The sequence below is a fragment of the Monodelphis domestica genome, chromosome 1 (genome assembly GCF_027887165.1).
Source record: "Monodelphis domestica isolate mMonDom1 chromosome 1, mMonDom1.pri, whole genome shotgun sequence".
NCBI classification, from domain to species: Eukaryota; Metazoa; Chordata; class Mammalia; order Didelphimorphia; family Didelphidae; genus Monodelphis; species Monodelphis domestica.
The window spans coordinates 340469098-340613276 of NC_077227.1; the positions used below are offsets into that span (position 1 = coordinate 340469098).

Genomic DNA, 144179 nt, shown 5'->3' on the forward strand with positions numbered 1-144179 from the left:
CTTAATCCACTGAGCCACCCAGCTGCCTCCTGTTTGTTTTTAAGCAACATAAATTTCAGCAAAAACAGTCTTCCTCTGTAGCTATAGGAGACATTCTGGGTTTAGCCAGAATATTGATGCTAAGTAATCCGTATAAAGATTTTGTATGTCTAATAGATCTACCAGAAATCTATCACTCATCACTGCAATCTTCTAAACGGTCCACCTCAAAATTATTTGTACCAAATTATAATTATCCCAGAAAATAATCATAGTTGATATAATATAATACTTTAAAATTTGAAAAATACTCTTATTATCTCATTTGAATCTCACAATAACCCTTCAAGGTAAATGCTATACATACCCATATTTGATATTCAGAAAAGTTAGGTGACTTGCCCACAATCACACAGAAAACAAAGATTCTACTCCACATCTCTGTGGCTTCAGGCTCAGAATTCTTCCCATTATAACTCATTGCCCCTCATGAATCATCATAATTTCTCCATGCCTTTAAAACCTCTTATAGTACAATAGCATCCAGCAGAACATCGCTCCTTCATGACATGGAATGGCTCATAAAGACTGACCAGATGCCTCCCCTCCAAATATAGATACTCCACATCAAGCCAGGGCCAAAGAATCTTTAAGCCAGATATCCAACCTATAGGAAGGGCTTACTCCCTACACCAGTGATGGCAAACCTATAGTACAGGTACCAAAGATAGCATGCAGAGCTCTGTCTGAGTATGTGGCCTCCCTCCCCCAGCCCCCACCCAGAGTTTGTTACTAGAAAGGTAGAGGGATTTGGGTGGGGCGGGGCTGTTCCCCTCTCCTTCTCTACTGCACTTGATGACATCTTTTTACATTACCCTCAGCTCAGCAGCCAATGGGAATGCACAGGGTGGAAGGTGGGCAGCTCACAGGCAGCAGAGCTGGAGAGGAGCAGAGCCCTTAGGCCACTCCCCTCCCCCTCTCTACACTCACTGAGGATATTTCTCACTTCACCGACCCCCTCCCCCTAGCAGCCTAATGGGAGTACTTCCTACCTCCCTTATGTGGGGTAAGGGGGGAGCAGGGAGGGTCTAGCACTCAGTGGTGGGGAGGGGCACCAAACTCATTCTGGGGGGTGGCCAGTACTCTGTCTCTAAAAGATTTGCCATCACTGACCTATACTATAAAAGAGATCCACTTAAAAAATAATTCTTACTTTTTGTCTTAGTGACAACTCTAAAGTAGAAGGATAAGGGTTAGGCAAATGTGGTTATGCGACTTGTCCAGAGTCACATAGCTAGAAAGTGTCTGAGACTAGATTTGAACCCAGTACCTCCTGACTCCAGAACCAGTGCTCTATTTACAATGTCTCTCTTTCTTTCTCTCTTTCCTTCTTTCTCTCTCTCTCTTTCTTTCTTTCTTTCTTTCTTTCTTTCTTTCTTTCTTTCTTTCTTTCTTTCTTTCTTTCTTTCTTTCTTTCTTTCTTTCTTTCTTTCTTTCTTTCTTTCTTTCTTTCTTTCTTTCTTTCTTTCTTTCTTTCTTTCTTTCCCCTTACCTTCTACCTTAGTATCATTCTAGGACAGAAGATCAGCAAGAGCTACACAATTTGTGTTAAGTAATTTGCCCAGGGTCACATGGTTACGAAGTGTCTGAGTTCAGATTTATACACAGGTCATTCCAGCTTTAGGTCTGGTGCTCTATCTATCATAATACCTAGCTGCCCCTCTCATATACTTTTCACCTACTGGTTCTAATGGAGATCTGGCTTCATCCCTGGCCATTCTCCCCAGTACTGACTGTACCTTAATTTGTACTGCCAACAATCCCTATGGAGGGTGAGTTGTAATACTCCTTACTCTCTCTACCAGACTCAGTTGTGTTCAACTAGATTACTAGGTTACTTCCACTGTTCACTTCCAACACTTCTACTTATATGCTGCTGAATAGGAATAGAGGAACTCACACAACCACACTTATTGAATACATCATAGATTTATAATTATCTAACTTCAACTGGGTCCTCCTTAATTCCTTCTTACTCCCCATAGAAACTATTCTAACTGAATTCTATCAAACATTCAAAGAACAACTAATCCTAATATTATGCAAACTATTTGACATAATAAGCAAAGGAGTTCTACCAAATTGCGTGTATGACACAAATATGGTACTGATTTCAAAGCCAGGCAGGTCAAAAACAGAGAAAGAAAACTATAGACCAATCTCCTTAATGAATATAGATGCAAAAATCTTAAATAAAATACTAGCAAAAAGACTCCAGAAAGTGATCACAAGGGTTATTTATTATCATCAGGTAGGATTTATCCCAGGAATGCAAGGATGGATCAATATTAGGAAAGCCATTCACATAATTGACCATATCAACAAGCAAACCAACAAAAATCACGTGATTATCTTATTAGATGCAGAAAAAGTCTTTGACAAAATATAACACTCATTCCTATTGAAAACACTAGAAAGTATAGGAATAGAAGGGCCTTTCCTAAAAATAATAAACAGTATATATCTAAAACCATCAGCAAGTATCATCTGCAATGGGGATAAATTAGAAGCATTCCCAATAAGATCAGGAGTGAAAAAAGGATGCCCATTATCACCTCTATTATTTAACATTGTGCTAGAAATACTAGCAGTAGCAATCAGAGAAGAAAAAGAAATTGAAGGTATTAAAATAAGTAATGAGAAGACCAAGGTATCAGTCTTTGCAGATGATATGATGGTCTACTTAAAGAATCCTAGAAAATCAACTAAAAAGCTAGTGGAAATAATAAAAAACTTTAGCAAACTTTCAGGATACAAACTAAACCCACATAAGTCATCAGCATTTCCATATATCTCCAACACATCTCAGCAGCAAGAGTTAGAGAAATTCCATGTAAAATCACCCTAGACAATATAAAATACTTAGGAATCTCTCTGCCAAGACAAACACAGGAACTATATGAACACAACTACAAAACACTTTCCACACAATTAAAATTAGATCTAAATAATTGAAAAAACATTAATTGCTCATGGGTAGGATGAGCTAACATAATAAAAATGGCAATCTTAACCAAATTTATTTATTTATTTAGTGCCATACCCATCAAACTACCAAAAAACTTTTTTACTGACAGAATAAAATGATAACAAAGTTCATTTGGAAGAACAAAAGATCAAGGATATCCAGGGAAATAATGGAAAAAAATGTGAAGGAAGGTGGACTAGCAGTACCAGATCTCAAACTATACTATAAATCAGTGGTCATCAAAACAATATAGTACTGGCTAAGAGACAGAAAGGAGGATCAGTGGAATAGACTTGGGGTAAGTGACCTCAGCAAGACAGTCTATGATAAACCCAAAGATCCCAGCTTTTGGGACAAAAATCCACTATTTGATAAAACCTGCTGGGAAAATTGGAAGACAGTATGGGAGAGATTGCGTTTGGATCAACATCTCACACCCTACAACAAGATAAACTCAGAATGGGTGAATGATTTGAATATAAAGAAGGAAACTATAAGTAAATTAGTTGAACACAATATAGTACATGTGTCAGATCTTTGGGAAAAATTTTAAGACCAAGCAAGAGTTAGAAAAAATTACAAAATATAAAATAATTTTGATTACATTAAATTAAAAGGTTTTTGTATAAACAAAATCAATGCAAGCAAAATTAGAAGGGAAGCAACAAATTGGGGAAAACAATCTTCATAACAAAAACCTCTGACAAAGGTCTAATTACTCAAATTTATAAAGAGCTAAATCAGTTGTACAAAAAATCAAGCCATTCCCCAATTGATAAATGGGCAAGGGACACGAATAGACAATATTTCAGTTAAAGAAATCAAAAGTATTAATAAGCACATGAAAAAGTGTTCTAAATCTCTTATAATCAGAGAGATACAAATCAAAAAAACTCTGAGGTATCACCTCACACCTAGCAGATTGGCTAACATGACAGCAATGAAAAGTAATGAATGCTGGAGGAGATGTGGCAAAGTTGGGACATTAATGCATTGCTGATGGACTTGTGAATTGATCCAACCATTCTGGAGGGCAAATTGGAACTATGCCCAAAGGGCACTAAAAGACTGTCCTTTGATCCAACCATAGCACTGCTCAGTTCGTAACCCAAAGGGATAATAAGGAAAAATAGTTGTACAAAAATATTCATAGCTGCGCTCTTTGTGGTGGCAAAAAAATTGGAAAATGAGGGGATGCACTTCAATTGGGGAATGGCTGAACAAATTGTGGTATCTGTTGTGATGGAATACTAGTGTGCTCAAAGGAATAATGAACTGGACAAATTACTTGTGAAATGGAATGACCTCCAAGAATTGATTCAGAGTGAAAGGAGAAGAACCAAGAGAACATTGTACACAGAGACTGATACACTGTGGTACAATCGAATGTAATGGATTTCTCCATTAGTGGCAATGCAGTGATCCTGAACATCCTGGAGGGCTTTATGTGAAAGAACACTATCCACATTCAAAGGAAAAACTGTGGGAGTAGAAACACAGAAGAAAAACAACTGCTTGATTACATGGGTTGAGGGGATATGATTGGGGATATAGACTCTAAATGAACAACATCCTAGTGCAAACATGAACAACATGGCAATAGGTTTTGATCAAGGACATATGTAATACCCAGTGGAATTGGGCATCAGCTATGGGAAGGGTGGGGGGAGGGAAGGAAAGGAAAGAATATGATTCTTTGAATCAAGGAATAATGTTCTAAACTGACTAAATAACATTTTTTTAAAAATCAAGCCATTCCCTAACTGATAAATGGGCAAGGGACATGAATAGGCAATTTTCAGTTAAAGAAATCAAAAGTATTAATAAACACATGAAAAAGTGTTCTAAATCTCTTATAATCAGAGAAATGCAAATCAAAACAACTCTGAGGTATCACCTCACACCTAGCAGATTGGCTAAACATGACAGCAAAGGAAAGTAATGAATGTTGGAGGGGATGTAGCAAAATTGGGACATTAATGCATTGCTGGTAGAGTTGTAAATTGATCCAATCATTCTGGAGGGCAATTTGGAACTATGCCCAAAGGGCAATAAAAGACTGTCTGCCCTTTGATCCAGCCATAGCACTGCTGGGTTTATATTCCAAAGAGATAATAAGGAAAAAGACTTGTACAAGAATATTCATAGCTGTGCTCTTTGTGGTAGCAAAAAATTGGAAAATGAAGGGATGCCCTTCAATTGGGGAATGGCTGAACAAATTGTGGTATATGTTGGTGATGGAATACTATTGTGCTCAAAGGAATAATGAACTGGAGGAATTTCAAGTTAACTGGAACAACCTCCAGTAATTGATGCAGAGTGAAAGGAGCAGAACCAGGAGAACATTGTATACAGAGACTGATACACTGTGGTACAATAGAATGTAATGGACTTCTCTATTAGTAGCAATGCAATGATCCAGAATAATTTGGAGGGATTTATGTGAAAGAACACTATCCACATTCAGAGGAAAAACTGTGGGAGTAGAAACACAGAAGAAAAACAACTGCTTGACCATATGGGTTGATGGGTAAATGATTAGGGATATAGACTCTAAATATCACCCTAGTGCAAACATCAACAACATGGAAATAGGTTTTGATCAAGGACACATGCAAAAATCCAGTGGAATTGAGCCTTGGTTACAGGAGGTGGGGGGGGGGGTTGGTGAGAGAAAGAACATAATTCATGTAACCAGGGAAAAATATTCTAAATTGACTAATTAAATAACTTTTTTTAAAAAAGAAACTATTCTAACCATTTTCTTTTCTCCTTTTTTTCCATTAACCTTTTCTGCCAACTTTCAGCAATCAGCCACTACTACTTTGGAGTTCACCCTATAAAATTTTCAATCCTATTCAAGTCTTGGTGGCTATTGTGTATTGGCCTTCAGGTCATTGTCTCTGATCTCAAAATAGTTCAATTCCTGGCTCACATTTTTTTTTCTCTCTAATAATAATAGGAGTATTATTCTAGGGGGCTTCAACATTCAGGATGATGTTCATACAAATTCCTTAATCCCCCAACTTCTCAATCTCCTCAAATTCCATGATTAATTACTACATTCCATCTGAATCATGTGCAAGGATTGTCACATTCTGGATCTTACAATTACCTACAATTGTCCCTGTAACATCTTAAAATTCTCACGGGTGGACATCTGAGAAGGAGATTGGAAACTGAGGGAAAATGGATAGAGGAGAGAAAGAGAGAGACAAAGGAATAAAGACTCAGAGACAAGGAGTTAAAAAATATGGGCTACATGTTGCCATGCCCCTCTGATGGAATTGAGAGAGGGCTCTACATGTGCCCTCAAATTTTTATTGGAGAGATTAGGAATGTGGAGTGGGAGGTAACTAATGAACATTCAACATGGCATAGGTTTTAACATTGGTTGAATTGACAGTCATGTACTCAAAGAGGAGAAGGCTAATCAAGCTTGTGACTTGGTAAGGCATGTGGTCTAACAATGTTTAAGCTAGGACCCTGTGGCAAATAATGTCATGCTCAGGAATTCTTTTTGTCCTTTGGACTGAAGATTTGGCAGTACAATAATCAATAAGTGACATGGCCATGAGTATGGTAAATGAATACCTAGGATACAATATCAATACATCAATAATACTTCCGTGATGCTAATAGACCTGGTATGCTACAGTCCCACATCCTTGATCAAAAACTCTTGACATTCTTCTGAATATAATCTTCTATCATCCCATCTCTACCTATACCTCAACTCTCCTAAATTTATTTTTTACCTTCATCTTGACCTCTAACCTTTACAACCCTCAGTACTTTCTCAGGCCATCATTCCTGCCTTGATTCCACTTTTTATCCCTTCCCCATCTTGATCCTGTGGTTAACCAATTCAGCTTCACACTTCTCTATTTTCAAATATCTTTGCAGCTCATCCCTCAACCCCAGCCCTGGATTACTTCCACTGGCTACTTCCACTGCTACTTATGTGCTGCTGAAAGGAAATAAAGAAACTCACACAACCACATAATTGAATACCCTATTGATTTATAATTATCCAACTCCAATTGGGTCCTCATTGCATCAAAGCAATCCTTTCATTCCTCCTTAGTTCTTTCTTATTCCCAATAGATGCTATTCTAACCACTCTCTTTTCACCTTAAGCATCCCATACCTCCCTCTCATCCTACTTTCTCAGCTAAGAATGACTTATTTTACTGAGTTAAAGTTGTTTGCCATGAACTCCCTAATCTCCCCTTCTTTTCATTTCAAACCCCCTTGACATCATCCTCCAGTCTCTCTCCCTATTATCAAGAGAATCCATCTTTCAATAATAAGATATCTTCTTGTCAAGGCTAACTTCTCTACATGCACCTTTGATTACATTCCCTTTGGTCTTCACCAGCAAATTGCCCTGTCAATAATTTCCTCACCATCTCTAATCTTAAACTTATTCCTATTTTTTTTCTTTCCCTACTGTCCTCCATACATGCCTTCCCATCATTAAAAAAACCTCTTAATTAGACCCTATTATTCACTCAAATTATCATTCTATACCTCTCTTCCCTTTCTCAGTCAAGCTTCTAGATAAAGTTGTCTAGATTCATTGCTTCCTCTTACTTCTCTCATCCTAGTCTTAGCCCTGCTCTGACCAGACTCCTGACCTCTTCACTCAATGGAGATTGCTCTCTCAAAGGTACCAACAATTTCTCAGTAGCCAGATCTTAGTCTTCCCTCAGTCTTTGTCCTTTCTGGCCTGTATCATATACTTTTCTCAATTCTCTACTAAATACTTGGTCCTCTCTGGATTTTTGTGACTTTATTACCATTACTCCTAATTCTTTGCCTGTTTGTTTCTCAGAACTTTTGCTCATTCATCATCTCTGTTATGCATTCTAACTATAGATGCTTCAGGCTCTGTCTTGGCCTTTTTTCTCCTTTATCTATAGTCTTCATGACCAATAAGCTTCCATGAGTTCAGTTATCATCTCTATGCTAATGAATCATAGATCTAACCCCTACTTCTGTTTAATCCTGCAACACTAACTTCTTATTGGACATTACAACTGAATGTCTCATAGAAATCTCAAAGGCAGTATGTCCAAAATAGAATTCATTATCTACCCTTCCTCTCAACCTGTGTTTCTTCCAAATTTTCCAGACTCTATTGAAAGTAACACTAGTCTTCTACTCTCTTAGGCTTGTAATCTTGGCATTACCTCAATGACTCACTCTTCCTCACCCCACATATCCAATCAATTGCTAAATCTTTCTGTTTCTACTTCCATAACATCACTCATATCTCATGACCTTGGTACATACACTAATAAGCTCTCATGTAGGCTGTTGCAATGGCCTTCCTGCCACAAGCCTCTCTTCATTCCAAACCAACATCCACACAACTGCCAAAGTGCTTTTTTTTAAATTCTAAAACCATGTTTTCTTTTTTTAATCAATTCCAGTAATTCTCTATTGCCTCTGGGATCAAAGCTTTCTCTTCATAAACTGATCCCAAGCTATCTTTCCAGACTTATTTTACACATTACTTTCTTTCTCTTAAGCTCTGATCCAGTCAAACTGGTCTTTTTTTCTGTTCTTTACCACATGGCATTCCATCTCCAATATCCATGCATTTGTACTGTCATCCCTCATGCCTGGAATAGAGTCAACTTACCTCTACTTCACAGAATCTCTCTCTTTTCTTTAAGATAAATCTCATGCATCACTTTCTACATGAAGCCTAACTTCCTCAGGACCATCTTCCCTCCTATCTTGTATTTAACTACCTCTTTTTTTAATCAATATTTATTATCTTTATTCATTTATTCATTCATTCATTCATTCATTCATTCATTCATTCATTCATTCATACTCACCACCAAGTGACCAAAGTCTTTGGCACTGCCAGATGGCTCAATTTTAGAAATGGATATGTTTTTACTAATGGAACTAATACCTAAGCAGTTGAATCACCATAAGCCTTGACATTGAATCCTAAGGACTACTGAACTTTTCCATCTGACTTGAAGCTAAAATTTCCTTTGTATGGTGTCACCATATTAGAAAGTGAGCTCCTTGGGATCAGGGACTATCTTGCTTCACTAGTTGCATTCTCAGTAATTAATGAATATTTATTCATTCTTTTATTTACATTTATTCTATACATATCGATAGATATATACTTGTTTCTTATGTTAGATATTTAAGAGTAGGGATTGTCATTTTATTTGTATTCCAAGAATGGTGACTGGTAACAAAGTAGGCCTTATTAAATGATTGTTGAACTTTAAAAAAAAATCCTTATTTTCTGTCTTAAAATCCATACTAAGTATTGGTTCTAAGGCAGAAGAGTGATAAGGACTAGGCAATTGGGGTTAAGTGACTTGCCCAAGGTCTGAGTCCAGACTTGGACCCAGGACCTCCCATCTCTAGGCCTGGCTCTCAATCCACTGAGTAACCTAGCTTTTCCATAAATGATTATTGACTGACCTTTTTCACAATCCCAGATGTACTCCTCTGACATTACAGCTTACCAATGTCCTTCCAGAAATGTAGCAACCAGAACCAAACATAATACTTCTGATGTGGTCAGACTAGAGACAAATGAGACTATCACCTCTTTATACCTCTCTTAATACAATTTAAGATTACATCAGCTTTCTTAGCTGCTATAGAACATTGCTGACAAATATCAAGTATGTAGGTCATTAAAATCCTCAGATCCTTTTCAGAGGAACTTGTGGAAGAGGCATGAAGAGAGAAAGGTTTTGAAGGACAAGACAAGATGCAAGAGACTAAGCTGGGGACATGTTTTGCCAATCAAGACAAAGATTCTAAAACAGAATGTTCCCAGAAGGAGTGACAGTTGAGCTGACGAGGGGGAGGGGCTGGAAGTCACTCTCTCTCTGGCAGTTGGGGCTGACTAAAGACCCTGATTGTGCTGGCTTGTTTTTTGAGGGATTTCTGATCAAGGGGAGAGGAGGGGACTGAGAGTATGACTCTCTCTTTCTCTCTCTGGCAGTTGAGGCTAGCTGAAGACCCTGATTGTGTTGGCTTGTTTTTTGGGGTTTTCTGATCAAGGGGAGACCCCTGCGCTCTCTGAGATTTTGACTGACCAAGAGTTGGGTTTTTTCTGGCCACAGAGAGAGAAGGAGAAATTTGGCTTTTGAGTTGGTTGTCTCTCTGAGAGTTTAAGCTGGCCAGGAGAAACTGAGAGACCTTAACGGTGCCGTAAAAGAAGAAAGAAGATCTTAGCTGTTGTCCTCCATTTATCTAACTGTTCCTCCTCTCACCTTTGTTACAGGACTATTTCCATAACCCTCTCAAATTCCCCTTATAGATTAGGGAAACCCTCATCCCACTTTCCTCAGTTTCCCATCCTGTTATCCCAATAAACCCCTATTTGAAAAAGGAAAAGAAAAGATCTTTATATAAGTTCACTTAGGGGGGAGGGAAGAAGCCAAAGGCTTCAAGAAGAATTGGGAGGTGAAGGGGGGCAGGGAGCAGAGGGCTGGAAGAGGGAGGAAGGAGGTTAGGAAGTAGATTGATCCATCAGCCATCAGTAGGGATCAATAGGTAAACCCCAGAGCAGTCCTCTGTGTACCAGCATCCCTGTGTGCCAGTATTCCTGTGTGGCAGCATTCCCCTGTACTAGCAGTCTCTCATCTATGACCATTGTAACTAGGAGATCCTCAGGGTGTGTTCCCTAGTAGTAGTTCTCTCTAGTCACAGCCAGAGAGCAGAGCAGTCATTGCAACAAGAAACAGTTTTCCCAATTTACCACTTTTATTTCAAACTGTTATCTAATCACACCTCCCCCATATCTTATACTTATGGGCTTAATTTTTTTGGTCCCATGGAAGACTTTACATTTTTTCTTGTTATTATTCTAAATTAAATACTAAATAAAATGAGCTTTTCCTTATATGTTGTTGACATAATAAATTTAATTTGCAACTTTCAAAATTGTTCTGCTTTTCTGTGATTTCTTCTGATCTACTTTCTATTTTTTTCTCATTTGGGGGCAGAATCCTAACAATAGGCCCTTCCTGCTTCCTTTCCCCATTCTCCAATTGAGATTAAAATCCTTCTAACAAATATATATAGGTAAACAAACTTCCACATTGTTCATGTCTATTGAAATTTTTTCTTTTATTAATTGAGAATAGTTTTCCATGGTTACATGATTCATGTTCTTCCCCCCCCCACCCCATAGCCAACACATGATTCCACTGGGTTTTACATATGTCAGTGTTCATGTCTAAAAATGTATGTCTCATTATGAATTTATGGATCTTGTTCATTATCACTTTTTTCAGGAGATGGCTGGTATGTTTCATCATTGATATTCTGGAGTTCTTAAGTGTTTCAGTGTTATTTTGATCACTTCTCCCTGCATCAGTTCCTACAAAAATTTATAGACTTCTCTAAAACTATTCTTTTCATATTCCATTACATGAATATATCATAATTTGTTTGGCCATTTCCCCAATTGATATTCTAGAGTTCTTAAGTCTTTTCAAGTTATTCAAGTCATCAGTTCATACAAGTCTTCCCAGGATTCTCTGAATCTGTCCCTTTTATCATTTCTTATGGCACAATAATATTCCATTACATTTATATGCCATAATTCATTGTCATTCCCTAATTAATAGGGATTAGCCTTTACCACTAGATTTTATTTTATAGTTTCCTGCTGCCTTGTAAAGTAATTTGCTTCTAGTTGTTGGATTCTAATTTTTAAAGACTGAATTTCATCCCTGGCCTTTTGGTCTTCCTTCTCCTTCTGATTTTTCACCTCCTTTGCCTCATTTTCAAGCTGATTAATTTTGGCTTTCAAGACACTATTTTGTTTCCAGATGATTTGTTTTGCTTTTTAAGTTCTTTTCCTAGCTGTCTTCAGCCTCTCTTAATTGTTTTTTGAATTGTATTTTGAGTTCTTCCAAAGCCTATGCCCAATTCACTGGAGTTTCTGTGTTTTTGCTTGGTTTTCCTTGATACTCCTCTGTTTTGGTTACTCGTTGTTCATTACCTGGATAGAAGCTATTGATTGTAATTTCTTTTTTCTTTTTCTGTTGTTTACTCACATTTTCTCCTTCTTCACCCCCCCCCCCTTGTAGTTACCTGTAGTCTTGCTCCTCTCATTATGTGCTGGATCTGTGGTTTTGGGCTGTTCTGTCCTGAAGGGGCTTCTCTGTTCTGCTATTTCAGTTAGTCAGATCTTCCCTGGCTGACAGCAGAAACTGAAAAAGGAGCTGGGCTTTCTGACCTGTGGTCAAGGTTGTTGCCTGTAGTTTGTTGCTGCTTTTGCCCCTTGAGCTTTGTCAGCAAGGCTCTCAGATCAGTTTGTGGGGGAGGGATGTTGGAGTTTGAGCTAACTTGACCTCTGAAGGCTTCTCATCTGCCCTATTGATGAGATTGAGGGCTGAGGAGTTGATCTGCAAAGCTGGATGTGCCCTGAGGCTAAAACCTCCAGAAAAATGGGGTGGGGGGCAAGATGGAGCATCTTGGCTGTGACTGGGCTGCCTGCTCTGTGCTTCTCCTCCAGCTGCCTCTATGTTGCCTGTGTCCTACGCTGCCTGTGTGTGTTCTATTCCCTGAGCCTGGCACAGCTTTGCCAGTAAGGTACTCCCTCCAGACTAGCACCCTCGCCCACCCAGAGATTCCAGCCACAACTGGAGGCTCAGTGCTGTAGGTAGGGGAAGGGTCCTGGGACCTTCCTTCTTCCTCCTCCTTAAGCCCCATGTATTCTAGAGTTCAGGCTTTTTGGGGGGTCCAGGAGGAGGGTTCACTAGTTCTGTCCTGTTGTTAGATTTGGTTTTCAGATGCCTCGAAGCATTGTGTTTTTGATAGCTGAGGAAGGGTTTACAGAGGTCTGAGCTGTTGCTGTCTCTAAGCCTCCATCTTGACTCTTTAATGTCAGCCTTTGCCACTAGAAAAGAGATGTTAGAAATATTTTTGAAATATGGCTCCTTTCCCCCTGTGAATCTTAAAATTTCTCAGACTTGTGAATCTTAAAAATTCTCAGACTCTGGGGGCAGCTGGGTAGCTCAGTGGATGGAGAGCCAGGCCTAGAGATGGGAGGTCCTAGGTTCAAATTTGGATTCAGACACTTCCCAGCTGTGTGACCCTGGGCAAGTCACTTGACCCCCATTGCCTAGCCCTTATCACTCTTCTGCCTTGGAGCCAATACAGAGTATTGACTCCAAGACGGAAGGTAAGGGTTTAAAAAAAATTCTCAGACTCTACCTTAGAACATTTTTGGTTAAGGCTGCTATCCCCTTATTTTTCAATGAAGGTACTTAGGAATGTATGTTAAATTGTATGTTAAAATTACTCCACCCATACTTAGGCATACTTTAGGGGAAGATAAAGTTGTAAACTCCTTACTGAGCAATGAAAAGTACTCAACCCATACTTAAAGTAAAGCTAAAACCCTTAAGCTGGGTCTATTTTTAGATCTTATACAAAAAGGTGCTAAGTACCTATGAAGGTCAAATTAATCACTGAAAGTTCAAGCAAGCTTAGCAAGAGGTGTGAGGTTTTAGTCTACTCAGGTGTGAATTACTCAAAAGTTTTAGTCTACTCAGGTGTGAATTAAGAATGGTCAGTCCTGTGAAAATGTCTACTGTGATTGGTAGACGTATAAATTTAGGGGAGGTGACATAGGAGAAAATTCTCTTTAAAAGGAGGTCAGAAAGTAATTCAGCTTTGGAGCTGAATTGGAGGCTGGTCTCTCTCTCTCGGTGGCTGAACTTAGTTTAGCTTCCTGAGCTATATTGGAGGGTCTCTCTGAACACCAGAGTTTTTTGCTTGGAAGGATCTTGTGGTGAGTTGATAAAAGGCTGACTGATCTCTCTCTTAAGGCTTAAGCCTAGGCTGGCCTAGCCCTTTTCTCATTATTTCCTCTTACTCTCTCCCTTTCATTAATTCCTTAATTTGTATTCATTAAAATCTCCATAAACCCAGCTGACTTGGGTATTTCATATTTTGGGAATTTTCCCATGGCGACCACTTTATTTTTTAATATAAAATAAAGACACTAAAAATTATCTTTACCAGGGTGGCCAAAACCTTACAGTTTGGCCATTTACATATTTTCACAGTCACAGTTTAAAGTGACCACTCTTTTGTCTGTAACACCCCTTCTTTGATCTCTGGCAGCATGCCCTAGTGTGTCAAATGGCATGCATAGATTAGTGGCTTCCTGGCAAAGTTCTAAATTACTTTTCAGAATGATTAGACCAATTCACAGCCAAGTCACCAGGCCTTTATTAAGCACTGCAGCTATGCTAGGGCAGCTAGGTGGCACAATGGATTAAGAGTGTTGGAACTGGAGTCAGGAAGGCATGGGTTCAAATGTAGCCTCAGACATTTACTCCCTGTGTAACCCTGTTTGCTTTAGTTTCATCTGTAAAGTGATCTAGAGAAAAAATGACAAACCACTCCAGGATCTTCCTTCCCTCAAGGAGTTTATAATCTAATGGGAAGACAATATGAAAATAACTATGTACAAAGAAGATAAATTAGTTATAACCTCAGAGGGAAAGCATTAGTTTTAAGAAGGACTGGAAGGAAGCCAGAGAAACCAGGGAAGTCAGGAGGGAAACCATTCTAGTCATGAGGGATAGACAGTAAAAATGCATAGATTCAGGGTAGATACTGAGCATAGTGGATGTTTTCACTAAGGAGCATGAACTATCAAGGAAGATGACTGTAGATTGTAGAGTAGGTGAAAGGAAGTAAGATATAAGAGTTAAAGGTAGGTGGGGATGGGGGCATATTGTAAAGGACTTTTTATCCAGAGTATTTATATTTGATCCTAGAATAGGGAGTCACCAGAATTTGTTGAAATGGGGGTGCACATGGAAAGATCTGAGTTTCAGGATAATCACTTTGGTAGCTGAATGGAGGATGGACTGGAATTAAAATAGACTGGACTACAAAGATATGAGACAGGTCCACTGACAATGTATCAGTCCAGATATTTTCTCACAGCCCAACATTTGTTATTTTATTTTTTCTTGATTTTGCCAATTATTGTGTAATGACTAAAATAGTGGAAGCCTTAAACTGTGGCAGATAAAAAGCTTAAATTGTGACTGCAGAAATATGGTTCAAGACAGTGTCTTGATTTTAATAAAAATATAAAGTGGTTGCCAGGGAAAAATTCCCAAATATGAAATATACCCAAGTCAGCTGGGATTTATAGAGATTTTAATTAATACAAATGAGGAATTAATGTAAGGGAGAGAGAGAGAGAGAAAAAAGGAAATAATGAGAAAAGGGGCTAGACCAGCCTTGGCCAGCATGAGCCAGCCTAGGCTGAAAACCCCAAGAGAGAGATCAGTCAGTCTTGTATCAACTCACCACAAGATTTGTCCCAAGCAAGATTCTAGTGTCGAGAGACACAAGTTCAGCTTCATCTAGCTCAATCAAGTCCAGCCATCAAGCCCTTCAAGGCAGCTTTGGCCAGCTGCCTCCTCCAATTCAGCTTTTCCCAGCTGAATCTCCAGAGACCTCTTTTTGACCTCCTTTTAAAGGGAATTTTCTCCTATGTCACCCTCCCCTAAGTTCTCACATCTACCAATTATAGTAGACGTTTTCCAAAGGACTGACCATTCTTAATTTACACCTGAGTAGACTAAACTTTTGATTAAGTTCACACCTGAGTATACTGAAATCTCTGAGTAAGTTCTCACCTCTTTGCTCCTTGTAAATTTACAAGTTGCCTGACCTTTATAGGTACTTAGCCCCCTTTTGTATTAGATCTAAAAATGGGCACAGCTTAAGAACTTTTGCCTTACTATAAGTATGGGTTAAGTATTTTTCATTGTTCAGCAAGGAGTTTACAATTTTATTTTCCCCTAAAGTATACTTAAGTAGGGGTGGAGTACAGGTCTCACATTCCTGACTAAGTCCCTTCATTGTTTAAAATGGAGAATGGTCTTAACCAAATCTTATGAAGTAGGGTCTGAGAATTTTTTGAGATTCACAATTGGGTGGGAACTGGAACCTTTAATTTACTTTTCTCTAATTTTTAGTGATTTGGAATATCTTTCCACATGGTTGTTGATAGCTTGAATTTCATCATATGAAAACTGTTCATGTACTTGAACTGTTGGTCAATGTTTTCATAAATATGAATCAGTTCTAAATATATCTTGAAATGAGATCATTATCAGTCTTTCTAAAAAGATTTTTTTGAGTTATTTGTGCAAAAACTTTAAAGTTTTATTTGCAAAGTTTTATTTGTGCAAAAACTTTAAAATTTTAAGCAGTCAAAATTGTCTAAAATTATCATTGGTGACACTCTCTATCCCCTGCTTGGTCATATATACTCTTTTCTTACCCACAGAACAGAAGAGTCATTTCTTCCTTGCTTCTCTAACTTGCTTATGATGTGGTCGTTTACATCTAAAGCATTTATACATTCAGGGTTATCTTGCTTAGTATAAATCCCATGAGGCATTGGTTCATACCTAATTTCTGTCAATCCCTGGTAGATCTAATCTTATTTGATTTGCTCAACAATCTAGCTTGTCAAGATCTTTTGTGAATCTTGAATGTCATACAATATCTTAATCCAGCTTTGCATCATCTCCAAGTTCCAAGAGTATGCTATCCATTGTAACCACAAAAATGTGGGTTTCAAGACTGTGAATTGCCAAAACTGTAAAGATAATTTTTAGTGTCTTGATTTTATATTAAATATAAGTGGTCGCCATGGGAAAAATTCCCCAATATGAAAATACCCAAGTCAGCTGGGTTTTATGGAGATTTTAATTAATACAAATGAAGGACTTAAGGGAAGGGAGAGAGACAGAGTAAGAGGAAATAGTAGGAAAGGATTTGGCCTAGGCCTTTCTCTTTAAGAGAGAAAACTAAGTCAGTCTTTTATCCACTCACCACAAGATTTTGTTCCAAGCAAACTCTAGTGTTTAGAGAGACCCTCCAATTCAGCTTCCAAACTCAACTAAGTTCAGCAGCCTAGCTACTCCAACTAGTCTGAGCTCCAACTAGCCCCCTAAGTTGAGAGAGCCAGCTCCTTTTAAAGAGAAATTTCTCTTATGTCACCTCCCCCAAATTTTCACATCTACCAATCATAGCAGATGTTTTCCACAGGACTGACCATTCTTAATTCATATCTTCTTTTGTTATCACTTTCCCTGAGTAGACTAAAACTTCACACCTCTTTTGTTAAGCTTGCCTTTTGTAAGTTTCTTGACCTTTTAGTGATTAATTTAACCTTTATAGGTACTTAGCACCCTTTTGTATTAGATCTAAAAATAGACCTAGCTTAAGGTTTTGGCCTCACTATAAGTATGAGTTAAATACTTTTTCATTGTTCAGTAAGGAGTTTTACAACTTTATCTTCCCCTAAAGTATGCCTAAGTATGGGTGGTGTAATGTTAAAATTCCCAATACATTCCTGATCAAGTATCTCCATTGTTTAAATGGGGAATAGCTTAATCAAATGTTCTAAGGTAGAGTCTGAGCAGTTTTAAGATTCACATCACCATGGGAAAAATTCCCAAATATGAAAATACCCAAGCCAGATGGATTTTATGGAGATTTTAATTAATACAATGAAGGAATTAAGGAAAGGGAGAGAGAGAGAGTAAATAGTATGAAGCGCCTAGGCCGAAGCGCCTAGGCCTGAGCCTTAAGAGAGTCTAGTCAGTCTTTTATCACTCACCACAAGATTTGTCCCAAGCAAAACTCCAGTCCTTCACTGAAATCCTCAACTGCTGAACTGAGTTCAGAGACCCAGCTCCTCCAAACTAACTCCAAACTCCCTCTTGAGTTCAGAGAGCCAGCTCCTTTTAAAGAGAAATTTGTCTTATGTCACCTCCCCTAAATTTTCACATCTACCAATCACAGTAGATGTTTTCCCCAGGACTGACCATTCTTAGTTCACATCTTCTTTTGTTATCATCTTCTCTGAGTAGACTAAAACTTCACACCTGTTACCTTTTGTAAGTTGCTTGACCTTTTTAGTTATTAATTTAGCCTTTATAGGTACTTAGCACCTTTTTGTATTAGATCTAAAAATAGACCTAGCTTAGGGTTTTTGCTTCACTATAAATATGAGTTGGGGACTTTTCACTGTTCAGTAAGTAGTTTACAACTTTATCTTCCCCTAAAGTATGCCTAAGTATGGGTGGAGTAATGTTAAAATTCCCAATACCTTCATTTGTTACAATAAGGGAATAGCCTTAACCAAATGTTCTAAGGTAGAGTCTGAGCAGTTTTATTCACACTATGTCTTATCTAAGTCACTGATAAAAATATTCAACAGCACAGATTCAAGTGTAGATCTCTTTAGCAACTTCATTGGAAACTCTCACATTGACATAAAATCATTCTAGAAGACTATTGTCTGAGTCACACTATTTAACCTATTCTGAATCCAGTTATCCCACATTTCTATATATTTTCCACGAGGAAAGTATGAGATTTTATCAAATACTTTCTTAAAATCTAAATGAACTAGGGCAGCTAGGTAGCTCAGTGGATAGAAAACCATTTGACCTCACACACTTCCTAGCTGCATGACCCTGGACAAGTCTCTTAACCCCAACTATCTAGCTTTTACTGCTCTGTTGCTTTGGAATCAATTCCAAGACAGAAGGTGATAGTTGTTTTTTTTTTTTAAAGCAAAGTAAATTATATTTACAACATACCTCTTGAGTCATATATTTTTTACATTTGGAAGGATGGATTTCTTCCTAGTTCAACTCCATTCCTCAGTGTAGCCCAGTCTCCTTATGCCAAGATGATCTACTCAAATGACTAACTCTTCTGAATCTCCCCAGCAGGATTCGGTTTTGTGCATTTTTTTGGAGGAAGGGAACTCACTGCAAAGTTGTCTAACACTTCACCATCTTGGCTCACCTACCCTAATAATTTGCAATTCTTTTGAGAACTTTATCTTTGATCACTTATCCATTGAAGAATACCTCTTGTTCCTAGCTGGGTACTTAATATATTCCTCATACATCTAGAATAGTAAACTCTTATCAGAAATATTTGATACAGATGTTTTTTCCCAATCAACTGTTTCTGGTTGACTGATCTTGCTCACAAAAGCTTTTTAACTTAATGTCATCAAAATTATACATTTTTTCCCCTTTACCTCTAATCCTTATTAAAAAGTTTTCTCTAGGTACAGTTGTGAAATATTATCTTCATCCATTTTCTTCCCAAAATTTTTAGGTGACCTTTTATATTTAAGTTGATCATCCCTAGAAGTCGTTATATAGAATCAAATAATGGTATTAATCCATCTTTTACCAAACTGATTTCCACATGCTCATTTCCCAATGGAATCACAGGGGGCTTGTGTGATTAAGATTTGCTCCTCAGGACTCTATCCCAGCATCCCACTTTGTTCTCACATTATGTCCTTAAGTTTTGGAGATAAAGGTTTTGTGTGACAGCACCCCTCTCTCTCTTTTCCAGATTGCAGCTGGGAAAATATGCCTTTACTCAGGTTTTTACTTTTGTTCTTGTATTTTTCCTACTTGAAGTGATTATTAATAAATCTTATAAAATATAATACTTGGAGTTATTGGATTTTAATTTTAATCTTACAATCTCAAGCCACTTCTTCTCTTATGCCTGAATTACTTAATCAGAATTTACTTTCTGGGGGCAGCTGGGTAGCTCAGTGGATTGAGAGCCAGACCTAGAGATGGGAGGTCCTAGGTTCAAATTTGGATTCAGACACTTCCCAGCTGTGTGACCCTGGGCAAGTCACTTAACCCCCAAAGCCTAGCCCTTACCACTTTTCTGCCTTGGAACCAATACACAGTATTGATTCCAAGAGAAAGGTAAGGGTTAAAAAAAAAAAGAATTTACTTTCTGGTACCCTAACATGCCTTCACTTTCACTTATTCTTTACATATCTTCCACTTAACTAGTTATTTACATATCTCTTTCATTATAATATACAAGGTCAAACCAGGAGCCTTCACCCTTAAGCTAAGTAAACTGGGTTCATTTAATCTTTCTAGGCCACAAGTCTGGGGGCTTCTAGATTCCATGTTGACAGTATCTCTAATAATTCTTCTTCCTCCTCACACCCTAGAGCTGTGTTTGCGAACCTATAACACACATGTCTGCACTGACACACCGAGCCATTTTTGATGATACAAGGCTACATGCAGGCACATACAGAGAAGTATGGGGCTGCATGCTGAGAAGGGTGGTTTTTCTCTCGAAGTGACACCCCCCCCCCCGAGTTATGCTCAGTTTTTTGGCGAATTTTGACACACTACGCTCAAAAGATTGCCCATCATTGCCCTAGAGTGATAGCTAGAGACTCTGCTATAGCTTAAGTCTTTTCTTTCCGGGGCCTGCTTCTACCATCACGTCAAATAGCAGGTGCCGTGACCACGCCCCCGCCACTCCCCTCAGCCCACCCACTCAGGTCCATCAGATCTAGGCTATTCTCTCCACGACCTATGATGTCGATGATACTTTCTCCAGGATCTTCCGCCACCATTCCTTACTTCGAGAGCCCGGAGATGTAAAGAGAATGATACCTATAGAAAGAAACTGAGGCTGGGGCCTTCTTGTCCTTGCCTTAAGTCACCTCCGGAACAGAACAGTTACCCTTCCACCCTAACCCTTCCCTTCCCTTCCTCTCTATGGAGTTTTTTCTTCCGGCTGGGTTCCGCTTTCTGATTAGCCAGCGGAGCTACTTCCGGCTATTCTCCCTCCTTCCCTCGCAGTTATCGCGATTATGCATCTTTTTCTTCACATAAATGAAGTTCTCTCCGTGCTGCGCTTTGTGACCGTGACAACATGTGGCGACTCCCAGGGATGCTGGGCCGAGGTGAGGGGGCTCCGATCTCATCTCCGCCATGTCGCAGAACCCTAACAACTGTAGACGGAGTCAGAGCGGAAAACGTGGGGAAAACCCGAGAGGGATTCCCCCCCCTCCACCCTGATGGAACGGACTAGTCCTCAGTTAGGGGCGGGGCCTTGAGGGGAGAGCCACGCGTGTGGAGTTAAACCGAATTGTATTTTAACTTTATGACCTTGGGCAAATTACTTGACCTTTTCGGTTTCCTCTTATATAAAATGGGCATAATATTTACACTGTCTGATTCACAAGGCCATTGTGTAAAATGGATTTTGTAAACTTTAAACACACTACAATGTAATCATTATTAAGCATAATCAATCAGGCGATTAAATGAGATGATAGTTGCAAAACCCCTCACATAGTGCCTTGCATTATTCTATTTCTATAATGGATGGGAAACTTTCAAGAATTAAATTTTGATTTTACAATTTAGTGGTCTTAAGCAATCAAACTATGGCATGGAAAGAATACTTGAAATAATAATCAAGTAAATGCTTATTCCTTTCCCCCTTATCAAATAGGAAAAGCTGTAGAAGAAGAGCCCAGGGTCAAGGCAGGATCTGTGTGCCAAGGAAGAAAAGACTGAGGGAGACTAGGTCTAGGAAAGAAAGCCCGTGAATCAAGCGGAGATCATTGGGCCGTAGGGATATGGATCACTTTTCTTAGATGTCTTTAGGATATTGCTCACTGTCCTATCTCTCTCTTAGCCCTACAGCACCTGCCTAGGCACAATCTTCGTGGTGTGATTCCTGGGGCTCCTAGCCAGGATGAATCTCAAGTCACTTGGTCACCACAGACCATCCCAGTGCCCAACTATAAAAGGTAAATATTCTAAGAGCTGCCCCAAGGAAGCTACCACATACTACCTTCCCTACTACTACCCTTCTTCCCCAACCTTTCACTAGATCCCTAAAACCACATTTAAGATTGGTTTCTTTTGATTTATGTTTAGGTATAATTCCCATATCCTGGGTGTGGGCAGTGGCCCAAAGTACCAGGGGTGGAAAAATGTCTTCAAGTGGATCTCACGCCGCCTGTCCTGTCACAGAATGTGGGATGCCATCTCCTGGGTATGCCTTGCCTATATCTGCCCAGAGTATATATAGAGTTGAAGTTTTGAAATATGGCCAAGAGATGAAGTTATGAGGTCATCATCAGTATAAGTAAACAAGTAATTTATCATCTGGATCAAATGAGATAATGTATATAAAGTATTTTTCAAACCTTAAAGTACTTTATAATATGAGTAGTTATTATTAGATTAAGTGTAGATAACCCTTGGGGGTGGTGATCAGCACTCTGAGAAAGTTGTTAAAGTGACTCATCAATTTACTTTGACTCTTCCTTTGTTTTAATTCTTTTTACTTTTTCATCTTCCTCTTCTTTTTCCTTCATTTTCTTTCATAGACCTGCCAGTAGTCCCAATGAGCTTTTGTCAACCCTGCTTACCTTGTAAAAAATTTTAATATTGTTCTCTAGAGATTTCGTGTGCATCAAATCTTCCTTCTCCTCAGCAGTCATTACCCAACAACTAACAAGTATCTCTAACACTCCTATTTGTTATTGCACAGTGCCTAACACTAAATTGGCACTTAATATTTGCAGATTGATTGGCTTAGGTGATAGAATCAAACGAAGAAGTTTAAAAAAAGCCTGTCCCCAAAGAACCTAGAGTCTAGTTTGGGAAACTAGCAATACAGGGTAGTATATGCTGAGTAGTAGATACAAGTACTATGAGAAAAAATACACTTTTTTGCCTGACAAAATTTCCACTGCCAGATCAAGAAAATATTAAAGGCAATGACTCTGGTCTCCCTTGTAATCTGACAGTGTCTACCACAAACCCCAGAACATTAAGGGCAACTAGGTGGTTCAGTGGCTAGAGAGCCAGACCTGGAGATGGGAAATCCTGGGTTCAGATCTGGCCTCAGATACTTCCTATCTGTGTGACCCTAGGCAAGTCATTTAGCTCCATTTGCCTAGTCCTTACCATTCCTCTACTTTGGTATTGATTGTGAGACAGAAGGTAAGGGTTTTAAAAAATAATAAAATAAACATTTATTGATTTTAAGATTTTATGCCTAATGAAATAAAAAGGCTGTTTGAATAGAGTCACTGTCCTCTAGGGTCTATTTGTCAGCAACGTGGAATGAATTTGGCATATCTGCAGAAAACACATCCTTTAGCAAGAGGACTCCATAGGCAGTAACAGAGAGAAAAAGCATGTCAGATGATATTTGGGCCCAATCTTAAACCAGGACATATTCTTTCCTTATCCATCCACCTCACAATCTACCTTCCCTAACCAAGGTCTTAGTGTTATGCAGGAGGCCATTCAATTAAAATCTTTCTTTGAGTCCCTGCCCTGGGATATACATTATCCTATGTCAGGGATTCTTAACTTGGAGTTTAACAATAAATTTCAAGGTTTCATAAACTTGTGTGGGGTAATAAAAAATAAATCTTTATTTTTACTCACCTCTAACTGAATTTTAGCATTTCCTTCAATTATGAACATAGGTACAAGCAACAAGGTGACTCTGTGGATGTAGTGCCAGGCTTAGAGTCAGGAGGACCTGGGTTCACATGTGGCTTCAGACAATTCCTAGCTGTGTGACCCTGGGCAAGTTACATAACCTCAATTGCCCAGACTTTACTGCTCTTCTGCCTTGGAACCATTACTTAGGAGTCCATCCCAAGAAAAAAACATAAAGGTTTAAAAAAAAGGAATTATGAATGTAGGGAATAAATATTATTCTGAGAAGGACTCTATAAACTTCACCAAACTGCCAAGAGTTCCATGACACAAGACAAGATTCAGAAGCTGTTTTCTAGGTACTAGAGATGTTGACATTATTTTCGAAATCCAAGCCCCAGCCCGCCTAAAATTTCATTTCCTAAAACATCCCCATGGACTAGATTTATTTGCAATAGCATCTCTTCTATCCTGAAGTCCAGTCCCTTTTTAGAAAATGGGAGCCCCAGGAGCTCATGGGTACCATCTAATTAACACACTTTTTTTTTTAACTAGTTAAGCAAGGTTAGTACTATGCTCAGGGTTACACAGCAAACCAGTATTAACTGGCATTGAAACTGTAATATAAGTTCCACATTTTGTTCATTGATATAAGTAATCAAAGATAGTATTCTTATGTGTAAGCCAACTAGGAGAATGTTTTGACCTTCAAGAGACATGGTAGCCTTATCATTTCCCTACATTTTCAAAATATCGTCTTAGTGGTTATTGAGTCACATGTGCCACATAAAGAGATTCGTGAGGAAGTCATCTTCCCAGGTCGAGCAAAGTGAGGGTTGTCCTAATGGGAAATCATGATCTGTAATAGTAACCCAGATTACAGAGAGATCAATTCATTCCTCTTCCTGCTTGTATCCAGTTCAATTTCTAATAGTTATTTTTTTTCCTCCTTAAGGGAACCCTGACTGTTCTGGCCCTGCAGTTGACCAGGCAAATCCAATTTCAAGCATCGTTACCTGGTTTCCAGAGACAAGAACAATGCTCTTGGCAAAGCTACCTAGACCAGATCCGTGCCTCCCCTTTGCTGTGCCAAGACTTATGTAAGTTATCTCTTGGACATGTAGGAGGAATGGTTCTGGAGTTCCTCTTGGCCAGGATGTAGCTATGGGACACACCCCAGGAAAAGAGCCATCAGCTCTTCCTCATTAGAGGGTCAGAAATGAGGTCAGAGGAAAGTGAATGTGGTAAAGTTATATCCACCCAGGGCGTAGGACACTTCCACCCTTGAAAGCTCTTCTATCCCACTCAGGCAAGATAGGGAACTGGATAGAGGTGCTTAAGGCCTCCTTTGTTTTGTCATCGTGATTTTAAAAGATTTCTTTATATTAAAGTTTATTTTTTTCTATCATCAAGCATTTCCCCCCCATCTTCCACCTTTCCTCACCAAAAAAACAAACAGCCCTCTCATAATATATACATAGTCAAAACAAACTCCCATATTGGCCACATCTAGAATTGTATCTCACTACTTGTTAGCTGTCACCTGTCATTCTAAATCATTGATCTTCTGGAATCTCAATAGAAAATTGTATTAATTAGGGTTCTTATGTTTTCAAAATTGTTTTTACAATGTTAATGTTATAATTTATATTATAATGTTATAATTTACCTGGCTTCCTTTGGGAAATAGCCTCCTACCAACCCTCAGGGCTTTCTAATTTTTTGCCTTTTTTTAATGGCACATTTATAATGTTTTCTTAGTACTTCCTATCTCTGGCCACTCTTCTGTCTCTTCCTAGGCCAGAGATAGGAGAGCCTAGGTATCATATGTGAATGTGAAACCCCCTACCCTCTTTATAATTATAATAATATTAGCCTTTATGATTATTTTTAAAACACAATCATTAGTTTTGAGTTAATAGTCAAATAATATAGTTAGCTTTATAAATTATAAGCATTAACTAAGAAAAAAATTGCTTAGGGTGGTAGTAAGTCTTGCTGACAGGCACTTTGACCTTAAGCCTGTAACCCAAGTGCTCCTACTAAGCCTACCACAACCTGCTGCCTGTAGGACAGTCAGTTAGGAGGTGGAAGACTGCCTTTAGGTGCCTGACATAAGGCATTCAGTCAGGAGTATAGGATACCCATTTTTTAGATGCAGTGGCTTAGGTCAGTCATCCTTAGGTGCCATCTTTATGTCAGAGTACAGGAGATGACTGACTCCTGCCAGGGATAAGAATTGTCAGCAAAAATCAGACCCTGACCCCTTATTGCAGAGGCCTTACAAAGGTGAGGTCCAATAATAGATATTTGTTGCTTTTATGTTCATTCTATTTTAATTTTAACTGTGTGTTCTGTCTTTAATGTGACACTATATCTTCAACTTTCTGGATGTAAAAGAGGCCATCTCCTAAGGCTCAGGGCCTTTGGTCTTGACCAGAGCCCAGCTTTATTGTGAGCCCTTTCTTCATGAGACTATTTCTTTTTGGCTTGGAGACTTTGTTTTACTTTTTGGCATCTGCTAAGTTTTTTACCAGACAGTCATAAGAATACAGGACTGAATTATGCCCAAGCATCCTTGAAACACAATAAAAAGCTGTAGTTCAATCCTGGGCAGGACTTTATACACATTTTGTGTTTTACCACTTTTTTCTTGGCATTTTCTAGGGTTGAGGACAAACATTCTTCCTACAAATACTCCTCCAGCCCCCTGCCCCACATGCCTTGAGGAAGCCTCAGGAAAGCAGAAGGGACCTGACCCTCAGCCCGAGAGTCTTGCTTCCCATAGCTCCAAGAGGACAGCTAGACTCAGGGGTTCTTGTGAACCAGGTAATGAACTTGTCCCTTGGAGTCAGTCAGAGGAAGTCTGAAGTGTCAGGAAAGGTCTGCACTGGTGAATGTTTGCTGCCTTTGGTATGACAGAGCACTGGGTGTCTCTTTGTAACTGCATGCTTCCTGGACTCTGTGTAAAAGGGTGGATCAGAGACATTGATTGCCAGGAGAGAAAGAGCTAGAAACTTGTTCCCTTTGCTATATAGCTGTGTGTCTCTGGTCTTTCTTCTCCCAGAACCTGTTGGCATTGCTTCCTTGGACACTACTGGAGCAGGCCAGCATCATACCACCAGAGAGAGACTGGTATTGGTGAGATGTCACCACTCAGAGGCTTATATTTATCCCCTGAGCAGGAAATCGGGACATTCCCAGGGCCTGGGGAGGGATCTGTCTTAACTATCCAAAACTGACCATTCTGGCTATTTGTTACTCAGGAAAAGGAGAAAACAGAACCTCTTTCCTTAGAGGAAGCCATGTTGTCTTTGCAGCAGCAATTCCAGCTCAGTATTTCCATCGCCTTCAATTTCCTGGGTAACTTATTGCCGTCCTGGGATGAGGTGGGGGGATTAAAAAAGAGAAAAGGCACAAAGCTAATTGAGTGATTTTCTGATATAGAAAAAATACTGAAACTCTGGGTAGGGGAGCTAAATTCCCTGGTATCCATAATGGAAAAGCAGGAACCATGGGATGGCACCATGTACATCCATCCTCTCAAAATACTTGGAGGCCCTGTGCCCACATCTAGAACAAGAGGGATATGCACCCTGCCTTTCATCTAAAGTGACTAAATTTGAGTTATAGTCTCAAAACTGGTAGGAAACAGTTAAATTAGTAGAAAAGTGTTAAGATAAGAGGCTACCTCCTCCTTCCTGTCTTGTTCCCTTCTCCACTCAATTCCCTGCCCTGTGTCCAGAAGTAGTGGACTTTTATCAGTTCTCCCAAAAGAAATTAGGAGATGGTGGCTAGAATTAAATTGGAGGTTAAGTTGAATTTGACTTTTGCCTCATGTCTTTGAATGATTTGAACAGAGAATAAGCTCTTCATCCTGTTCACAATCATTAGGTGTATGTGTTGCATACCTACTGCTCAGCATTGTGAGGTGGTAATATATGATGGATCCCCTGCCCTTGAGAAGCATGCTATCTAATTGAAATAAAGAAAACATAAATAACATGAAACTGTAGACATTATATGTAGACATTATATAACTTAAGTGCCACAAGCAGTGGTACAGACAGAAGAGACTAGGAATTCAGAGAAAGAAAAGATTACATTGGGGGGAAATTGGAGAAGTTGGAGTTTGAGCCAAGCCCTGATAATTGAGCTTGCTATTTGGAATGAAATAAATGTGGCCTTTTCCTTCTCCATTTTCTCTTATACTTCAATATCAAAAATAAGGAAGGTCCCTTTCATCAGATAATTTGTGCCCTGGGTCCTTGGGTTCTTTGGCAAATGTTACAGCGTCCTTTCTGCCCTGTGGTCTCTTACAGGGACTGAAAATATGAGAAGTGGTGACTGTGAAACAGCATACTCTTACTTCCAGAAGGCTGCAGACCAGGGCTATAGTAAAGCTCAGTACAATGTGGGCCTGTGTTACGAGCATGGTAAAGGGACTCAGAAAGACCTCAGCAAGGTAAGTGAAGCCTTTTGATAGATCCCCACTCCTCTGTGCTGGGCCATTAAGAGGGATTAAAGAGGTATGGAAAGTGTGATCTTACACTCTGGGGATCTTCCTGGCCCAGCTGAGAGTAAAGAATGGCCATGGGAGAGTCTCTCACCTAGTAATAGGGAGAGCCTTCCAGAGATAAAACTAGATGTGGTGCCTGTCCATTTGTGCCAGGCAATTTTTTATTACCAGCTTGCTGCCCAGAAGGGCCACCAAATGGCTCAGTACCGCTATGCCAGGTCTCTGCTGAGCGATGAGGCCCCAAGGGAAGCTGATAAGCAGAGAGCAGTGGCTGTGCTGAAGCAAGCAGCTGATGCTGGCCTGAAAGAGGTGAGACTCCAGGCCAAAGAGGGAAGGATCCCAGGCGTTGAGTATGCTGGGGACTCAGAGTCCCTTTTCCTGCTCTGCTTTTAGGCTCAAGCTTATCTGGGGGTGCTGTTAACCAAGGAACAGTTCCAGGATGAGCGAAAAGCCGTGAAGTACCTTTGGCTTGCAGCCAGTAATGGGGTAAGCATGGAATGATACAGGAGCCTGCATCTCCAGAGGCCTATGGAGTTCTGGAAGAGCAGGAATGGGAAGGGAAGGGGAGTAATAATTCAGTTTCTAAGCAGTAAGGAAAAGAACTGGCAGGCAGCACCAGGCTTCAGTGATGCTTAATGAATCAGCTTGTCCTATACTCTCCCTGTATCCAAAGCTGTTTCTCCCTTCACTTCTTGGTTAGCACCCAGGCAGCTTTGCTCTGCATTCTTGAGCAAGAGAATTTTTTTTCCCATTCCATTTGGTGAAGCTATTTTGGCTTAGTGACCAGCATCTCCTTCTATTCCTGTCTTTGCTCTCAAAGAACCTCACAAACATTTCTCTGGGTTGAAATGGACCTGAATTTTCATGTGGTTGGCAAGTCTGCAGAGTCCCCCTGCATATATAAGTTAGGAGGGAGCCCCAGGAAGAAGGCTTGACATGTTTGTCACTTTGGCCAATCACAATGCAGTGACAGCCTTTCCTGTACCCACAGCCCCAAGGCTAGGACTCACCTAACAGGACCATTGCATTAGCCCAAGCATTTATTTATGATGGAACAGAATCTCAGGGTGCATCATATAACTCAGAAGAGGTAGAAATACCTTTAAGAATGTGTGCAGGGGCAGTTAGGTGACTCATTGGATAGATAGAGAGCCAGGCTTAGAGATGGGAGGTCCTGAGTTCAAATTTGGCCTCAGACAATGCCTAGTGGTATTGACCCTGGGCAAGTCACTTAACCCCAGTTGCCTAGTCCTTACCTCTCTTCTCTCTTGGAAATAATAATTCATATAGAAGGTAAAGGTTTAAAAAATGTGCAAAAACAAACCTCATGTATTTCTCATGTGGCTAGAAGAAAGAGTTGTGTTTTTTTAAGTATATTGTGTTTTTATCTGGACTCATGAATTCATTGGTTAGGAAAGTTCTGATAAAGAAGCTCCCTCTCCCCATGCCCATGTGCAGCTGCCTTGTAACTTGGAGAATTGTCAAAGAGAATTGCCTAGGACCAGTGGGAGGGCAAGTACAATAGTATATTGGAGGCTTAATGGGCAAGTTGCCCCAGTTACATAGCTGGTTTAGACTAGATGTTGGATTTGAACCCACACTTACATACTCCACACTGCTTTGTGTATACTTACAGCACATATAAAACAGACCCAGTTCCTGCCCTGAATAGAGAAGAGGGATAGCTGGACAGTAATGGATAGATTGCTGAACTTGGAGGCAGGAAGACTTAAATTCAAATCCTTTAACCTCACTCAGCTCTATCTTGTCATCTATAAAATGGGGATAATAATAGCACCTACTTCCTAGTGTTATGAGGATCAAATGAAATAGCCTGTCTAAAGTGCTTTGGAAGCCTTTAACCCCAATTACCTAGGCCTTACCTTTCTGGCCTTGGAACCAACATGAAGTATCAATTCTAGGACAGAAGGTAAGGGGGTTTAAAAAAATTTTAAGTACTATATGTTGCTACTTGTTATTTATTAATTAGAATTTTTTTTCAAGCATGAATTTTTCTAAAACTAGCCTCAGACAAGATTGTAGGAGCTTTAAGTTCTAGTGTCCTTAGGAGTTGCTCTTTACTCAGACTTCTTACCTATAAGCTTACAGCACCTAGTACTGGGTGTTTGGTATATATTTACACTAGATTTTTAGAATTTCCCCCTGATCTGTGTGTGTTTCAATTCATTCCTTATCACAGTAAACATAGCTGGATGACTTTCTTCCCCTGAGCTCCCATATTCAGGTGGGCCACTTTAGCCTTCATTGGCATCTCTGACCCTGCTGAGGGATGCTCCACGTTCAGTACCTCTCTGGGCTCTCTCTGCTCTGGGGTAGGGCCGCTTTGAGCTCAGATTCCCCTCAATAATCTCTTTGTTGTGGTGATGGGTCACTGGTGTGTATAGGAGGGGTTGGTCCTGGGGCTTGGGTCTTACTTTTTACAATATGGATGGAAATTGTTGGCTCCCAAACCCTTTGCTTTCTTCTGCTTTAACATGAACTGTATCTACTATCTTATGTGTGTGTGTGTCTTCTTTAGGATTCTCAGAGCAAGTTCCACATGGGGATTTGCTATGAAAAGGGCTTTGGTGTCCAGAAGAACCTAGGGGAGGCCATGAGATATTACCAGCAATCAGCTGCACTAGGGAATGAGCCAGCTCAGAGGAGACTGAGGATGCTTTTCTCAGCAGAGCGAGAAGGTACAGTTAGCCCCAGCCCCTTCGCATGTCTCACTCATAATTTCTTCAAGGACCTGAGGATTGGATCCAGCTCAGAGGAGAACACATTTTCACTTTCCTCAGAAACAAAGGTAGTTATCCCTGGTGATGGAGAAGATAGTGACCACTGGTAGTTCCTTTTACTTACTTTTTTTAAACCTTTACCTTCTGTTTTAGTATCAACTCTTAAGACAAAAAAACAACAATTTGAATTAAGCAACTTGCCCAGCCATGTAGCTAGGAAGTGCCTGAGGCCATATTTGAACTCTGGCCCTCCCAACTCCAAATCTGTCTCTCAATGCACTATGCTTCCTAGCTGTCCCTTATTGACTCCTTTATGTCATGTTTTTTACTCTTTTATTTTCTACCTCATACTTTGATAGTATTGTAGATTTTCCATATGTAGTCATAGTTTACATGATCTACATAGTGTCTACAAAGTATTAATTATCCCATTTTTCATGTAGAAGATGCAGCGGCCTGCAGAGCTAAGGTCACTTATAGAGTCGGTGACAGAGTAGGACCAAAACCTAGCCCTTTTGATTCTAGTCCAATAATCTTTCCACTATACCACCCTGTAGTGTTCTGTTGCGTCTGACTCTTCATGACCCTATTTGGGGTTTTCTTGGCAAAGATACTGGAGTGGTTTGTCATTTCCTTCTCCAGCTCTTTTGGCAGATGAAGAAACTGAGACCAACAGGATTAAGTGACTTATCCAGGATCATACAGCTAGTAAGTGGTGTGAGGTCAGATTTGAATTCAGGAAGAATCTTCCTGACTCGATTTTTTTTCCTCAGTGCTCCATCCACTGCGCCAACTCACTGCCTTTCCCATAGTGTTCCAGTCCATGGTGGGAAGGCCTGGTTGCTGTGTTAGGACTTGTTGTTGCCCCCTGTATCTTCCTTCTTTGAGTGAGGCAGAATTATGGAGTTAGGAGTTGCATGTCTCGGGAAGATTTGGGTAGTCTTGGTATGCTGAGGAAGCCAATCTGTGTTGTGTCCTTTAAGGTCCTACACATTAGGCAGCCTGGTGTGGTGGCTAGAGTACACTGGAAGTCAGAAGAACCTAGTTTGAATCCTGCCTCAGACACCCACTACTGGTATTTTTCTTGTACAACATGGTTACATCTTGTTGAACTTCAGTTTCTTCATCTGTAAAATGAGACTATTGGAGTCAGTGGCCTTGAAGGTCCCTTCTAACTCCAAATCTCTGATGCCATGATCCTTTTTTGCAACTTCATAGTCTTAGAAAGTTGCCTGTGGCACCAAGAGGTTACACAGACATTATGTGTCAGAGGGGAGAGGGCTTGTCTGCTGTGCCACACTGCCCCCCAGAAAAACCAAACCAAACCCAAGATTCTGCTCATTGAATAAGAATTCTTCTCTCTCTCCAGCTTTGGGGCACAATAACCCAGCACTTAAAAGTTTGAGGTCCTTCTCTAGCCCTTCTGTCTGTACTCTGGATACAGCCCTAAATGGGGCTGCCCACCTTCCCCATACTTGGAGCACAGGAAACCTTGGACTTCTTGACAGAAACAATCATCTGGGACCCAGCACTAGCACTTCTAGGGCGACAGAACCGGCAAGCCCACATCCTTTTGAGATGCATCTGGTTAAACTAGGATTTGGATAAGGTAAGAGAATAGTTATGGAGCAGTCTCAAGGAGCATAGGCTTTGGGGTGGTTTGAGAGGATAGCAACAAAAATATAAAATAGCCCTTTGCTCTCTTGTGGGAAAACTGTTATCAAGGATAGCATTCTCTAGTTTGGGCTGTTTTGAAATTCACTGCAGAGAGTTGGGAGTGATTCCCATCAACTCTTTTCAGAGCTTAGCAAATTAACATATATATATATGATCTTTTCTGGTCCCTAAACAATAAGGATTCACTTCTTTGTGGCCTATTTGTTTGTTTATTTGTTTGTTGTTTGGTTTGAAAGAGGATTTCCCATCCGAGCTATTCCCTGGACATATCTGCTTGGCCCCATGAGGATCATTTCAGTCCCAAATATGGAAGCTGTAGGAATCCCTCACTGACACTGAACATGGCCTTGGGCCCAAAGGGTATGGAGCTGCTCAATTAGATTCTTCTCTGAAGACCTTGAAGAATCACTATTTCTCTGTGGAAAATGGAGATTGAGTATGAGTTCTGTGAACAAGAAAGCATTGTTTTCCATAGCCTCATTTGGGACATCACATAATATTAAGCTCTCTTAATATTTAATAAAATATGCTGATTAAAACCAGAATTAGGGTGTTTTTTTTTTATCACTTCATCCCTTTGAATGTGAATAGGGAGCTGAATATGAGGCCAGGAGAGAGAGAGAGCATCCTAACATAGCTCCGATTCTTCTATTAGACAATTTAAAGTCACCTGACTAGATCATTGTTCCAGAACAGTATGCATCAAATCTTGTCCCACTGACTTTCTTATTCCGTAACCTAAATTAATGAATTTGCTAGTAACTTTTCTTCTTCATGATATTCATCTGTGTTTAATGAAACATTTGGGTAGGAATTGAGGAAGGATAGCTGGATAGAGGGCTGAACTGATTGATATTTAGGTAGAGAACATTTTGCAAGTTCTCAAGGAGTGTCAGGAAGAAGAAGACGGGGTTATATTGGCATAAAATCCTTTCATATTCCCCTGGGTTGCTTTAAGTTCATTTGTCTCTCCATCCATCCATCCATTGAACTTTACCATAGACCTCTCTCAATAGCTCCTTCCCACTCCTAATGTCTCCCAGAATTCCTTGTGGTTCTGTTAGCACCTCAGCTACCATCATGTCCTGCAGTACTCCTTATTCCCCAGCCATTTTTATAAGTGTTCTCACATATCAGGAAGATGGGAGAGTGGGGCCATCATCACTAGAAAGACTCTTCTGCTCCCCAGCCCCTGTGGCTGCATAGCAAAGATCATCTAGGCCATAATAATTGACATTTATGTAGTACTTCAGGTTTGCAAAGAACTTTACCTACAGTTACTTCTTCTAATCTTCACTAGGTACTACAGGATATTATACCCAGTTTGAAGAGACTCAGAGAGATTAAATGACTAGCTCACAATTACACAGCTAATAAATCTCTGAAACAGAAGATCCTTTCTGACTCCAAATCCAGTGTCCTTTATGCAGCCCTCCACTGCCTTCATCCAGATGAATTTGGACAGCACAGACAGGCCAGGGATCTCTTAGCATTAAAGCCCCATTATCTGATGACTCATCACCCAACCTTTGAAAGGAAGGATAGGGCAGAGAAAGCCTCATCAGCAGAGCCTAGGCTGGACTTTTGGGTGACTAAAGGCTTTTAGATCTAGGTTTCTGGCTGACTTAATTAGTTCCCTGTGCCTCAGCTTCCTTATAGGGGCATATATTTGCCAAGTGCCCCCAGTGTGCCAGATTAACTAAAAAAATTTTAAAAACAAATCCTGCCCAAGTCCTTATAATTGAACTTGCTTTGCCTTTCCAATTCCTTTGGGGTATCATTTTTTTCAGGAACCCAAGGTGGAATGACCAACCTCTTGCTGTACTCCAGATATGTCCTGTGGCTCTAGTGCCCTTGCTCAGACCATTCTTTTTCCCTAAACTATTACCTTCTGTCTTAGATTGATACTAAATATGGATTGCAAGGCAGAAGAGTGGTAAGGGCTAGGCAACTGGGTTTCAGTGACTAGCCTAGGGTCACACAGCTAGGAAGTACCTCAGGTTAGATTTGAATCCAGGACCTCCTATTCCAGGTCTGACTCTATCCACTGAGCCATCTGACTACCCCTCTATCCCTTCTAAGCTACATCTCTTTAGATTGAAATCCTACTTATCTTCTATCATTCACGTGATGCCTCCCATCTTGAAACACTTGTCTTTTTTGTGTCATTTGTCACACTTGGCATTAGAGTGAATTGTTCTTCCATTAGGCCTCAAGTTCCTTGAGGACAGAGAAATCAGTGTGAGGTTACATCTTCCATCCATCCATTAATAAACATTTAAGCACCTACTGCATGCCAGACACTATACTTATTGTTGGGTAAAAGAAAAAGAGGCACAAGAAAAACCCTGCCCTCCAGGAGCTTGTCTTCCAGTGGGGTGGGCAAGGATGAGAAAGATGACAGTGGCTGCCGTTGGGCGGCAGAAGGTGAGTAACAACAGCAGTCCCTGTTGGTGGAGCTATGAATCAGTCTGGCCATCCTGGAAAACAGTTTGGAGTTATGAGAACACCAGCTCTGTGGCTCATTCATCACAGAATGCCTCCGAGTGCCTGGCACCGGGCCTTGAACACAACCGGTGCTCAGTCAGTGTTTGCTGGATGAATGACCATTCCGTTAGTGGATAGAAGGTAGAAATGAGGTTAATACACATTGCTGGCAGGTTGAAATTTGGTCACGAGAATGACTGCCTACCAGCCTGAGCTAGCCGGCTCCAGGTGCCATCTATTGTGCTGCCAAGGCTGGAATATTGGTAAAATATTACCTAGGACTTGCCCTTCTGGGGGAGAACAAGTACCAGCGTGGTGGGAATCTTATATTGTTGTCCAAAATTTTAGCTCTGACATCGTTACCTTTCTGTGCCCCAAATTCATCATGAACTTGAATCATCTTGTGCTGAAACACACGGTAGCCTACTCTCTCCCTGTAGAGGGAAAAGGGTTATTGTAAGAGATGTTTCCATGAAACAGGAGAGAGGTGGCTGGGGGGCATGGTGGGTAGAGCTCTGGATCTGAAGTCAGGAAGACCCTAGTTCAAATGTGGCCTCAGACACTAGCTATGCCACCTCAGCCAGTTACCTCTATTTATACAATTGTAAAATGGGGATCACGGGGTAGTGTGGATTCAAAGGAATAATATTTGTAAAAACCATTTCCTATAGTGCTTGACATGTATAGGCACCATATAAGCGCTCATTCCCTTCCCCCAGCTTGTGTTTCAGAGAGAATGTCCCTCCACCCCCAGTTTTTAAAAGCTAAGCTCATCCAATCTGCTCACTGTGCTGCCTGGGCCCACGAGGTCAAAGGCAGAGGGGATGAGTGGAGGCAGAGCATCATTCTGCCTCAGTGTCATCCCTCCACACCTTGCCACCCCCCCTTTCACACATGGAAGTCTATGAGGCTGAGCAGATAACATGAGCCAGTGCCCACAGCAACCTGGATGCCACCACCGCCGCCCCCCCCCCCCCCAGCTTTCTCTGAGGTTAGCTTTGCTTCAGTTTAGTTTTCTCATCTGCCTCACAGAAGCCACTTTGGGGATGCAAAGCATAGTTTTCTTGATTCCTCCTGACCAGGAGAATGGTTGTATCATTCTCGGAGCACAAATTCTGTACTCCTCATGAGGAAGAGCCAAGGAAGGGCTTATCCCAAGAGCATGCTGCTAATGCACAGGCTGGTGAGCTGCCTGCATATTTCTGGGACAGTGATGAGTTGGGGTTTTGTTGTTTGTTTGCTTGGACCTTCTGTCCTAGAATTGATCTAAGGTAGAAGAGTGGTAAGAGCTAGGCAGTCCACGTTAAGTGACTTGCCCAGGGTCACATAGCTAGGAAGTATCTGAGGTCAGATTTAAACTCAGAACCTCCCAACTCCAACCATTGTTTCACCCAGCTGCTCTGAACAATGATGAGTTTTAAGATTTGGCATTTTTTGGTTTTCTGTATCCTTCTCATGTGTGTTTGGTAGAGGGGGCAACAAATCTGTGATCCCATTAAGATAGGGAAGCCTTAGAGATTTGTATGGGAGCACAGAGAGCAAGATTAACTGATTTGCCCAAGGTCACACAGCCAGTATATGTCAGAGGCAGGATTTGAACCTAGGTCTTTCTGACACCCAGGACCAGCTTTTGGTACTTTAGTATATATAATGCCCCTTTCTGTCTGTCTCTGTTTCTATCTTTCTACCTGTCTCTCTGTTTCTTCCTCTCTCTCTCTCTGACTTTGTCTCCCTGTGTCTCTCTGTCTCTTTCTGCCTCTCCCTCTCTCTCTGTCTTTGTCTCCATGTGTGTGTCTCTGTCTCTTCTCTCCTTCCCTCTTCTTTAGTTCAAAACAGATAATCAGTAAATAACTATTAAGCACCTACTATATTTTGTACTCCCAGTGCTTAGCCACTGTGCCAAGCACTGGGAATACAAAAAGAAAAGAGACAATCCCTGCCCTCAAGAAGCTTAGTCTAATGAAGGAGCCAACATGCAAACAAATAAATGCAAAGCAAGCCGTATCCAGGATAAATAATAAATCACAGTCATAGGGAAATCACTAGAACTGAGAGGGGTTGGAGAAGGCTTCTGGTAAAAGATGGGATTGTAGTCAGGATCCAAAGATAGCCAGGGAGGTCAGTGGTCAGAGTAGAGGAGGAGACCCGCAGGCATAGGGCCAACCAGAGAAAACCCTTGGAGTTGAGGGATGGAGCATCTTGTTCTTGGAATAGTTAGGAGGCCAGCATCACTAGGTCAGAAAGAATGAGTCCAAGAGACTGGAAAGGTAGGAGGGGCTAAGTTATCAAGGGCTTTGAATGCCAAACAGAGCATTTTGTATTTGATCCTGGAGGTAAGAGGGAGCCACTGGAGTTTATTGAGGCACAGGGTGGCATGATAATAAAATAACTAGTGGTATAACCCAGTGGAATTGCTTGTCAACTCTGGGAGGGGGGAGAGAAGAGGGGAGAGAGAAGATATGAATCATGTAACCATGGAAAATTTTTTAAAATAAAACATAAGATTTAAAAAAGAAAGAAAAATAACTAGTGGCTGCATAGAGGATGAGGTAGAGTGCAGACCCAGCAGCAGACAGTCCAGGTGTAAGAAGATGAGGACTTGCACTAAATTGGTGGCAATGCTGAGAAGAAATGGGGATGTAGTCGGGAGATGTTGCAAAAGTGACATTAGTGTGTGTTGGCAGGGGTGTAGGAGGAAGGAATCCAGGATGACTCTTAGGCCTGGGAGAGTGGTGTTTCCCACTACAGTGAGAGCTGAGGGGTGGGATGAGGACTTGAGGGGGGAGAACGGAGCCCTGTTTGGATATATTGAGTTTAAGACGTCTGCTTCTGCTTCAAGATGACTGAAAGAGAGTTGGAAATGTGAGATGGGAGGTCAAGAGGATTTGGGGCAAGTCAGGTAGATTTGGGGTCATCTGAACAGAGATGCTCATGAAATTCATGGGAGCTGATGAGATCACCAAGTGAAGTAGTATGTAGAAAGAAGAGAGGCCCAGGCTAGAACCTAGGGAGACACCAGTCATTAAAGGGGATGATATGGGAGAGGAGTGGTCAGATAGGACAAGAACCAGGAGAAAGTGGTGTCCTGAAAACCTGGAGAGAAAAGAATATCAAGGAGGAGAGAATGATAAACAGGGTCAAAGAGCTGCAGAGAGATCAAGAAAAATGAGGCCAGAGAAAAGATGAAGGTTGGGCTTTTCAAAGGAAGCTTTACTGGGGAACTATTTCTTTGACAGATTTCCTCCTCTCAAGAGAGATTTCACTGTGTTCTGTAGGGACTGTAGTGAGTTAGACTTAGAATACTGGACAAAGATTAAAACCCAACATATGAGAAAAGATGACTTGCTCATGCACCCAAATGTTCTGGACTGTGAAAATAAAGTGTCATCAGGGGCCAATTCTTTGCCTAATCCTGGACCTCTTGACTTGCTCCAATCTAAATTAAGCTCATCTCCAGCATATTAAATCTCAGCCTCAGCTTCTGATAAGATAGTTCACAGATCCATTAGACCAAGTTGCTTTGGAAGTATTTTATTTTTAATAGGTCTCCAGAGTGAAGCTCAGGCAAGTTCACCGCTGGCAATGGCCCAAATTATTGGCCATTTCTCATCTCCCAAAGTGAGAAGAGTTTAATCTCAGGTGTCCTGTTATACATAGACATCACTATTACCCCTTTAAAACCACATCAAAGAGGACCAATAGGCCAAAGCCAGAAGACATTTCTAGAGAAGGGATCTTTAGTGGCAGCTGATTAGAATGTCAGGCTCTGGTGAAATGCATAGACGGTATAAGTGTGTGTACTTAACATACATGTCACTTTGGGGTGAAGTCAAAGGAGCCTCTTCATTTACTCCCTAAAACTGACTTTAACCAAATTGGCCAAAGGTTTATTGGAGGAGATGGGCAAAGTGAACACTGTGTTATTCTTCCTTCCTCCACTTTTCATTATTGAGAAGAGGTGACAACTAGAAGATTTATGCTACCTTATCAATGAGCCAATTAACACTGATTGAAGAACGTGCAAGGGTGGCTCAGTCTTTATCAAATGAGAGGAAACTCAGGTAGTGTTTTTCATGAGAATGTTCATTCACACATACTTGCTTGTCATATTTCTTAAGCACTTCTTCTAGGAAATGTTTTTCTTTCTTTTTTTTAACCCTTACTTTCTGTCTTAGAATTAATACTGTGTAATGGTTCCAAGGCAGAAGAATGGGAAAAGCTAGGCAATGGTGGTTAAGTGACTTGCCCAGGGTCACACAGCTAGGAAGACTCTGAGGTCAAATTTGAACTTAAGACTTCTCATTTCTAGTTTTAGCTCTCAGTCCAGTTCTAGTTTTAGCTGCCCCCGAGGAAATGTTTCTTTACCTTCTGTGTGTATTTTACTAGCAAACACCCAGTCTCTACTTTAGTCTAGCACCCATTCTTCAGCCAAGTCCTTCAGTAGGTTGAGTCATTTAAAGAAGTTTGCTTTGGTCCGCTTTTGGCCATCCTGGGGATGAGCGAGGTGTCTTTCCTTGGAGCAATTTTTGGATGTAGAATCAGTCAGGAGTTTTCTGTCTACCTCAGGTTAGGTTTCCTCATGGTGAGGTCAGAGATTTCAAGGCCCTACCCATGGGACGTAGGCCTCTGGCTCATCCCCCAGCACCAAACCCGACAGGCCTTAAGGTGTGTACAGAACAGGCAACACTCCCAGGCTCCTCAATCTCTGGGGCGCATGGCTTAGGGTTCTCCTAAGACAGAAGGACTGTCTTCACAGACCCCTGCTGCTAGTGCTGCTGTCAGTCCTGCTCTTGGGTCCTTTCTTCCCGCTTGTACCTATGGCTTCGGAGCCCAGGGCCCCACTCCCAGCAAGGTCCAACCCCAGAGTCTTGCCGCAGGCTGAGAGGCGCTGCAGCACTTCAGAGGGGGCTACAGGGGCGTTGCTGTTCTGGGATAGCAGCATCTCAAACAGGGAGCTCATCTCTGAGAGGAAGGTGCTGGCCAGCTGGGTCCCCATCGAGTTTATCTCAGACCCAGCTGATTTACCAAATGTCTGGAAGGTTCTTGGTTCCTCCATGGCAGTGACTTCTCGACCCTGGTTAGAGGCTGGGGAGTCTGGGGAGAAGACATTGTCTCTGTAGTTGGTGTTAAGAGGCAGGGACAGCCTCGCCATCCAAGCTGGATCTGGGACATTCAGCCGATCAAGCGCCAGACCTGTCAGTCAGAGAGAAACAACCACCGTGAGACTGACCGTTGGGAGACAACCAAGTGCCAGGCAGGACGAGGGAGGAACCGTAGTAGGCCAGGAAAGGGGACTGACCAGGACAAAGTGGGGAAAGGAAACACTTGGAGAGGATGAGAGAGAGGAAGGAAGGGAAAGCGCCCAGATGGGTTAAGGCAGGAAAAGCCAAAGCAGAGCAGGGCGATGGGGCAGAGGCAGGAGCACAGTAGTGAGAAAGAACATGTAACCACAAAGCAATAGGAAACTGCTGGAGCTTTCTGAACAAGGGAGTGTTAGTCTTTTTGCTTTAGCAATGTTACTAGCAGCTGTGAGAATCGATTGGAAAAGGAAAGGACATGAGGTAAGGAGGCCAACTAGGAGAGTGCTGTCAGAGTTCATTTTCCTAAGTCATAGATAGCTTTTATCATTGAGAATTTTGGCTTTGGGGGTTTCCCCAACCAGTGGAATAGGCAGGATCCCCATAAACATAGCTTCCACTGTGAAATTTAGTAACTCTAGTCCCAAATACTAGGGTTTTGAGATTTTTGACCTTTGATTTATTCCTTCAAATGAATTTCCTAAGTATTTCTTCCATTAAGTAATCCATCAGTAGTTTGATTGGCACTGAAGAAGTAAATTAATCATCATTTTAATTATATTGGCTCAGCCTACCCATAAGCCTTTAAGATTTCTCCAATTATTTAGGCCTGCCTCTTTCTATAATTGGTGTTTTACAGTTGTATTCATACCACATCCTAGAGTTTTCCTGACCGAAAGCTTGCACAGATTTCTTCTTCGTTTGCTACTCTACTGCTCCCTCCTAAAATGCCTCAGTTGCAGCCACGTTGCAGTCAGGGCCTGCCTCTGGCAGAGGGGATGCTCCTTCATACTCTGAGGACAATTCTAAGACTTCTGTCTCATGACAGAAACTGGTGTTAAATGGAAATGTATATTATACCTGATCAAGGATTCAGCTCAGGGGGATGGTAATTGAAAGACTCCACCATATTTCCAAAGCAGAGCGGTACCATGGGAACAATACTGGATCTGGAGAGTCAGAGAGGGTGGGTACGAATCCTGAGAAGACTACCGCTACCTATGTGACTGAATGAGTTACTTAAACCCACTGGGCTGTAGATTGCTTATCTGTAAAAGAAGATGGTTGGTGACATCCCTTCCAGTTCTGCATCTAGGATGCCAAGATTCCAGCTCCTCCATAGGAACACCCTCTTATGGACCAAGAAGGCTTCTCCAATTCCTGGCTTCTCTCCTGAAAGGACTCTGGAAATGGTTAGAGTGGCAGAAGTGAGGAAAAGCTAGTTCTCTCCCAGACCAAGGTGAGTTATGAGTGATGGTTATTGATTGTGTTTCATGTAGAATTGGCTCCCAACATATTCTTCCAGAGCCATCGAAGCGCTTAGAAGGGTCTTTGAGACTCTTCTGGAGCCATTTTCCTCCTCTTTTCCCAATTTGATCAGTGTGAACAAAAATCTTCCAAAAATATGAAAGGAGTTAATGAGAGCGTGAGATTGAGAATGGCAGTGTCCACATGAGAAAAGTGAAAAACAGTATATTGGGGAAAATTCCATTCAAGCCTCAGCTATTTGGCCCCTAAATTCAGCATCTTCACTGCCAGTGGAGGCTTCAGTAACTACTCCTCGTCCTAGCTCTAGAAGACCTTTTGCCCAGTCCTAGAGCTGAGGGGTACAAGTGCCTCCGTTATACAAATATATCCTGTACAAAACATCACTCCCCACGCCTACCTACAAACTGATAATGTCAAGTACTTTTCTTCTGAGCTAAATACAAGTACTGTCTATCTGCAGCTGATGTTGGGCCCTACAAAGGAGAATGAAGGACGAAAAAGATCTTTTTAGATTTGTGTCCTCTTCCGCAGGAATAAGCAATGTCCTTAGCGACCACTGGTTGACCATGAGTCCGACAGGAGAAAAGGAATAAAAGGAAAAATGAGGGGGAGAGAGAAAAAGGAAAAAGATAGGAAGAAGAATTACACAGTCACCATCAGTTTTATTTTTAATCAGTCAGTTGTTTGGTACAGCATAAACATAATTATAACTCCAGAGCCAAAAATGAATGGAATTTCACTAGAACTCGGATCCATTCCTTTTTTCGTTGTTGCTCTGAGGACACTTCTGGGTTGAAAGTCAGGAGGTAGATGGGCAAATATGCCTTCCTGGCAGATTTCTGCCTCTCAGCTTTTTCTCCCCTCCCACCTTTATTAGCAATCACATGGACTGCAATGGCTTCTAAAACTAGCCACAGGGAACAGTTGCCCAGATCAGACAGGAGGAAGAAGAAAGAGCCAGAACAGTGAGTGACATCACTAGACTTTAGCTCAGCTTTCTGCAGACACTGAGTTTATACTGACCAGATGTTTTCCAAGATACGCAAATTTTGCATGAAATTGCTGCCTTCCTCCAAGAGACTTAGTGTTTTTTACTTGCTATCACAGTATCATAAATGGTAGATCTGGAAAAGACCTTTGTGGTCATCTAGTCAGTTCAACCCCTCATTTTACAAATGAGGAAACTAAGGCCTAAGTCACTTGTTCAAGGCACATTGAACAAGTAAGTGGCAAAGTGAAAATTCAGGCTAAACTTCTCGAATCCCAGGGCCAGGTTCTTTCCACTGTATCATACTGCAATTTGCTATCACCATTTAATTTTTTTTCCAATTCAATTCAGTAAACATTTATTTAGTGCCTACTATGTGTCAGGTACTGTGCTGAGTGCTGGGAATACAAAAAAGAACAAAAGCCAGCTCCTGCCTTCATTGGCCCATAGATGGTAAAGTGGATGCAGCACCAGGGCTGAAGTCAGGAAGATCTGAGTTCAAATTTAGCCTCAATCACTTACTAGCCATGTGAGTCCAGGGGAAGTCACTTAACCTCTATTTGCCTTGGTTTCCTCATCTGTAAAATGAGCTGGAAAAGGAAATGGCAAACTACTCCAGGATCTTTGCCAAGAAAACTTCCCATTGGGGCCACAAGAGTCAGATGCAACTAAACTGAAATAACTGAATAACAAAGCCATCCTGGAGCTTATAATTTAATGAGGAAACATGTGCAAACAAGAAAATACAAAACAAGCTGTATACAGGTTAAATAGGAAATAATCAACACAGGGGAGGCACTGGATTTAAACAGGATTAGGGAAGGCTTCCTGTAGGAGGTAGGATTTAAAGATGAAAGGCAACAACAACATAAAATTTTAAGGCAGCAAAAACATTCTGGTAAATTAGGCTTTTTTTGTGAACAGATCATTGCCAATCCTAATATACTGAGTCATTAATCCCAGTGTGACCTAGCAATAAGAATACAAGCAGCAATGGATAATCTCCATTAGATTATGAACTCCTTTAGGGTGAGGACTATCTTTTGATATCCCTAGCATCTAGCACAGAGTAGGTGCTTACTAAATGTTTATAGATTGATTGATTCTCTCTCTTTACTACAACCCTGAAAGAGCGATAGCTGAAAAGTACCTGGTCACTGGCCTTTATGGTGTTTGATGTCTGATAGCAGAGCCAAAGGCATGTACATATGAATACAACAAAAACTAATAAACAAAATGCCCAACTAATAACAGCTGTACAGGAACACTAATCCATTAAAGAATGAGACTGGTTAATGTTTCTCTCAGGAACAAGAACAATTAGCAAATTCACAATTGTAATTATTGTCAAAGCAAACTCATGAAATTCAAATATACTTGTGAAAGGTAAAGAACAAATTAATTTGCTCACAGGTGTTTTTAGCTTCCAATCAAAGTATAACTTAAATTTATTTAAACTTGTTTAAATGAGTAATTACCTTGCTCAAAATTTAAACGGAAACACAACTAATGATTTTGCTAATTGTTCTTTTTTCCTAACTGTGGCCACAATAGCCTATCGCATATTAAGTGCTCAGTAAATATTCCTTGAAGTTGAGTGCTGAAAAAAAAGAAGATCCTGAAGGAATGAAGTTAATCAGAGTCAAGTGAAGTTAGTGTTGATAAAAAGAAGCCCTTTACCTGTCTGAGGATCGAACAAGCTCTCTAATTCTTCTTCCAAGAGTTGTTTCACCAGCTCGTTGTCCGAATTCCCTTCTTCAGCTTCGTGTTCCCCATGGTCACCCTCCCTGGTACTTTGCCAGTCTGTCTCCAATCCTGCATTTCTGCAAAGGAAACCAAATCACCACAGGAAGTGAGGAACTTATTGGAGTTCCCATTCTCTTTTCCTCTTTGTAGAATCAATTCAATTTGACAAATATTTCAATGCCTGTAATGCATGCAAGGCTCACTCTTGGTTCCTTCTCTAGTGCTGTGCTCTTTACTATTTCAGAATGGCCTCTTCTGGGCTGGACTGGTTCTCACTTCAAAAAAGTATAACCATATCTATTCTATGGACTACTGTCTTCTATTGCCTCATCATCCCATTACTCAATGAATAAACTCTGGCATCCCAAGTCCTCCACAGCCTGGCCCCAAACTACCTTTCTAGCCTTCTCTCTCACTATTCTTCATAATCTACCATATGTTCCAGTCAATTCTGTAAAACTCACTAGTCTCTGAGCATACCATATGTTTCCCTGCCCTTTCCCATGCGTTTCCTTCTACCTGGAAGGCCCTTATAGCAGAAATAAACTCATTTTCTTCTTTAGAGATTCTAGGCATTCAAGATCTAATTCGATGTTGCCTCCTCCAGGAAATCTTCCCTGATCCCTTCAGCATGCTCACATATCATGCTTTGCTTATACCTCTCTTGTAGCAGTTATCATATTCTAGCTTGACTTATATTTATTCATACTCATATCTCTTCCCAGTAGATGATGTTTCTTGAGGGCAACAGATCTACCTTGTTCATTTTTTGCATATTCCTTGGGGTCTGCTGCAAGGTCTTGTCCATACCAGATATTCAGTAAAAGCATATTGAAATGAAGTGACTCCTTCCTCTCCATCACATACATTCATTCTCCAAGTGGAAGGCGAGCAAGATCCTGTCCTACGGCTGCTTTCATGTGCAGTTGCTGATGCCCAGGAGCAGGGCCATTTTCTGAGGAGGCTAAATCCAGCTCACTAATGAGTTGTGAGTCCTCAGAAATAGTGAGACCCTCCCTCAAGGGAGCAAACGCCCACACTTGGCACCAACTATTATTCCTACTCTTTAAGTTAGACTTAGGTGACAAAACAAGAAAGGAATAAATGTATTAATACAAAACAAAACATATCCTGTGTGCCAAAGGAGCCCAGACACCTCTGTAATCAGCAGACAAATTAGAGCATCAGAAATGAAATCATTTCCTTCACAGCTTTAGGACCTAAATATAGTGGCAATAGCACAGCACAGACTGGGGCTGAGGGATGGCAGGGGGTGGGGGACCAGGCCTAGAATTCTGACCCAGAAGAGCAAAGTCCAAAGATTCAGGAACACTGGACATCACTGAACTGAAAGAAAGGAGGCCAGGGGGAGGCTAGAGCTGAGAAATGGCCTGAGCAAGAGAAAAGGGCCCAGAGCGTTCGAAGACTTGCTTCCTAGACTAGGGCTGAAGGTTACGTGTTGCTTACCTGACACTACCGGTCTTGGCTGAGTATTTGTTTCCTCTGTGGTTTGGTTTGGGTTGAAATTGGCCCTGGTGCAGCAAGGACAGCAGCTGGGAGATTTGCTGTAAGACAGGAAAAATCTGTTGACTCTACACAATTCCTACCAAGCACACTTCCTTGCCGGATGTTTCCTTCAATACTGTGCTTTCTTTTTATAGTGTTTCCTCCGGCTTCAGATGTTTGTGTGATTAAGACAGAAGGACAATGCAGAAGTGACAGAGACCTAGGCAGGCAGATTCCCCAAGCTCCTTCACTTTATCCAGGGGAATTATAATATAAGCTAAAGGGGAGAGGAGATGAGAAAACATGTTATCCTGCCCTTCCTTTGTCTATCTTGCACACACCCAGACAGACAGACACAGACACATACACACACACTCATCCTTGCAAAGTGACCAGAAGTAATGGCCCTCACCAAAGTAGGGAGATGGAGGTGGGATGGATGATGGAGGAGGGAAAACATTTCTTGAAAACAAACTTTCAGAAATCTCAGCCAAGTATTAACAAATTACCATACAACGTTGCAAATGTCGTTTGGTTAGGGGCTGCCTTAAGAACATATGAGAATCTAGCCTCAGACACTTCCTACCTGTGTGATCCTGGGCAAGTCACTTAGCCTTTTGTCTAGCCCTCATCTCTCTTCTGTCTTGGATGTGTTAATTAGTATAGATTCTAAGCCAGAAGGTAAGGGTTTCCAAAAAAAAAAAAAGGACAGATGAGGGAATTCAGATAGGGTAAGTACCAAGCACAAACACATACTGATATAATAAAATTAAAGAAGAAAAAATCAAAGGAAAAGAAAATAACCTAATATTATTTTGGCAAAATTAGTTGCTTGTTTTATCCACATTTAAGCACTTACCTAATCAAACGAGACAACATGAATATATAGTAAGGAGAAAAGAAGAGCAGATTGGGACCCAGGACACCTGGGTTCCTTCCTCATCTCTGTCATCCCCTTGTGTGATATTAGGCAAGGGATTTAAGTTGCTTCAGCTTTTCGGTTGGGTTTCTTATCAGTAAATTAGGGTTCAAGATACTTCTATCCTCATCATATGGATGAAGATAAGTGAACTATATTTTTTAAAGTTCTATGCAAATGCAAAAAAATTCTCCTAATTATTACCCGGATCAATGCTTCAGCCTCCAGAGAAATGCCCTAAGTTGACTTTGTTGTCTTCCCTCTAAATTTGACCCCTTGGGCCCAAAAGAGAGGAGCCTGAGAATTCCCAATGTCAAATGTGATTTGGAAGTCAGGCCTTTGAAAGGGGAAAAGGGAAGCCTCCAGGATGGGGTTTGATTGTGACTGAGGTTTTTAAAGAAGTGAGGGTCAGTAGGTCAGTGTCCCATTTCCTGGAGCTCACCCGACCCCAGCCCTTAAGAGCCAGCCCCATTCATCAGCTGCAGTTGGAGAAAAAGCTGCCTCTTCTAAAAGCACTATCTGCAGCGAGCCATTTCCTCCTCTTGTCTTATCTACTTGTATGACAGATAAGAAAACAGCAGGATGACAAGCCCCTTAACATAGTAAAATGTCTCTGCAGTGCCTCCCCCACTTCTTTGCAGCTTCCTCATTAAGTAACATTCCTAACAAAGTCTGCCCTTGTCTTTGAGAGGCTCGGGAGGGCCATTTTGATGTCTGGGGCCCATGTTAAAACTACCCAAAAGAGAGACTGGCTATTTGCCTGGTAGTCTGTGAGTCTGGGTTTTTGGCAGGTTCCTGGGGAAAAGTTGAGGAAATAGCTCTGTCCTTGGAGGCCAGGAAATTTGCCTGGTCTACTTGGCACCACAGGAATGGATCTGATCTATTTTGTGAATGTATTGTGGTGTAGAGGAAAGAGCACTGGATTGGGAATCTATCCTCCTAGATTTGTTATTGACTAGCTCAATGACCTTGGGTGAGTCTCTACCTCCTGAGCACCCTTTCCCTAAATTAAATGATGGCAATTCTATCTTCTCCATTTCTTTCTTTTTTTAAACCTTTACTTTTTATTCTACTAACAACACTAAGACAGAAGGGCAAGAGCCAGGCAAATGGGATTAAATGGCTTGCCCAGGAAGAGTAGTGAGAATCAAATGAAATCTGAAGGGATTTAGGAACCATGGGCCATGAACATAGAGCAACCTGAACATTAGTGTCACAGATTTACAGAGCTGCTGGTCTAATCTTCTCACTTTACAGATAAGGACACTGAGGCCCAGAAAGGTCAAGTCACTTGACAAAAACCACACAAGGAACAAACTCAAGACTAGAACTCAGGTCTTTGACTCCAAAGCTGATTTCTCTTTTCCTGGATTTAATAAATATATGCCCCTCCTTTCTCTAGCCCCTCACCACCAAAAAAACCCAAAAACCCAACAAAAAAATAAAAACAAATCTTCAGTTTCAAGTCCATATGATCACCATTTGGTTTTTTCTTAATTTTATAGTTGGTAAGAAATAATTAACATTTAAATGTAGATGGGGCAGCTAGGTGGCTTATTATGTATTGAGAGCCAGGCCAAGAGATGGGAGGTCCTGGTTTCAAATTTGACATGAGATACTTCCTAGCTATATGACCCTGAGCAAGTCACTTAACTCCCATTGCCCATCCCTTACCACTCTTCTGCCTTGGAACCAATATACATTATTGATTCTAAGACAGAAGGTAAGGATTAAAAAAAAAGTAAATGTAGAGAAATGAAATAGACTAGTTTTAGTGCTCTAGGATCTAATGTACAACCTTATCCATACTGGGCAGAACCACAGATCCAGTGGGCTTGGTCCTTTGAATTTTTTAGCAATTTTACTTAAGGGAATCCTTATTTTCAGTCATTTTCTTTCTGCCAAATATTATATGATAACACAGAGTTAGGCCCAATATGGCAATACAACTAAAACAGAATCCATGGCTATGCTACAGAACATGGAACCAGTTTGGTTTTCCTCTAAGAGGTTGCTTGTGTTGATAATACCTGAACTGGAGGAGAGTCAATGGTGAGCTCCTCCATGGGGTTGCGTTCTGTGAAGGCAGCCACAGACAGTCGAACCAGACTGCGCAGGATCTGGTGGGGGTGATGCTCTTTGTCTGGGTCCTCTTTGCCATTCAGGTTTCGCTGCCTCCTAAGAGTTGTAGTAGAGGCCAGAAGGTCTAGTACTGCTGGATCACTCCTCTGCTCTTGGGATGGCCTTATCTGGGGACTTCCCATATTTTTTGAGGCCTTGAGGTGAGGCTGGCATGTTGGTTGGGGATCTGGAAGGCTCAGATTTTCTCGAGAGGCATTTCTCTGCCTGGGATGGTGGAAAAGGAGATTGTAGGTATCCTGTAACACCTCTCTTTCCTCAGGAGAAGTTCCCTGGTTCCCTTGGTTCCGAAGTGTCCTATACAATGTTGGGGTTAAATATGGAGCCTGCAATGGAGAGTCCCAGTCTGTTTCTGGAACCTTTTCCTTTCCTGCTTCCTTGTGGGGTAGCTCAGCTTCACTTAGCTCCTCCACTTGGCCCCTGAGCACTGGCACTAGGTGAATGTCAGTTTTCTGGATTTGTTTCTGGGGCCTCTTGGGTTGGTGTCGGTAGGTTGACTCTGCTTCCCTGCAGTTATAGGCTCTGTTATCCTTACGGTCAGTTCTGCAGATGGACACAATCAGAACAAGAATCAACAAGAAGATGGCCAACAATACAGCCAAGCAAATCACAGTCACTACTGAGGTGCTCAAGGGGCTAGATTCCTGAGCCAGGTTCTTCAGATGATCAAGGCTGTTGGTGAAAGTCACTTTCACCATAGCTCTGGTCTCCAAGGGGGGATTTCCAAGATCAGTGACAACAATCATCAGTTCCCATTCAGTGCCAATGAGGCTGCTGGCATTTGTAGCATTGATGTACAGCTGGCCCACGTGAGGATCAAGGAAGAAGAGGCGAGCCTCATTGCCACTCTGAATGGCATAGAGAAGATTTCCATTGTCCCCAGAATCTGCATCAATGGCCACAATGGTCATTAAGAGAAACAGCCAGGATCTAGAGGCCACCAAGGAAGATGTGCCAGAGACAGTTGCTCTATAGGAGTCAGGGGTCTCAGAAGAGACCATTAGGTGACCCGTGGAAGAGTTCACAAACACAGAAATAGAGGCTGTCCCACCACTAAGGACAGGCTGCACCACAATGGGAGCATTGTCATTGATGTCAAGGAGGCTCACCTTCACAGAGGCGCTAGAAACAAGCCGAGGCTCACCTCCATCTTCTGCTATTACCAGAAATTGAAAACCCGTCATTTGTTCATAGTCCAGGGTAGTAGATGCTGAGATCTCCCCGGTGTCAGAGTCAATAGCTACCAGATGGGAAAAAGAAGATTCCTGAAGACGGTAAGTGACTTTTCCATTGAGATCCAGGTCAGCATCACGAGCCTTAACAGTGATGAGGTGGGAAGAAGGTAGATTATTCTCCCAAATGGAGATATTGTACTTGCTCACCTCAAACACGGGCGCATTGTCATTGATGTCACTGATCTGAATCGTAATCTGTTTCTTGGCCGATAAGGGCTGTTCCCCCTGGTCTTGGGCTAACAACGTCAAGTTATACTGAGGCCACGTCTCCCTGTCTAGGACAGCATTGGTCAGGAGCATGTAAGTATTACCATTGGTTCTTTTTAGTTGAAAATGTCCCCGTCCTTGCTTGAGGGAGCAATGAACCAGGCCGTTGTCCCCAGAATCCAGGTCATTTGCTATCACGAGGGCAATGAAGCTGTCCTTGGGAAGAGCTTCGGATATCACAGATGGTCTAGAGGCCCATGTAATATGGATGCTCGGGGAGTTGTCATTGACATCTAGAACCTTGATGAGGACTTTGCAGTGAGCGGGGATGGGGTTGGGACCCAAGTCCCTGGCTTGTACATCTATCTCATAGGCAGGGGTTTTTTCATAGTCCAGGGGCCGATTCAGAGTGATCTGACCTGTTTGGGCATCAATACTAAAGGTGTTCTGCACATCTGGTGGCACGTGCTTCCCGAGGGAAAACTCTACCTCCCCATTTGGGCCCTCGTCAGGGTCAGTTGCCGTGAGGTTTAGGAGAAGGGTCCCCGGGATGGTATCTTCCCCAACTTCTAAAGCCAATGAGCTCTCTGCAAACACGGGGCTGTTGTCGTTGGAATCCAGAACACTGACCTTGACTAAGCTGGTACCCGACTTGGGGGGATCCCCGTTGTCAAAGGCCGTCAGTACCAAGTTGAAGGCTGCATGCAGCTCCCGGTCCAGCTCCTTCACCACCACAAGCTCTGCGTGTTTGCTTTCATCAGGCCCCAGGATCACCTCCAGAGCAAAGTGCTCACTGGGAGAGAGCGAGTACGAGTGCAGGGTATTGGGGCCCGTGTCAAGGTCCCAGGCTCGGTCCAAGGGAATTCTGGTCCGCAGAGAGGCGCTTTCAGAGATCTCCAGCTCCTGCTCTGCTTTGGGGAAGCGGGGGTGGTGATCATTGATGTCCAGCACCCGGATCTCCACGTGAATCAAAGCTAGGCCCTCTGTGGCCAGCACATCGAAAGATATCAGGCAAGGGTCTTTCTGTCTGCAGAGTTGCTCTCTGTCCAGCCTTCTCTCTGTGCTGAGTAAGCCATCTTTAGAGCCAACCTGAATAGGGAGCACTTGAGGTGGCTGCAAAATCTGGAAAGCCCCTTCTTGTCTGCTTCCCTCCTCCCAGCTCAGCTCTCTAGACAGTTTTCCTATCACCGTTCCATGGGGCACTTCTTCTGAAACTTGGTACTTTACAGTGAGAGTGGCTATCTCCTGACCATCTACTAAAAGAAAAAAGAAGCAGCACAAACCAGACAAGGGAAGCCATAAAAAGAATGCCATGCTTACCACCCTATCAGATGGGATTAGGGAGGAGATAAAGTCCCTTAGGGGCCCGGAGAGTCCTCAGGTGTTTCCCAGAGGGTGTGTTTGGCCTTGTCCTCTTGCCCCCAAACTTGCTGGCATGATCAGCTCCCATATTCAGATGCTGAAAGAAAGAGTGAGATTTCCAGGCAAGTCCATCTTCATTTGAACAGAGCAGGGAAACCCAAGCATGGAGGGAATAGAATGACTACAGGAGGCTTCACTTTTGCGCCAGTCCAGACACTCATGCAAAAGATGGAGAAAATTCAGCTGAGAAAGGGACTTTACTGAGTGAAGTAGGATGTAGGGGATTCAGACTCCAAACAGTGGGGAGAACGAGGAAACAGAGAGGCTGCTTTTTCCTATGGAAACCCCACCTACAGGAAAGGGAGGCTTGTGGGTTGAAATGTCAGTTAGAGAAAGAGCATTTCCCGTGAAGGCTGAGCATGGGAATCCAGCACCCTCCGAGGGGAAGGTGCTGTCCATGTGGCAGGGGATGCTCTGCCACTGCCAGGAGTCTAGCCCTTTCCCTAAGGAAAGGGCCATCTGGAGCTGTCCTTCCTGGTCCACGGGGCTCTCCCTCGCTCTGATTCCATCTTTGAGGCTCTGCCTCACAGTGCTGCTCACCCCCCAAGAGGCCCACTCCCCACCAGCCCAGGCACTCTGAGCCTTTGCAGCAACTGCCACCAGTTTCACTGGACTCCTTTCTCCCTGTGTTACCCTTCCCCCAAGTCCTGGTCACAGCTTCATTGTTCTTCTCATCCTGTTTTCAGTCTCGCCTTGGTGGGGGGGGGGGATTCCCCCAAGGCTTCTTCATCATCATTCCTCATTATATTTTATCTATCCACTCTCTCTTCTTGCCCTTCCTCAAATTTTCTCTCTCCTTAATCCTATTTATGACCAACTTTTCCTTTGATCTCTAGGTCCCCCCACTTTACCCCTCCTGCACTAATTCCCACAAATATTTTCCAGTGGCTTTTATGTAGGTATATCCACCTTTCACCTTAAGGGGAGGGAACATGGTTTTATATGCCATCAAGTAATAGACACTGTACTAATATTCAAGAGGATCAGAGCTCTTATTATCCCCATTTTCACAGTTGAGGAAACAGAGTAAGTGATTTTCCCAGGGTCACACAGCTAATAAGTGTCCAAGGCTGGATTTGAACTCAGATCGTCCTTACTTTGGACACCATCCACTGCCTCTGGGCAAGTTAGGTTAGAAGGTTGAGTTGAGGGGTGGTCTGGGAGAAGAGTAATGAGTAAAATATAACTTTTGCATTGTTCCTTTGGGATCAGCCAATTCTTCATGACTTCCTTTTTCCCTCTGGAGTTTTGAGTTTCATGGGGGTTGATTGACATGGTAATAATCTTTATTTCCTGCCTGAAAAGATTTATGATGGGAACCCTAGGAAAGCATTCCCCCTCTTGAGATGTATCTTGGTTTGAAGTGCCTCTAAAAACATTTAAGATTTGTGCCTGGAGTCCCGAGTTAAAATCCAGCCTCAGATACTAGATGTGTGACCCTGGGCAAATCACTTAACCTCAGTTTGCCTCAGTTTCCTGATCTGAAAAAGGGGATAATAAAAGCACCTACCTCTTGGAGTTGTGAGGACTAAATGAGATCATAATTGCAAAGGCTTAGCATAGTGTCTGGAACAGAGTAAGCACTATATAAATGTTACGTATTATCAAAATAAGTGAATATTTGGTGATATCTTTTGATAAACATGCTTAGGTAGTAGAGTGTCTGGAAGTGCAAGGCTATAGTCTCTGCTTTATATTTACTTTTTTTTTTTAATCCTTACCTTCCATCTTAGGATCAATACTGTATATTGGTTCTAGGACAGAAGAGCGGTAAGGGATAGGCAAGGGCAAGTGCTTGCCTTGAGTCACACAGCTATCTGAGGCTAGATTTGAACCTGGGACCTCCCATCTCTAGGCCCAGCTTTCAATCCACTGAACCACTCAGCTATCCCCTTTACATTTACTTTCTCCATACTTTTGGCCCTATTCTTTCTACTCTTGGGAGTCATCCTACCATTTTTCAGGTAATTCATAAGAATAGTCCAGAATCAAGACTTCCTTCCCCCATCTCTAAATTTCCTGGATTCCGTGCATCATATACAAATAGTAAAGTTGACCTTGCTCCCTTTTCTTTTGTTTTGTTTCCTTGCCCAGGGTAAGCCCATTTTTCATTTCTTACTCCTGTCCAGGAAAGTGCAGAAGCCCATTGTTGTCTCCCAATCCATTTTTGGCACACTGATCACACGTCTTGGATTTTCTGAAAGGATCTTGATTCCAAGAAAAGGATATACACGTTTATGAGGCTTTACAAAAGTAAAATCTTATGTCATACCATGTGTTCCAATTCTTGGTTTCAGAAATAAGAATTGCTTTAATTACAAGAAACAGAAAAGGATTGCCATGTATTTCTGCATCCATGAAGGAGCTAGAGAGCAGATAGTCCTGGAGATTCACTGCCATCTGCTGACCACAGGCTTTTATGACACTCCCATAATATTGCCCAATTGCCATCTGGTGGCCAAAGACTTAGAAAGAGGACTTGAGATAAAGTAGAGTTCCAGAAATGTTTTAGGTAAAGCCAGGATTGTTTTAATATGCAACAAGCTTTCCCCAGGGAACTGATTTGAAGGAAATAGTGCTCATTTGTATGTAGAAGTTTCAGTATGCTTATTTTTTAATTGACCTAATTACTTAATAATCATGTGCTTTTATAGGAGTTTCACCACATACTTATTATCTCGAGATATTTACTACTTATTATCTCGAGATATTTACTGTCACAGGAGGAAAAACATATATCACTTTTTAAAGTAAAATTTTCTTCATATAATGAAAAATATATTAATCTTGAACACAAGGTGGTCAGATGCCATTTTCTCTCATTTTAACTATAGAACATATGTGAATGTTAGTTTTACAGTCTGTATTTCTAGCAAAACTTTATACAACTTTCATTAAATGTTATTTAATATAAGTATGTGGTTGGGTTTTTTTTTAAGATAGATTCTGCATTTCATATTTTCAGTAGCTTTTCTGGAAGGTTGTAGAGCATTTGGATATATATGAAAGTAATTTCATCTGTCAGAATGGAAAACAAAAACTTTTTAAATTTCTTTAATTTGCTTAACACATGATAATAGGCCAGGCCAGCAGGCAACAAGCATTGATTAAATACCTATTATGTGCCAGATGCTGTGTTAAGTGCTGAGGGTAAAATAAAGGAAAAAGATAGTCCTCACTCTCAAGGGACTTACAGTTGAATGGTGGAGACAACATGCAAGCAATTACAGTTAATCTTCAACTTTTCCTCGAGGAAAGTTCCTAAAAAAAACACAGAAAAAACTGCAATGTTAACACATTGAACCTATGGGAAATAGGGGGTTAGGTTTCCATGGAAACTAATCATTCTAATTTTCTGGCAGAGATTGCTGAAAATATACTTTTCTGCATACAATTCTTCATAACAAAGCATTAATTCTGATATGTACTTTCCCTAATACAATAACCATGAAATAACCCATATGGTGAAGTATATAAAATAAAATTGGTAACATGCAAAACATTTTTCTCATGAATAATTCTTTAGATTTCTGTGATCTTTTATGCTAATATCTCAATAAAAATTAATTTCAGACATGAAATTTTTAAACCTGAATCTTATTTTTTTCTGTCAGGTGGTGGTAAAACAGTAGTGTACTATATACATATACATATATGTATATATATATATTCCATCTTGTTCTCTATACTATACTGCTGTAATCCTCTCTAACTTGGCCACCCCTCTGAAAACTCAAGGAGAGATTGGTAGGATATTTGTTGGTGCAGTCACAAGATGCAGATTCTGGCAAGATCCTGATATTACCTCCAACATTCTGAACTTCATAGCCATAGCTTGAAATAATCCATCCATGATTCTGTTTCATTCACTGTTTGAGATCCTTCAGAGTTTCAGAGTACAGAAGTATAGCCACAGATGTGCCCTGCTGCCAATGGAAAGATGAAAATGAGAGTACTAATAAACTCATGAGAATATACAGGTTAAATAGATGAAAATCAACAGGAGGAAGGCACGAACATTAAAGGTAATCAGGAAAGGTTTCTTTTTCCTTTTAAACATTTTTCCATGTTTCCATGATTCATTTTCTTTCCCTCCTCCCTCCCAAAACGTACAAGCAATTACACTGGGTTGTATAAATACTATCACTTGATACCTAGTTCCATATTATTCATTTTTGCTATATAGCGATCTTTTAAAGCCTAAACCCTAAATCACATGCCCATATATACAAGTGATAAGTGATGTCATATGTTTTGCTTTTGCTTTTCTACTCCCATAGTTCTTTCCCTCAAAGTGGTTAGCATTCTTCCCCATAAGTCGTTTAGGAGTGTCCTGACTTGTTGCATTGCTACTAGTAGCAAAATCCGTTACATTGAATTGTTCCACAATGTTTTACTTTCTGTATAATAAGGTTCTCCTGGTTCTGTTCCTTTCACTTTGCATCAGTTCCTGGAGGTCGTTCCAGTTCACATGGAATTCCTCCAGTTTATTATTCATTTCAGCACAATAGTATTCCATCACCAGCCATTCCCCAATCAAGGGACAATCAAGGGAGAGAATTCTAGGCATGGAGGACAGTCAGTGATAACACCTAGAGTCAAGCGGTGGAAAGTTATGTGGAAGAAACAGCAAGAAGACCAGTGTCACAGGATCAATGAGTATGTCAAGGGGAGACTGGAAAGGTAAGAAGGGGCCGGATTGTGAAAGGCTTTAAATTTATTAGTTTTTTTTTTTTTTGAGGTGATGGGAATCTACAGTGATATTGTTGTTCAGTTGTATCTGACTCTTCATGACCCTGTGGAACATACTGTCCATGGGGTTTGCCATTTCCTTCTCTAGTGGATTAAGGCAAACAGGTAAAGTGACTTGTCCAAGGTCACACAACTAGTAAGTGTCTTGAGTCTGGATTGGTCCTCTTGACTCTAGGCCCAGCGCTCTATCCACTGAGCCATCTAGCTGCCCCACTGTGATGGGAGCTTATTATTGAATAAGGGTATAACATGGTCCACCCTGTGCTTTAGGGAGCTCAGATTGTCAGCTGAGTGGAGGATGGACTAGAGTGATAGGGAAACTATCCAGCAGGCTATTGCAAGAGTCCTTGTATGAGGTGATGAGGGCTTGTATCAGGGTGGTGTCAGTCAGAGAAGAGAAGGGGGAGTATACAAGAGATGTGATAAAGTAGAACAGGCCTTGCTAAGAGGCTGAATAAGAGTGAGAAGCCTAGGGTGATAACTAGCTTGTGAGCCTGGGTGACTGGGATAGCAGTGCTCTCAACAATTAGAAAGTTAGGAAGAGGAGGAGGGGAAGTTTCACCTTGATAGGGATGGGGTGAGGAATGGGGTGAGGAATTTTAGACATGTTAAGTTTAAAAATATAAAAATAATATAAAAATAAAATATGAGATATCTATTGGAATCCAGTTGGAGATGCAAGCTTGGAGGTCAAGAGAGAGGTCAGGGCTGGATAAGTAGATCTTTAATTTTTATATTTGTATGTTTGTATATTCTCAAACTAGGTTCATCTTATAAGCTTATTTTAAGTGTTATTGCAAAGCAATTTATTTTTTGCAAAGTAAATTTGAAAACTATATCAGGAAACATGCCTGCTATGTACATCATTTGTGCATGAATATTCAAGAGTTGACTGTTGATTAGCCTTGTTACATATTATCAGCTCTAGATGAGTTTATCATTGCATTGTTTAGAAATTGAAAGAACCATCCATGAAATTCCTCCATTACATTAGTTCATTTTTTAAAATGTATTCTTTCCTGTTTAGCATCTTCTTCCTAACATATTGGGTCAGCTTTTCATATGAGAGGACAAGCTGAGTTTAACTACCACCAAGTGCTCTCTTAGCCATAACCTTCAGAACAAAGAGTAACTTGAGTTCTCAGAAGGTGAACAACATTGAGAACTACTTTATTGTACTTGGTGCAGCAGGGTGAAAAGAGACTGTCTGAGGGTGTTTAAGAACAATTTCTAGTTTGCCACAGGGAGGGTTCCTTTGTGCCCTGGTGTCACACTTGTCTCTACCTTGATTCCACTTACGTTCTAGAATGTGCCCAAATTTCCTAGAATGTTTCATTTGGTGTCAAATGCTGTTGCCCTTTATAGAGCTCACTATTATTCCCTGAGACTTATATTATATTGCAACATTCTTTTGATCTTTTAACCAAATTATATAATAATTATAATGTGATAGTTTTTAGAAAGCACTTTGCAAACCTTAAAACACCATAAAAATTTAAGTTATTGTTATTATAATCTCCACCACTGAAATTCTGCCTACTCTGATACCTCATCATAAATGTTATGCCAGCAGTATAGGGTCCTATCAAGCTGGAAAGGCTTCTACTATGGGCACAATGGCTGACTGTATAACCTATTGTCTAAGGACCAGCCTAGCTAAATTCAGAGACTTCTCGCCAGGTTGGCTATGCCAACCAATGAAGATCATAAAAAAGTTACCTTGTGTTGACTGATGACATCACAGATCTTTAAAGCATTTTATACACACTCACACAAATACACACACATATACCTGAAATTTAGATTATATTCCAATGAGATTTTTCTTTGTCCAGATTACATAAATAGATGATTATAACATTCCTTTAAAACGGCATGGAACTATCTGTCTTAGACACAGTTGGACTGATCTAGATATGACTTTGATATGCCAAAAGAACGTCTTTGATTGGGTGGGTGGGTGTCCAGTGTCTCTTGTAGAAGTTGCTTCTCCTCTAGACATGCTTCCTCCCTCTTTCAGGCTTGCCGAAATTTTGTTTGCCTAAAATTCCTTTTCTGGAAACTTCAATGCCTCATACTTATACAGTAGGGACTTCTCCCCCCCACCCCATCCCTGGCAGCTCCCTGTTTATGTCATTCAGAAGTGGGAGGCCAATCAGATGAGCTCAGATGAGATCTGCTCCCTTCTGTCCTCCTCTCCCTCCTCACAATATAACCCATAGCCCTTACTGCCAAGTTGTTCTAACGGAGAATCTGTTTTTGAGTGACTGTGTAGTCAGAGGAAATGGCTCCAGCTGTCTCTGGCATTGACTAGAAGTGAAAGTGACATATTTGATGAAGCTAGTTCAAGGGCAGTTTTGTCCATTATTCCCTGTCCTCCTCAACTTCCTCCTCTTACTGTGGAGAGGAATATTATACCTGAGGTCTGGCATCTTCTCTGCGAAGATTAAATCGACTCTATCCATTTTTTATTGATCCTATTTACAGTTAATTGATTTTGTTCTGTATCTGTTTAAGTTATGGTTCTTCGTCTCTGAACTTAGTGCAGAAGTGAGTTAAGTTTAGAAATCAAGTTCTTCTGTTAATCACTATTTTATTCTCACTTCAAGGAAATTTGTTATTCTTGGAAGATGCTGGGCAACATCAGGGAATCTGATACCTAAACACCACCAAGGTATCCTTCAAGGACATCTCCTTTGCTATCTTTAACTTTGCAGGTGGACTCAAACAATGAACTTTTCTTAGTCACAGGAGGGAAGGAGGGGGTTGTTGTTAGCCCCTCATCATTCTCAGTTTCCAGCCAATCATATTGTCTCCCTCACTTCAATTCTGTAACCAATCATTCATATCCTCATGCTCATAATGCTGCCAATCCTGTACCAGTCATAACTTGTTCTCTGCCCATGAAATAGATTTTTGTTCTTTGTTCTGTATTCCCCCAAAACTATAAAAGGGGAGCTGTCCTTCTCCTTGAGGTTTTTGGCTAAACTTGACACCACTACTGACCTTCATTATTAACAGGTAGTGCCCCTGCTAATAAACTATTATCTTGCTCAGAGAAAATATGCCTGTTTACCTTTGTTGAATTTTACTCATGACAACCTTTTGTTGTTATCTGTACCCTCCATGTTCCCACCCCTGAGTTATCTCATTTTAGACCTTTGCCCTTCTCTTGTGTGAGGTAAGATGATTGTAATAAAGGTCTCTTGGGCTATGCATTGCTGGCTTGCTTCTTGCTTCTTCTGCTTTTTTTTTCCCTGCAAGATTTCCTCTAAGTCTCTGAGGCCATGAAGATTTTTCTGCTTCAAACCAAGCAAAGAGGGAAAACTCTGGGCCAGATCTGAGGACTTCAGAGTGGCCTACTTTTATGAAACAAGTCAGTTTTGTGTCTTGTTTTTAAATGAGACCTATTGTTCTGGCTGGAATTGAATTGAAAGCAATTAATATCCCAAAATCTAGAAAGCAATAAGGTGTCAATAGAAAATGAACATTACTGCAAAGCATTCTAAGCAAGAAAGCTTCTAACATTCCTTCTGCCTTTCCAGTCTCTTATGAATCTAAAGATCTTCTGAGGATGTCAGAAAATACTTATTAAAAATGGAAAAATTAAAATTGAGAGAGAAAAGACATAGTTGCTTTCCCTAGTTCTAGATATACAATTTGTGGACCAACAAATTCATCCTTGGGGCTGTGGAAAGAGAGACAGACCCTTTAATTTCCAGTATTATCAAGCTTTCTGTATGCTTTTTCAATATCCTCAACAATTTCCCCCCCCTAGATTCATTGCTTTAAGTGGGGCTTATAATGGCACCCAAAGAGTCTTTTAGACATAACAATCCTCTGAAGTTTCTTCTCCAGCTTGAAATGACATAATCTAGAGTTACTCTCTATACTTATGTATCACCCCAAAATTGGATCTCTGGTTTTAAAATCCAGCATGAAAGGAGAATGTCTACATCTTATTTTTGAGATTTCATTTCTCATTGTACTCTGCTTTCAGGGTTTAAAGAAAACTTACTATATATGTATATATATATATATATTTTTATATTTATGTTTTACATATATGACATATATGACAGTCCAATTTACACAATCCAGTGTTAGCTTGAAATGGTGTAAATGAAAAAGCATTTATTGTCCCTGCCCCTAAAGAGTTGTAATAGAGAAAGATAACACCTATAATTGCTGTGCCTGGTGGGTCCATGTTGCTCCAGTGACCAAGAGGAGAGCCTAGTCAAGATATGATCTTAATCTGGGGCTGGCTCTCACTAAACAAGACAACATGACCCAAAGGCCCAGAGTCCCAAAGCTAGTCTAGCTCCTTCGGGACCTCACCTTTGGTCCAGTTGTGAGGTTGTAACAAATGACAAAGGTGGATGGCAAGATAGCTAATGGTCTCATCTGGGAATGACCAGTGAGATTGCAACATAAATTTACTATACCTCACAATCTAGCGATTCTGCAAGTTTGTCTGCTAATGACACTTAATTTTGTCTACACTCAAAGTGAGAATGGAAAAAGCCTACATAGCTCCTCAATGATATCTGTCACTTAAAAGTCCTTTATCCAAAATCTTGATCTTAATCATAATATTTCTCTAATCAATTAATCCAACTCACCCTCAGAGAGGACCAAGTTTACATGCTACCCATATATTAGGTATCAGAAATACTGAGATGTTGTCTTGCTTCCTTTTTTTTGCAAGACTTCTTATAAGTCTCTGAGGCCATGAAGATTTCTCTGCTCCAAACCAAGCAGAGAGGGAGAACATAGTGAAAAGAGCACTGCAACTGGAACAAACTTGGATTTTTCTCTTCTTTTTGTCTATGCTGATTGTAGTGAACTTGGTCAACTGAATTTCATTCTTCCTGACTCATTTTTCTAGGTTTTTGTTTCCATTATGAATAGAAATAGTTAAATTACAGACAATGCTTTCCAAGTTTTGTAGTTATCTAATGCATTCATCAGATACAAATGATTTATTTGTAGCTATGACACTACTAGACTATAGGCTCCTTGAAGACAGGAACAAAACTTTATCTAATGTCATAACTGACAAAACATCTGGCTGCATTAAGAAAACCAATTTTGTTATTCCTAATGTAATCATATTCTGGCTGGCTCAAATACTTTCATAAATTCAAACCTAAAATTCAGCTTTGGACCATAAAAACATCTCTAAAATCTAAATAGGATCAAAAGTCATGGTCAGTTTCAGCACTTATCAATACTAACTAGCTTGATGACAAAATTCCAACATCAGGAGCCATCATCTTCAATTATCTCCACTCACTCACTGTCTGTGACATCACATGATGTCATAATTAAACCTATGACTATACCTATCTTAGATAAATCCTTATGTATTATCCTATAGACTCATTCTGGATCCTGTAATCTCACATACAAATCTCACATTTGGTAATGAAGGGTACAAGGAAGCATACAAATGATACAAGAATTGCCGTGTAATAATAAAGCTCTACGGGCCTGTGATGGAGAAGGTATGAGCTCTTTCACTGGCCAGACACTTACTTAGGCTAAATTATTTACTATTAGCGTCTGGCTGAGCATTTCATTTGGTTTCTATTTTGAGAAAAGGAAGAGGTAGGATTTTTCTCTCCTTTTTGTCTATGCTGATTGTTAGTGAAATTGATGAGTGAATTTGGTCAGATGAATTTTATTCTTCCTGATTTTTCTAGGTTTTTGTTTCTATTATAGTCAGAGCTATAATTCAATTGTGGACAAGGCATTAATCAAATTTGATCTGTGAAAATTCAGATTTATAAAAGACTATGGGGAAAGGTAATTGTTTGCTTTATAATACAAGGCTGATGCTTAGACAAACACTAGGAAACCACTGCTTTAGTCAGACTAATCTTGAACCCATGTCTAGCCTTTCCCCCTTCATCTACATTATTCTCTCCCTTTAACTCCTTTTATACTTATTGTATGTACTGCACAATATGGTATTTTTACGATATTAACCTATAATTCTATTGTGTATATTGTCTTAGCCACTCATTATTTCATGAGTATTACCCTCACTGTTTGGATTAAGAATTCTGAGCTCCAACTCTCTCTTTTCCCTCTGCTGGCATTTGTTTATTTAATTTTTACCAATTACATGTAATAACAAATTTTCACACACATTTTCCAAGTTATATAATCTAATAACCCCCTCCTTCCTTTTCCTTCTCCCTCCTGGTATTGGCAGGTGTCTTCCTTAGTGTTTTATAATCAGAAGAATTGCAAGACAGACTGAGGGCATGCATATGTGAAGTGATTTGCTTTAGAATATTGCTAACTGTGGCTACTAGGTTATAGCCTTAAGAGTCTTAAATTAATTTCTCTTTTTAAATCCAGTTCCTACTAGAGTGGATAGTAATGAACCTGGAATTTTAGGGGTCTCTGATTCTGAATACTCTTTCTGATATTTAATAATGTGTGACTATGGAATTAGTCACTTAATCCTTCTAAGCCTGTTTCCTCATCTATATAATGGGCATACTAAGGTACCTACCTAACAATTGTTTTGAAGTAACATTTGCTGTCTGTAAAGCTCCGTGTAAACGCCAACTAGTTATTCATGCCTACTCAATGCAAAAAAAAAAAATTAACAGAGATAACTGGGAATTCCTTGCTACCAAATTGGACAAGGCAAAAACCCCCAAACAACCTTCTGGTGGACTTTCCCTTTCCCCAAGTACAAAGAAATGGAATTCCTGGAACAAAAAGAGATCTGAATTCTGGCCCTTTAGGTGGGGCACCTCAGCCATCTCAGTTCAGTTTAACCATTTTGTTGAGCTACCATAAAATCATAGAATTTTTAGAATTGGAAGGGATCTTATTTTTTATCTTTAACAGTGTCTCTCAAGCCAAATGATCTATGTTTTAAATATCAAATATATTAACATTCTGGGACAGCTAGGGTGGCTCAGTGAATAGAGCCAGGCCTGAAGATAGGAGGTCCTGATTTCAAATTTGGCCTCAGACACTTCCTACCTGGGGCAAGTAGCTTAACTCCCATTGCCTAGCCTTACTGATCTTCTGTCTTGGAACCAATACTATCAATTCCAAGACAGAAGGTATGGGTTAAAACAAATACTAACATTCTATTGGGAATTGCTTTAGTCCTTTGGCCTTCTGTATTCAGTGCAGCTTATAGTTGCCCAACCTCGTTTGCTGGGTCTTGGCCAAGAATTGGAGAGAAAAGAGAAACAGAATGCAGTGAGAGGGTCAGTTCTTAAAGTGTAGAGGTAAAGAAATGTTGATATACCTACTAACAATTTTATGAGATCTAACTCCTTGAATTGGTGGGGGAGGTGATTTGAAGTGAAAGGCTGGGGTTGTTTACATAGCCAATTAGTGAAAACAGGGACAGAACCAGAGGCAAATATAGTGGAAACAGGTTTTCTGGACTTCTATTTCCAAATTTGCAAATGAGGGATGATCTCTGAGGTTCTCCATGATCTCCGACCACATAAGGGGAAGCAAATAGCGGAAAACATTCTCTGGAGTCTCATCTAGAAGGAGCTTAGCAGAAAGAGCCCTGGAATCAGGCATATGAATAAATGAATAATAGCTCTATTCTCCTGTGTGATTTTGGGGAAGCCAACTTGCTTCTCCACCTCCTCCACCTAGTCTGTAAAATGAGAAAGGGGTGATCGGCCTTGATGACCTCCTAGGACTCCGCCCATTCACCCACCCAGTTCTAAACCCTGAGTTCTATAGCTCTGCAAGTCAGGGTTTGAGACGCCCTCGGATTCCAAGTCTCTTTTCTCCTCTTCCTCCTACCCCGTTTCCTCTTTTCCAGCCGTTCCGGCTTTGACCACTTCCACCCTACAGGGGGCGCAGTTCCCGGAACCTTGGCGGCTGCGCGGCGCCCTCCCCTCCGACTGCCGGCCCCGCCCTCCCCACCCCACCCCGCCCCGCCCCGCCCCAACCCAACATATCCCATCCCATTCCGTTCGGTTGCTCTGTGGTTAGAGGAAGCTGCCTGCCGGGCCAGGTGAGGTGGACGGCAGGGAGCGGAAGTCGCCGCCGACCTCCCGGCCGACCTCCCTCTGGGGGTGGGGGCCTAGTTGAGAGACTGTGGCGCCGGCGGAGACGACTCTCACGACCGTAGCTACTCCCGCGGGGGCCCCTTCACTCACCCGGTGCCGGGGACTGGCCGCGCGGGCGGACCGGCCGGGGAGGGGGGAGGGGAGAGCGGGCGGAACCTTTGGGGCTGAGCCCGGGATGCCACCGGAAGGTGAGGGCATCGGGCTCGAGGCGCCAGTTCTGGAGAAGGGAGGAGTGAAGAGACTACGCGGGGCTGGGCGGTTGAAGGGTCGGCTTGCTGAGGGTGCGGGCAGGGCTTTTGGTGCGGGTCCTAGAACTCCCCAAACTAGAAAAACATCTCACAGTTTCCCGGCTGGCTTGACCGAGTCCTTCCCAGAACGGTGGGAAAAGGCGGTGGCCTCCGCCTGTCGGAACCGGAGCGCCCTCGTGGGAAAGGGCAGAGCTGCCGGGCTCCTTTTTCTAGAAGGAAAGGAGCCCCCCCTCTAGTAAAGCTAGGTGTCGCGGTGGGTAGAGCGCTGGACTTAAAAAACAGGAAAACTTGAGTTCAACTGTGTGACCATGGGCAAGTCACTTGACCATTACCTGCCTCAGTTTCTTCATCTGTAAAACGGGGGAAAATAACAACACCTCCGGTCCATAGTCGTGAGGATGAAATATGGCAATATTTATAAAGCACTTTGCAAACCATAAGGCGCTATTAGTATTAGCTATTGTTAAGAAATGGAGGTGGGGAGAGAGAAAAATGGGAATAAAGTGGTTTTCCTCACCTGACACTGATTTTAAGGGTTTTTATAGCGCTTTAAAGTTTACAAAGCACTTTTCCTACCTCCACTTTATGAGGAAAATTTGAGTTTATAGACTGTTCGGAATAAAACTATTAATCTTATCACTTTAGGGTTTGAATGCTTATGTTGGTACCTAATATTTTATAGGTTCATCTAAAAAACACTTTAGAGATCATTTGGGCCACCCCACCCCCACTTCCTTTTTATGTAAGAGGAAACACAAGAGATGTAAAGTGACTGAACCGAAGTCTCTTCGCAGGCCCTAGATCTGAACCTTAATTGCTCTTGATTCCTACCCAGTACCCTTATCCTATATAGACCATCTTGGCCTCATTCGGTATCTTCGTATTGTTTCTTTTGTATTAAAGATAAATGGTAATTTGGGGTGGACTTCCTCCAACAGATGTGGATTTGCCAATTGGGATATATTTGAAGGCCTTTATTTGCCTTAAAATTTACAAGTAGGGTTGACAGGTTCTTAGCCTGGTCTGGGAGAGGAGGTAGAGGGAGCCTAATGAATTCTTTAAGCCCATTAAAAAAAAGAAATTATTCATCTTCCATAGAATCACCCTACTTCCCACCCAAGCACCAAGTTAGAGAAGTGTGGTAGTATTTTTCTCTCTGTGGTGTATTTGGCAATCTTAATAGTAAATTTTTCATTTTGATTTTGTGCCAAATTGATTCAAGGGTCAGAGGACAAGGCAGCTTAGGTAATATTTTTTAGTGTGGCAATGCTTCGCAAATACTTAATGAGATAAAAAACAAGAATAATCTCTTTAATCATAACATCAGACCTTAGATATGTAATTGCCTGAAGTGGTTGTTATTTTAATATGCCTGTCCACTAACTGCTTAACTTATGTAAGTAGTATTTTAGATTCAAATTTTAAGATAGGTTAGATGAAGGCCTACTTCTCACTTAATTAAATTTGTAAGGAAAATGGAAGACTAGGAATCTAAACAAAACATTAAGAGTTTTTTGTTGATTTTTCTAAGTGGAATTAAGATCATATATTGAGTAAAAATTAATTCTAACTTCAGTTGCCTAAAGCAAAGAAGGGTAGATTGCAGAAGAAATTGAAGCTTAGGAATGGTTCTGGTGACTTGCCTAAACTGAATCTTGAAGTTCCAAAAAAACTCAATACTTGACATTGCCCAGTGTTATATCTACAAATCTACACCACCTATTGAAGAGAAAGAACCTTAAAAAAAATCTAAAATTGATCATGAATATCAGATTTTTTTTGTTCTAGATTCTCTGAAGTGCTTATAAATGCAAACATTTTCTTACAAGGAGCTCAAAGCACTTCAACCTTCTTTCATTGGTTCATATTACATTCTTAAAATGTCAGACGTTATCTTCAGAAACTAAGGCAAAAATATATTAAAGAGTTTCATTAGTATTAGCAATTAGGAATGAAATTGTCTCACCATCAAATAAGTGTTTATTGTGCATGCCTCTAAATTACAAAGTCTGAAGTTCGATTTACTGTCTTCTAGGTATTTAGAGTCAAACACCACTGTTAGGCAGCATTTAAGTACCTAATCAATCGGTATAGAAATTGTCAAAGAGTTTTGGTAATGTAAAACTTTTGTTCAGAGAAGGTAAAAGATTATTTTAGCAGAGCTAAACAGAAAAACCTTCACAGAGGGAATGTAATTTGAAGAGGATCTTGGGAAAATGATGAAATTTATGTAGAAATAAATACCCTATAATCTTAACTAGGAAAACATGGAGTAATTGGGAATCGTGGAAAATTGTCTGAATTGTATTTTCAAATAAGTGGAGAGGTTTTCCTTTTACTACTAAGAACAAATTAAATAGGTTGATGAAATATATTTTTTTCCAGATAGGTGCTTTATCTGATTTTTATACTTTGAATGATTTTGCTATTTAGAAATCTGGTAAATATTTATTTAGGTGAATAATCACACCTGGCTACTTTTTTTTTTTTGTAAATTCAGGCTTTCCTGTTGGATTTGCTTAAAGAATGCATGTATGTATGTAAATACTGATAGAAACACTATTTACTCTGTATAATATATACAAATATTATGCCTTAAAACAATTGCTTTCATAGTGTTTTTAGAAAGAGGTCCAGCAAAACCTATATTTAATGAATAGATGAAATGTTCATTTAGCATATTTTGAAAAATAGTTATCTTTTCACCTCTAATTTGTCAAGGAAGTTTTCTTCATACTAAAACCATGTTAAGCAGCTGAATTGTTAGAGATTAGTAAGATTTTTGCCACTTTTTTTTTACAGTAAGTAGGAAATTTACCAGAACTCTCAACCAAAGCCTGAACTCCATAAGGTTCCTTTCAAATAATTAAGACAACTATGTGACAAATTCTTAGCTTTTTTCTTAATATAGTTTAGTATTCTGGATACAGAAAGGCATCATTATGAAATTAAGAATTGGGAGGACCTTCAGAGTATGAGAAATGACCTATATGCTTAAGACTGTAGCTTTGATTATAATCATTCTCGAGCAATGCCTATAGATGTCACTTGCCTATGCAGGGAAGAGTAGGAAAGGACAAGAAAAGGAAGAATAAAAGGGTAAGGAAAAAAGGAGAGGGGGAAAAATTAAAGTGCATTTGGAGTTTGTGATGGTATAGGGAAAGCTCCTTTCTTCAAAGTTTCACTTTGGAGTATGTCAGTCATGACTTCCAAAGTCTTGGTAATGTTTTTTTCATGGCTGCAGGTAAATAATTTACACTAAGTTATACATGGAAGTTGGTGGTACAATTTGGGCTTATATGTAGTTTAGTATTTCCTTAAAGGAAAGATAAGGTAATTCAGAATATGAATTTTGAGAGAACCCTAATACTATTATAATTACTTATTTTCTATAAATGACATTTTCAGCAGAATGTCTAGTATGAGTTCCACATACCAGCCTTAGTTTCCATTTGAGTATTCTTGCTAACCTGATGGAAAATAAATTAGTGGCACTCTTGAACTAACTGGACTCAGAATACCAATTACAATATTAGGTATGGTTTTCTTGGAGCTGTAATTTAAATATAATAATAAAGTATTGCATATATTTTGAAGCCTGTTACTTAATTCTAGGGAGACCTGCAGCTCAATAATGATAACATTTCAGTAAGGAATAATCTTGTCACACAAGTAACTTTTGTTGTCTTGTTATTTTTGAACAATATTAGAAAATGTTAAGACAGGAGTATATGTGCTTTACACAGCAGGTATTTTTAAAAGCTACATAGAGAATGACTCATTAATCATTTGGTTTATTTAGAGTATGATAAAAGTTCACTGGGCAATTTAGTTAGAAACTTGGGTTCTAGTGCTACCTTTGTCACTAACTAGCTATATAACTATGTTTAATTCACCCTTTCTGCTGGACCCTTTTTCTCTATTTGTAAAATGGTGGGAGAGGACCATTTGATCCTTGAGGGATAACTCAAACTTCACCAAATTATTTGTTACTTAAGGGAATGGGAACCCTGTCGTGAAACTTCTTACATGAAGGGTCACTTCTGAATTTTTTCACTTTATCAGGGTGGATTTTAGTGTCTCAAGATAACCTTAAAATAAGAAGTACCAATAATTACAATACTATACTCAAGTTTCATTGCATATTTTGTTGTTGAATCATTTTGGTTGTGTCTGACTCTTGACCTCATTTAGGATTTTCTTGGCAAAGTATACTAGAGTGGTTTGCCATTTCTTTCTCATTTTACAGATGAGGAAACTGAGGGAAACAGGTTTAATTGCTAGCCCAGGGTCAGACAGGTAGTTAAGTGTCTAGATTTGAACTATGGTCTTCCTGACTCTAAGCCCAGTGCTGTAGCCACTATGCCACCTAGCTGCATATAGGAAATTTCTGATATTTGGGTTCTGAAAATTTTTGATCTGATATTTGAAACTTATAACTTGTTTTCCTCACAAAAACCATATTATGAAGTTGTAAATTATGCTTAGGTTCATAGGTAATCTCTCCTTGCTCTCCCCCAGTCTATTTAACCAATAATATTCCTTAAGAATGAAATTATTAATAATAATATTAACAATTCCTTTGGAAAATGTTTAATAGTATTCTTACTTTTTCCATTTGCTGGGCTATAAGAATAGATTGTGTGTCATCCTTCCCCACCCCAAGTCCCTAACAGCTTTGACTTGGGACAGGGACTTCAGCCGAGGGGAAATGGTGGTTGGTTATATACCTTCACAGTTCTGCAACTCTTCTCAGTATAGTCTGGCTCTTGCTATCTCCATTTAATTTTTTTTTTAGGGCCTCAGGAATTGGTCTCTCTTTTTTCTTTTTTTTTAAACCTTCATCTTCCTTTTTAGAATCAATACCATGTATTGGTTCCAAGGCAGAACAGTGAGGGCTAGGCAATGGAGGTTACATGACTTGTCAGGGTCACATAGCTAGGAATTTGATCAAATTTGATCCCAGGACCTCCTGTCTGAGCCACCTAGATCCCCCACCCCTTTCACTTTCTCACCAGTATTCCTCTTACCTGGAACCAGGCAGAATAGAAATCTTAACTCTTTACCTCCCATCCTTGTCAGAAGCAAATAAACTGGGGCAGTAGGTCGCATAGTAGATAGAACAAACCAGGTCTGAAGGACCTGGGTTCAAATGTGGCCTCAGACAGTTCCTAGCTGTGTGATCCCTAGGCAAGTTTTAACTCCAGTTGCCTAGTCCTTCTCTTCTGCCTTAGAACCAATATGACTTCTAAGATAGAAGGTAAGGGTTTTAATAAATAAATGAAAAAAAAAATTAAAAAGCAACGAATAAACTGTGCCGTTGAGGTTTTTCAAGAGTTTTTACTGCTAGCAGCAATGGGAAATTGGACTCTTTGGTTATGTACCCCTTTTCTTTTCCCCATCTGGAATCCTATATGGAAAGATAATAGTACACATTAATAATCTTTGGGCGCACAAAAGAGTGAAACAAGTTCAACCACATTTTAGCGTTTGAGGCAGACTTTTTCTTAATGAGCATTTCATGACAAGACTAGGACAAAAATGTAGAATTATTGCTTGACTATTTATTACAAGAGAGAGCTTCTCTGGGAGGGATATGAGTTAGTAGTTAGTGATAGATATTCTCCCCACCCCTAAAACACTTAAAAAGTGCACAAAAGAAAAATTCATAAGGGTTCACACAAACAAGTTTTCTTACCACATTAAATATACACTTAAACTACACGTATAGCAAGTTTACTGTTTCATGTGCAACCAAGCATCATCATCTTTTTTGAACTTTGTATACTGAAATATACCCACTTCACAAGTTCACATTAAAAAATAGGAGGGGGGGACACAACAAGGCTTCTGGGGGATAAGAATATTAAGATTGTACTTTTACCTCCTTCCTTCTTTTGTTGTCACCACTGATAGAGTCAAGGGTCTAGAGAAGGGGCTGGGAATGTCCCAAGCAACTGGAAGGGAAAGAGAATTATCTTGTGATTACTGTGGTAAGGCATCTATTTCTAGGTGGCTCTGTTTAATAAGGATGTATATAACATTTTAGTTAACTATAGATAACAACAGTTAAACATTTACTAGTTTGTTTACAATATTCTTTACAACATCATAGACTTTGATAGGTTTATTAAAAGCTGTGGGGTTTTTAAAATGTTTTTGTACTAGCAATACTGCTTTTCTACTTTTAAATTGGTTGTCTTTAAAATTTAGTTTTTTCCCGCTTATCTTTATGTAAAAATCAATGATTTATTGAAACCTAGTGGTAGTGACCACTCTGTTATAACACAGAATAGTAGGTGACATGCTACTTCCTATAAGAACATACTTTGTAGTTGCTTTCATATTCTAAATTTAGTATTCATCATAAATTAATCAGCTAGCAACAAGTAATATTTTTTAATATAGCTGTTTTTATTGCAGAGTTTTAAATATATTCTTCCTGCCTTGTTTTCAGACTCACTAAAAATGACACCATTAATTGCTTTGCAAATTGTATGGGTTTTAGTACTACTTTTTTGGGGGTACTCTCTTTAGTCTTACTGATATAAGTGAATATCTTTAACTCCACAGAAAATTAAATGTCGTCAGAAGACCGAGAAGCCCAGGAGGATGAATTGCTGGCCTTGGCAAGTATTTATGATGAAGATGAGTTTAAAAAAGCAGAGTCTGTTCAAGGAGGAGAAACCAGAATCTGTTTGGATTTGCCCCAGAATTTCAAAATATTTGTGAGCGGTAAGTCATGATTCTTGTTCTCTTTTAAAGAGATTTTCTAAATACAGCATTTTCTGGTTTTCTAGTAGACCCATTGATACTCTCAGATACCTTGAAGTGTTGGACATTATTAGAGTAGTGGTTAATATTATAAGTTCTCTGCATATCCCTGATAACCCAAATAAAAAGAGTAGATTTTTAGTGGCTATTTCCTTGAATATCAAATATCAGACCTAGAATTTCCAAATGGTTTATGCCTCTCACAAAATGGCTTCCAAAATTTTTCCTAACTGTAATTACCTTTGCCGCCTGACTGTAACTTTTGCTTAAAAACAAAGTAACAGTAGGATTTCACAAACATCACAGAAGAATCTTGAAGTACTTTCCCCTAAAAATTATTACAGTATAGAGGAGAGCTGGAGAAAAAAGGAAGGTAAGGTAAATAAAAGTCAAATTTTGCTGTTGGAAGTGCTGGTCTGCATGAGCAAGATAGCCTTAAGTTGGAAGATCAGTTTGTTGGCACATGCTAATCTAAATGGAGCATGACACTTGGCCCCAGTTAATCTCAGTGCTTCATACAATTTTGGTAAGAATAAATATTTCTCTTTTCTCTGAAAATTTTCTTTAGTTTTCTACTGTTAAAATATTGTGTATAACTAGATGACTCATTAAAGTTGGGAATCCCACCAAACAGTGTATACTAGACTAAGTTTTATTTTTACTAAGCAGATAAATTTTTTTTAAGTCTGATTTTTTTTTCCCCTCTCCAAAAGGAAAACTAAAAATGAAAGAAGCAGGGATAGAGGCTTAGACATAGTGGACTGAGAAATTCCTCTTTTCAAGGAAAAATAACATTTTCTTTCTTATACATCACTGATCTCTCTCTCTCTCTTCCTGCCCGGCCCCTCTCCTCCCACTCACCCCCCCCCCTCCCCGTGCATTGTTTTGCACACAATGGGTCACTCAGATATTGACTGATCTTTGAATTCCCTGTTTTTGGTTCAGGCAATCCCACGGAGTGTCTCCAGAATGGTGGCTTTGAATATACAATTTGCTTTCTGCCTCCACTTGTACTGAATTTTGAACTTCCACCAGATTATCCATCAACCTCCCCTCCAGCATTCACCCTCAGTGGCAAATGGCTTTCACCAACTCAGGTTAGGTTTGAAATTTGCTTTTTTATTATTCATTTTCTGGAGCTTGAATACTATCCTTAACTGATGTTCACCCTGATGACCTTAAAGAAATTCAGTACAATAAGGAGTAGCTTTTAATTTATTTATTGATTTGTTTGTTTATTTATTTTGCCTTTGTAAATCCTATTGTTTATGAGAAGCTGATTGACATACTGGACTGGCTATCAGATGACCTAGGTTCTGATCATAGTACAATACTATAGTAGTATGATCTTAGACAAGTCACTTAACCTCTCTGGGCCTGAGTTTCCTTATCTGTAAAATGAAAAGTTGGACTAATGATGATCCTAGAATCTCCAAGATATCTTTCCAACTCAATACTCTTACTCTGTAATTGAAAATACTTCTGGTTTTAAGGGTAGTTAAAATGTTTAATTCTTTTATTGTAATGTGGGCCCATCATAGACTGTAGTAGAAATAATTTGAAATCAAGGATAGTGTTCCTCTTATTTGTAGTCTTGTAGTTTTCTAATTTTATTCACATCACCATTAAAAAAATATGCTTTCTCCAAAGTTAATACTATCTTCTTTTCCTTAAAAGTTAGTGCTGCTTTTTACTTTGTATTTGCTTCCCAGATAAACAGTTATTTTTTTCTTTTCAAAGGAAATCTCATTTAGTTATGAAGGACTAAAAATTGAGTTTATGTTGTAAGAAGCAAATTTCTTAAGTAAACATTAAAAGTGGTTTCATTAGACTCTGTAGAAATAAACATTTCTTTTTTTAAAAACAAGCATTTCTTAATTAATTGGGACTCTATTTGAATTCATAGAAACAACTATAAGGGTCCAGAAAATATTGAAATATCTCAAATGTATCTTTTAAGGCAAATGCCTCGTATTAAGTACTTACATTTCCTCTGCAATTTATTTTTTCTACCACAATTTCATTCTATTCTGGGTGAAGAAAAAAGGCTTTAGGCATACTATAAAACATTCAGGCACAGATTTTGGTTCAATAGCAGCAAGACTTGTTAAAATCCTCTTGAAGATTGATAGGCTGCAGCATGTTAAGAGATAAGTTATCATTTACTGAGTGTATAGAATAAGTAACCTGCCCATTTTTCATTATTGGGCCTGTGGTTTTCACTTCCTCCAACTCAGCCTTTTAGAATATCATTAAGTGATGACAATGCATATAGAGAGCAAGGAGGAAACATGCTTTAAGATTAAAATAGGCCACCTCAGAATTTGAAAAAAGGTTATTATACTTTTAACACTAAAAAATAGTACTTTAAATTTTAATATCCGAGCTAGAGGCAGAAAGCATTAATAAGTCAGATAATAGAAAATAGTGGCCTAGTTGAGTCTGTGCTGCCTGACAGCTGGGTAACAACATGTAGATAATTGTAGTCAAATTAATTGAGTAGATTTTTTGGATGCTGTTTTTACAAAGAGTTCAGTGTATACTTTATAATATTTTTTCATTGTATAAATAGTTTAAAATAATTATTTTTAATCAGTATAATCTTAAAAATTAGTAGAGGAACAAGAAACTGAAAAAGAGAAAAGCACACAGGAAAATTAGGAGTTTATTGTTTTATAACATAAGCTTTAGGGAATAATCCATATGATTGCTTAAAACCAAGGTATTAAATAGAATGACAGGCTTCTTTAAGGTAAAGAAATCCACATTTTTAATTTCAGTTCCTTTGACTTTATTTCCAACTTTCATTGTTTAGACATATCTAAAATTACTAAGTGTTCATTTTTAGTCTTATAATACTATATATGATATTTACTAAATGTTCCTTTTTAGTCTTATAGTACTGAATATGATATTTTGACCGCTTAGCACTATACATCTGTGACAAGAGTTTAAATAGTTGGGTGGGGTAGCTAGGTGGCTCAGTGGATAGAGAGCCATACCTGGAAATAAGAGGTCCTGGGCTCAGATCTGGCCTCAGATACTTCCTAGTTGTGTGACCTGTGCAAGACAACCCCAATTGTCTAGTCCTTACTGCTATTCTGCCTTGGAGCTGATACCTGGTATCGATTTTAAGAAAGAAGGTAAGGGTTTTTAAAAAAAAGAAGAAAGTTAACAATTGGGCCTGTTTAGTCTGAGGTGATAGTGATCAGGAATTAGAATGGGCTTCCTCTTTTTTCCCCAAATATAAGGACCAACCAAACTTCCTTTTCAGAACGTTTGAGAGAAAAAAATGAAGACAGAAGAGATTTGGAAGAGGAGTTAGCTAAGGAGATGGGACAGCTTGGTAGTAGTCAGTGGAGGGAGGAATACCAGGAAGACTCATCTTTTGGAGTTCAAATCTGGCCTTAGACACTAGTTGTATGACCCAAGGCAACAGATTTGCTTCAGTTTCCTCATCTGTAAAATGAATTAGAGAAGGAAATAGCAAACCATTCCCAGTATCTTTTGTCAAGAAAATCCCAAATGGGGTCATGAAGAGTTGGACATGACTGAACAACAAAGTGACATTTCTGTCATTGAATTAAGCACTGGCAACAACGTAGATTACTCTTTTCCTAACCCTTACCTTCCATCTTAGAATCAGCAGTTAAGGGCTAAGTGGCAGGGGTTTAAAGCCATACCTAAATGAAGGATTTACCATCGGTAAGTAGTAAGGACCCTTCTGGATTCAATATTAGACACTACAGGGGAAATGATGTGGAATTATGTTGTCCCTTTTCAGTTGAAATTAATGATCTGTTTGTCTTTTCAAAATGCTTTACTTTAAGAACTACTTATGGGGGCAGCTGGGTAGCTCAGTGGATTGAGAGTCAAGCCTAGAGACATGAGGGCCTGGGTTCAAATGGCCTCAGACACTTTCTAGCTGTGTAATCCTGGGCAAGTCACTTAACCCCCATTGCCTAGCCCTTACCACTCTTTTGTCTTGGAACCAGTACACAGTATTGATTCTAAGGCAGAAGGTAAGGTTTAAAAAAAAACAATTACTTATTATTGTAACTTTAGTATGCATATTTTAGAAGTCTTTGCAAGGTAAAAGGGAGAGCTTCTTATGTTTGCCTTTCAGTCTAAACAGATTGTATTTTTTAATTTTTTAAACCTTTGCCTTCTATCTTAAAGTATGAGTTCCAAGGCAGAAGAGCATATGGGGTAGGTATTTGGAGTTAGTTAAGTGACTTGCTCAGGATTACACAGCTAGAAAGTGTCTGAGGCCATTTGAACCCAGGTCCAGATTCTGACTCCCGGCCCAGATTTTTATCCACTGAGCCACTTAGCTGTCCCCCACAGACCATATTTTTTAAGGAGGAAAAAAATACTTTTAACTTGATTTCTTGACTTGGGAAATATGACCATTTTTTGTAACATTTAAGCTGTACCTACAACATTAATCTAATTATTTTTACTGAGTTTTGTTCTAAACATACTGGTCAGTGAAATTAAGTTGTAAATCAAAAAATACTCTTGAAAAAATAAGGATGATATCAATTATGTTATATTTTATTATATAATTTAATAAACATTTGGCCACATTTTTAACTTATTTTATTACTAATCATAATGCAGATGAAATTTTGCCATTGTGGAAGGAGAATTTGTCAACTTTTAAGCTATTCTTCCAGGATATAGAAAAGAGCTAGGACAGTAAAGGATTTGAAGTACTGGAGAACTAAATCCTAGTCTTTTTAAAACATATAGCATGTTAGATGATTTCTGTTATAATAGATCTGTACTTTTGACATATTTATTGATTTCTTTTGTTCTAGGTTGCTGGAGTCTCTAAGCTTTTAACTTTGTGGTATGTTTAGACACAAGGGGCTTACTCTTCAGAGGATAAACTGATGATGAGGCTTCTGGGTCATTTTGCAGTACAGCATGTCTCACAGCTACGGAAAATGATGATATAGTTTAAAGGCCTAAATAAAGTAAAAGCTTAAAAAGGAAATCATTCTGAGTCGAGTTAGGTTGGTTTTTGTTTTTTTTTTAATAGCATTTTTCTTTCCTCTACTCAATAATGTTACCTTTTTATCGTAGCTAACTGCTCTGTGCAAGCACTTAGACAACCTGTGGGAAGAACATCGTGGCTGTGTGGTCCTGTTTGCCTGGATGCAGTTTCTCAAGGAAGAAACCCTAGCATACCTGAACATTGCCTCTCCCTACGAGCTCAAAATGGGCCCCCAGGGAAATGTACAGAGCAGGACATCTCTGGCTCCTCCTAACACAGAACTAGATTTTGGGGGGGCAGCTGGCACTACAGTAGACCAGGAAGAATTTGTGGATGAGAGAGCTGTACAGGATGTGGAGTCTTTGTCCAGCCTGATACGGGAAATCTTAGACTTTGATCAAGCTCAGCAGAAAAAGTGCTTTAACAGTAAGATGTACCTGTGCAATATCTGCTTTTGTGAGAAGTTGGGGAGCGAGTGTATGTACTTCCTGGAGTGCAGGCATGTCTACTGCAAAGCCTGTTTGAAGGACTACTTTGAAATCCAGATCAGGGATGGCCAGGTGCACTGTCTCAACTGTCCAGAACCAAAGTGCTCCTCTGTTGCTACTCCTGGCCAGGTAATGGATTCTTCTTTGGGAAGCCTCTCTTTCTCTGACCCGGGGAGCAAGTGTATATAGCAAGAGGCTTCCTTGTAATCATGAAGGTCATCCAGCGCATAAAGCCTATATATTTATTCAGTGTATTCACCAGAAATAATATGCTGTCATTTTTGTTCAAATGAACCCCCCAGGGCTGCCTAGGGTAGACTTGTGGGAATCAGCTTGACAGTGAAATGAGTTACTTATTTTGTAAGCTTTAGTAACTTCAAGTCTGGTCCTAGTATTACATTATCCCTTGATGATCTTCTAATTTGTCTCTGAATGGAGCGTGACAGGTTTAAGACACCTGGAGAAGTAATGCTTTCTCTTTGCCCTTCTGAATATGAATCATTGTCTTGATCTGAAGGTGATAGTGTTCTGGTTTAACACATCTCTGAGCAACAGATTCATGAAATCTGAACCAGAATTCTAAAAATTTCCTTATGATCTGGAGTCTCTTAAAATTAGTAACACCAATCGTATCTTTCTTCCTTCTCCATATAGGTCAAAGAACTGGTAGAAGAAGAGTTGTTTGCACGTTATGACCGCCTTCTTCTTCAGTCTACTTTAGACTTGATGGCAGATGTAGTATATTGTCCAAGGCCATGCTGTCAGACTCCTGTCATGCAAGAACCAGGATGTACCATGGGAATCTGTTCCAGTTGCAACTATGCCTTCTGTACACTTTGCAAAATGACTTATCATGGAGTTTCTCCATGTAAAGTAACTGCAGGTAATTGTATTATTTTGTAAAATCAAATTGAAAATGATTTTTAATAGTTTTGGGGTTTTTTTTTTTGGTAAAAAAAAGAACTACTAATTTAAGTTGGTTTTTAGAAAAGTATTTTCTACTTTATTAGTACAGCACAATCTAGAGCAAGGATGGAGAATTTAAACTAGATTAGAGAATTTAAACTAGACTGCCAAGTTTTCTAAAATTGTGATAGTCACAAATCCTTACTCTTCAAGTTAGATCAACAAATAAAGTGTGTTCAAATCTGAAGTTCTTATGGTTAGATAAGCATCCCAATATTATAATTAGTCCTAATACAGTTGTTTTCACTATGGGAGGAAGAACACTACATTAGGCTCTAGAAAGATGGCCCAGAGCAAAATTTTGGTGATGCCACCTGGAAAGGAAAAGCCAGAGGCATTTTATATCATCACTGTAGGACCAAATTGGCCATAATATATCACTGAAAGAGGGTTTTTTTTCCAATTATATTAAATAGATTTTGTATTCTATTACCTTGAGCTTAAGATCAGGTGAGTTGAATTTTTTTAATCCTATTTTCCCTGCAAAATCAACAAAGTTACAAAATTAACAAAGTTAAATAATTTTAACTCAAGTTCCTTTCTATCTTTTACTTGTTTGTGGCTCATTTTTTCCCTTAAAGATTGAAGTTAAAGCTCATTTTAATTCTCCCAACTTGCTATCCTGGGGTAGAGATTGAAACTGGATACAGGGGTGTTTGGGATATTAATAAAATTGAGAAGCCTAAAAGTCCAGTGCCGATATTAATTTGTTGATAACTTTTATTTCAAGATTGTGGGCATCTCCTATTGACATAATTATATTGAAGTACAGTTGTCAAGAAAGAGAAAAATGTTTTCAATTATTAGAAGCAGAGAGCTTGCAGGAAAAAATATTAGATAAGTAATTCCACTAGCATCAGAATGAAAGAAAATGCAAAAGAGGAATATACTCTAAAATCATAGCTTGAAAAATTGAAGAATTGAGGCAATGTTGTCAAGCAAATAAATTACAGAAGACGGAGGCCATCAAAGGATTAAATAAGCAGGATATAAGTTTGTGTTTTTAAATTTAAGTTACTTTAAATTCCTTATTTTATTTGAGCGAAAAGGTAGGTAATAAAAATTGGTGAGGCAGAGTGGTACAGTGAAATAGGCTCTGGTACCCAACATCATCATCTTTTTGCATTAAGCCTTTCCTGATTCCCCCACCCACTAATCCTTCCAAATTGCTGTGTCATATGTGTTTGTATTTATTAATTTTATATCAGTGCTCTCTCTGTCTCTCCTAAGTCCTCTTATCTTTCTATTACTATTTCACGTGATCTATCAATTCCCATATATTCAATAAACTTCATGCAGATGATACTCAAATCTATTTATACACCTTGTCCCTCTCTTCTGATCCCCATTTTCACATCTCCAACTGCCTTTTTGACACCTCAGACTAGATGTCCTGTAGACATTTTAAGCCTAGTAAGTCCAAAACAGAGCTCATCATTTTTCTCTTTAAGCCCTCTTTTTTGAACATTGCTATTGCTGTGACTACCATCCTCCCAGTCACCCAGTCTCACAACATATAGGGGTCATTCTTGATTCCTCACTTTTTCTTAACATCATAGTCACTTACCAAGTCCTGTCAATTTAGCATTCGAAGCCTTCTATCATAATATGCCTAATTCTCTCCTTTTTTTCCTCTGGCACTGCCACCACTTGGGTACAGGCCCTCAGTGATGTGCCTGGACCTTTCTTGTAACGTGCTTAGTTGATCTTTTCACTGTAATTCATACTCCATTCAATTGTCAAATTCATGTTCCTGATCTCTCCCTCTCACTGTCTCTCTTTTCTTCCTCTCTCGTCTTCTTCCTCTTCTCTCTCTCTCCCCCTCATTTTCCCTCCCTCCCTTCCTGGTGACTGGCATCTTTGTTTTTCTCATATAAAATACACCTAGCTTCTGAGACTCCATGTGTTTTTCACTGGGTGTCCCCATGCCTAGAAAGTTTCTCCCTCTTCATTTCTACCCTTCTAACTTCTGACTTTTTAAGTTCTAGCTAAAATCTCATCTTCAAGAAATCCTTTCCTAACCCTCTAGCTCTTAGCACAGTGCCTAGACTACTTGTTATTCAGTCATTTCAGTCACATCTGACTCTGCATGAGCCCAGTTGGAGTTTTCTTGGCAAAGATACTGCAGTGGCTTGCAATTTCCTTTTCTTAGTATATAGTAGGTGTTTAATAAATGCTTGTTGATTGAGTGGTCATATGGGAAGTTAGAAAATAGAGGTAGACTATGTAGATAGCTTAGTTAAATTCATATGTGAAAATTTAGACTTCATTATGAAATGTGGTTCCATAGTATTTTATTTAGTTTAGGCCTCAGAGCAGAAAGAGTTGAACTGATAACATGTCCTTAAGCAAAAGTTGTTTTTGTCTCTACATTTGGTCATAATCTTATTAGGTGACTGATTGGCTAGAAGAATTGATAAACATGCATACTTGCACAGTTGCCTTTATAGAAAACATTTTTCTTTTCACTTTCTAGAAAAGCTAATTGACTTGAGGAATGAATATCTTGGAGCAGATGAGGCCAATAAACGATTTTTGGAACAGAGGTATGGTAAAAGGGTGATTCAGAAAGCACTAGAAGAAATGGAAAGTAAAGAATGGCTAGAAAAGAACTCAAAGAGCTGCCCTTGCTGTGGCACTCATATAGAGGTGAGTCTGTTGGGACAAACGGAGAGAGTTACACAGGCCTGTCCTCTTTTAACTGGTCCCTCTGTCTCACACTTGCTCAAGTGCTTAAACCGACCAGTCAAGCTCATAAAACCCTCTTATTACTTGGAAGATAATAAATTTCACTATTGAATATCATAAGTATAATATCTTACGTTTATATGGCGCTTTAAATTTTTCAAAGTACTTTCCTCACATAAGAGCTCAGTTGATAATCATTCTACCATATCAGTTGAACTGGCTTCAGTGGTGGTCATACTGTGGCTGTGGTCCTCGACAGGCCTATGGAGTATTCTAGCCCTATTTTTATCATAAGCTGGCCTTCCTGCACTCACATTTCTCCTGGCTCACCCTATTAACTTTTAAGTATATGCTCAGGAAATATAAGTGAATTTTCATATTAACTCAAGGCAACTTAAATAGGAAGGGTGGTAAACCTGCTGTGGGAAGAAAATCATAATGTATTATAAAGCCAAATATAAATGACTTCAATGTTACCTGTACTGTGAATTTTCCCACCTCCCTTCATTGACTCAAACAGAGAGCAAACTCTACCTCATGATGTTGGTTGTTTGTGTTTCAATCATTGTGAGAAAAATGCCAGGAGAAGCCATTGATGGTGATACCCAGTGAGCCATATATTGCAATTGGAAGGTTTTAAAAATTATTATTTATGAAATTCAAATTCATTAGAACTTAAAATTCTTCTCTAAGCATATATATTGTCTTATCCCTAAAATTTTCATTTCCAAAGCTTTGTATTGGCCATTAACCAAAAGTTTTTGTTGTAACAAGTATATGAAAATTTCCTTTGCTTTTATAGGTTCATAAAATAATTGGCATTAAAATGAAGTGAAATTAATAAATTAACATGTGTAACCCCAGTGTGAGAAGAGGGAATAAGATTGGTCAGACAGCCTAGTAAAATGGGTTAGATGTCATGCAGAGTCTGTTGTTGTGTTCCTCCTTGATTTTATAGCATTATTATTTCTACTTTTTCTCTCTCTCTCAGTAGAAATTAGATGGGTGTAACAAGATGACATGTACTGGCTGTATGCAATATTTCTGCTGGATTTGCATGGGTTGTCTGTCTAGAGCAAACCCTTATAGACATTTCAATGATCCATCTTCCCCATGCTTTAACCGGTATGTATTACACAGGAATGGCCTAAAGCGAGCAGTAATTTCCAGTACTTAGAATAGTTCAAATAAATACAGTAAAATGGACCAGATCTCTTTGGTCAGGAAGCAGTTCCCTGAACATGGGATATTTTGGAGGCTGCTAGGGTTCCATTTGGAAAATATTTGTTACAGTAGAACTTCTTTTAATGCTGGTATCTGGGGGCAGAGCTAACACCTATCTTATAGGTTTTACTATATTATAAGCTTTTTGATGTACTTCAATTATGTTTCAGGGTAAATATTATTTGACTTGCATCTATCTAAACCCACATAGTTAACAAATTCTATTATAATGAATTCTTCACACCTTCAGAGGTTGTGTAGAAAAGAACAAACAGTTCTGACCAGTAGTGAAAGAAATAACTCATTTTAAAAAGTAACTTGAACAGAAAGCAGTTGTTTGGCAGTACATAAAATATAGTAGGAAACAAGAGCTAAAAGGAGAGTCAAGGAGTGCTTAGCACTGACTAGACTAGGCTTGGTATCTTTCAAGAGTTGGTATACCTCCTCCTTAATTGCCTAATAACCAAAGAATCACTCATGCCTTTACGCATGTCCTTAAAATTGTATATACATATGTGTGAAGTTGCACACAGTTAAGAATCTTTCGTCTTTGGCCCTGAAATGTGAAATTTGGATCCTGAAGGAAAGTGCATGTTAACAAAAATTCAAATTTCTGTACTGCTTTTTAGGGTTAGAATGCACTTTGCTCACAACTCTATAACACCCTAAGGAACTAAATAGAGCAAGTATTTTGCCCCCTTTTTTAGATGAAGAAACCAAAGACTATAAGTTAAGGTACTTGCCCAAGGTCACACAACTTGGTATCAGAGACTGGACTTGAACCAGATCTGCAGGCTCCATGAAGAATGCCATAAAATGTACATTGTGCTGCCACTTTTTAAGGGTACTTTAACAAACCCTTCAGGACAAATTGCATAGTTGATAGTTGGAAATGAATTCATCTTTCTGTAGTAGTGTTTTAAAAGTTAGAAATAAAGTTCTGTAATGGAATTATCAGAAAAGAGGGGGCCAAAGAAGCTTTTGAAAAAAGGAAAAGAAGTGATTTTTCATTTCTTCCCAGTGCATAAAAATGCATTTTATTTTATGGTCTTCCAGGTTATTTCAAGCTGTGGATGTTGATGGTGACATTTGGGAAGATGAGATTGAAGATTAGTTAAACTACTTTATTGCTCAAAGCTATAGAAATGGAATGGTTTGCTCTATTCTTTTGTCGAGTACAGTGTGTAACCCTGCAGGAGGTTTAGAGAACCATTCATTCTTCCCATGTAGGAAGTGTGGAAGAACATGGTCTTTATTTTCATTTTCTGCTGATTAAGGCACCTGTCTAATTTTCCATTGTCGTGTAATGTGAACAATTATAAGCCAAAGGTTTCGGAAAACACTAGCAAAAAACATAGAAGTATTCAATATCATAATGTGCCCCAGATTCTAAACCATCATAACTTAAACATTTTAAATAACTTTTTCATATCTTGAAGGCTTCTTGCTCTTCAGGGCATCAAATCAAAAGCACATTCCTTGGGGTCATTTCCCATCGGAGCCATTCAGTACTGCTCTTTAATACTCTAGAGGATACTGTTGATAATCATAGCCGAAAAGATGTGCCCTTACCCTCCAATTCCAGGTCACACTCCTGCCATTATCAATCCCATAAGTAGGAATTGTATTTCCCGCCAAGTTGGTATAGTTGAATAGTGATAAAGTTTTAAATTTTCAGTTGATCATATTTTCTAATGAACTCTTACATTTCTGGCTTTTAGAACAAAAAAAGCATATGGACAGTTTCCCACTTCATCAGAAATTACTTAAATATTTTCTGGTATCACAAATATTTGTGGATCATCGAATACTTATTTTCTTATTTATTGATCCAACAGATTTGGGCCAAGTCTAGAGTTCAGTGAATTGTTATGGAATCAGAACATGAGTGAATCCCTTCAATTTAAAATTATGATTTATATTCAACTTGAATCCATTTTTATTTGTATTGAAATTATATACTAGCTTTCTTGGTCACTTAATACTTTGCAGGCCATCTCTCACACATACCCTTTATGTTAGGTTGGTGATTAATGAAAACTGATTTTAATATTATCCTGAGCAAAACATGAAATCAGTGAAGGCAGAAGGTGAGGTTTCTTTTAGTTCAATATTTAATGAAGGGGAGGAGAAAAAAAAGAGGTATGGGGAAAACTGACATATTTCCAAGGTGGATAGAAATTATCTGCTGCTTGTGAGTGTTTAGAATGCTACATACAATGTGATAGCTCCCACCCTGACTTTGAATTCTTTTTTTTTGAAAACCATACTTTCTGCAATGATTTAGTTTTTAGTTTGAAAGAGCCTTGCTTTTCAATTTTTGTTAAGCTTTTAGAAAGCAACTATGTTTTTTCCCTCCTGTGGCTTGGTGTAGGAGTGGCTTGATAGCATAGTTATTATAAAGCTTAAATTTTTCCAGCTTTAGGTGGCCTACAGTATCTTCATTTGCTGTTTGTGAAGCCAGTAATTTTCCATCTGCATGCACGTTATTGAATTCAAATTAAATTACTTAAGACATTTTTGTTTTACTATGATTCTAGCGTTGCATTTTGGATCATATAGCTCTTGATTGGCAAGTTAGCTTTCTTGAGACACATACCTCATGCTAAGAAAGGGTATTTTGACCATCTCTCAACTATTGTGAGCAAAGTTCTTGCCAATTCAGTTCTAAAGTATTGTCCACATTAGATAAGTGGGTATAATAATTGGATAATTAGAGAAGAGGGCAAAATAAAATCATAGAATGATCTTTTTTTTCCCATACATATTGGAGCTTAGATTTCTAGGACCTATGTTTTGACAAAACTGATTGTTTTTTAAGGACTGTCCCTTTTCCAGAAAAATTTGATAAAATAAATGTGAATTCAGAAAACTGTCTGGTTAAGTATATCAGTGCAAATAGCTGTTGAGTGAAAAAAGAATTAAGTGCTGGCTTTTAAGAAGCAATTGGTCCCTTCAAATTGGGTGCTTAAATTTGTTAAGTTGTCTGATTTCTGCAAATGATTGTAATAGTTGAGGCCATTGCATAGACACTGTTAATAAGTGAGTTAAGAAGCAAGGGAGCTGCCTTTACATGAGAAAAACAAGAATACTTCCATTTTTAGTAAAAGAAACAGTTAGCTAGGCTTGAAGTCTTGTTTGTTCAGCTGTTTTTATTTATATATATAATGGGGGGGAAAAGCTTTTACCCTTAATTTTACCATAGACATTGGAAGGTGAGGATTCTGATTTTTGGGCATGACTTTTATAAACTGGTTTTAACATGGCTTCAACTTTTAGTTTTTCTACTTGTTTATTTCTGAGTGACTTGAAAAAATAAGATACTGAATCTTGTTTGGAAAATGCTTTGGAAGGGGAATCTTTCCCCAGAAAGTACGCAATAGAGAGAAGAGATTTTTTATGTTTATAGTTTGGTTTCATGAAGGCCTTGGTTACTGAGCAAGATGCTTTACCAGAGTTTTACCCGAGTCCCAGTGAAACTTCTGAATCTTTGTAACAGAAATGATATCCTTTTTAGATTTACTGTTTATTAGCCTAACAGTGGTTGGAAGAAACTATATCCCTCTTTAATTTTGTAAAAAGGGTTTGAGTCTAGTTCTGTTAAATGAGAATGTAATCTACAAATGAATAAATACTTTATTTTAAAAAGCAAATTAGAAGGCTCTCTCCACTTTCTCAGGAGATTCCCATTGGTCACTTATTGGTATGTGTTATCAGCATGGTATAATTGTTATTTGCCATACTTTGCTAAATACTATATATACCAGGTGTGTAAGCTGAGGCGATATGTCCTATTCAAGCAGCAGCTTTTCTCTCTAATCAAAGAGACAGTAAACACATTTCAGGGACATAGGGGAAAAGGAAGGCTTCCAATTCAGGTTTTGAGGCCCATATTTACTCTATCCAATGGGATTTATATAAGATGATTCTGCCAGAGCAAGGGGGGGAAAAGGAGCTGAAAATGATCTGGACTTGTTTTAGTTCTATAATGTAGGCCAACACAAAGTGTGACTAAAAACATATTTAAAACATAAATCATGTTTTGACCTAGGCCCAAAACTTTCAAAAATAAATGGAATTTTTACTTAGTCCCCTGCCCTCTGATACCAGTATTTTCCAAGGCTTCAACTTTTAAGTATTTAAAGGTCCCCTGAGCCTCAGCAGTTTCTAAACCCTTGAGAATATATAATGCGTCTTTGGAAATTTTCCCTTGTTTTCTGTAATTATTGTATTATGCTTACCAGTGCTTAGCCTGCTACTGAATAAAGATAGATCATTTAGGGAACATTACAGGCAGCTTGGCAGTACACTCTCATTGACAAAAACAAAGCTTCAAACCACATTTGATTATAAACAGATTATAGGCCTTACAGATTTAAAACCTGAGATGGTAGAAAAGAACTTCTAGTCAACTGAGCCACATTCTAAGCCTAACAAGCACTTCAATACATGTTAAACTCACATGAATGTTGTGATGACTAAAGATAGGAGAATCAAAAGCAGCCCCTGTTGGAAGTAAATTTAAAGACCACCCTGAAAAAAAAACAACTGGATTTCAGAATGAGTGCTTATTAGCAAACGTCTCCAGTAGATGGCACAGGTTGTTGCTATATTGTAGTAAAACAAGAACATAATCTAAACAGACTAGTTATGAAAGCCAATTCAGACTGTATACACCAGCACATACAGATTAGTGTGCTGTGTGAGCAAACCAGTCAATTCTTTCTTCAGGCAGCAGCAAGAAATAAAACAATTGAGTTACAGTTGAAGACGTTCATAAATTTGGAATTGTAACACTGCATTGGATGCTGTCAGACTTAACAGCCAGTCAATCTTTTCATGAATCCAAATGTAATGAAATCACCAAACAGATCTCTGGTCAGAAAACCAGTTAGGGTGGCTTTAATATTAATGATTATGAACTTTAAGCATCCACAGTGAGAAGGGTAAACTTTGCAAAAAAAAAAATAAACTTAAGAACTGAAACAATCCCTTCTCCCTCTGTTCTTTACAAGTTAATTGGGCTGCTATCTTTACTTCTTTTTCTTAGACTGTTGACAGAAGGAAATATGGGGTATACGTTAACAGGAATTGTTCATAGAACTTAGAACTGGAAAAGACCTTAGAGACCATCTAGTTAATACTTTTCCATTTTATAAATGGGGAAACTAAGGCCCAGGGCTATGTGGGGCTAAATAGATCTGATTTGGAACCCAGGTTGTCTTATATAAAATCCAGAGGGTTGCTCTTCTACTCCACAGGGGTCAAACACATGCAGGCCAACTTACCAAAATGAAAATACAAAAGAACATTAAATGTGGTGTTCTAAGTAATTATGCAGCAGACCTATTTGAGTTTGACTCCACTGCTCTATACCACTGGAGACATACTATACTTATATCACATTCTAACTTTTTTATTCTATTTTGAATTGGAAGAATGTTATGTCACTACTTGTGCAATCCTGGCCAAGTTGGAGTCTTTGTGTGCTTATAGGGAGACAAGAGGGTCTCTTCTAGCTCTCAATCTTATGATTAAAGAGAAAAGGTTTGTAGAGCACCAAGTGGACTTGGTTTCAAATTTGGCCTCAGACACTTCCTAGCTGTGTGACCCTAGGCAAGTCACTTAACCCCCATTGCCTAGCTCTTCTGCATAAGAATTGATACTTAGTATTGCTCTAAGACAGAAGGTAAAAAGTTTGGTGTTTTTAGATGAAAAAGTGGACCGCTACAAAACATTTTGCTTAAACAGGCTGGTGATGAAGCATCAAATGAACAACTTTATGGTCTTCATGGGGGAAGATTAAGGAGAAAGTCCATTATTGAAATATTGAATTTAATAGAAAATATATTACATTGCAAATAAGTCCATTTATCCATCACCTTAAAACAGAATTTTACTAATCACATAAAAGGTAAAATTAAAATACAAGTAGAAAACACAGTATTTAAAAATTGTCAGAGGCACCTGAATCAGACTCTTAAGCTTTTTCCCCCCAAAATGGAACCAGCAGCAGCTTCCCATAGGCACATAAAAGATTATACAGTAGGAAGGCTACAGAAGGAGTGGAGTGAACAATGGGGGAACAATGGCATGAAATGTTCTAAGAGGCAAAATATATCTGTGATATAAGACTGGTTATCCCTAATGGACAGAGATCGTAGAGGGCCGAGAAAATAATTGATCTTTGTGTAGCTTTTAGTACCTAGTATGTTGGTTCTTAGTGTGTGGTGATAAAAATGTATTAAGCAGACCTTTCAACATGTATAGTCTGGCACTCAAATCTCAAGAATGAAATATTTGTGATGTTCTACTACCAAATCCAATCCTGAGAAGGGGGCTGCTGTGAAAGAGACAAAAGCAAGACAAGGAAAAGAAGAGAAGTAAATATTCTTCTCTACTCCACCTCCACTTGGCACTGATCTTGTGCAGATCCCAAGTGACCACTTCCCTGAGGACTATGCTTGCACAATCACCAATTGTGGAGAGGTGAAACAAAACAAAGTGTGTGTTCACACTTCCCCTGTGCCATGGAGCACTTAAAAAATGTTCAAGTGAGGCATTTCCATATCCACTTTGCCTTATTTGACAGATAGAACATGGCAATAGAAAATAGGAAATAAAGACTCCAGAGAAAAATCAAATTGCAGAGCAAAATACCTATTTCTGTAAACTTCAACCCTTTGAGTACAATCTACTCGGCACACCCATTTTCATCAAAGGTAGATAGCCTAATGTTTGGAGTGGACATATAGACTTGATTAAAGATTTTTTTCCTTCCTAAAAACCTGTATACCTCTTTGGGGGATTGGAAAGCAGGCTTGTGAGGGCAAATCAGTCACTATATGGTTTCTTGGTAGAGTGGCTTGTCTCTGTTTTTGTTTCTGTTTCTTTTATACTGTACAGTGGTTCCACTAGCTTGTTATGAACAAGCATCAACCCTACCAAAAAAAAACAAAACAAAACAAAACATTGTTAGCCTAGGTACGCCATAGAGTAGTTTTTCAGAATCTTATCCCCAGACCCTTTTAACTTTTTTCCTTCCAGTGTCTTCTAGATGATGAATATCTTTTGGATAGGAATTGCACATAATCTTTATAAGTCAGACTTATAATTTATCAAATTCTGCATAAGTCATTTTAAACACACTAGGAAAGCTGGCTCTGCCATCAGGTATGAGCCTGATGCCTTTTTTCAGCTTGGTAAGAATTGCCCAAACTTTTAACTCGATTACAAAAATCTCAGCATTGGAAAGCTCCCCAGATCTGCTAAACAGAAATTCCCTCATTCTGGATTTAGTCTCTTTCTGGCTATTCTGCCTGTAGTCTACTAATAACTAGCCTACCCTTTGAGAATCCATACCAGGAGAAGACAGCCAAGCAGGAATATGGTGAAGGTGACCTTGTACTGTGTGAAACTTCCAGGGTTCCTAGTCAAATGCCTTTTGGGGGCACTGAATCTATAACAGTGTATATAAACTGAGGATCTGTAACAACAGTAGGCGAATCGCATGGTAGCTTTTCATTACTTAAAAAAATTGGGATATTTTCTCTATTTAAAAAAAAATCACTTTTTAACCATAGCTCTCAAAGGGGGCAGCTAGGTACCTTAGTGGATTAAAAGCCAGGCCCGGAGATGAAGTCCTGGGTTCAAATTTGGCCTTAGATACTTCCTAGCTGTGTGACCCTGGGCAAATCACTTAACTCCCATCACCCAGCCTTTACTGCTTTTCTGCCTTAGGGCAAAACACAGTATTGATTCTAAGATGGAAGTTAAAGGTTTCTTTAAAAACAAACCCAATAGCTTCCATGTCTTTGCAGAAATCAAACCTCTTTCTTGAGGGTCAAGTCCTGCCAACAGCATGGAGGGGAAGTGAAGAAGGCAGTTTTTATCAGAAAGTGCAATTTTGCTTATATTAGTCAGAGATTGAAATAGCCAAGAAAATGAAAATTCTCTCTTCCCCTTCTTTATTTTCATATCCACGCTCACCTTTGAAATATTTGACAGTTTTCACTTTAAGTTCCAGTGTGGCATCTTCATCACACACGAATATTGTTTGCGGGTGCTGCTGGAAGGCAGACACAGTCCACATGTGATTTATCCCTTCCTCAATGGCTTTGTGCAGTGCAAATGCCTTATGGGCCCCTGTAATTAAGATCATGACCTAGAGATTGGAAAAGAAGCAGAGCACCAAGTTCACTGGACAGGAAGAATTTGAGGCTTGAGATGTTCATGTGGCCCTGCCTACATAACAATTTCTAACCTAACCATTTCTCTGGGTCTACTTGGGTGGTCACTGCCCTCAGTTCCTAAGATCCTAGAATGTCAATGGCAAATAAACTGGCTGATATTTCTGCTACTGACATAACGAGAATATACAGTACAGCACCTGCAGTGCAGACCTCAGGAAAGGTCTTCACAGAGCAGGTAGCACTTGAGTTCTGAAGGCTAGAGACAGGTGAGGAGGGGACTGTTGCTTCTGGAGAGTGTGAATACCATCTACCTCAATTGAAGTCTGATAAGGGAATGGTGGTGAATTATCAATTGTAGAGAAGATTCCTATATGGATACAGATGAGACTAGATGGAGAAGATGGTTCCTTCATCTATTGGTATCTGTAGTTCTGTGGACTTGGAAGTGGGTAAGATCTGGATTCAAACCCCACTTTTGGCATTTGTAAGTAGCCTAAGTTCTCTGCCTTAGTTTCTTCATCTGTAAAATGGGGAATAATGCCTTTAAGGCTCAGTGAGTTAGTGTATATAATGCGCTTTGCAAACTTTAAAAGTATTATATATGTCAACTATTACTATAACATCTGTAAGAGGCAAATTGGCAACTTTGAGTCACGTCTCTTCAACTAGTTCTGACAATGAAACTTGTTTTCCAATATCTCCTAGGTCTCCATTTTTCAAGCTTTAAAACATATACTCATTCTTACTGTCTCCCTACCTTGGGGGGAAAAAAAGCTCCCTACTTGTAAAAGGGTTTGGGGAATATTCAAATCCAAAAGGTCATTACCTAAACTAGTCACCAATAGGAAATTAGATGCTTTAGTTAACATCTACTCCAAAAAAGCTAGAATCTTTCGCTTAGCCAATTGGCTTTTTAAAAATATTAAAATCACCATTTTCACTTTTGTAACCAAACCTCCTAGGCCAAATACCAGAGTTCTTTAAGGACTACAAAAATGGGGAGAATACTGGCATTTAGGCTCTGGTAGTTGGCTTCCTGGTGCATTCTACAGGATTCAGAAATATGAGAGCTCAGGAAAAGAACTGAACAAGCAAAAGTGCTTGCTTCAGGCCTCTGACAATACTCTCAAACTATTTTTGGTTCTGGGAAATACATAATCAGTCAACACTGACCATCCAACTTTGGAGCTGAGGCAACTTGGAGAATGGAGCTTTGAGGCTGCTTTTCCTTCAAGTTTTGTTTTTTTTTTAAACAAAATAATTATAGTGAAAATTCCAAACATCTTTCTAGCTAAAAAAATATACTACAACTGAGTGTAATCTCAAAGCCCTTAAAACTCTGGATTCCTCACATGCTCAAAGCCTTTCATTTTTATTTATTCTCACAGTATGGCTCTAAGTAGAGGTCATTAGGCCTACCTTAAGAAAACCAAAGATAGAGGGAGAACAGAAGCCAGGTTTTCTATTCCTTGATGAGGGTTCTCCATCAAATCATAATTATGTCATCATTTTGCAAACTTTCAGGGGAAGTTTAAGAGTACGCCTAATAGTTCAAGGAGCAAACTGAATGCCCCCAAAGTTTAAAAACAAAATTGGAGGAGGATGCTATAGTGTATAGAGCCAGAACTGAAGTCTAGAGGATTTGGGTTTAAATCTGGCCTCAGATACTTCCTAGCTGTGTGACTATGGGCAAGTCACCCCAGTTTACCTAGCCCTTGTTCCCCTGTCTTAAAAGTTGTTAAAAAAGTATGGAGTTTTTTTTTCCCTTAAAAAAGGGGGGGAGGGGGAGAAGGAAGTCTTCACCTTGCAAAAGGATTGATTAGATGATTCTTTTCCATAGTGAACACCTTAATTGCATTCTTAAGATTAGCAACTCAGCTGGAAGTATCTTAAGTCACTTCCTGTGGAAGATCTATCAGGAATTACAATAAAGCATCTCTGAAATTTTATAGTTGGTCAGTGCAAAATATTGGATCCTACTGACAAGAATTTCATCTTGAAACAAACTGAACATACCTATTTTGAAGGTCAACTGGATGTCCCAATTAGCCCTACCCACATTCACTAGTCCCATTCCAATCATTGGAATGTAAGACATAAGTTTCTGTTGGAAGGAAAAAACACTGCCCCCAATACAGACCTAAAATTCATTGAAAAGTTAAAAAAGTGTCAACGGTCCTAAGCATTTTCCAACATACATGCCAGCATTAAATTCCATGTGGTATAATTATGCAACTTTGACTTAAGAAAGAAGCATCAAAACGTTACTTGAGCAGAGGGCAATGTCCTATCAGTCAGCCACCCTTCCCAGAGATGTGCCCAATACTCTTCTGGCTCAGGAAGGAGGAGGGATCACACTCAAGAAAAGCCCTGTCCTGTGGACAGAGCTCCCAGAAGAACCATCACCAAGATCAGGGCCCTTCTATCATCTCACCTCTCTGGCATCCATGACTGTACCCACACCCACAGTCAGAGCCATCGTGGGAACTTGGGAGTTTTTTCCATCGAAGAACCGGGCATTGGCTAGGATGGTATCCATGGCCAGAGTTTTCACTCGGGTCCTAGACACCAAACTTGAGCCAGGCTCATTGAAGGCGACGTGCCCATCAGGGCCAATACCTGCACAGGAAATAGGTAGTGCCAGGAAGACTTGACATGAAGCCAATGCTCCCTTATCTATATGAGCGATTTCCCTGAACCATCAAGATCACAGACGCCAGGACACAACCAAAGGGCCGCCAAAAGAACATGGTACAACGGAAAACACTGACTAGGACACAGAGACCTGAGGTTTTAGTCCTACTTCTGCTAACTGTGTTGTGTGTGACCTTGGAAAAGTTACAGTCTCTCCCTGCTTCAGTTCCTTCATCTATTAAAATAGGAAGAATACCTTCTCTAACCACCTGACAGGCCTAGATGGAAGATAAAAAATGAGACAGATTAAGCACTTTTGACAAAAGTTAAACACAAGACATAAGTCTTTACAATATATTACTGAACACAATATATGTTGATTACATAACTGACAGCCCAGCCCAGCCCCCTCACAGACATAATGAGCTTGGGGCTGGCCCACTATGGATTATCTAGAAAAATCATGCTATCTTTCATCAGTCCCCAAAGCTTATCAAGAAAGACCCAGAGTTCCCAAAACTGGACAAAATAGGGTGTGCTGATTACTAAAAGTACACTAAACACAACTGGTTGACTTACAAAAGAATTCAGCTAAGCCAATCCATGTGTTGTGACCATTTGTGTGCCCTGCTGCTTTTTTAAATATAATTTTTATTTCTCAAAAATATTTTTCCAATGTTACATGATTCATGGTAATTCCCTCCCTCCTCCCAGAGCTGCCAAGTAATTCCACTGAGTTATATGTACCACTGTCCTTGACATCACCCTCCGACTTCTAACTTTTCAAATAAACTAATACTTTCTGTTCCTACTGCACATGGTGGGGAATAAACTTATGGAATTTACATAAAGTTAGAGCTGCCTAGGACTTCTATTAGGCAATTTAGTCCAAACCCTTTATTTTATGAAGAAACTGAAGCCCAGAGGTCAAGTGACTTGCCCAGTGTAATAATAATGGTGGCACTACCAGAATTTGAACCCGTCTTTTAACTCCAAATTCATTGCTTTTTTACTGCACCATTTTGTCCTCAAAAGAAAGAACAGCCTGAACATAAATGCCAGATTAAAGACTATTTCTTCTAGAAGGGTCCTCCAGATAACCTTATTATCTCCCTTAATTTATGGGTAGGGGAACTCAGACCCACAGAAATTATTTGTCCAGTATCACACAATGGCAATTTCCACATCTTGTTTTCTCCATCCATAAAGAACTCTTTCACTGTTTCTAGCAGGAGACAGGACGGCAAAAAGGATGGGTAAATTTTAACATGGGGGGAGGAGGCGGGGAATGGAAGAGGAAGAAATGAGTAGGAACCCTGTCCAGAAAAATGGGGAGCTGCCAGTGATGGTCCTAAGCAGCCTTTTTTTCCTGACAAGACTTTAGGTCAGGAACTATGTGCCTTCTCCTCCCCTTCCACCATAGTGCCTAGTAAGTCCTTACTGACCCAACAGCCACAAAGCATGACCTCACCTCCAACAAAGAGCTCGATCCCTCCAGCTTCCTTGATCTTTTCTTCAAAAGCATCACATTCTGCCTGCAGATCAGCTGCGTTTCCATCCAGGATATGGGTGTTTTCAGGACTAATGTCAATGTGCTTGAATAATTTCTCCCACATGAAGGTATGGTAGCTCTGAGAGTGGTCACGTGGGAGACCTAAGGGACCAGAGCACTGCTGTTACTTCCTGTCTCTTCCAAAAGTATATATAACAGGATACTCATAGAATTGGTCAATCAATCAGCAATTTATTAAACACTGTTGGGCACTGAAGAGACAAAACCAAAAAACAAACAGCTCCTACCCGTAAGAAGCTTACTAGGGGGCAGCTGAGTGGCTCAGTGGATTGAGAGTCAGGCTCAGAGATGGGAGGTCCTAGGTTCAAATCTGGCCTCTGATACTTCCCAGCTGTGTGACCCTGGTCAAGTCACTTAACCCCCATTGCCTAGCCCTTACTACTCTTCTGCCTTGGAGCCAATACACAGTATGGATTCTAAGATGAAAGGTAAAGGGTTTAAAATAAAAGAAGCTTCCTAATGCTACCAGAAGAATAGAAACAATATATGTAGTTTCTTTAGGGTAATAAGGGTAGGAGGATAGAAACTATATATATAGTTTGTCATTTGGAAACTATATATAGAGTTTCTATTCTGGTAGAATTAGTAAGCTTAAAGATATAGAAAACATTTTATGCATGTGCACGTATGTATGTATAAAATAGCATATAATAACTGTACAAAATAAATACAAGGTAAATGTATGGTGGGGAAAGCAGCAGCACCTGAGAGCTGGAAGGGACCTCTTCTGATTCAACCTAGAGTTGACCCAGAGTCCCTTCTCCAGCTTTCCTGACAAGGGGTTATCCAGTCTGTGCTGGAAGACCTCCAGGGAAGAGAAGCCTGCCTACCTCGAGGCAGCCCATGCCATGTTTAGAAAGCTCAATTATTACAAATATTCCTTGCTGAGCCTAAATCTGCTTCTTGGCAGCTTCCACCCACTGCTTCCAGGCCTTTCCTTTGGGGCCCAGAGGATGAAGTTTAATCCCTTTTCCACATGACAACTTTCAGACATTTGAAGACAGGACTCATGCACCTCCTCCCCAAGTCTTCTCTTCTGCAGATTGATATGATGTTAAGTCCATGGAAGATCATGAGTTTACCAAGAAAGAGTATAGAGAGAAGAAAGACTGTTTGCCTTCAAGCTTATTAGAATCCATTGATCAATCTCATCCGGCATTTTGTAAGTGCCTACTATGTGTCAGGCATTGCTAGACAGAATACAGTCACAAAAGTAAGGTGCTTGTCCTCAGAGGGCTTCCATTCTTTCTGTTCACAGATCAGGAAACATAGGATATGTACATACATACACACAATTGGAGATGAGGGCACTGGGGGAGGAATACTAACAATTGGAAGGGTTCCTGGAAGTGGAATTTGAGATGAGTCTTAAAGGGTTCCAGGAGGTAGAGGAGATGCATCTAGCCATGGAGATGGTCTAGGCCAGTGCTGGCCAACCTTTAGAGGGGTGGGGGATGTGAGAAACGTCCTCAGGTGCCTGTAGAGAGGGGAGGTGGCTCCACTCTAATATGCATGTTATAGGTTGGCCTCCAGGGGCCTAGGCAAAGGCAGAGAATGTTGTGTATTAGACCAACAATTAGACAGTTTGGCACTATTCTCTATTTCCAGGCTGATTACACATCATTACTCCTTTTCACAAACAACATGCTACAGGCAGATTGTGAAGGGCTTTTAACACCAAACACAAAATTATATATTTTATAGGGAATGAGCACCTAATAAGCAGGGAGGTTGCATACAGCTGTGTAGAGGATGTTTTATAGAAATGAGAGACTGGATGCAAGAAGATCAATTAAATGATTGGGGGGCACCCATGTAGCCCCCCAATTTCAAATTTGGCTGCAGATATTTCCTAGCTATTGGACCCTGGAGAAGTCACTTAACCCTGATTACCCAGCCCTTTTCTGTCTTAAAATGGATATGTTAAGGATTTTTAAAAAGGTAAAGATTGTAGTAGTGAAGCTGAGAATTGACAAGGGCCTTAAATACAGTGGCTTTGCTGTGTGTAGAGAAAAGGACACATGCAAGAGATGTTAAGGTAGAATTGATAAGATTTGGCAATTTATTGGCTCAGAGTTACACACCTGGGAAGCCGGATGAATGGTGGTGCCTTGAAAAGAAAGAAATTAGGGTTTAGGGAAACATTCTAAATTCTATTAGAACAGATTGAGTTTGAGATACTTATGAGACATCCTGGTAGAAAATGTCCAGCATGCAGATGGAAAAGTGTGAGGGCTGCTATTCAGATTTGTGAGTCCTCTTTATAGATATGACAGTTAAATCCAAAGAAGATCATAAATTCGCCAAGAGAGAGGACAGAGAGAAGGACCCAAGACAGAACTCTGATATACAGTCACACAAACAGGGTAGGTAGGATATGTTTGATGACCTTCTATAAAGCAGACTGATCACAGGTAGAAAGAAAACTGAGAGACAAAAGGGTCCTGGGCCTGAGTGTTCTACACTTTCAATTGTTACATAAGACCACAGCAAAGATGAGGCCTGAATACAGACCCGTCCCTGGATTTAACAGTAAGGGATCACTGATAACCCTGGGGAAAGCAATCTTAGCCATACTGTAAAGAGTCAGAAAGTATGTGGAAGCTTGGCAATGAAAAGCAAAAAGAATATGATAATAGCTTAAGAGAATGATGGTGTTATGAAGAGTCAGGTTTTGGTGGTTGCTGTTTTTGTTTTCAGGAACAGGGAAGATCTGGGCATATATGTGACAGGAGAAAAGGAGCCAGTAAATAGGAAAAGGGCAAAAATTAAGGAGAGATTTGACCCAATGGTCCCAACGGTAGCCATATACCCCAGTAAGGTTGATGTCAAACAAAAGGCTATTCATAAACCCCATAATATTTATGGCAGCCTTTTTTACAGTGGTGTAAGAATAGGAATTGGAAACAAAGTATATGCCCATTGACTGGGAAGTCTACAAATGGAAGTGAATATTTTTTGCTATAAAAAATGACAAGCATGAAGAAGACAGACAAGCCAGGAATGACTTACATGATGCAAAGTGAAAGTGAAGTAAGCAGAGCCAGGAAAACAGTATACCCAAAGACAACAACATAAATGAAAAGAATAACCACTATGAAACAACTGAAACTAAATGTTTTAAAATTATAAAGAACAGCTTGGCTCCAAAGAAAAATAAGAAAAGATCCCTCTTCCTACTCCTTTTTCTGAGATTCAGATTTGCATTTGTGTAACACTGACTATAACATGAATTTTTTAAAAATGTGCTTGTGGGTTGTATGGAATCCCTTTTTCCTCTTGTAATAATTAAAATTTCTATTCATATATATATTTTTATAAAGTTTGTTAGGAAGGGTAGACAATCATTCCTAAGTAACCTGGCTGCTTATCGCCTAGCCTGCATGTATCTTTCTCATTCCCCCCTCACCTGCCTGCTCTCTCTCTCTCTTCTCATGGTTCTCCTCATTCTCTCATTGGTCTCCCCCGGTCCTGCCCCAAACCTTAACTTTTACTGATGTACAGAATGTACACCAAAGCAAACCTGGTGCAACTGTGGTATGTCAGGAATATTTGAGAGACAGGTAAAGTTAGGAAGGGGGAGGGGATGAGCTTCCTTGACACACTCTTTTAAAATTATTTTATAAGGGATGATTCTGCAGTAGGTTATAGGAAATGGGAAAATCTAGGCAATGTAAAAACAAAAGATCAAAAAAACCAATTTCAAGAAAATTAAAAGGGAGCAGCTGGGCAGCTCAGTGGATTGAGAGCCAGACCTGGAGACAGGAAGTCTTGGGTTCAAAGAGGGCCCCTCAGACACTCCCTAGGTGTGTGACCCTGGGCAAATCACTTCACCCCCATTGCCTAGCCCTTACCACTCTTGTGCCTTGGAACCAATACACAGTACTAATTCTAAGGTGGAAGGTAAGGGTTTAAAAAAAAATTGGGGAAAGAAAGAAGGAATGATAAAAGGGACAAGAACTAGAAGGAATAGAAATCCAGGTTGGCAGAGTGTTGGACATTGACTAGGACAATGGAGCAAGGGATTGGTTAACAGAAGGATCAAGGTTTGGAAGAAAATAAAGCCAGAGGTTGGGAAAAGGGCTGGAGTGACTACAGCTTGTAAAGAGGATAGAAAATAGGTTTAGGAGGGGTAAGGTATTCGGAGGTAACAGTCAAAGTAATTTCTGTGAAGGTAGAACATTTGTGGGCAATGATGAGTGATGTGTGTAGCTGAGGTAGAGTAAAGGTGAAGATGACAGGAATTAATGGGGAAGCAAAGCAAAGCCTTCCTAAAACATGGGGTCCAGAATTAAGCACTATACTCCAGAAGTAATGGGAAAGCATGGCCAGATAATAGTTGTCCTGAAATAGATCCAGGGATTCCAGTGGACTGCTAGCCCCATATGTATCAATATGGCAGCCAAATGAGCCAATGCAATCTTAGGCTGCATTAAGATAAATATAATGTCCAAAATGAAGGAGGTGATAGTACCCCGTTTTTAATTGTTTTGTGTGTCATAGACCCTTTGGAAGTCCAAAGAGGCTTAATGGATTCTTTTTCTGAATAATATTTTTAAATGCCTAAGATAAAATACATATGATTACAAAGCAAACCAATTATAATACAGTTTTCATAATATTTTTTAAAACCAAGTTCATGAATCCCAGGTTAAAGATCCATGCTCTGTATACTTTTGGGGGATAAGTGCCTAAAGCATAACGTTCTAGTCACTATTCCCGTTTACTAGACCCCTTTTGGCTAACCTGGAAAGGCTAGTCAAATATGAAAGAAAAGTATCTCCCAGCTTTGGCATCCCATCTGTAACTTCTAGGCAATTGGTCTGTCTCTCCTCCCATGTTTTCCTGCCTCTCTTCCATCCTCTCCCCATTCCCCAACAGGCCTTGGGTAGAGAATAGGGAAAGAGGGGAAGAGAGGAAAACAAATGGTATTACTACCTTCTGATATCCTTAAAAATGCTTTTGAATTCTTCCACAAGAAGCTCATTAACTGTAGGTGAATTAGAGCGTGAAGCTAATTCTTTGCCCCTCCAATATGTACTCTAACCCATCTGTGTATTCTACAACTCACTGCTTTTATTAGCTAAAAGAGCAATCAGACTTCCAATATGAGATTTCCTTGGTCAGTAAAGACAAGACACAACAAGAAATAATAAAGAATCAAGAAACTGAAAGATAAAATCCATCAAAAACAGAACAGGAGTTGTTAGAGTATTTTACATGACAGAGAATCCCAGTCTTTTTCTAGTCTCCTGTTTAATATCCCCAGCAGACTGGAAGGAGTGTTAGAAAAGAAGGAAAGAGGGGATGGTCTAAATACTCATACTGGGGTGGATACATCCTGGACAAACTCCTCTTTCCAGAGAGCATAAAGTTCAGTGGCAGACATTGCTCTAAGCTACTTAGCAGGCTCAAGCCTTATCTCCCCTGCCCTGTTAATCACGCACCTGACTGAAAGGCCCTAATCCTCTTAAGCCAGTGTCAGAAGGTTGCCATAGTCTCAGATCCCATCTCCCCCCCCCCCCCCCCTTAGACCCTCATAAAAGCACTCACCCACATACTCGTCCATGTTAAATGTCTTCACATACTTGAAGGACAGGTCCCCATTCTTATAATACTCAATCAGCTTCTGGTAGCATTTTTCAGGGGTGCTCCCTAGAAGAAAGGGAAGTCAGGGAATGTCCCTCCTAGAGGTTTAAGGGCTTATTAGCATCATCCAGGAGCCAAAACTGTAACTTGAAGACCATTCCTTGGGAGCAGGCCTCTCTATCCTAGGGCAGATCATAGCCTTTATTCTCTCCTTTCCAGCTGCCTTTTTTTTCATCTTTCCAAAAAGTCTGGGGGAATTTTCAATCCCTATATCTTCACTATTAGTTGAAATTGGAATTCAGTTTAACTCCAGCCTACACAGAGTCCTTTACCTCTAACTAGGTATTTATTTCTATATCATGCAATTTAACACATTCTAACATAGGACACAAATCTGTTTCCCCTGCTGTAGTATGTAGTATATGCCTCTGCAGTAGTGTCTTGCTTCTCTTGTATTCCCCATAGCACAGGATGGCTGGTCAAATGCCAGGCATAAGGAAGGATAGTTTTTCAATAGCTCTTTAAGGATCGAGGGAGCCTCAGTGAGGCTCAGGCCTTCCCACTGTCCTTGTTCCTTAAGGGAGTCACTGTCCAAACTCTGTGGCCCTTGGCCATCAGCTCTACCAATTTTGGAGCTTCTGAAAGAGAAACCAATACTTTTCACCAGAAGACTGCCCAAAAGTGACAGTCTTCATAGATTCCATGAGAAATGAATTGGGCTGGAGATTGGTCACATACTACCGAGGTGGTACCTGCAAGATATCTGATGACCTCTTTGTGAGGATTAATTGGTAGAGGTCCAGCTTCCTGAATAAGGCTGAAACACTGTCTCTCCACGATTAGAATTCTGTACTAATGGGAAGTCAAGATCAAATACTGGATGTCCTTGTGGACAAGTAAAGCTTTTGTCTCACAAATGCAAAGGAAAGCAGGTAAGAGATTAGAAATAACTCAATATAAAACCCATTAGAAAAATAATTCAGGGGCCAGTTAAGTGTCTCAGAAGATTGAAAGTCAGGCTTAGAAACAGGAGATCCTGGGTTCAAATCTTGCTTCAGAGACATCCCAGCTATGTGACCTTGGGCAAGTCACTTAACCCCCATTGCCTAGCCTTTCTGGCTCTTCTTCCTTAGAACCAAGACACAGTATTCATTCTAAGGCAGAAGGTAAGGGTTCATAATTTTCCAGAATGCTCTTTGGATAAATATAGTTCACATTTATATCATATTTTAATGCTTACCAAACACTTTGCCCATCTTGTTTCATCCTCACAATTCTTGAGATAGGTGCTATTATTATCTTCATTTTTCAAAGAAACGGTCTCGGTAGTTATGGGACTTTAGAATCACTTGGATGACATATATCTGTATCAGGATTAGAACCCAGGTCTTCCTGAGCCTTAAATCTAGCGCTCTATCCACCACACCACACCAAAGACAACTTGGTGAGTGGGTCATGTTTGCTTTTCTATTTAACAGAATCCCAGACAGAGCAGTAAACACCCAGTCCTCATTTGCACAGAAAACAGGGCAGGAGGGAATGGGCTAAAAGTGGAGAAGTGGGAGGAAGAATGAATTAAAAATTATGAAATACTACAAGAGGCTATAAAACCTCAGAGGCCTACAGGAGGCTCAGTCTGAGTTCCAATGAGTAAACTACTCTGTTGTCCTGGTAATGGTGATGTATGCTCAGAGTGCCTCCATTCATTTCCAGGCAGCCTCCACGTGGACCTCGCTGATCTGGCACTTCTGTGGCTTACTTGGGGGGGGGGGGGTGGTTCCCCACTTCCCTTCCTGTTTCTGACTTGAAGTTGTCACTTCAAGGACCCATCTTGTTTTCCTCCATTTCTTAAGAAAGTAGAGGTCAAAAGTAAAATGCTAAGTTGGGTTTTTTTTTTAGATAAAAAGCTTTGTAAGCTCAAAACTTAGATAATTCCCAAGTCTCTCTACCATCCTCCATGACCCCCAAAGACCACAGCAGAGAGGAAGTCCAGAGAATAGATGTTTTTATAGCTCCCCCCATAACTTGAAGATCTCACAACTATTTCAATCTAGACTGATAATTGGAGCAATATTTGGAGAGGGGCAAAAGGGCACTCCACAGTTGAGAGGAGAGGTATGTGTCCTGAATATGGGGTCTTATATTTGATGGAGAAACTAACCAACTTCTTATAACTTTTCAGTTATGTTGTTTTAGGAAGCTTAATCAGAAGCTATTCCTAACCCTAGAAAGCTACACCAAACCAAACAGCAATAAATGTGGACAGTTTTTCTGGAATGTCTAGAGGCAGAGATGGTCTGATAGGCTCTGGAAGTTCCTTGCAATTCCTCCCAGATGACCATTAGTGCCTTGTGGACCCCAGAGTAAGATATGCTCCACAAGGAAACCCAAACCCTTTTGTTGACTGAACAAGGCTTCCTGGACTTTTTATATCCTCCCCACTTCGACTTCCCCACCCTACCCCCCAAAAGGGCCCTGTGACCTACCTGTAGGGAGCCCCAATGTGAAATACCTATCCGGCCCTGGTCGAAACTGGATGATTCGGTTTCTGATGTACTTGGCAGCCCATTCACTGGCCTGAGAGTAATCATCCAGGATGATGAGTTTCATTGTGCCCTGTATGGGGATTTGCAAGGAAAGAGATGGCTGAAGCAATTTGCTTCCCTTTAGAACATAGGTTCAGAGACTTCTGAGCTGTCAATATATAATTTATTATGGGACAGCATGGTGGCTCAGTGGATAGAGAGCCAACTCTGCGATGGGAAGTCCTGGGTTCAAATCTGGTCTCAGACACTTCCTTTGTGACCCTGGGCAAGTCATTTAACCCCAATTGCATAGCCCTGACACTTAGTATTGATTCTAAGACAGAAGATGTATATGTGTACATAAAAATATATAGACAATCTCTTCACTTAGCCACACACCCAACAGCTCATCCTGGCAGTTCCCAATCACCTTTTCCTAAGCAGTGTCAGGGACAAAGGACCTCAAGGACAAATGGCTGAGGGTGAGATCTCCTAGCAAATAACAATGGCTCAATATTATCTCATTTGTTCCAAGGACCACAGAAAATCAGAACCTTTAAAGGAATGAGACAACAAATGCTTACATGGGAGACAGATTAGGGTTGAACAGGAAGAACTTCCCAACAATTAATTGTTCTACAATGAAACAAACTATCCCTTAAGAAACAAGCTCCCATATGAGGTATCTAAGTAGTCAAATGACCAACATGCATTTATTAAGCACTTAGCAGCTGGCAGGTATTATACTGGTGTTGAGAGTACAAAGACAAAAATGAAGTAACTCCTGCCCTCAAGGACTTTACATATGACCATTTGTCCAAGACACAATAGAAGACATTTGTTAATCTGGGAGTGCATTAACTACAGTCCTTCATAACTTTGAAGATTCTGGAACTCTAGCTGAAACATAGGAAACCATGATCATTTCACAGTTCCCCGATCACTTCCAGTAGTCCACAGTATCCTGGAAGGTCCTCTCCAAAGGCAAGAGCACTGAGATTCCATCCCTAGTCTTACTCAATCCAGTCCCTGATTTTAGTCTCATCTGCAGACAGTTCCAAGGGAACTGGGATGACAGTGCCCATTCGTGATTCTGGGGCAGGGGAGGGTGTGGAGTGGAGTGTAACTGGGGAGTTGGAAAAGCTAAACACTTTAAAATACTGGCTCTGCTCTTTACAATGTATTTTGCAACTTTGTGCAAATCCCCTTTATGAGGTTCCTCAGCAGTTAAATAAGAGGATCGGATGAGATGACTTCCAAGATTCAAACCCACGTCCTTAATGGTTCAAATCTGATTCTGAAAGGCTTCAGATTTCCCATTCTAAGTGATAACATTAGTCCTTCCTACCTCACAGATATAAGCCACATAAAACCACTCCAGTGAGAACAGTGACAAATTAAATAGTCTAAACAAACAGAAAATGTCATTATAGTGGACACCACTTGTTTTTTGTTATCCCCAGTGCTAGGCACAGTAGTTGGTCAAGCAGGCCTGACCTGATTTGGGGTTTCTTGGGCAGAGATACTGGAGCTGTTTGCTGTTTCCCTTTTCCAGTTCATTTTGCAGATGAGATAACTGAGGAAAACAGGATTAAGTGACTTGCCCAGGGTCAGAGCTTTTGTGTCTTGAGGCCAGATTAGAATTCATGAAGAAGGGGGCAGCTGGGTAACTCAGAGAATTGAGAGCCAGGCAGTCCTAGGTTCAAATCTGGCCTCAGCCACTTCCCAGCTCTGCGACCCTGGGCAAGTCACTTAACCCCCAAAGCCTAGCCCTTACCACTCTTCTGCCTTGGAACCAATACACATTATTGATTCCAAGACGGAGGGTAAGGGTTTAAAAAAAAAACAAAACTCATGAAAATAACTGTTCCAGACTCTGGGCTTGGCACTTTATCTACCCCACCACCTAGCTAACCCACCAGACACGTGGGAGGCGCTTAATAAGTGCTTGTGAACTTAACTACGAGGAAGCCACCAAAGGTCCACAATTAGGACAAAGGGGATGCTAACTTCTCGGGTCCCCGGCGCCCCTCCAGTTCCTCTATGTCTCTGGAGCTGGAAAGTAGAAGCCGAAGCGCCCAGTTCTTCTTGGCTCGCACCAGTTTCCCGAGTCCCAGGGCTCTGGAGCCCTAGGTCAGCTCCTGGGGAAGAGTTCCTGTCCCCGGGGGCCAAGAGAAGACAAGAGAACCCCCAGCCCGGGCCAATCGGCAGCTTCCCACCGAGGCTGCTCCCCGGGTCGAAGACTGGAGTTGCCCAGACGCCCGCCCCCCAGCAGTGGCGCCCGGGGCTCGCTGTGGCGCACCCTCGCCTCCCCCGCGACCCCCGCTCCACACTTACTCGTGCCTAGCTCCCGGGCTTCTTCAACTCCGGAGACTGAGCCTGTGCAACTCCTCCTTTCGGCTTAAAGTCATATGACTGTCGGATCACGTGGCAACGGATGCTTACTCAGCATCCTCCTCCCCCTCCCACCCGACCCCCGGCCCCGGCCGCGCCCTAGCTCCGCAGACAACTGCCCAGGCACTAGATTTAGACTTTACCTTGCCTGTAAACCCGGGGGCAGAGTCTAGGGCTGGGGCAGCCTCCCTTGGAATCCTGGGGTCTGGCTTTGCAACCTTTTGGATCCCTACTTGGTGCAACTCAGGACCCTTCTCAGAATACTGCTGCTAAACACAACATAAAATACAGGATTTTACAAAGGAAACCGTGTATTTACTGCTAGGCCAAGCCTAGGGGAGAAGGTGCAATTTGCTCTAGGTCACACCCCAAAGTCTTGTGACTCCACTTCCACGGTCCTGTAAGCACCCCCTCACCCCGATCATTTCTCCCGGGGCTCACTCTCTCCTTCACACCTCATTCCATGCCTAATACACTTAAATCACCATAATGCATAGTCTACCAAAAGGCTTGACCTAAGGGGAGTCACCCAGTCTCTCTAAAGATGAATGTCCTTCCTGTAAAATGCAGGTGGATTAGATAATGCTTGAGGCCCCTTCCAACTCTAAAGGAGGTGGCACAATGGAGAAGGTGGCACAATGGATAGAATCTGTCCTGGGAGTCAAGAAGAGCAGAGTTCCAATCCTACCTCAAATGCTACATAACGGTGAGAGAGAAGCAAGCATTTATTAAGCACCTACTAGTACTTCTAGGTGGAAAGTGGAGAGAGTAGTCAGGAGGACCTCTTCCTGAGGTTAAATAGCTGTGTGATTCTGGGCAAGTCACTTAACCCATTTGCTTCAGTTCCTCATTTGTAAAATAAGCCAGAGAAGGAAATGGCAAAGCACTCCAGTATCTTTGATAAGAAAACCCCAAATGGGGTCCCAAAAATTCTATCAGTCTGAAAGACATAAGTACATACCAGGCACTGGGCCAAGCGTTTCACATAACCCACTTTTCTGGATTTATCCTTGTGCTCCCTCGGAGAGCCAACCCTTGTATCAACAGATTTTTAAAGGGTGGGGGGAGAACCAACACATCAGACAAGGAATACATTGCCTCATAGTCTTCTTGGAGCCACACTTGGGCAGGTCAATGCCCATGGATTATGGAACTATGGTACATTCTACTTATAGTTGAGGGAACAGAGGCCCAAAGAGGGCAAGTGACCTCCAAAAAGGCCTCCCAAGGATGTATTAACTGCAGGAGACTCATCTCATCTCCCCCCTTATGGGCTTAGGGGTACATAATCATCCAAAGATGAGAAAACCAAGAGAACCATTCAGTAAACTCAGCAATCATGGAGAGGGATGAAAGGTAGAGGAAGGCAGGGCATCCACACTATGTTCCTGCTCTTCGAGGTGCTGTGCCCAAAGGGTGACGTGGCGGTCAGTTTTGGTTTTGGTTTTGGTTTTAGCCTGAGGTTGGGGGGAATCTAGAGTCCACAGCTGGCATGGTTAGAAATTTTGTTCCTCTGTTTTGTGTGATCATGGGGATAACCTGCCAGCTCTGAAAAGGGGAAAGGAAACAATTTGAATCATATAACTTTGGAAATCTGTGATTACATTCCTCAACCTGGAAAAACACAGAACCACCAGAGGAGCTACAAAAGAACAAGTCTTTAATTGGGACAAGGGAGGCAGAGTTCTTATGGCACACACTGTACCAATATCACACTAAACTAAGCTCTGAGACTCTGGAAGCAATGTCACCAGGAATGGAAATCACCATCCTGAGAAATTGGAATTTCCATCAAAGTAAAGAACTTGGAGTCTTATATACACTTTAGGGAGTATAGAAAAGGAAGAACATCTGACCAATTTCATAGGGATTTGGGAAAGAGGTTGTAGTCTAACTCTAGAGCAGGAATGGCAAACCTTTTAGAGACTGAGAGCCTAAACTGCACCTTCATGACACATGTGAGTCCCCCACTTTACCCTAGACAGGGGAGGGAGGAAGCACTCCCATTGGGCTGCTGGGCAGAGGGGTGGATGATTTGAGAAATGTTCGTAGGCATGGTGGAGAGGGAGAGGGGAGCAGCCCACTCTGGCACATGTGCTATAGGTTTGCCAACAGTGCTAGGGTAACTGGGAGAGACTCAAATAAAAAAGAAATAAAAAATAGGGGTACTATCTCTATTACTCCTATTCAGGGTGGTTAATGGGTGCTTGATGACTTAGTGTTCAGTCTGGGACAAGGGTCAGTCTGGGAGTTTTTTGATGGCAAGTTCCCATGAAATAAAGGTAAACTTGGGGTTTCATAAAACAAAGTTGTCACATGAAATTAATAAAATAAACTATCTTTACAAAGAAAATTGTTCCTGAGGCCTTAACTGATCTCCCAGCAGCTAGTGCCCCCCAACCTAAAAATGACCTTGTATTCATTTTTAATAAATTTTTAGTATATCATTATATGCGCATGTTGGAGGCAGCTAAGTGGTGAAGTGGATAGATAGTGTGTCAGGCAGGAGGACTTATGTTCCTGACTTCAAATCCAGCCTGTAAAGATTAAAATTTAGGGGAAACTGAAGCAGGTAGAAATCAGTTTCTCTCTTCAAGGAGTATTGTATTTTTAGAGGTTTATTGAAGATTAAGGATTAAAGAAAATACAGGATAAGAAAGCACAGGGCCTAGACACCCTCACCTACATTATGAAAAGAGCCCAGTCTGCTTGCAAGTGGAAACAGGAAAAGCCGGCAAAAGCCTTTCCAATCAGGTTAAATACCCCTTCTCCATCCCAGCCCAGGTGAGAATTCAGTGAGATTACAAAGCATTTTGAGGAAGTGGAGCAAAGGCTTGTGGGGATTGAAGTCCTGGATTCAAGTCTATTTTTACAAGTCTCATTCTGTGAGTGTGAAACCCCCTACCCTCTTTGATGATTATAGTAATATTAAAATAATACAATCATTAGTTTTGAGTTAGAAGTCAAAGTGATATTTGCTAAAAACGTTCAAATCTTGTTTACATCTTTTGACTTTAAGCCTATAACCATAAGCTACTACCAAGCCCATCACACTGTTGGGTGCAAGCTCCAGATGGTCAGGGAAGAAGTGAGGGGTTGCCTTGGGTAAAGAGGCAGAGGCCTGCTTTGGGTGCAAGCTCAAGATGGTCACACAGGAGGAGGGCCACTCTTGTTTCTACAAACTTCTGACTCCTAATATTGTCAGTAAAAGACATCTAGAGTGCAAAGGCCTTTGAAAGGTCAGCAATAATAATGGACTTAAGTTACCACTCAAAGTGATCCTCTTTTGAGTTCACTAGCTTAATCAGCACTTGCATCACTAATTAAGAACTGCCTTTGTGAAAGATATGAGCATTTTTAATTTTTTTTGTTTCACTGTCACGATGTCATAAGATTTCTCTCCATAAAAAAAGGCCATTTTCTAAGGCTTGGGGTCTCTGGTTCTAATGGGACCAGGGTCTGGCTTTATTGTGAGGTGGGTCTCCTCTCAATAAACCCATTATTTAGCTTGGAGTTCTGTATTAGTGTGATAAATTTTCTAAACAATACTTTCTAGCTGCATGACTGTGGGCAAGTCACTTAAGATTCTTTGCCCTCAGTTTCCTCATCTGTAAAGTGAACTGGAGAAAGAAATGAAAAACCACTCCAGTATCTTTACCAAGAAAATCTCAAATGGGATCATAGACATGAGTGAAACAACTGAACAACAAAAGTACACATCATCTCTCTAGTAGATGGTATCTTCTTGAAGGCAGGGACCTGTTTTATTTTTGTCTTTGTGTCCCTGGCATATAAACCATCTAGTGCTTAGTACTTAATACACTAACATTTGATTGATTGCTCTGCTCAAGCAGGGTAAGAGGGTTTTGACTACTCTTTCACAGATTTAAGGTATATAAGAAAGTCTTCCACACAAAAAATACTTTATTGATGTCTTTTTAATTTCCCAATGACCTAACCTCCCCTATAACAAAGAAGTATATTTAAATAAAAGGAAATCATGCAATTGATCCAGTCTAAAAATGAATGACTCATCATGCACTTCTCATCCATCATTCCATTCTGAGGCCTTTCAATGTTGTTTTTCCGAACAGCTTTTTGAAAAGAGGAGGAGATCCACTAGGATCTCTAAGGCCTAAAGAAGGACCCATTCTCCTAGGATCTGGAGGGTCTCTGGGGCCAGAAGTATGTAGTATCTTAAGTATAATTCTTCTTGACTTTCTCTTCAGTTCTCCCACTTTTGTTATCATTGCCTCCAATCAGAGTAATCTTGTAGATAAGGGGGAAAAAATGTAAACTCCTGTCTCCTGGAGGGCTTTGGTTTTTGACCAGCAAGGAGTACTATTTTGTTCAAAGTACCTAGGTGGGGCCTCAGGGAATCATGGAAAATGTACTGGATTTTGTGTCTGAGGACTTGGGACCTGCAGAAAAATAACTTCACAGGATTTTCTGGGCCTCTGTTTATCTGGAAAAAAAAAAAAGCTGTTATTATATATATCCCAATCCAGGAATTTAGCCAACCTGAAACTATTTGTTCCCTTATGATATACGCCTAAACCAAGTCCCAGTTCAGTTGGATAGTTGTTGAGTTGTTTTCAGTTTGGGGTTTTCTTAGCAAAGATATTGGGGTGGTTTGCCATTTACCTCTCTCACTCATTTTATAGCTGAGGAAACTGAGGCCAGCAGGGTTAAGCGATTCATCCAGGGTCAAGTGTCTGAGGTCAGATTTGAACATGACAAAATGACAAAGCTAGAAGTGCTTCTTTAATGAACTCTCCTTGGTAATTCCAGGAAGTTAGAAGGGAGTTCACATTCAGGGAGTGCTCTATGGATCTGGAAAACTGGATTATTGGTTAAATCTGTACTGCACTTTTCACTAGGTAGACACAGCTCCCAGCCAGAAGGTGGCCTCATGCACCGCTCACCGTGATGCTCCCCATTTCCGGGGGGAGTTATAGCAGAACCCAGTTATCTGGTTAAGCCATCTGTAGGGTGTGGGTCACCAGAACTGTGCCCGGCACACTCCCAAATCCACTGGTATGGCATCTGAAGAGAAACCATCCTGGCACTGAGCATCTTCAAAATCTAACCTTGTAGTCCTTACTCTGGCAAGAAGCTCAAATTGGTTTGTGGGCAGAGAGAAAGGATGGAGACTTTCCTGGGTGCGGTGGGGGAAGGAGCAGCTGTGGTTGGCTGAGGTTTGTCCCTTCTGCCGGCGTGCCAGACAGCTCTGGGACTTGGCCTGGGCCACATTTGAGAGCGGTTCTGTGATTTATCTTTTCTAAGTCACTAAGCAAAGAATCTCCGCTGCAGCGCAGCAGCCAACTGCTGGAAGCATGAGCACATTTTCCCCATCGCCATCGTCCCAGTTTTTGCTTCTTTTTGGTTGATGGGGGAGGAGGGAAGTGTATCACCGTCAGCCAGAAAGAAGGACCAGTCAGCAAAGAACCTTCTAAAGGATCGGGGCGGTGTGGGCAGAGAGAGTGCAAAGGCAGGCATCTCCCAAACAATTCTTCATGGAAATAAGCTCTCTGGAACTCTAGTTGCCTAATCGGATATTAAACGAAGAGAAATACTCAGTTCCCAGAGTTTCATGAGTCCTCTCTATTTGGGACTCGGACTGCTGAGAGAATACAAAGTGTTTAGGATTTAAAGCCCTTTTTACCTAGCCCCACATCCACCCTTCCAAGGGTCTTACACCTCACATCCTCATATATTCTTCTGGTTGTTCCAGGAGCAAGACACCCCATCCAGATTCCAGTCTGGGCATTCCCTCTGATTTTCCCGTCTGGACTCTTCTTCCCCCTCAACTCCTGGCTTCCTTTAAGTCCCTGCCAAAATGCTACTTTCTGCAGGAAACCTTTCTGGACCCGTCCTAATTCTAATGCCTTCCCTCTGTAAATTACTCCCGATTATCCCGTGTATATAGCTTGCTTTGTATATATTTGTTTGCATATTGTCTCCCCCATTAGAGTGTAAGCTTCTTGAGGGCAGGGGCTGTCTTTTGCCTCTTTTTGTATTCCTGGCACATAGCAGGTGCTTAATACTTATTGATCAACGAAAAGCCCAGCTTCCATTGCAGAAAAACAAACAAACAAAAAACCCCACCGATTCTGGAGTCAGAGGAGCTGGGTTCTAATTTTCCCTGTTATACTCCCTAACTGTGAGACTTTAAACAAGTCACCACCTCCCTGGGCCTCAGTTTTCTTGGTTCTCTTGTCTGTATAATGCATAGAGGAGGTTGGACACGTGGCCTCTAACTTCCTTCCCAGCAATATATTTATGATTGTGTGAAGTACAGGGCAGTAACCCTTCTATGAAACACAGCTTCGCATACTTGGTGATGCTGTGGCTCATTTTCATAGATTGATTAAGATGTTGAAGATAGATAGATATATAAAAACATATATATGTATGTGTATCTATTTATCTATGTCTGTCTATCCATCTCTATTTATCCTATTTATCCATCTATCTGTCTATCTCTCTAGCTATGTCTGTCTATCCATCTATTTCTCAGTGTATCTATCTTTCTATCTATCTATCTATCTATCTATCTATCTATCTATCTATCTATCTATCTATTTGTCTATCTTTCTATCTCTCTGTCTATCCATCTATCTGTCTGTCTATCTGTCAATCTATCCATCTCTATTTGTCTGTCTGTCTATCCATCTATCTGTCTGTCTATCTGTCAATCTATTTGTCTGGGTATCTATCTTTCTGTCTATCTCTCTGTCTATCTTTCTATCTCTCTGTCTCTGTCTCTCTCTCTCTCTCTATCTAGACACAGACTCGGAGATTTAAGTGCTTTCCACGCGTCAGGTGCTGAGGTAATCACTAGCGACAGGAATAAAAACAAACAAGAGAGTCCCTCTGCTCAAAAAGTGTATTGCTGCTGCTGGATCATCCACGTAGAGATATTCTTCAGGCTGCTGGCAAGAGGGGATGAGGGTTCCCACAGAAGTTTGGGCTGAATATTTGAGAATTTAAGAATCATTTGAATTGTTATGATCATTGAAGCAATGGAAGCAGATGAGCTCACCAAAGAGAGGAAGTATATGAACAAGGGTCTTTTAACACTATTTTGTGTCATGAACCCCTCTGACAGTCTGGTAAAGACTACAGACCAGTTCTCAAAATAATGTTTTTATCTATTATTATTATTTTATAATCCATCATCTTCCATCTTAGAATCAATCCTGTGTATTGGCTCCAAGGCAGAAGAGTGGTAAGGGCTAGGCAAGGGGGGTCAAGTGACTTGCCCAGGGTCACACAGCTAGGAAGTGTCTGAGGCCAGATTTGAACCTAGGACCGCCCATCTCTAGGCCTGGCTCTCAATCCACCAAGCTACCCAGCTGCCCCCAAAATAATGTTTTTAAATATATAAAAAGGAAACCAATTATATTGAATTTCAGTCATTAATTTTTTTTTCAAAACAAGTTCAAGGATCCCAGGTTAAGCCCACTTCTGGAAGAAGGCCTAGAATAGAGCCACACAGAACACCCACGAAGGGTCAGTGCAGATTGGATGATGATCATATAGATAATACATGTACATATATCCACATATATGAATGCACAAGTACATGCACGTGTGTATGTCTTGTTCTTGAACTTATTTTTAAAATAGCTTGAGACTGATTTTAATAGAATTGGTTTTCCTTTGCAATCTTATGCATTTCATTTTACGACTATAAAAACATTCTGGAAAAGAGTTCATGGACTTTACCACACTGCCAAAAGGAGTCCATGACACATTCTTATGTATAGTTTCATTTATCTGGCTACACACTAGCTATATGTATTATGTATTCAATCAATCAACCAGCATTTTATGTACATTTATGGCTTGCCAGGTGCCAGGCACTGTGCTAAGAGCTGGGATTCCAGATAAGGTGCAAACACTGCTTGTGCCCTCAAGCTCTAATTCTGCTGAGGGAAGCAACCTGCAAACAAGTCTATGCAACCAGGTCTCTATACACAGTCTAAATGGATGAATCTCAGAGATACATTTTTATGTTTGACCTCACAGGATTGCTCTGAGAAAAGTGCTTCACAATCTTGAGAGCTCAATAATTGGGAGTTATTATTATGGTGATTAATAATAATTATAAGGGCTAACATTTATAGAGTGCTTGCTAGGTGCCTGGCACTGTGCTGAGCACTTTTTCTATTATGATCTCATTTGATCCCCTTAACAACACAGAAGTAGGTGCTATTATTATCCCTGTTTTATAGATGAGTTTGAAACAGAAGCAAAAAGAGGTTAAGTGACTTGCTCAGGGTCATAAATAATATGTCTGAGGCTAGATTTGAACTCAAATTTTCCTGACTCCAGGCTGAGCACTCTACTCACTGCCTGTACTACTTAGCTGTCTCTTAAGTTTAGGAAAAGGTAGTCTCTGGTGTAGTTGGGTAGCTCAGTGGATAGAGAACCAGGAGACAGGTCTTGGGTTCAAAACTGACCTTGGATACTTCCTAGCTATGTGACCCTGGGCAAGTCACTTAACCCCATTGCCTAGGCCTTACTGCTCTTCTGCTTTAGATATACAATATCAATTCTAAGATGGAAGGTAAGGGTTAAAAAAAAAAAGAATGAAAGGCAGCCATATGGAAGAGAATTAGACAGGCCCTGTTTGATCTCAGAAGACTGAACCAGGAGTAGCCATGGGTGGGGGTTTGCAAGGAGGATAATTTAGTTTTGATATCAGGAAAAATCTCCTAACCATGAGAATTGCCCAAAAGTGAAATGGGCTACCTAGAGAGCTAATGGGCTCCTTCTCCTTTGAGGTCTCCAAGCAGAGAATAGATGATGAATATTAGGTCTATTTAGGGAGAATTTCTTTTGTGTATGAACTGGACTAGATGGCCATGTTAGGTACCCTCCAACTCTCAAATACTACAACTACATATGGATTGGATATTGTAACCGTGAAAATGTAGATTTCAAGACTGTGAATTGCCAAAACTGTAAAGATAATTTAATTGATTTAAATAAAAAATAAGTGGTTGACATGGGAAAAATTCCCAAATATGAAACTACCCAAGTCAGCTGGGTTTTATGGAGATTTTAATTAATACAAATGAAGGAATTAAGGAAAGGGGGAGAGAGAGAGAATAAGAGAAAATAGTATGAAGGACCTAGGCCAAATGGCCTAGGCCTGAGCCTTAAGAGAGACTAGTCAGTCTTTAATTACTCACCACAAGATCTGTCCCAAGCAAAACTCCAAACCTCCGACCTCCATCTCCAACTACGAACTCCAACTAAAAAATTCCACTGCAAGCACCTTCCTTTCAAAGAAAATTTTCTCTTGTGTCACCTCCCCTAAATTTTCACATTCTACCAATCACAGTAGACACTTTTCCCAGGACTGCCCATTCTTAGTTCTCACCACTCTTTAGTTCTTACCTTCTCTGGGTAGACTAAAACTTCACACCTCTTGTTAAGCTTGCCTTTTGTAAGTTGCTTGACCTTTTGGTGATTAATTTAACCTTTATAGGTACTTAGCACCCTTTTGTATTAGATCTAAAAATAGACCTAGCTTAAGGTTCTAGTTTTACTATAAGTATGAGTTAGGGACTTTTTCATTGTTCCATAAGGAATTTTACAACTTTATCTTCCCCTAAGGTATGCCTAAGTATGGGTGGAGTAATGTTAAAATTTCCAATACATTCCTGATCAAGTACTTTCATTTGTTACAATAAGGGAATAGCCTTAACCAAATGTTCTAAGGTAGAGTCTGAGCAGTTTTAAGATTCACAATATGTACAAGAAAAGGACCTTTGGGTTACCTGTGTCCCTGCTCCTCACTATTAAATATTCAATTCATTTTCTGCATCACAACCTGAATCTCCCCTCTATGGAAAATAAGAGTCCGTAGGGGGCCAGGAGAAGTAGAAGCAATGTGGCTAGTAGGTTTGGACCATCTGGGAGAGTTTGGCCCCCTTTCCCAAAACTAGTCATTTTTCCTTTAGGATTATTCTCTTTTCAAGAGCATCGATTTTTGCCTCTGTATGAAAGGAATAAGGTACTTCCTCCGATGAATGAGGGCATCTGTAAGGTGCCTTGAGCTCTGTAGAAAAAAAAAACAAAAACCACGTGAGCCCATGAAAGAAATCTTCCATCTAAGGCATAAAGTTGAAGAGATGGAGTTCAGGCTAATGCCATCAATCAATGCAATAACCATCCATTAAGGAGTATATGTGCAAGGCTGCCTAATCAGATATAAAATGTATCAGCTGTTGGAGATACAGACCTAATGGAAAAGTCTGGCTAATAAGGGCCCAGTCTGCGTAGAATATATTTTGTGTTGTTGTTTTGGTCATGTTTGACTCTTCATGACCTCATTTGGGTTTTTCTTGGCACAAACACTGGAATGGTTTGCCATTTCCTTCTCCAATTCATTTTACAGATGAGGAAACTGAGATCAAATGACTTGTACGTGCCTGAGGCCATATTTGAACTCAGGAAGACTCCAGACCCTGTACTCTGTGCACTATAGCACCACCCAGCTGCCACAGTATGCTCTGCCAATCCACGTGCAACATTGATGGCGCCTCCTTCAGGAAATGTGTGATGGGAAAGATGGTGATGGGGAAATCTTTCCCTTCCTCATTCAGGATTCCTGTTAGCTCCTGGAGGTAATCTAAAGCTGTTTCAGTATGGTGGCTGTGCCAGAGCTGAGTGAGGATACAAAGGGCTTGAACAGATGAAATCTCTTCTCCTTCTCTGATGGCTCTCAAGTGAGAAGATAGAAGATCTGCTGTGAGCCCCTGGGGAAGGGTCACTCTCACCTGTGGGGCCATGGTCCTATTGGTTTTTCTGATTCTGTTACATTTATTCTTTCCTGATCTTAGGTCAGTGAGTATTGGAGATACTCCAAATACAGACGGGATGAGGATTTGGTGAGCTCCAAAAGGTTGGAAGAGCCGCCATTGGCCCAGCAACATGATATCCTGGTGGTAACCATAGCAGCCAACCCAATGAAGAACTAGACCTGAGGAATGAGCTGATAATATATGTATTAAAAATACTTATATGGAAAATATTTTACATATTATATAGCAATATATTAAATATATAATAATTAAATCCAGCAGTAGGTTGGCTCCGTAGCAGAAATACCTGGTCCTGCAAGCAAGGAAAAGACTTCTCTGGGCCAGATGTGAACTTAGGAGGAGGAACATTCATGGCAATCACTTTATATCTAAGTCCATTCTCCACAAGGACTGAAGAGTTAGTGGGCTCTCAGGTTGTGAAGCTGTTATACTTAGGATCTTTTTATGTCATTTGGTAAATTTCCATTTATAAATACTAATTGAGAGGCAGCTAGGTGACTCAGTGGATTGAAAGCCAGGCCTAGAGATGGGTGGTCCTAGGTTCAAATCTGGCCTCAGACACTTCCCAGCGGTGTGACCCTGGGCAAGTCACTTGACCCCCATTGCCTAGCCCTTACCACTCTTCTGCCTTGGAACCAATACACAGTATTGATTCTAAGATGGAAGGTAAGGATTTAAAAAAAACCCCAACAGAATGGGATAGTGAGCCAAGTATGTATTATACAGAGCTAAAACAAACAAAAAAATAGACTTTTTCCTTAAAGGGATTTATAATTTAGCAGCGAGATATGACCCATGAACAAAATCCAAATAGGGTCACAAAGAGATGGACACAACTGAAAACCAATAAACAACAACTTCCTTGGGATTATGTGATGGAGGAGCAGGTGCTAGACTAGATATGGGAGACAAAGGTATGAAAGGAGAAGGCAGGACAAGATAGGGAACCCACAAACAGTTCAATTTAGTGGGAAAGTAGAAGTCACGAAAATGTCAGGGAAAGGCTTGAAGTGTAAGATTGAATGCCTTAAATTTTAGACTGTATTTCATCAAAATTGAGATGCGTGGGGTCCCCCCAAGAAGATCATCACCTTCTCTAAGGTATCAAACATCCAGGATTAGAAACTAGATCCTTTAACTTCAAATCTAGCCTTCCTTCCATTACAGCATGCTGCCATGAGGCTGTAGTAGAGAACCCAAGGCTTTTTCAAAGGGGAACAACTTAATTAGATCTACTCACTCAGAAGTTTTTTTGTAGTTGTGGAAAGAATAGAACTTAAAGTGGGAGAAGAAAGACTGGGGTGGGGGGGAGATCTCTTAGGAGGCTATGCAAGGAGATTGGCTCAAAACCTGACATTTGTTTTACCTCTCAGGAAGACCTGTTTTCAAATTATACATGGCTACATCCATACATATCTCTCTTGCTCTGTGTGTGTGTATGCTGCTAGGTGGCAATGAATAGAGAACTAGGCTTGGAATCAGGAACATTCATCTTCATGAGTTCAAATTTAGCCTCAAACACTGTGTGTTTGAGCTGTGTGATCCTGGGCAAGTCACTTAACCCTGTTTACCTCAGTTTCCTCATGTGTAAAATGAATTGGAGACAGTAATAGCAAACCATTCCAGTATCTTTAACAAGAAAACCCCAAATAGGGTCACAAAGAACTGGATATGATTGAACAACAATATAGACATATATATATGTAGAGAGAGAGAGAGACATAGTGCATAATTGGAAATCTCATGCCTTTGAACTACATTTCCCAGGAGCCCACTGACTTCCTGTCACTATGTGCTGATGTAGACAGGGGATAAATAGGGTGGTCTTCCGTGGCTAGCTCTCTTTCCTTCCTGGGTCAGGACAATGGTGGAGTGGGCTGTTTGAAGAGGTAGATTTGCCATGGGCATGTGGTTTTATTTTGTTACTTCTAGTGATTACTAATAAATACTATAAAATATAATATTTTAAATATTGTATATTAATTTTAATTTTTATAATAGATAGATATTTCCTTCTTTGGGTATGTGAATTTTAAAACTACTCCACCCTACTCAAACCATACTTTAAAAGATTTGATTTAGGTATTTCCTGATCAATAACAATGGAGATACTTGGTTTAACAGAATCAAGTCTTGGGAACTCTATATTTTTCCACCCTACTCAGTTTAACAAGATCAGGATGCCTGCATCATACTCAAAGATTTAATTATCTGAGGAAATGGCCTTCAACAAACATGTGCAGAAAAAGCGGACAGACCCCTGGGCTGACCTAAGTCAAGCTAAGCTAACATTGGTACAGATGAGACGCAGAAAAGTGATGTAAAATCGTCTATATGAGATACATCACTGGCTCTCTTCGCTCTCTTTCCCTGGAGAGGCAACTCTGGCTGGCAGCATGCTAAGCGTTCCGTCATCTTGGTGTGGTGGCATCTATTTGTCTGGGTTTGGCAGTGAGTTTGCCCTTGTGCTGATTCAGGTTCAGGCATCTTGGCTGAGCCCTTTTTGGAGTTCAGGCTGATTCCTTCCTCCTTCACATTCCAAACCCTTACTTTCTAGATCTCTTAATCTTCCTGCCCGGTACTAGCCAGACGGGAGAAATCCTACTCTTTTTCCTTCTTCCTTCTTCTTAATCTCCTCCACTATATCAATTAAATCACCATAAAATTTCCAGCTGACTTGGGTATTTTATTATTTGGGATTTTCCCTGGTGACCAATTAAATTTAGATTTTAAGTCACAACACTAAAATTATCCTTTACAGGTTTATGAGGACATTCCTTCTTTACCAAAGGGCTTTTAAAGCTTAACCTCTGGACTATAAGCTAAAAAACCAAAAATGGCAAAAACAACTCTTTCTCCAATGGAGTCCCCAGTGGGGTGTAGTTAGTATTCTAATCATAGTTAGTAATCTAATCAGAGGCATGTGCCCCATTCTGCATGTGTGTTCCCATTCACATGCATCCTTTCCACTGATGTATGTTTGTGTGTGTGTATTTGAGCCAGAGTATGCCTCCAGTTTATGGGAAGAATGTTCTATTACTACATTTCTTAGTATGAGATTTCCATTAAATGCATTTATTTTGTTGTGTCTCCTGGCTGAGCTTAGCAGGAAAAGTAGCCATGTTTGGTGGGGCCTCTGAGCAACATCTCTTGAGTGCATAAAGATCACAGAGTATCCTAATCCTGAGATACCTTATCTGGGAGACCTATCTGTGGGGGTGGAGGTGTCCTAGCTATTCAAATAGCCTGGTGAGAAGGGACTGAAATAGGTGGAACATTTTGTACATAACAAGGAGAGGGGATTTTTGTTGTTCAGTTGTTTCAGTTGTGTTCAACTCTCATTGGGCTTTTCTTGGCAGAGACACTGGAGTAGCCTGCCATTTCCTTCCAGATGAAGAAATGGAAACTTTGAGGAGTTTAGTGACTTTCCTAAAATCATACAGCTGGTAAGTATCAGAGGCAGAATTTGAACCCAAATCTTCCTAGCTTCAACCCTATCCCCCATGACATGCTACTTCCAATGCTTCTCTTTCTCAGTCTGACTCTTCAGTCACGACTTGGTACTGGTCTCGCTTTCCTAAGCTATAATTTGATAGGAATAATGATTTCCTAATGATCTGGCTCCGATGCCTTGGCTCAGCATCAATGTACATTTTTGTTAGGGGGAAGGAGATAACAAGTTTGCTATATGACCTAGCTGTGTGACCCTGGGCAAGTCATTTATTTAACCTCCACTGTCTAGCCCTTATTGCTTTTCTGCCTTGGAATTGATATTTAGTATTCTTTTTTTTTTAAACCCTTACCTTCCATCTTGGAGTCAATACTATGTATTGACTCCAAGGCAGAAGAGTGGTATGGGCCAGGCAATGGGGGCCAAGTGACTTGCCCAGGGTCACACAGCTGGGAAGTATCTGAGGCCAGATTTGAACCTAGGACCGCCCGTCTCTAGGCCTGGCTCTCAATCCACTGAGCTACAGTTATCCAGCTGCCCCCTTTAGTATTGATTCTAAGACAGAAGGTAAATGTTTAAAAAAAAAGTGTGCTATAATATGAGCTCAGAAATGAACTTTCTTGTTTTTAAGCTGAACTAAGGACCAACTTTGCCCACACTATACTAGTGAGGTAAGCTCTCCACACCCATGAAATTCTTCTGGAGATGATTCAAGAAGCAAAGACTATGCCCCTGGGAAGGGCTGGAATTCCAAATGCCAGTGAAGATCTCAAGTCATTCCAGAGTTACTCAGAGTTAGAAAGGAACACAGAGGTCCTAATAATCATAATAGCTAGCATTTATGAAGCACTTGAAGGTTTTGCAAAGCATTTGGCATACATGATCTAATCTGATCTTCCCAACAACCCTATGAAGTAAGTACTATTTATCCTCCCTGTTTTATTGGTGAGAAAACTGAGACTGGCAGTGGCTAAGTAACTTGTCCAGAGTCACATAGCTAGTAAATGTCTGAGGCAGGGTTTGAACTCGGGTCTTCTTGAGTCCAAGTCCAGCATTCTATCCAACAGGCTGCCTCATCTTGTCTCCGTTGTACTAAAAGGCAGTCCTCTCTACAAGATCTCAGAAAAGTTATTCCTCAGCCTTTCTCTTGAAGATCTCCATTGATGAGGATTTCCCTGCCTCTCAAGACAGCCTATTCCACTGCTGGGAAGCTCTCCATATTGGGAAGTTTTGCTTCATATTGAGCAAAAAGCTTCCCCTTTCTAAGTCCTCTCCTTGCTCTGGTACTGCCCTCTGGAGCCAAGCCAAACAAGGCTAATCACTCTCCCCTTCAAACCTGCAAAACTGGAGGATAGCTACAATGCTCTCCCTCCCTGCAAATGGCCTCTTCTCTTGGCTAAACATTTCCAGTTCCTTTATTTGGCCACAGGTTTTAGGGCAGGAAGGGACTATACATGTCCTAGATTCTAAAGATGTTAAAGGGACTGACTCTCTTTTTTGAAGCCCTTACTTTCTGCCTTTGTATTGATTCTAAGACTAAAGAGAGACAAGGGCTAGGCAATCAGAGTTAAATGACTTGCCTGGGATTACACAGCTAGGAAGTGTCTTGAGGTCAGATTTGAACCCAGATCTTCCCGGTGACTTGAGTTACTCTATTCTCTGTGCTACCTAAACTGTTCCCATTTTTGGTTTTATTGTTTGGATTTTTGTTAAATGATTTTTGAAAGGTCATATAGTTAGTAGCCAAGGCAGAACTTGAACCCAGGTCTTTTGACTATGAATCTTTCCATATACTCTGGAATTATATGGTCAAAGGTACCATGATGCTTCTAATCCGCCATGTTTGCAAATTCAGAATCATTCATCAAACTTCTGTTCAACAAGTTCCCAAGTCCCTCCTGCTCTCCTTCCACAATATTTCGTGTTATCTTTCCCTCTCCTCTCTGTTTATATGGCCACCATGCTACCTAGTTCAGCCCCCCTTTGCCTCACTTCTGTACTATTATAGGACGGTTTTCATTAGTTGCTCTGATTCCAGTCTCTACAATCCATCCTATGTACAATTGCCAAATTAAAATTCCCAAGACTCAAGTCTGGCCATGCCAATGTTCTGCTAAGAAATCTTCAATGGCCCTTTATTACCTCTGGAATAAAATATGAACTCATCAGCCTGCCCTTTAAAGCCCTGTCTAGTCTGGCTCCAGCTTGCCTTTCTAGACATTTCATTATTATTAATATTGTAAATTCTTACCTTCTGACATAGAATTGATAAGGGCTAGGTAGCTGGGCTTAAGTGACTTGCCCAGGGTCTCATAGCTCAGAAGTGTCTGGATTTGAATCCAGTTCCTCCCAGGTCCAGGCCTGACTCTCTGTCCATTGAGTTGTTGTGGTGAAAATTTCACCTTTTTAAGATTGTTGTAATATTGAACAATGGCCACCAAGGAATTTACTTATGAAATTCCTAAAATGAAACACTCAAGTCAGAATGGAGTTTGTGGAGGTTTAATCACAATGGGAGTAGGGAAAAGGAGAGGGAGAGAAGGAGAGAGGAGAAAAGGGAAAGGGGCTACTCAACCTCTGACCAAGGAAGAGGGAGTTTAGGCCCAAAGGGCCAAGGTGGAAAGAATCAGTCCTTGACTCACATGACCGATCTGAAGGGAAGCTGTCTCAGGGGCCTCCTCCCTGTCCAAGCTCCTCACACCGACTGGCGTCTAGCTCTCTCCACAGGAAGTCAGGGAATTCCAGAGGCTGTTCCCTACCTCACTTCCTGTGCCTCACAAGTGCCAATGGTGGCTCTAGCTTGGCTTAGGACAGCCCAGGTGGGCAGTTAGTTATTTTTGATTTGTCATTGACTAGCACATGCCCGTGTAGTGTGGGTGTGCACAATTTTGGGTGCTAGACCAAGATGGAGACTTTTAAAAATCACAGAGTCATCTATCTGTCCCTAGATATTTCATTATTAAGGCTCCCTCCATGAACTCTACAAACCAACCTACCAGCTCAGACATATTTGATATTCCATTTCCCACATCTCCATTGTCCATGCCAGCCAGCTAGCATGTCTTATGTAAGATTTAAATTAATATCCAATAACTCCAAGTATTATATTTTATAAGATTTATTAATAATCTCTTGAAGTAAAAGAAATAAAAGAACAGAAGTAAAAACCTGAGGAAAGAAAAGTTTTCCCAGCCACGTCTGCAGGAAAAGAGGGAGAGACAGGGTCACACACAAACTTTATCTGGGCGGCATCGCCTCTACTTTCTTGCATTAGGAGATTTGGTAACAGATTCTAAGGGATGATGAATGCCCTCTCTTTGACAATTTTGACTGGCTTTCATTAGGCTCACCTATCTGACACATAAGATCTGACCCTGGAGGTTTTGTTTTCTCTTGGACAATGATGTAGGGAAGATCCTCTAGCTCCATTAGAGACTATTTTAATCTTTCAGGAGCACTCACCACTGGGCAGGAAGGAATTGGATCCATTACCTTCCACACTAACGTTATGTCATCAGCTACTTAAGCAGAAGGCTGCTCTCTGCTGTTCCAGGAATGTGTGGAGGGAAGAGGAGTAGAGCTGGGGGAAGGAAGGAAACCATTGGGGAGAGGATTGGAAGAAGGGACAGAGGTATTAAAGAGGTACCTCTAGCATAAAAAGGCAAGTTATGTGCAGTGTCATAGGAAAGCTTGAAGTCTGCAACTCATTGTTTGCAACCCACTGATCACAACTGGGCAAGGATTGTGCTCCTAGACCTATATGGTCTATCTCCCTGAAGATGGCTCCGTGGTGGCACAGATCACCAGCTCCTGGGGTTCATCCTTTCCCCTTTCCCTATTCTCTGTTCCTTCTTCCCTGCCTCTCCCCTCACCAAAGGCAGGCTGTTCTATTTTCCTACAGATCGTCTCTATAATTTGAGCATCTGCCCTTTATCTGGACTTCCAATGATTGACCCTCTAAAGGACGTTCTTTTTTTAAATTAAATTTTATTGTTTTCAGTTATCAAAAATTCAATTTAATTTCATCACATCCCCCTCACATGAAGACAAAAGAAAAATAAAGTATCTGTTATAAACATGTATCGTCAAGCAAAACAAAATTCTTCATTGACCACATGTATATACATACATACATATACTATATATATATGTATCCTTACACATTTTTCATTCTCTTCTTTGAATCTTCACCATTTAGGAGTGGATATCATGTTTCATCATTAGTGCTCTGGAATTATGTTGAGTCATGATGCTGATGAGAGTTTCTACATCTTTCAAAGTTGTTTGTCTTTACAATATTGTTGTTTTTGTATAAATTGTTCTCCTGGTTCTGTTCACTCTGCATTGGTTCATACAGACTTCCCAAAGTCTGAACCTTTAACCTTCATTGTTTTTTATAGCATAATGGCATTCTATCACATTTAACACCATTGCTTGTTTGACCTTTCCACAAGTAATGGGCACCCATCAAAGGGTGATTTATACAAAGACTGCAAACTAATAGCTCAAACATATAGCTCTCCTAAAGATAAACTTTTCCCAGGGAAATAAGGTGTTCTTGCTTGACTCTCTTATCCCAAGGCATGAAAGAGGGTAATTAGAACCATTTACATTTTAATTGGATAAGAACAACAACAACAAAAGAACATTATGCTGGGACCTTAGCTAATCAAACAAACTAACAAATAACAAACAGAAAAAGAAAAAAATCCAGACATTTATGTTAATTTGTTGCCTATTTCCTTCTGGATCTATGTGATGGCCTCTTCCAAAGAGATATGCACTGAAAGTATTTAGCAAGATCAGAAGTAAGAGAAATCTCGCAACCCCTCACCCCAATAACCACCTTGATCCCTGGGAGGATAAAGTCAAAGAAAGTGATGCCAAAAACATTTCCACTACTGACCTCCCTTTGTGACAGAGAAAAAAGTGCCAGGCTGAAGAGTATGTGAAATTGATCACCTCAATTGGGGGGAGGAGGATCAGGAGTGGATCCCTGAGGAGGAAGTGGAGAACAGTGAGGGTCTCTTGGTTTTGAGAAGCTGAAGAGAGAAAATGGGAAAAAGACTTTCTCCTGAGGGTTACCCATTTTCCCTGCTGGTGACTGGAAGTCCTTCCCCCCAACACTTCCCAATTGAAGGGACTTCTGAAGAGAAACCTGAGCAGACTTTTCCTCAGCTCCTGTTGCCCAGGGGTGAGTCAACCTGACTTTCTCTCAGGGGGCTCAGGCTGCCAAGGCCTGAGTTCCCCCCAAACTCGAGGAGGAGGGGAAAGGGTTTAGATAGAGACAGGGACCCCCTTTTCCCACTTTCCTTTTCCATTCTTCCCTGCCCGTTATTCCTTTTATATTACCTGACTGAGTTAACATTAAAAGTTATCTGTTCCCCAAGCTGAGTGTGAATGAACGGATCAAGGGGAGACCTTTTGGTCTCAAGTAGTAGAGGGGGACAAGAGTGAATCTGGGAGAGCAGCTTTAGCTAAGGAGGGAAGGCAGAAGGGGGAAAATCTTCAAACCCCCTTTCCTCTCTCTGAGCTAACCCATTACATCTGCTGTCTCCCCTGAACCCCGCTTTGTGGAAGGGGTTCTCTCTTTCTCCCTCTCCATACTGAAAGTCCAAGCTTCCACTGGGGCACAAAACTTCCCTCATTTATTTATTTTTTTAATACACCTTCCAGATGTGACCTAACTGATGGATGGCATACTCATTTGCAGGGTGGAGTGTCTCAGATGCTGGTTAAATTCTCTGCTGGGATGGATCCCATAGGTCATTCCTTGGTGGCAGTGCTCCACCCTGAGCTCAGCTTGCTGCACTCTACTCACAGACTCCCATCCCTGGATCTCCTATGGCTTTCAACCTTTCAGAGTTCATCTACTATACTCTTATGAGCAGGAAAGAATGAAATACAACAGAGAGAGAAAAACAGCACTTAGCTGTACTAAGTAGAGAAGGAAGGTGAACATGTGGAACAAAAATATGGTGGAATTTCCTTGAGGTAAATGATTAAAAGTCTTAGTTTTCCTAGCAAAGAGTTAACTGATATTTCTATGATTCTTGGTTGCTTTTGGACAGCTTTTGACCAGGTACATGGGGGAACATTATCACTGATGCAGCATTTCCCTCCACATTCACTAAAATGTAATTAAAGGCCATTTTCAGGGCTTGGTTTTCCAGGTTTAATTCATAGGTAAGGATGTTTCATCAATCAATCAACATTTGTCAAATGCTTATTATATGTCAGGAACTATGCTAAAGCCCTCGGGATACAAAAATGGGTAAAAGATAGTCCTTGCCTTCAAAAACCTTACAGTCTAATGGGAGAGACAAGGAGCAAATATATATATATAAAGCCAGAGTATATATAGGTGCTGATGTTTAAAAGTAGATGGAAGGGGCCACTAGGTGGCTCAGTGTATTGAGAGCCAGGCCTAGAATGGGAAGTCTTGGGTTCAAATGTGACCTTAGACACTTCCTAGCTGTATGACCCTGGGTGAGTCACTTAATCCTCATTGCCTAGCCATTACTGCTCTTCTGCCTTGGAACAAATATACAGTATTGATCATCTAAGATGGAAGGTAAGGATTAAAAAAAAGTAAAGAAAAGAAAGTTCCTGGAAGACAGAGTCTGTTTTGCCTTTGCCTTTGCATATCCAATATTGTAAAAATTAAATGCCTGATACAGAGCAGCCACTAAAAATCCTTGTTAGAGTGATTACACTTTACCCTCTGTATGCTTGTGCCAAATCCTGCCTGTATTTGCATGATGGGTGATGGTAGTACTTCATGGACTAGGATAACATGTACTAGACCATAAAATTATGAGGATATGAACACAACTGCATATCGTGATAAACAACTGAAGCAAATAGCCACATACAATATAGGGGCATGGGGACTGGGAACTTCAGAAGGAAGAACATGGGGCTGAGTCTTTTCTGTTCCACTGATTGGCATCAGACGCATTCCTATCACGATCCAATGAAGTTCTGAGCTTGGGGAGAAATTGTGGGATGCTGGCCATAAAAAGAAAACTGAGAGTAGGGGAGAAAGTATATATATATATATTCTTTTCCCAGAAGCCATGATGTCTTTGGTAAACAGGCATACAAAATAGAAAGAGAAGACACATTTGTGCTATTCTGGGAAAAATTGTTCAAACTTGAGAAAAACTATTCATGGCAAGGATGAACCCGTAGAGTCACTGGCTGGTGATCTTGGCCCAAAGGCAGTTTAAAAAAGTGAGATAACTTAGTAATACAATAAGGATGCATCATATACATTCTCCCAGAATGACCTCCTCCAAAATAATTCTGAGGAGATGGGTAGAAGCTTTTCTCCTATATCCTTTCTTCATGCTAGAGTTTAAGCACCTTGAGAGCAGGACTTTTAACTATCCCATCTTGTTAAATATTTGGTATAGTGACTATAAGGTATCCTGTCTCCTTCCTAATTCACACACACAGATTGGGCCTGAGAGAGATGATTACCCCATGTTCATAAGCCCCCAACAATAATTTATGTTGGTAGGTCAGTTAGTGGATACAATTAGCTCAAAACATAGTCATTTCTAAATCACCATTAATTAGAGCAATGTAAATTAAAACAACTCTGTGTACCACCTTCACATATCAGATAGGCTAACATGATAGAAAAGGAAAATTGTAAATGATGGAAGGGATGTGGGGAAAATTGGGATCTTAAAGCACTGCTGACGGGGTTATGAACTGATCCACCCATTTTGGAGAGCAATTTGAAACTATGTTTAAAGAGCTATAAAACTGTGCATACCTTTGATTCAGCAATACCACTACTAGGTCTGTAACCCAAAGAGACTTTTTTCCAAAAAGGGAAAAGGTTCCATTTGTGCAAAAATATTTATATCAGTTCTTTTTGGGATGGCAAAGAATTGGAAAGGGAATGGATGTCTATTAGCTGTGGAATGGCTGAACAAATTGTGGTATATGATTGTAATGGAATACTACTGTGCTATAAGAAATGATGAACAGGATAATTTCAGGAAGAGCTGGAAAGATCTACATGAAGTGGTGCAGAGTGAAATGAGCAGAACCAGGAAAACCCTGTACACAGTAATAGCAATATTGTATAATGAGCAATTGTGAAAGATTAGCTTTTCTCAGCAATACAAAGATCCAAGACAATTCTAAAGGATTTGTGACGAAAAATGCTATGAACCTCCAGAGAAAGAATTGATGGGGTCTGAATGCAGTTCAAAGCAGACTGTTTTTCACTTTATTTTATTTGTATGTGTTTTTATTTTATGGTTTTAGCTTTATATGAGTATTCTCTCACAACATGACCAAAATGGAAATATGTTTTAGATGATCATACGTGTATAATCTAGATCAAATTGCTTGTCATCTTAGGGAGGGAAGGAAGAGAGAGGGATATACAATTTGGATCTCATAATTTTGGAAAACATGTTAAAAATTGCTAATACAGGAACGACTTCCGGTTAAGATGGCGGCTTAGAGAAAGCTAAAGCTCAGATCTCCGGAAAACCCTTCCCGGCCGATCTCAAAATATAAGCTCCTAAGGCGCCGAAATTCAAAACGATCAACAGCACAGACCCTGGGAACCCTCCTCCTGGACCTGGACCCGGTTCAAAAGGTACGGCTCCCCTCAAAAGCCAGAACCCGAGATCACTCGGACCTCAGGGGTAGGAGCGCAGAGTCCAAGGCTCCCGGAAGCCGCAGCCCGGCCTGGCTCAGAGAGCAGGGTCCTCGGAACAACAACCCTCAGGGCCTTCTACCTGAGTCCGGGTGAAAGTTACTGCCTGGGGCTTCCGCTGCAGAGAGCTGGTCGAAACAACAGCAACCCTCAGGGCGGGCAAAACAGCCTCACGGGCTGGATCCTGCTATCCAAGTCTCAGTGAAAGTCCTTGCCCTTGGAGCTTGGGGAAACTGCAGCCCATCCCCCCGCAGGCAGAGGAAACAGCCTCACGGCCAGCGATTCTGAAGGCAACTTCCGGAAAGCGAGTCGGGGGGAGAGTGTGGCCTCGTGGTCTGACCCTTCCATTCCAGTTCCAGTGAGGCATATTCAGTTTAACCCAGGGAAAGCTCATAGAAGGGACAATCTGCCCCGGACTAAAGCCTCTGATCACCAGACAGAGATAAGAAAAGCTAATCCTCCACATTCAGAGATGGCAGCAAACTCCACAGAAGCACAGAAGCCCCAAAATACCAAGAAAAATAAGAAGAAAGGGGCGACTTTGGACACATTCTATGGAGCCAAAATACAAAATACAGAGCAGATAGAAGAAGATATACAAGAAAATTCTCCAAAATCTTCCAAAGGAAATAGAAACTCTCCACAAACCCATGAAGAATTTGAATCAGAAATGACCAAAAAGATGGAAGCCCTCTGGGAGGAAAAGTGGGAAATAATGCAAAAGAAATTCACGCATCTACAAAACCAGTTTGACCAAACTGTAAAAGAAAACCAGGCTTTAAAGCAAGAACTAATAAAGCAAAGCCAAAACACCAAGAAATTAGAAGAGAACATAAAATATCTCACCGACAAGGTGATAGATCTGGAAAATAGAGGGAGAAGAGAAAATTTAAGAATAATTGGACTCCCAGAAAAGCCAGAAATAAACAGCAAACTGGACATGGTGATACAAGATATAATCAAAGAAAATTGCCCAGAGATTCTAGAACAAGGGGGCAATACAGCCACTGACAGAGCTCACAGAACACCTTCTACACTAAACCCCCAAAAGACAACTCCCAGGAATGTAATTGCCAAATTCCAAAGCTATCAAACAAAAGAAAAAATCCTACAGGAAGCTAGAAAAAGACAATTTAGATATAAAGGAATGCCAATCAGGGTCACACAAGACCTTGCAAGTTCTACTCTGAATGATCGTAAGGCATGGAACATGATCTTCAGAAAGGCAAGAGAGCTGGGTCTCCAACCAAGAATCAGCTACCCAGCAAAACTGACTATATACTTCCAAGGGAAAGTATGGGCATTCAACAAAATAGAAGACTTCCAACTTTTTGCAAAGAAAAGACCAGAGCTCTGTGGAAAGTTTGATACCGAAAATCAAAGAGCAAGGAATACCTGAAAAGGTAAATATTAAGGAAAGGGGAAAAATGTTATTTTCTTTTACTCAAACTCTCTTCTATAAGGACTACATATGTGGGGAAAATGTAATGTATAAATAGGGGGTAAATAAAGACCAAATAGAATAATGGTTCTCACACAAAGATTCACATGGGAAGGGGAGGGGAAGAAAACTCCTATAAGAAGGAGAGGAAGAGAGGGATTTTTTTTTTTTACTTAAACCTTAATCTCAGGGAAATCAACTCTGAGAGGGAAAAACATCCAGATCCATTGGGATCTTGAATTCTATCTTACCCAACAAGGGTAAGGAGAAGGGAAAACCGAGGGGGGGGAGGGGGAGAGGGAGAACAAAAAGGGAGGGAAAGAGAGGGGGGAGGGGGAGAAGGAGAACAAAAAGGGAGGGAAAGAGAGGGGGGAGGGGGAGGGAAGAAAAAGGGAGGGACTAAAAAGGGAAACATCAAGGGAGGGGACAAGGGGACTGATTCAAAGTAAATCACTGGACTAAAAGGTAGAGCTGAAGAAGAAAAGGTTAGAATTAGGGAAGGCAATCAAAATTCCAGGGAGTCCACAAATGACAATCATAACTTTGAACGTGAATGGGATGAACTCACCCATAAAACGTAGACGAATAGCAGAATGGATTAGAATCCAAAACCCTACCATATGTTGTCTTCAAGAAACACACATGAGGCGGGTTGACACCCACAAGGTCAGAATTAAAGGATGGAGTAAGACCTTCTGGGCCTCAACTGATAGAAAGAAGGCAGGAGTGGTAATCATGATATCTGATAAAGCCAATGCAAAAATAGACCTGATCAAAAGGGATAGGGAAGGTAATTATATTTTGTTAAAAGGGACTCTAGGCAATGAGGAAATATCATTAATCAACATGTATGCACCAAATAATATAGCACCCAAATTTCTAATGGAGAAACTAGGAGAATTGAAGGAAGAAATAGACAATAAAACCATACTAGTGGGAGACTTAAACCAACCATTATCAAATTTAGATAAATCAAATCAAAAAATAAATAAGAAAGAGGTAAAAGAAGTGAATGAAATCTTAGAAAAATTAGAATTAATAGACATATGGAGAAAAATAAATAGGGATAAAAAGGAATACACCTTCTTCTCAGCACCACATGGCACATTCACAAAAATTGACTCTACATTAGGTCACAGAAACATAGCACACAAATGCAAAAAAGCAGAAATAATGAATGCAGCCTTCTCAGATCACAAGGCAATAAAAATAATGATTAGTAATGGTACATGGAAAACCAAATCTAAAACCAATTGGAAATTAAACAATATGATACTCCAAAACCGTTTAGTTAAAGAAGAAATCATAGAAACAATTAATAATTTCATCAAGGAAAATGACAATGGTGAAACATCCTTTCAAACCTTTTGGGATGCAGCCAAAGCGGTAATCAGAGGCAAATTCATATCCCTGAAAGCTTATATTAACAAACAAGGGAGAGCAGAGATCAATCAATTGGAAATGCAATTGAAAAAACTCGAAAGCGATCAAATTAAAACCCCCCAGCAGAAAACCAAATTAGAAATCCTAAAAATTAAGGGAGAAATTAATAAAATCGAAAGTGATAGAACTATTGATTTAATAATAAGACAAGAAGCTGGTACTTTGAAAAAACAAACAAAATAGACAAAGTACTGGTCAATCTAATTAAAAAAAGGAAGGAAGAAAAGCAAATTCACAGCATTAAAGATGAAAAGGGGGACAGCACCTCCAATGAGGAGGAAATTAAGGCAATCATTAGAAATTACTTTGCCCAATTATATGGCAATAAATACAGCAATCTAGGCGATATGGATGAATATATACAAAAATACAAACTGCCTAGACTAACAGAAGAGGAAATAGAATTCTTAAATAATCCCATATCAGAAATTGAAATCCATCAAGCCATCAAAGAACTTCCTAAGAAAAAATCCCCAGGGCCTGATGGATTCACCTGTGAATTCTATCAAACATTCAGAGAACAGTTAATCCCAATACTATACAAACTATTTGACATAATAAGCAAAGAGGGAGTTCTACCAAACTCCTTTTACGACACAAACATGGTACTGATTCCAAAACCAGGCAGGTCAAAAACAGAAAAAGAAAACTATAGGCCAATCTCCCTAATGAATATAGATGCAAAAATCTTAAATAGGATACTAGCAAAAAGACTCCAGCAAGTGATCAGAAGGATCATTCACCATGATCAAGTAGGATTCATACCAGGGATGCAGGGCTGGTTCAACATTAGGAAAACCATCCACATAATTGACCACATCAACAAGCAAACTAGCAAGAACCACATGATTATTTCAATAGATGCAGAAAAAGCCTTTGATAAAATACAACACCCATTCCTATTAAAAACACTAGAAAGCATAGGAATAGAAGGGTCATTCCTAAAAATAATAAACAGTATATATCTAAAACCAACAGCTAATATCATCTGCAATGGGGATAAACTAGATGCATTCCCAATAAGATCAGGAGTGAAACAAGGATGCCCATTATCACCTCTACTATTTGACATTGTACTAGAAACACTAGCAGTAGCAATTAGAGAAGATAAAGGAATTGAAGGCATCAAAATAGGCAAGGAGGAGACTAAGTTATCACTCTTTGCGGATGACATGATGGTCTACTTAAAGAATCCTAGAGATTCAACCAAAAAGCTAATTGAAATAATCAACAACTTTAGCAAAGTTGCAGGATACAAAATAAATCCACATAAATCATCAGCTTTTCTATATATCTCCAACACAGCTCAGCAGCAAGAACTAGAAAGAGAAATCCCATTCAAAATCACCTTAGACAAAATAAAATACCTAGGAATCTATCTCCCAAGACAAACACAGGAACTATATGAACACAACTACAAAACACTCGCCACACAACTAAAACTAGACTTGAACAAATGGAAAAACATTAACTGCTCATGGATAGGACGAGCCAATATAATAAAAATGACCATCCTACCCAAACTTATTTATCTATTTAGTGCCATACCCATAGAACTACCAAAATACTTCTTCACTGATTTAGAAAAAACCATAACAAAGTTCATTTGGAAGAACAAAAGATCAAGGATATCCAGGGAAATAATGAAAAAAAACACATATGATGGGGGCCTTGCAGTCCCTGACCTAAAACTATATTACAAAGCAGCAGTCATCAAAACAATTTGGTACTGGCTAAGAAACAGAAAGGAAGATCAGTGGAATAGACTGGGGGAAAGCGACCTCAGCAAGACAGTATACGATAAACCCAAAGATCCCAGCTTTTGGGACAAAAATCCACTATTCGATAAAAACTGCTGGGAAAATTGGAAGACAGTGTGGGAGAGACTAGGAATAGATCAACACCTCACACCCTACACCAAGATAAATTCAAAATGGGTGAGTGACTTAAACATAAAGAAGGAAACCATAAGTAAATTGGGTAAACACAGAATAGTATACATGTCAGACCTTTGGGAGGGGAAAGGCTTTAAAACCAAGCAAGATATAGAAAGAATCACAAAATGTAAAATAAATAATTTTGACTACATCAAACTAAAAAGCTTTTGTACAAAAAAACCCAATATAACTAAAATCAGAAGGGAAACAACAAATTGGGAAAAAATCTTCATAGAAACCTCTGACAAAGGTTTAATTACTCATATTTATAATGAGCTAAATCAATTGTACAAAAAATCAAGCCATTCTCCAATTGATAAATGGGCAAGCGACATGGATAGGCAGTTCTCAGATAAAGAAATCAAAACTATTAACAAGCACATGAAGAAGTGTTCTACATCTCTTATAATCAGAGAGATGCAAATCAAAACAACTCTGAGGTATCACCTCACACCTAGCAGATTGGCTAACATAACAGCAAAGGAAATTAATGAATGCTGGAGGGGATGTGGCAAAATAGGGACATTAATTCATTGCTGGTGGAGCTGTGAATTGATCCAACCATTCTGGAGGGCAATTTGGAACTATGCCCAAAGGGCGACAAAAGAATATCTACCCTTTGACCCAGCCATAGCACTGCTGGGTCTGTACCCCAAAGAGATAATGGACACAAAGACTTGTACAAAAATATTCATAGCTGCGCTCTTTGTGGTGGCCCAAAACTGGAAAATGAGGGGATGCCCATCAATTGGGGAATGGCTGAACAAACTGTGGTATATGTTGGTGATGGAGTACTATTGTGCTAAAAGGAATAATAAAGTGGAGAAGTTCCATGGAGACTGGAACAACCTCCAGGAAGTGATGCAGAGAGAGAGGAGCAGAACCAGGAGAACATTGTACACAGAGACTAATACACTGTGGTATAATCGAACGTAATGGACTTCTCCATTAGTGGCGGTGTAATGTCCCTGAACAACTTGCAGGGATCCAGGAGAAAAAAACACCATTCATAAGCAAAGGATAAACTATGGGAGTGGAAACACCGAGAAAAAGCAACTGCCTGAATACAGAGGTTGAGGGGACATGACAGAGGATAGACTCTAAATGAACACTCTAATGCAAATACTATCAACAAAGCAATGGGTTCAAATCAAGAAAACATCTAATGCCCAGTGGACTTACACGTCGGCTATGGGGGGTGGGGGGGAGGAAAAGAAAATGATCTATGTCTTTAACGAATAATGCTTGGAAATGATCAAATAAAATATATTTTAAAAAAAATTGCTAATACATGCACTTAGAGAAAAAATAAAACATTAGCTTATTAAAAATTTTGTTTTTCTCTGTAAAGTTATTATTGAATAAATTGTTCCCTTAGTTCTTACTTCACTCTGCATCAATTCATAGGAGTCTTCCAAGTTTCTTTTGCAAGTGTCTCATTATTTTTAAAAAATAATATTCCAATAGGTCTTCATCAATGACACATGTAAAACCCAGTGGAATTGCGCATTGGCTATGGGAGGGGATTGGGAAGAGGGAGGGAAAGAACATGAATCTTGTAACCATAGAAAAATTGTCTTAATCAATTAAATAAAAATTTTAAAAATAATATTCCATTACATTTATATACCACAATTTGTTTAGCCATTCCCTAAAAGGAAGACACTTTCTTAGTTTCCAATTTGGGTCTACTACAGGAAAAAACTGTTATAAATGTTCTTGAACATATAGGTCCTTTCCCTCTTTGACGTCTTTGGGACATAGGCTTAGTAGTAATATAACTGGGTCAATGAATACAAAAAGTTTGTTAACTTTTGGGACATAGTTACAAATGGTACAGTATCTCCTAATGGGCAAGCAATTCTGCTATAAGAAATCATGACTAATAGGAGGGGGAGGAGAGAGAAATCCTCCCAAGAGTCAAGGAATGATTCCTTCTCAAGAGTTCAATCCTTCCAAAGGAGGTTCTTTTCTCAACTGCCTTCCTTTCTTGACCATTCTAGAGAGTGGGTCTTACGTGATAATTGGACTCACTGGAGGGGGCCCAGTGCTTTTTTGCCCTCTAAATTCCAACAAGTTTGATAGCCATACTTCTTTGAAACTAATAGAAGAGGTAACAAAATGTAAACATTTGCACTTCATTTCAGATCTTAAGATTGTTAAATGAATATATCTTTTTAAAAAGCATTTAATAAGTGTTTTCTATATGCTAAACACTGGGCTAAAGTTCCATGGATACAAACAGAAAAACTGAGATAATCATTGTTCTCAAGGATCTAACATTTTAATTGGGGAAATAATACAAAAATACCTTGTTATCTGTTACCCACCCTTTATATTTTGTAATTTCATCAATAGAACTGTAATGAAATCAATTTTTCAGGATTCTCCTGATTTTCTCCTTACCAGCCCCAACAATAACACTTAATACATAATTTATTATTATTTTTTCCTATTAACAAATCTCTTGGGTTTGGGGTTGGGGAGGAGAGCCAAGATGGTAGAGAAGATACAGGGATCCATCTTATTTCTACCAAATTACCCTTTCTAGAAAAAAAAATTATAAAATGCCTCAAAACAAACTCTGGAGAAGCATAACCCACAAAAAGACAAGAGAAGTAATTTTTCAGCCCAAAACAGCCAGAAGGCTGGCACAAAGGATCTGATGCACCAGGGTATAGGTAGAACACAGCACACCAAGGCAAGTCCCATCGAGACAACAGGCCTTGGACACAGCTGAAGCAGCAACCAAAGCTTCTGAACTCTCAGCCTCATGGTAAGGAAGGGTCCAATACTACTCAGAAGGAGATTACAGGGGTCCCCTTGCTGCCTCTGGGTGCTAGACTCTTGTATTGCCTAGAAGCAGAACTTGGTCACAGCCCTGGGGTACAGCTACAGAGTGAGAAGGAACAACAGCATATACCAGCACTTGCAGCCACATGGGAGTGGGGGTCCCTGGTCACAATTCCAAAGGGTAAAAGAGTGCTTGGGGTTACTCACAGATCAGAGCACAGGCTGGGAGAGTATTAAACACATATGTCTCTTTACATCATACCACCTTGGAAGAACTGAAAGCAGATAGATTCCCAGTGCCAGCTCTGAAGGCAGCTACACAAAGAACCTGAAGCTTGGAACAGAGCCCAACTTTAACAGGTTTTTTTAAATAAAAGGAAAGGAAAGGCAGGAAAATGAGCAAACAACAACAACAAAAAAGAAACTCAACATAGAAAGTTATTTTGGTGACAGGGTAGACTCAGATTCAGAAGGGGACAACAAAGTCAATATTAGGAAAAGAAATGAGAATGATACAGGAAAATCATGAAAAAGGAGTCAATAAACTTGATAAAGGAGGCACAAAAATACTGAATAAATTAATATTCTAAAAAACAGAATAGGGCAATTGATAAGAGGTACAAAAATCCAAAGAAGAGAATAATCTCTTAAAAAGCAGAGTTGAATGGGACAGCTGGATGGCTCAGTGTGTTGAGAGCTAGGTCTAGAGATGGGGAATCCTAGGTTCAAATCTGACTTCAGATATTTTCTAGCTGAGTGACCCTGGGCAAGGGTCACTTAATCCTCATTGCCTAGCCCTTACCACTCTTCTGCCTTGGAACCAATACATGGTATTGACTCTAAGACAGAAGGTGAGGATTTTATAAAAATAAAAAATAGCAGAATTGGAGAAATGGAAAAAGATGACAAAAAAAGATACAAAAATGTACCAAAGAGAAAAACTATTGGAAAGACAGAATTGGCTGGCTCTTTGGAAAAAGTACAAAAATTCACCGAGGAAAAGAACTCCTCACAAAGTAGAATTGGTCAAATGGAAAAAGAGGTATAAAGCCTCACTCAAAAAAATCATGTCTTTAAAATTAGAATTAAGCAAATGGAAGCCAATGACTCCATGAGACATCAAGAAACAATCAAACTCAAAAGAATGAAAAAAAAATAGAAGAAATATCTCATGGGAAAACAACTGACCCAAAAAATAAATCAAGAAGAGATAATTTAAGAATTATTGAACTACCTGAAAAGTCATGATCAAAAAAAAAAAGGAAACTGACTTGATATTCTAGAACCAGAGGACAAAATAGAAATAAAAAGAATCCACCAATCATCTCTCATCTTCTGAAAGACACCCCCAAAAGAATAACCCCCAGAAATATTATAACCAAATTCTAAAAGTCCAAGGTCAAGGAGATAATATTGCAAGCAGTTAAAAAGAAACAATTCAAATCATGGAACTATGGTCAGCATAACACAAGACTTAGCAGCTTCTACACTAAAGGATCCAAGGGCCTGGAATATCATATTCAAAGGTCAAGGGAGCTAGGACTTCAACCAAGAATCATGTACTCAGCAAAACTGAGTACAATCCTTGAGGGGGAAAAATGGGGTTTCAATGAAATAGCAGACTTTCAAAGATTCTTGAAGGAAAGACCAGAGCTGACTGGAAAATTTGACTCTTGAATACAAGACCTAAGAGAAGCATAAAAAGGTAAACAGGAAAGAGAAATCAAAAGACATTCAAAAAGGTTAAACTATGTATAGCCCTACGTGGGGAAATTATTCTTGTAACACCAAAGAACTTTGTCAATATAGGGGCAGTTAGAAGGAAAAAACATGGACAGAGGGTGAGGTTATGAGTTGAATATGATGGGGTGATATAAAAAAATTAAGGCATGAGAAAGAGAGATGTATTAGGAGGTGTGAATTTCAAAACTACTCAACCCTGTTCAAACCATTTTTTAGAGGATGGGATTTGGCTATTTTCTGATCATAGAGATACTTGGAATGACAGAATCAGGTCTTGGAAACTACAATCTCCACCCTACTCAGGGTAACAGGATTTAGGAAGGGCTGCAGCAAAGCTCAAGATTTAATTATTTGAGAATATGACTTTCAACAGACATGTGCAAAGGGGACAGACCTCTGGGTGGTCCTGGGTGAAGCTAGAGCCACCATTGGCACAGGTGAGACACAGGAAGTAAGGTAGAGGACAGCTGAGGAGTTCTGGGGACTTCCTATGTGAAGGAGAGGAGGTGGTTGGAGCCTGGTGCTTTGGAGTGGAGGCCCTCAGACTGTTTCTCCATTTTGGTCACGTGAGTGATAGGGACTGATCTCTTTTCTTTGCCTCAGCTATCCAAGGCCTTGGACCTTTGGCCCAGCCTAAGCAGAGTGGGTATTTAAGCCCTATTCCCTTCTCTCCCCCTTTCTCTCTCTCTCTCTCTCTCTCTCTCTCTCTCTCTCTCTCTAATACCTTTCTTCCTCCTGTTAGTAATTAAAAACTCCATAAAAGGTTGACTGCTGACTTGAGTTTTCATTTAGGAATTACATAGCTGAATTCCTTGGCGACCTTAAATTAATATATATCAGTCTTTTAATGTGATTTCCATCTCACATTGTGGCTGACCACATGGGAGTCTAAAGAATTCTCTCAATAAACTTCTGAATTTTCTTGTCTTTTTACTCTACCTTCTCATCACTTAGTCCCTTTTAATAGCTAACTCTGCTTAAAAACACAGCTGCTAGAACAAGTGAGTATAAAAAACTTCTCTCTTCTCTTTTCTCCTCAAGTTAAATTGGAATCAGCAGTTTTTCTTTTTCTTCCCTTTAATCTTAAGGGGCACTTGGGTGGCTCAGTGGATTGAGAGCCAGGCCTAGAGATGGGAGGTCCTAGGTTCAAATCAGACATCAGATACTTCCCAGCTGTGTGACTCTGATAGTTAGATAGAAAACAGCTGTTTTAAATCTTAGCAACAGGACCCTAAAGTCCTGGCTGGGAGAGCTGTTTCTAAATATCCTTTCCCTTAAGGAACAACTTCCTAGATTAGGAAAAAAAAAACCCTGTGGAAAGTTTTTTGCTTTGCCCTGCTCCCCACATGTTTTGTGAAGACTGTTAGAGAAATAATTACAATATATATATATATATATATATATATATATATATATATATATAAATGAGTACTACATTCTTTGACATTTATATGGCAGCTGAAGAATTAGGGGCATTGAGGAATGCAAGATACCTCCAATTTTTTATATTAATATGTACTGTCATTTTTGTACTCCTCAATACTGTATTTAGAGATGCTAAAATGAAAAAAAAATTGAGGATAAAATGCAAGCCCAATTAGAAGATCTAAAATGTTTCTTACAGGATCAATTGGCAAACACTCACTCTACCAGAAACAGACCTGTTTCTGAACCTTTGAATGAGGAAATTTCCTTCCCCGAAATAGAGATGGAAAAAACCTTCCCTTTAGCTCAGTTAATAGACTGCTTCTCTCATATAGTACAAATCTTGACTGAATTTAATCCCCAAAACCCTTCCCCTGCAATCCCAGTTTCTCATGTTCCCTCTCCTACAGAAAACCAAATTCCAACGCAAAGGAGATCTCATCCTCCTAGAGAAACCTGTCCTTGTCAAACTGACCCACAGGTACAAAATTCAACTAGAGGCCTGTTTCCTCTAAGAGAAGTACCTGAAATAGGAAGGAATGGGGATGTGGTGACTTTAAGACATAGGATACCATTTACTCCCCAAGAAATAAATGAATTTACACGAAATATCCCCACATATGAACAAGATCTCTTTCTAGTAATAAAAAAGATGGGAGACATATTTTTTCAGTATAATCCATCTTACAAGGACATTGAGAACTTGCTACAGGCTTTTTTTAACTGAATGTGAAAAAAATAAAATAATTGCTCATGTCAACAAAACCCGGGGGCGTAATGCAGCACATTGGCCATCTCAGGATCCTGAATGGGACTATAACAATCCTGAGGATTATCTACAACTATACCGTTGTAGAGAGGCCATCCTTACAGCAATGAAGGAATGTGCAGACAGTACAGATAAGTGGATGGAACTTGAAAAAATTAAGCAAAAGGAGGAAGAAACACCCTTCAGATTCATGGATAGAATAATTGAGTTTGGGGACAGATACTTGGATTGGGACCGAACTAAAAAAACTAGCTTAAGAGAAGTTAGAAGGATCTTTGTCAATAACTCTTGCAAAGCAATTAAGAATTATTTTAGAACACAATGTCCAAAATGGTCAGAGATGGACCTGGAACAATTGCGAAAAACAGCTATATATGTTTTAAAGGGAAACAAAGAAAAGGAGGAAGAAAATAATGATGACATGGAGGAAATGAAGAAAAAAATGAGATGTGTAATAGATAGGATAACTAAATTAGAAAGTGGGTATGATAATGAACCAACAACACTTGCCCCTTTCCAGAAATCTAATTATCAATCCATTACCTTCCACTTCTGTGGGAAGAAGGGCCACAATACGGTATAGTGTAGAGCTTTTCTCAAGATCATAGGAAGGAATACTCAGTTTAATAACAACTACAGAAGTGATCATTATAGAAATAAATATAATTATGACAATGAAAACCACAAGTTTAGGAATGATGACTATAGGAATGGATATTGGGAAAATGATAACTCAAATGAAATAACTCCACAACAAAATATAAAAAATGGTGCTCGTCCAAAAAATACTCGTGGCGCGAATGCCCCTCAGGGGGGTGCCCTTCAGGGGGGCACTTTTCAGGGGGGTGCCCAAGGAACTTCCCAAACACAAGGAAGGTGTCCGGGGGGGGGTCCTGGGGCACAAGAATCAGAGGATACAACCTTTTATTTTCCGGACCCTGATGTCCTGCTACCCGTTGTCCCTATCCACTACCCCCCATACTAATGAACCCCATGTTACTTTAAAGGTGGATAACACCTATTATGATTGTCTATTAGACACTGGAGCTTCCTGGTCTGTATTAAAGAGAACACCTGATTTACAATGTTATTCTGTTGGCTCAGAGAATGTAATGGGAGTATCAGGAATAACCCAAAGAGTTAAAAGACTTCCTCCTAGAATAGTGTCTGTAGGACCCCTAGAGGTACAACATTCCTTCCTTTTGATGCCTGACTCCCCTTTAAATTTGCTGGGGAGGGACCTTCTATGCAAACTCAGAGCCACAATAACCTGCTCCCCAGATGGTTCTTTATCATTGGAAGTACCAGAGGAATCTTTAAATTTACTCCCTGTAATTCTCTCAGAGAGTCAGGAGAAAAAAGAGGATCCCACCTTTGCAATACCTGAAGATATACCAGAGTCTCTCTGGGCCACATCTTCTTCTGATGTAGGCTTACTTAAGTTGGCTGTTCCTGTGCAGATAAAAACTAAATCTAGCCCACCTCCTTCCATTCCTCAGTATCCCCTCTCAAAAGAGGCAATTGAGGGAATTACCCCAGTAATTAACTCATTAATTGCACAGGGAATAATAATTCCTTGTAAATATGAATACAACACGCCCATCCTGCCTGTTAAAAAACCAAAAAGAGGGCCTGATGGCAAACACCTCTATAGATTCGTGCAGGATTTGAGGGCTGTGAACAATCACGTTATAAAGAGACACTCTGTAGTTTCCAATATCAATACTATTATTTCTTCTATTCCTAGCACAGCTACATACTTTACAGTAGTAGACTTGTGCTCAGCCTTCTTTTCCATACCCATACATGAGAACTCGAGACATATTTTTGCTTTCACCTGGCAGAGCCGTAAATACTCCTGGGGTCGTTTGCCAAAAGGTTTCGTAGACAGCCCGAGCTTATTTGAGCAAATTTTGAGCCAAGATACAGATAATATAAAATTTTAAAACATCAAATTAATCAAGTACATAGATGACTTACTCTTGGCCTCAACAGATGCAGAAACATGCCAGGAAGATAGCAAGCACCTTCTTTTGGAATTGCAGAAAAGAGGTCATAAGATCTCGAAGGATAAGGTTCAGTGGTGCCTCCCTAAAGTAGAATATTTGGGGTTCATCCTGTCTGCAGGTGCCCGCTTGATTTCTCCCAGATGAATTGAGAATATTCAAAATTTAAGTGCTCCTACCACTAAGAAACAGTTGAGGGCAATTTTGGGAGCAACAGGGTTTTGTAGACAATGGATTCCTTACTATGGGGAAATTACTAAACCCCTTATAGCACTAACAAGGGATTTGGTCCCTGAACCCCTCAAATTAGAACCAGAACACCTGTCAGCTCTATCAGATCTAAAAAAAGGCTATCCTGTCTGCCCCCGCTCTAGGCATCCCAGATTACAACAAGCCATTTACTTTGTATGTACATGAGCGAAGAGGAGTAGCTTCAGATTTTAACTCAGACTTTGGGACCTTCTCAGTGCCCAATTGCCTATTGTTCTGCCCAACTGGACCCAGTAGCAGCAGAAGCACCACCATGTCTTATAGGAGTAGCTGCTACAGCCTTACTAGTGACAAAAATTGTTGATCTAGTATTAGGATGCCCATTGACAATTATGTGCCCACATGAGGTAGAAGCATTGTTGCTAAGACACAGAACACAGGCATTTTCTGATCAGCGAATTACAAGGTATGAAATAACCTTGTTAAACAATGAAAACATTACCTTGAAGCTCTGTTCAACTCTTAACCCTGCCACCTTGCTTCCATATTTACCAACTTCAGGAGAACAATTACATAGTTGTGAAACACTAGTGTCCATAGCAGAAAAGCCTTGAGATGATCTCTTGGACACTCCCTTAAACAACTCAGATCTGGTCTTATTTACTGATGGGTTCTTCTTTTATGAGAGATGGCATACGCTACACTGGAGCTGCTGTAGTCACAGAATTTGCCACTGAGTAGTCAGTTTCACTGCCCTCTAACATTAGCGCTCAAGGGGCAGAACTCATAGCTCTGAAACATGCCTGTATAATTGCCAAGGGAAAAAAAGGCAACAATTTATACGGATTCTAGATATGCTTTTGGCATTTGTCACTCAGTTGGGATGCTATGGCTCCAGAGAGGATTTTTAACCTCAGCTGGAAAATCCATAGCTAATGCAGAATTATTAATGAAGTTCTTTCTGCTCTCAAACTGCCTGAAACCCTAGCTGTAGTTCATTGCTCTGCCCATACAGGTGGCTCTGACCCTGTCTCTAGAGGAAATGACTGAGCAGATGCCGCTGCAAAACTAGCAGCCATAGAAGGACCTGGATTAATTTTAACATTAACAACCACTGATAATTTAAATTTATCACTTTCCTATAATGAGAAGGAAGTGGAAAAATGGAAACAAAAATTTAAAGCAAAACAGATTAATGGAGTGTGGGTATCATCTGAAGGGAAACCTCTGCTCCCTAGAAGTTTCTATCACCAAATTTGCCAATCTGTGCATAAAAATGGTCACTTTGGTACCCAGGGCATCGTGGACTCTGTTAAGAGAATATGGATAGCCCCCGGTATAACTACCATAGCCTCTAACGTGTGTTCAGCCTGCTCTACCTGCCAGGCATATAACCAACACGACTTTTGTGGCAAAGCTTTTGGTGGATGTCCTCTGGCTTACACACCTTTTGAGCACCTACAGATAGATTTCATAACAATGCCGAAGGCTGGACATTATAAATTTTGTCTAGTCATAGTAGATCAACTGACCAGATGGCCAGAAGCATTTTCTGCGACCCGAGCCATGGCAGCTTTTGTTGCTAAGGTGCTTTTAAAAGAAATTATTCCTCGCTTTGGCCTGCCAGCACGTATTGATTTCGATAGAGGAAGTCATTTTACTGATTCTGTCTTAAACCAAATATATTCTTGCTTGGGGATAACTCCAAAATTCCATGTTCCATATCATCCCCAGAGCTCAGGCCAAGTTGAAAGGATGAATAAAGAACTTAAAACTATGATTGGAAAATTATGCACTGAGACCCATTTAAAATGGCTTGAAATTCTCCCTCTGGCCCTATTTTATCTTGGAAGCAGGCCTAGAGGAGACCTACACATATTACCATTTGAGGTGCTTTTTGGACATCCGCCTATACAGGCTAAGCCTTTCTCCCCGGCATATACATCACTATTAGGGGGAGATACTACGATTGCTTCCTATATATAGGAATTACAGCATAAACTGCGTGAACTTCATGAATCTGGAGCTGCAGTATAAGCCGGATCACTAGAATTTTCACTTCACGACCTGAACCCAGGAGACAAGGTATATATTAAAAATTTCCAGTGTACTGGAGCAACTCAGCCTTCGTGGGAAGGACCATTCCAAATATTGTTAACTACTCCAACATCTATAAAGGTTGGAGAAAAGAACTCTTGGATTCATTGCTCACATGTAAAGAGAGCATTTTCTGCTGAGACTGATTGACTGTATCCTATCACATGCATTGAAGATAATAATCCATTGAGAAGTGGATGCTGTTTTTTCAAAAACACACTGAACTCCTGATTTTTTTCTTCTCTTTCCCTTATTTTTTTATTATTGCTTTTCTTTTGAATATTTGAATTTTTCCCCCTTTCCTCATTTCTTGTATAAAAGGTACATACAATTAAAAATTTTTTCCCTCTCTCTCTGCAGTAATATAAGTTTAAATATACATACCCAAACAGCTTTAGACTGTGGGAACCTGCCATTTATTGATAAAATGTTATGGGACTATGATTAATGTTTGTGTCTGATTCCAGGAAATGGGATAAAAACAAGGAGCACAGACTTTACCTGAATAGTGCCAAAAGAGCACACAGGAAATACTAATGTGGACTCGAGGTTGCAACGCTTGACATATGTTAAGTTGTAGGACTTCCTTGTATCTATACTTTTTATGAAGTACTCATACAAGTACAAAAATTTGACTATCATGCTGGCTCCCTATATCCTTGAGAATGAAAAAAGTCAAACCAGGGAATGACTCTTCCCTATCAAAATAAAATTCTAGTTCCTTTCCTTCTTA

General features: G+C 40.1%; 4 protein-coding genes and 1 long non-coding RNA gene across 16 annotated transcripts; 2 read left to right on the forward strand and 3 right to left on the reverse strand.

Annotated features, from left to right (window-relative positions):
• Positions 1 to 19686: 19686 nt before the first annotated feature.
• Positions 19687 to 32816, forward strand: DELE1 (DAP3 binding cell death enhancer 1). 2 transcript variants are annotated; one of them, XM_001378041.5, is made up of 13 exons: positions 19687 to 20825; positions 21566 to 21680; positions 21811 to 21928; positions 24290 to 24434; positions 26002 to 26163; positions 26402 to 26475; positions 26601 to 26697; positions 27657 to 27799; positions 28007 to 28162; positions 28247 to 28339; positions 30393 to 30552; positions 31964 to 32203; positions 32508 to 32816. In XM_001378041.5, the coding sequence occupies exons 1-12, from the start codon at positions 20795 to 20797 to the stop codon at positions 32200 to 32202; spliced, it is 1533 nt and encodes a 510-aa protein (XP_001378078.3). In that variant the 5' UTR covers positions 19687 to 20794; the 3' UTR covers position 32203; positions 32508 to 32816. The 2 variants fall into 2 exon arrangements, with proteins under 2 accessions (XP_001378078.3, XP_007473858.1); XM_007473796.3 differs by lacking the exons at positions 26402 to 26475; positions 26601 to 26697.
• Positions 32817 to 38273: 5457 nt separating this feature from the next.
• PCDH12 (protocadherin 12) lies at positions 38274 to 55431 on the reverse strand. The gene is made up of 6 exons (XM_001378057.4): positions 55292 to 55431; positions 54681 to 54747; positions 48514 to 51523; positions 45526 to 45623; positions 43993 to 44135; positions 38274 to 39951 (listed from the first exon to the last, which is right to left on the reverse strand). Exons 3-6 carry the CDS (start codon positions 51376 to 51378, stop codon positions 39509 to 39511), a joined length of 3549 nt encoding a protein of 1182 aa, XP_001378094.1. The 5' UTR covers positions 51379 to 51523; positions 54681 to 54747; positions 55292 to 55431; the 3' UTR covers positions 38274 to 39508.
• Positions 55432 to 56513: 1082 nt separating this feature from the next.
• On the forward strand, positions 56514 to 118910 carry RNF14 (ring finger protein 14). 11 transcript variants are annotated; one of them, XM_056811427.1, is made up of 8 exons: positions 56514 to 56594; positions 71129 to 71290; positions 72275 to 72426; positions 76421 to 76948; positions 77474 to 77702; positions 80262 to 80434; positions 81468 to 81598; positions 91730 to 92324. In XM_056811427.1, exons 2-8 carry the CDS (start codon positions 71137 to 71139, stop codon positions 91818 to 91820), a joined length of 1458 nt encoding a protein of 485 aa, XP_056667405.1. In that variant the 5' UTR covers positions 56514 to 56594; positions 71129 to 71136; the 3' UTR covers positions 91821 to 92324. The 11 variants fall into 11 exon arrangements, with proteins under 11 accessions (XP_056667405.1, XP_056667404.1, XP_007473862.1 ...); XM_056811426.1 differs by lacking the exons at positions 56514 to 56594; positions 91730 to 92324 and adding exons at positions 61591 to 61745; positions 118805 to 118910; XM_007473800.3 differs by lacking the exon at positions 56514 to 56594 and adding an exon at positions 61591 to 61745.
• LOC130456372 (uncharacterized) lies at positions 69877 to 71160 on the reverse strand. The gene is made up of 2 exons (XR_008915127.1): positions 70440 to 71160; positions 69877 to 69965 (listed from the first exon to the last, which is right to left on the reverse strand). It is a non-coding gene; the product is annotated as an uncharacterized LOC130456372 (long non-coding RNA).
• On the reverse strand, positions 87516 to 104689 carry GNPDA1 (glucosamine-6-phosphate deaminase 1). Its single transcript, XM_056811432.1, has 7 exons — positions 104548 to 104689; positions 102172 to 102301; positions 99650 to 99751; positions 93995 to 94177; positions 92324 to 92508; positions 89687 to 89861; positions 87516 to 88638 (listed from the first exon to the last, which is right to left on the reverse strand). Exons 2-7 carry the CDS (start codon positions 102293 to 102295, stop codon positions 88532 to 88534), a joined length of 876 nt encoding a protein of 291 aa, XP_056667410.1. The 5' UTR covers positions 102296 to 102301; positions 104548 to 104689; the 3' UTR covers positions 87516 to 88531.
• Positions 118911 to 144179: the final 25269 nt, after the last annotated feature.

Excerpts from the sequence above, each read along its gene's own strand:
- DELE1 (XM_001378041.5), top strand. The coding sequence starts at position 20,795 with ATGTGGCGACTCCCAGGGATGCTGGGCCGAG. Across the intron at positions 26,698-27,656 it reads CATCGCCTTCAATTTCCTGG|GGACTGAAAATATGAGAAGT; the intron begins GTAACTTATTGC and ends GGTCTCTTACAG. Across the intron at positions 30,553-31,963 it reads TTTCTCAGCAGAGCGAGAAG|CTTTGGGGCACAATAACCCA; the intron begins GTACAGTTAGCC and ends CTCTCTCTCCAG.
- GNPDA1 (XM_056811432.1), bottom strand. The coding sequence starts at position 102,295 with ATGAAACTCATCATCCTGGATGATTACTCTCAGGCCAGTGAATGGGCT. Across the intron at positions 99,752-102,171 it reads CACATTGGGGCTCCCTACAG|GGAGCACCCCTGAAAAATGC; the intron begins GTAGGTCACAGG and ends CCTTTCTTCTAG. Across the intron at positions 89,862-92,323 it reads CAGTCATGGATGCCAGAGAG|GTCATGATCTTAATTACAGG; the intron begins GTGAGATGATAG and ends TCCAATCTCTAG.
- RNF14 (XM_056811427.1), top strand. The coding sequence starts at position 71,137 with ATGTCGTCAGAAGACCGAGAAGCCCAGGAGGATGAATTGCTGGCCTTG. Across the intron at positions 76,949-77,473 it reads CTGTTGCTACTCCTGGCCAG|GTCAAAGAACTGGTAGAAGA; the intron begins GTAATGGATTCT and ends TTCTCCATATAG. Across the intron at positions 80,435-81,467 it reads GCTGTGGCACTCATATAGAG|AAATTAGATGGGTGTAACAA; the intron begins GTGAGTCTGTTG and ends CTCTCTCAGTAG.
- PCDH12 (XM_001378057.4), bottom strand. The coding sequence starts at position 51,378 with ATGGCATTCTTTTTATGGCTTCCCTTGTCTGGTTTGTGCTGCTTCTTT. Across the intron at positions 45,624-48,513 it reads TTGACTCTCCTCCAGTTCAG|CAAATCTCCCAGCTGCTGTC; the intron begins GTATTATCAACA and ends CCTGTCTTACAG. Across the intron at positions 44,136-45,525 it reads GCCAAGACCGGTAGTGTCAG|AAATGCAGGATTGGAGACAG; the intron begins GTAAGCAACACG and ends TTTCCTTTGCAG.